Below are 121,896 nucleotides of genomic sequence, written 5' to 3'. Positions count from 1 at the left end.
CTTGTTGTGTGAATCCAGGGCAGCAGAACGGTACTTGGCATTTCCTGATGGAGGGACTCACCCTCAACTAAACGGCACTTGCTAGGCTGGGGGGATATGAGTTCCAAAGGCCAGTGAGTTGAGAGAGGGTGGGGACAGGTACTTGTACCTGATGGTGTGAGCCTTGCCTAGGGGCCCCAGACACTATTTGACCCTTCCTCTCTCCACTGTGTAATAGCTGCAGAACTGAAATCACTGATGTCTAAGTATTAGACCTGCTTTGGGACAGTGTCTCTGATGCAAGAGACTTCCCAGTGTGTACCAGCCTGAGGCTCCCCCACCATCATCTAAAATCACTGAGAGCTGTGTTAAGTGGGGGGCCCTGAAGACATCTTGGTGCGGCCAGCAGGGCGGCTGCGGAGAGGCGTGGCTGGCGGAGAGTGCCAGAGCAGAGCCCCGCAGAAAGGGGTGGCGAGTGAGTGCATGAGCAGCAAAGCGAGTATGGTGCCTCCTTACCCGGCCCTCCATCCATGGTGGAAGGTGAACTCTGCAGATGCACCTCTGAACTCTGGGTCTGCACTGTCCAAGGACAGCAACTGTGAGTGTGGGTGCAGAGAAGGGACGGGCACATTAAAGGGACTTTTGGGTTGCTGGACTTGAGAACCTGAGGGGAAAAGGACACTGCCCAACTGACTTGGTGGTGGGTCTTTCGCTCATGGTTTATGTTTATAAACCCTGTTTGCGGTGTTTTCCCAAATTAATGCTGAGTTACTTCCAGGGGCGGCTCTATGTTTTTTGCCACCCCAAGCACAACAGTCAAGGCGGCCTTCGGCCGGTCCCGCGCCTTCGGTGTACCCGCCGCCGAATTGCTGCCGAAGCCGCGGGACCGGCGGACCTCCTGCAGGCATGCCGCCGAAGGCGGTCTGACTGCCGCCCTCACGGCGACCGGCACACTGCCCCCCGCGGTTTGCTGCCCCAGGCACGCACTTGCTGCGCTGGTGCCTGGAGCCGCCCCTGGTTACTTCCCTCCTTTTATTAAAAGTCTTTTGCTACACTCAGACTCTGTGCTTGCGAGAGGGGAAGTATTGCCTCTTAGAGGTGCCCAAGGGGTGGTGTGTAATTGTCCCAGGTCACTGGGTGGGGGCTCAAGCTGGTTTTGTGTTGTGTTGTTGAAAAGGAACCCCTAGATACTGAACCCGTTGTTGCTGCCAACTCTGCCTGGCAGAAGGGTTACACTAATACAAATACACAACAGCAGCAGCAGCAGCTTCTCATCATTCAGTGGTGACATAAGAAAAGCTTTTGGATTATCACTGGAAAATGATGAAACTTCTTCCCATTGACAAATAGACTGAGCATAGTAGGGGGGGGGAAGCACCAAGACAGTTATATCAACAGATGTGAACTCTGACCCATCTCCTATTGCCAGAGCCAACACTAGGCATAAGCAGACTAAGCAATTGCTAAGGGCCCTGAGCAGCTCAAGGGGGCTCCCTATTCGCTTTTTATTATTTATTTGTCATGTAGGGTGGGGAGGCCACAAATATTCCTGCTTACGGACCCCAATGGGCTAGCACCGCCTCTGCCCATTGCTGTGCCAGAACCCTAAGAAACCATCTTCCCAACTTCTCTGACTGAAGCGGAGGTACAGCGTTCTCCAGATCCTCTGAGTCAATACATATTACTCAGTGAGACAAAGCTCAAAGGAACCCACCCTGTCAAGCCTTTTTGTTTTAAATCAAAGTTAGAGCTGAAAAAGATCTACATTTCCACTCATTTTTTCCCCACTCCTTGCCAGGGCAGGCGTATTCTCTGCACTCATTTCTAGTTTGAAGGGTTTCAAGGAATTTTTAAACAGAATGACATTATAGCAAAAGTGCACACAGAAAACAAAAATTATGAAACTCACTGCAACCATAAGCACTTAAATATGTGTAAAAGCACAAAATAAACAACGAGGCATCCCAAAGAATTCAACCTGCATCTCCTGATCAGTTGACACTCTTTAATCCACACATATCAAAATCACGTCATTACATGAGCAGGGCCGCCCGGAGGATTCAGGGGGCCTGAAAAACTCTCGTGGGGGCCCCTGCGGGGCCCGGGGCAAATTGCCCCACTTCCCCCCCCCCTTGCCCCCCCCCTCTGGGCGGCCCTGTACATGAGAATCTCAGCTTTCATTTTAAAAAAGAAAGCCCTCACGATTGCAGAGAAAAGCTTGAAATCATGACCTAAATGTACCGTAAAGGATCTAAAGCAGAAGACAAACAAAAATAATCCAACACTTAAAAAAAATTAAGGCCATCTGATTTATTTTTGATGCCTGACTCAATTTTTGAACACTTAGGGTTGGCTGTACTGCTAAACTATCTTCTCTGTGGGACTCAATAGGCACTCATTTACTATTGTGATGAGTGCCAGAGAAATGGCTCTCAATAATTCTCCCAATGTCAGTGGATTATCCTCAACACCTAGCAGTTTAGGTAAGAGTTTCCCCAAAGACTCCTCAAGCACCTTCAGGTTCTTGGTCTTCATGTATGTTCTCCCCCATCTCTAGTTTTCTTACATGTGAACCTGAGCCAAAGCCCAATGAAATCAAAAGAAAGCCTCCCATTAGCTTCAGTGAGCTTTGGATCAGGCCCTAAGGTACGACTATTACCCAGGTTTATACAAACAGAGAAATTTACCAATCTAATTTGTCTGCCATCGCTTATGCTGGTGGTTTACTGCTTTCATTTCAGAAAACAGGGACAGTGAGGCTAGAGTGGTCAGTTTCACTTTAATTTCCAGTTCTGTTCCATTTAGGTTCTCACGCTGTACCCATTCTCTGCATGCCTCTCGCTTTCATGTTCCCATGCATTCGCTCACTTTTCTCATGTCTGTGTTAGCAACATTTAAATTGTGTCCCCTGTCATTTTCCATTAGATTAAAATAAAATTATATTCATGTTATGTTTTGAAAGACTTCCCCACTCCCAAATTTTAGGTCTAAATGATGTGCCCCTTTAAATATTGGTTGCATCTGTGAAGCAAGGTTATCTATATACTCCCTCATTCTTATTGTTATTGTAAATTAAGGACACTCCCTATTCTGAGTGACAGATCAGATCTAAGGGTGTGTAATGTGCTCAGAAATTACAATAGGAACTTCAGAACTGAGCCATTATTTTCACAACAGACAGTGAAGGTCTGGGACCTTGACCTTGGCTGACTGCGTGACAGTGCCGAATTGCCAGCAAGGGGGGTGGACCTAGAAGACAGATGGCGTAATTCATCATACACCAGAAATAAAAAAAGCTGTTCCCAGCATTACAGACGCAGTGATGATTGTAAATTCCACAAATGTGGAGACCTGCCAAACAATTACACACACACACACACGAGTTACTGCAGTTACTGTGCAGTGCTCAAGCAAGGTGAAACCTGGAAAGACTAGGAATTGTGAAGAGTCTAACAAATACAGATTACTGGAACCTACTCCATAAACTCACTGCCCACTCCCTGGCTGACACTGATGGGGTATTAATGTCAATTGGTAGGAGCTATTCGCTCCTAAATACCGCAGTGCAAGAGGATGTTAATTACTGCTAAGTTACCAAGGGATATAGCTTTAGATATTATGCAACGTAACCAGCTCCTCTTAACAATTATTTTTATTTCTTAGTACTCACAATGCTAGTGAAAGCTGCTGAGTTGTGTGTCCTGGAGAATGAAGTTTTCTATCCACAGGCCAGGGGCGTCAGAGTGGGGCAGGAGAAGCCTCCTCACACTGTCTCCACAATAAGCCTCAACCCTTCCCTAGAGGGACAGGAACTCAGGGTGGGAAGGGAGTTTCATGTGCCATGGCCCAGCCGATCCTTGGCTTCTCTGCAGAGACAGAGTAAGGGCGCTAATTTTTATCAACTTTTTTGCGGGGGAGGAGTGATGTGGATCCTGTCCACCTGGAACCTGACTGAACAACTAAACTGACAAAAACCAAAACAATAATACAGTAATACTGGTATTTATAGCACCTTCCACTACCTGAGGATTTCGAAGTATTTCACAGATGTTAATGAATTAAGCTTCAGCACCCTTACAGATGCAGAAAACTGAGGCCACAGAGATGATGTGACTTGGCCAAGATCACCCGGCAAGTCTGTGGCAAAGTTAGAACACAGCCCATGCTCCTAATCTGTAGCCCTCCTTTTGTAAATCAATATCCAGGCATCAGACTCTAAGGCCTGGTCTACACTACGTGAATAATGTAGCTGAAGTCGACATACTTAGACCTACTCACTGCGGTGAATCAACTGCTGCCGCTCCCCCGTCGACTCTGCCTGCGCCTCTCGCAGCAGTGGAGTACAGGAGTCGACGGGAGAGCGCTCGGGGGTCAATTTATCGCATCTAGACTAGATGCGATAAATCGACCCCCGCTGGATCGATCACTGCCTGCCGATCTGGCGGGTAGTATAGACATACCCTAAGCGGCTAGTAAGGTATCTCTGTGCAATCGGTCAGTGTATAAACCATACACTTGCATTCTGGGGCTTCATTCTGAGATTACGTAGGGCCCCATTACATAGAAAACGCAGTGTGAACCCCTCATGTGATTCAGCTGAAATTGTAAATCACTGGCAGGCCCTACTCGTTGTGCAACCATTCACTTTGCTGCCAGTTTGCAGGGTGAGGAGGTGTGTCTGGGATCGCTTCTGAGCCAATAAATGTATTTTAAAGCAAACATATTTGAGAATCCGTTTCTTTTTCTTTGCCTGCCAAGTCCCTGGTTCAGGATTCTCTGTCCTTCTGCTGCAGCTGATGATATTTCAGACACGTAAAACAGCACTTCCTAAGGGTATCTCCAACACCATCACCAACCCCTGTGCAAGCCATTCCTCTCAGTCTGGTTCTTTTTATAAACTCTATCTAAACACAATGCACTGGAAAGTCTGGATATCCTGGGAACTTTCTCTCCAGTTTTATCATGCCAGCTGGAACCAGCTACGCTTCCCCCTCATCTCCATGCACATTCCAGAGTCACTTAACACAGCAGCTCAAAAAAAAAAAAAAAGGAAGGAAGGAAAGTAGACAACAAAGAGCAGGGATGTACTGTACCAAATACCCCATTCAGATTCCCATCCAAACAAGGAACACTTCAACTACTTGACAAACAGCATAGAGGATTAGACACAAAGGCAAGTCTGCCCTGAGAGAACATCAATTCACTTCTGATGGGCCCAAGAAGTGTATGGATCAGGTTCTGAATTTACCCAAAGTCCAGGTGTGCTTGGGCATGGTGTTTTGTTTCAACCCCCCTCTAGTGCTCTACAGTTGTTTATTTCTAGAAATCAACTGTGATTCAATAAATGCCAACATCTAAATACCTCACGGGCATTCCATTGCTTTTCCTTCCTTTGCTGGGCAACCAAGGTGCAGCTGTATCCTGATCCACACAAAATATCCAGTTCAGCAGCACCTAAAAAGATAAAACTGGGATTGAACTTGCCCTGCGGAAAGCGCTGTCCAAGGTGTGTGTCTCACTTCTCAATCTGACCCTTTACGCTTCCACTGTTATTCCAAGATCAGTGTCGGTATTGTTGTTAATTAAGAATTTTGACAAGAAATAATATTGGGGAAGCAGTCTGGGAGTCTGGAAAAAGTAACTAATTCTAATGCAAGTGAAACATAACATGAAACAGCTGTTGCAGCCTTCCAGTCAGACTGAAAACTGACGCTAGCCCAGCGTGCTTATAAACGGGCACACTAAAAGCATGCAGTTTATTTCACTTGAAGCGAGCAGTTAACACTTAGCTCAAACTTCAGCAATAGAGGAATCTGAAGGCGATCGCACTTTGATCTTACCAAGTGTTACTGTACTAATAAAAATCGGCTGGGAGAAAGAACAGCAGGGGGGGGAAATGCGCTGAGGCCAAGGCAGAAGGAGAGAATACAACACGGTGTGTTGGGTTCTCCTCCTTGTGATTACTACTGTGCAGCAGGTGCAGGTCAGCTATAGCAGCAGGATTACAGTGCAGGAGATGGCAAGCCAGAATGAGTGAAAATCCAAGGATATCAGCCAAATTAGTCTTTCTGTGTATATGAGCCTACTGCTATGGGGAGGAGAGAGACTTCAGGCCAATAACATGGTGTCCATATTTTAAGAAGAAGCTCCCATGAAAATGTATCCATGTGTGATGAGATCCATATCCCACAGGTACTTCTACTCACAGAAAGGCAGGTTAGGAGTTGGTGAGTCTATTTCATTTAATTCCCTATTTAAACAAAAATGCTTTCTTATACACCTAACCAAGGAATGAGGCAGCATTCTAAGCAAACAAACTTATGCTAGAAGCACTTGTGGAACGGTTTAGATTTTGTTTCTAGAAAGACAATCCTGAGTATTATAGTAATAGCAAAGCATGGAGTTCATTGTGTCTAATATGGGATGGAGGCAGAGGCTAGAAATGAAGAACTTGTACAGCATCTGAGGTTTTCCTTCCCTAGAAGAATATTTTGAAAACAAATTGGAGGCCACATCCTCAGCTTCTGTAAATTGTCATAGCTCCATTAAAGTCGGTGGAGCTCTGACCATTTATTCCAAGTGAGGATCTGATATTTAGTACAACCTAGAGAATTTCAAAAGCAAAACAGTTGCTCTTAAGAGAGAGAGAGAGAGAGAGAGAGAGTGTGTGTGTGTGCGTGCGCGCTCTCACAGGATAATAATCTGCCTTGAAGACAGTAGAGCAATATCCAGGAGAGTTAGAGAAGTCCTACCAATCCTCTCACCCAGTTTGCTGGCAAAATTACAATAAAAAGTGCCCTCTTCCTGCACATCCCTGCCCTAGAGTGGAATAGGTAAGTGACAGTGATAGGTAAATTCTCTCTCTCTCACACACAATCGAGAAGCTCACCTGAAAAATAAGTCGTCATTCATCTCATTTAAAGCACTGATTTTTATTCTACACTGTTCCTGATATTCTCCGTAGTCTCTTGCGTGCTTTCTTTAGCTGTACTGCTGCATTTTGCTTTTGCAGCTTTTGGGTGAGAGGTTCCTTTTAAATAGAGTGGTCCTACCCCTCAAGAATGCAGAGAGATTTAGCCAGGTGGCCAAATCTTGGAATTTTGTAGGGGATGTAATTTTTAATCAGGGCAGTGATCTGTTCCCAGATATTTTACTCCCCACTGGTCAATATAACAACTACTATTTCTTATTTGTATTATTCTACCTACTAAGGGCCCCCAATCAGCACCAAGCCACATTGGCACTAGCACACTTTGTAGGAAGAAACCTCTGCTTTTCCCCATACCCGCAATGACGGTTTAACTCGTCGGTTTACTCCAGTTCATCTCCATCTGCTGGTCAAAGCCACAAACTACATTTTGAAACATTCATTAAAATACGGGTTTAAAAGTCCTAGATGCAAATTTAACAATGTCCTGAACCTTAACCCAAGTATCAGAAGATTTAAATCTTTTTAGAAATATAAAAACTCCTTACCAAAGGGATCAGCATCCTATGATGGAATTCCACCTTTAGATTTGGGTAGCTTTGAGAATGAAGGTGAATAACTCCAGTAAACCTTTCTAACAGTTGTGTTCAGATAAACAGGTTGATGGGAGAGGCACAATCCCCGATTCACATACTCCTGTAAATCACAGTATGTGTTTACATATTAATTAAAAGTGCAGAAAAGTGATAAAAATGGCACCTCCAAACTCTATGTGTCTGTGTACTATGTGCCTGTCCACTGACTTAACAAAAACCAAACTTTTGCTCCTGTTAGCACTGCAGAGCTAAAAGGCCTTTAAGAGTGAATTGGATTATATTCCACTTTACACATAACCAGCAATTTTGTCTGCTAAATTCAGGTGATAAAATCTTTATTCCTGATGATGGTGTAAGAGGCAGAATGACCAGAGCTTGATTTTTCATATCCCAGAGTGAATTTTTAGCACTGGCAGACAGAAAAATCATCTTTTGACTTGAAAACTGAGTAAATCTGATATGGAAGTCACAAAAGTAATACAGTAAATATATAAATTTTAGGAACTTTTCTCTTTAACTACTACACTTTACAATAAACATTTATTGCTATTGAGAGTCCGGTGGCACCTTAAAGACTAACAGATTTATTTGGTCATAAGCTTTCGTGGGTAAAAAACCCACTTCTTCCGACCTCGTGGTTTTTGTGGCTACAGACTAACACGGCTACCACTCTGGTATTCATTGCTATTGTTATTGCTTTCATATATTACTAAGGAAATCTTCAGGGGGGAAAAAATCTTTTGTTGTGTCTTTACAGTATATTGCTCTCACTGCTTCTTCCCTTTCCTTGAAGTAATAATTCGGAGACATCGCAATTCTAGTTATGGAAAATATAACACATGGAAGAAGATTATGACTTCATGGGAAACAAGTACCAACATAAAAATTGTACAAAATTGGCAGAATATTTATCTCCTTAGAAATAAAAAAAAAGATTTGTGGAATATATACAGAAGAAAAAATTCTTCCTAAAAAGCATTTTAAATATCACCACCTTAAATGCTAGCATGTAGGAGAAACTGAATGGGATTATTCTTGCCAGAGATAGAAAGAAAATAACCTCAATTATTAATATGGCCCTTCCAAATTCACAGTACGTTTTGGTCAATTTCACGGTCATAGGATTTTAGAAATCATAACTTTCATGATTTCAGCTATTTAAATCTGAAATTTCATGGTATTGTAATTATGCTGACCCATAAAGGAGTTGTGGGGGGGCCCGCAAGATTATTGTGTGTGGTGGTGGGGGGGGGGGATGTTTTGCTGTACTTCTGCGCTGCCTTCAGAGCTGGGCTGTTGGAGAGCAGCGGCTGCTGGCCAGGATCCCAGCTCTGAAGGCAGAGCCGCCGCCAGCAGCAGCGCAGAAGTAAGGATGGCCTGGTCTGCCATTGCTACCGTTACTTCTGCGCTGCTGCCTGCAGAGCTGGGCCCTCAGTCAGCAGCCGCCATTCTCTGGTCGCTCAGCTCTGAAGGCAGCGCAGAAGTAAGGGTAGCAATACTGCGATTGCCCCCTAAAATAAACTTTTGGGTCAGGACCCCCAATTTGAGAAATGCTGGTCTCCCGCATGAAATCTGTAGAATATAGGGTAAAAGCACACAAAAGACCAGATTTCACGGTCTGGGACGCGTTATTCAGGACTGTGAATTTGGTAGGGCCCTAATTATTAATTTTTTGTAGTACCATAGCACCTAGAAGCCCCAGTCATGGACCATTATGCTAGGTGCTGTACAAACAGAACAAAAATATGATGGTTACTGTCTCAAGGAGCTTACAATCTAAGAATAAGACAAGAGACAAGAGATGGATACAGACAGATGGGGGAATACAAGGAAACAATGAGACAGTATTGGTCAGTATGATAGGGAGAGGTATCTGTACACCAACCATCTAACAGTTGTCCAATTTGTTGTCAGTATGTCACGGTAGATAATGACGTGGCTTTGCAGATGTTTATGGGGAGTGCCTCCCAAGCGTGACAGGCAGCATGTGGAGAAAGCAGGAAGGTGCTTGTTTGAAAATTTAACAAAGTGGGTGATGGAAGCTGGTATCATGGGCTGATCAAAGGTTGTCAGTAGAGGTGTTTGAGACCCCTGGCCTACATTCTAATGTGCCTTCCTAAAGAATGTCACTAGCGCTGAGAGACAATTTGGGGAATCTATGTACGGCTTATGAATTTCAATTTGATTTTATAAGCTTTTGTATCCTCATTTTATGACTCTACTGTGCAGTGCCTTGTGCACCTTGTGCTAAGACATGTTGGCACCACTCCTCCCTATCTGTGAACAGGCTAATTGTTAAGGACTATCAAACACCTGCATAGATATTACCTGGGGAGAACAAGAGTAATTGTATCCTAGGGAAAAAACAGTTTTTCCCCGGCAACTTCTCTGCAAGGGTCTGGGCTTGGAGAATGTGTAACATCCCCAGAAGCAGAACAAAAGGAACCAGGTGTTGGTAGTGGGACTTACAAATTCAAAGAACTCACAAAGCAAGGAACAGGAAGCCCTGGGCAGGAGACGGGATCAGAGGATTATGCTTTTGTAGGAGAGGGGTCCTGTTTAACTGTAGTATCAGCCAAAGTCAAAGGAAGCTAGACAGAGCAGAGAGAGAAATTGAGCTATGATTCAGAGAAGCTATGAGCTGCAGGAAGATCCAGGACATCCAAGAGGGCTCTGAGTGTCCTTCCTGAGCAAGCTGTACCCTTCTATACCAATATTGCAGTCATATGCATCAACCCACCAGGTCTCTGTGATGCCAACTATGTCATAGTTGTTTTTATTTACTAGCATTTCAAGTTCTTCCTGCTTATTCCCCATACGTCTCGCATTAGTATAGACATCTAAGATACAGATTTGATTCTCACCCCCACCCCCCAGTTCTGTCTTGTCTCTCCCTTATCCCTGCTAAAACAGCCCATGCCTCTACCCCCTCACCCCCAAATTCCAACCCTTCTCCCAGGTCTCCACGTTTTTGACTTACCTGTAGGATTTTATTTATTTTGACTTACCATATTTTGACTTATTATTTTTGCCTTTTTATGAAGTAATGGTGTTTAGAATCCTCTTCAAAGATCAGCTCTGTGTCTGTGTGTTTCACCTATCACATGCCCCTGAAAAGGTGAACTGTGAACCCAAAGTGCTCACATGGTGGAACTTCGGGGAGTGGGTGTACTTAAACTACAGGAGAGACTGGGCAGGGTATGTGAGAGAAAGCACAGGTCCAGAGACCTAAGGCAACTGAGCCACATGGTCCCATTTCTATGAAGGGATAACTGACAGAGACCAAGCAAGGCCAAAAGCCAAGGAAAGAGACAGTGCGTAAGTCTACTGAGACACAGGGAAACTCAAGAGCACACGGGTATATAGTGTAATGGACTCGACCACAGCAGCCATGTGAGTGTCCAGCAACCTTTCTCAGAGCTATGCGAGAAAAGCTAATACTCACTTTTCTAGGGAGGTTGGCTGTAGAACTCCAGTAATCCATCCCAGAGAAACTAATAGAACATAGCTGAGATCACCAGAACATTGTGGTTATTATTTATTTATATTATGCTGCCATCTAAAGGCCAGGCTCCCACTGTGCAAGCACTATTCAAATAAAGTGCAAGTCCCTGCCCCAGAGAGCTTTCTGTTTCCACTCACATCAGAAATATAATTTGACCAGATCAATGAATGAAATGTCCTGGTTGAGGTCTGTCTGGGTACCAAAAAGTATTAGTGAAATTAATGTAGAAACTAGACTGATCTACACTTCTGAGACCCAGACTGTTGTCCAGTTCCAGAGGCAAAAGTCCCTGCTTCAAGAGGTCTGATGTTTTCTGCAATTGCAGGGGAGGTTCCTTGGCTGTCTATCAAGTCTGAAGTGCCTTCTGGGCCAGCAGCTGACGAGGTGGAGGACTTCAGCTCTCCTATTTCCTCTTTTTCTGCATCCTTTATGTGAACTGTCTTGGGGAAAAAAATCATTTTAATTGCCAGAGAAGCTCTGGCCTCTGGTTACTCCCTGATTTTGGAAGGGATATAAAGAAACATTCATGCTTCAATCATAAGCAAATCTCTACTGGGAAGTGGTTCCATGTCCCCAGAAGGAATTTCTGGAGGCACATTTTGAGAAATACCATTCAGGGGTTAACCAGACAGATGGTGCCAGCAACCGCAGCCACTGGAGATAACTTGCTACAGATGACCACTACCAGGAAATGGCTCAGGCAGTGAAGATTTTGTTCTTTGCTAAAATCTTTTAACAAGGCTTGTAAAATTGTGGTGAGAGCCAGGCCTGCTTTGAGCACTGAACAGGTAATGCTCCTACATTGGGTTCAAAAGTTGTAGAGTAGCCTGGTTGGACACCTGTGGGTGAAGACATCTATGCTCAGGAAAAGATTATCCATTTTCCTTGGATAATCGGCAAATTTGTCAACTTCTCGGTGACTTGTATCTCTCTGATTAAATACTTCTTTAGTTAGGGAATAGTTCTGAATAGTCAATAAAGTGCCTGATCAGGCAGTCTGCTTTCTGATTTAAGAAACCCCTTTGTGGAACTGGCTTCATGGGCAAGATAGGAGACTGCCCAATATACAGTGTATCCATTATTTCAGAGTGGAATTTTGAGCTTGTGGTCCCATCTCTCATGTTTTTCAGGCATCATACTAGCATTGTAGTAGATTGCAGAAGTCAACCCTGAAGTTGTTGCTTGAAGCTAACTGCCAGGTTCATTGCCCTTAGCAATAACATTTATTCTCCCCTTCCTCCACTTTTGAGAGTCTCAACCCGACCTGTAAGATGTTGCACCGTAAGCTCCTCATGCCAAGAGGCTTGCATCAGCTATCTGTACTCAAATTTCTTTTAGCGGGGTACCCTCTCCTTCCTGGATCACCATTCCAATTACAGGAACGTGTGTCAAAGAATGCAGACATGCCTCTGCATCATGTCTGGTGAGTCTTCCAGATTCTCAGTAGGTGCCTTTGGTTTCATGTGGAGCCTTATCTGTGGTACAATATCTATGTGAGACTAACAGTCCCAGAAGTTGAAGGCAGAGATGCATCACTGACTGTTGGCTTGCCAAGATCTTTACATTCAGGATCTGGAACTTCTTAAGAATCTTTTCTGTGATGGGATCTCTGTTCACTCACAGGTGGGAGAGTTTCTGAACTAGCTGGAGTGAGCACTCCATCAGATAAACTATGAATTTGTGTGCTTGGGAGGGGGGGGCAGAAACTGAATGGGAGGGTCTTATACTGCAAGTGAGTTTGTGTGGACAAATATTAGGCAGTGACATAGCCTTAGGGATATATAGAGGTTAGCATCCACTAGATTCACTTAAAGTCTTAAGAGATATCACATCCTGAATGTGACTTTCACCATCCATTTGTTCAGTCGCTGTAGGTCTGGTATTGTTGCTATTACTCCTCCTCCTATTTTCTGTAGAGTGAACAATATGGACTGAAGTCCTAAGGATTTTTCTATGAATGAAACAGGTTCTACTGCTCTTGTGTGCAATTTCCTTCTTGATAATTTGGTTTGTCTAGGTCCCTTGCTAAAAGATGAGGTTCTAGAAAAATAATCATAGAAAATTCTCCAGTACCCTCCCCATCTGAGGTCTAGTGGATCCAGGTATTTGTAAGTGAGAGACTTTGACCCCTAGATGGCTTTTTGGCTGCTGACACAACCTGCCCTACTTATGCAGAACTTTGGAGCTGAAAAGATGCAGTAGGGATTATTGTTATTTTGGCATGGGTGTTTCCAAGGTTCAAGGGCTGCTTACTGGGGTATGAGGCATCCTTTCTTCAATATCTCTAAATGTAGTAGGGTCAAAAGGAAAGTCTCTGTCTTGACAGATGATTTACAAATTTTTAGAGGCCTCTAATAAGGCTTGCCAGTATTTTCTCCTACTATGTCATCCAGTTTTTTGTTCAACATTTGACAGCCTGTGAAAACGGATGCACACAAATTTAGAGTGTTTTTCTGCTGAGTCATAGATGGCATCTGGATACAGAATTTGATACTTTTGTCTAAGTTGCAATTTGCATGGCATCCACTCATGCAAAGGAGAATAAATGGGAAGATAGATGTATACAGAAGAGAATGAGACACATTATTTTGCCTCTTATTTCCGACGCGTAGCCAGATCCTACATGTCCACAGTCTTTACCTGGACTGATGGAAAGGGAATCCCGTAAAGAGAAGACAACTCCAAACACCACATCTGAATTACAGCCATAAAACCAACTGTTTAATTGAAGCTATTTAAAAAAACATGTGAGGCAGTATAAATGATAAAATTATAATTAGGAAGGAATAGCTAGCACTTTTCAAAAAAGCTTTAAAACAGCAACAGGACACTTTACAAAAAGATTTGTAGGGATCAAGTTTTCAAACTACAGGTATTGTATAAAGGTAACACAGGTATCTTATAAAAGAATACAGCAACAGAGACAAAATGGGTACTCAAGCTCCTTGAAACTAATAATCTTCTTGATTAAAATGTATGTTCAAAAACTATTTTAACAATGACTAAATATTTCAGATTTTAATTTACAGCTCCCCGGTGTAGGCATCACACTATACACATCTTCCAAGCAAATTGGCAATACATTTCTATTTAACCATGAGTGGTGTCATCTTCCACAAAGTCTTTGGCCATCTCTGCTGTGATCACATCAATATGACTAACCTAATGGGAGAAAAAATAGATATATATTAAAAGTAATGTCTCCTAGATAGTGAAGGCCTCACTTTGAGCAAGTGCCAAATGAGACCCAGTGATTGGACTATAATAGTGTCAATTGAGATGAATGGCTCTAGAACACTGGAAGATTGGGATTATGTGAACTGCAGGTTTTACCACCTTTTCAAAAGAGAGACTGATGACAATGGTCAGAACCGGTACTCTTCAAGCCCAGACACCGACAGCTCAAATGCATCTCTGTTGTGAATATATTACAGACATGCGACAAATGAATCCTTGCTATTTTAATCATGATTCTGTCATGAGGGAAGTGGAGACTTCCAACCATGCTGCACAGGCAAATCAAGCAGCGGCTATGTGATGTGGACACAGATCCCCTTGACACTTAGTCATCTAAGGTCACTGTCTATCACTTGTGACTCTAAACAAAACTGAAAATTTAATTTTCCAGCCCACTGAGCTAGCTTAGTCTCACCAAATGTTCAATACCAGCAACATAATTTATTTATAGCCATATTAAAAAAAATATTTACCTTGTTTCTGAATTTTACACCATAGAACTTATCAGCCGACTCAAGCAGTTCAGGCCTAAAAGTTGTTGTAATAAACTGGGCATGTTCAGCTAGTTCCATAATCATATCTGAAAAATAAGGATATCCTTAAGCCAGCTCTTTTTTCAATAAACAGGCCACAATTCTTACTAAGAGGCAAACAACAACAGTTGCTCTTTTCTTGGTGAACAAAAAACAAAAGTGCCCAATTTTTATTAGATTTTACATGTAGTAACATCAATTATGTGTTATAAGAAATACCACCATTTGGTGTACCAATGAATTGACCCTTTATGATGAGTCACAGAAGTTTGATTTAGTAAGCATTCATCTCATTTCAGTCATAAGATATGCATGCTGCAAAAAGTTGGATTCAGAAAAATCTGTTTTCTACAAGTAATTTGCCTATTTCAGAGCCAGAGTAAAACTTTTCCCCAATTGTAATCTTTTAAGCAGATCTTTTAGAAATTGTATGCTATACGTAGACATTTCTTAAAATTAATTTTGCAATGACTTTTTGAAAGATACAAAGGTAACATAGCCAAAGTAATACAATTTTCTGTATTCACTGCATCCTGTCATGCATGTAGAAACAGTAACATATGTCCCTTTACCATGAAAAAAATATTTTATTTGAATAAACAAACATTATTTTTAGCCAGATTATTCTTTATTGAGGAAGAAACAAACAAAACCTTTACCTGAAACCGCCTTTCTGTGCTGAGCATCCAGAGCTTGGTCAATTTCATCAAACAGGTAAAAAGGAGCTGGATCACATTTCTGGATAGCAAAAATCAGAGCTAGGGCCACCAAGGACTTCTGTCCACCTGAAAGTTGCTGCATTTCTCTCATTTCACCCTGTTTTCCTGTAAATGACACCTAAGAACATGCCATAACAGGAGTTAACTCTACTGTATTGGGACATCAAATATTGCTGTACGGTGTTTGAATTTAATTATTCATTATAACTTCACTTTCTAGAGCTCATTTTTAGAAACATAATTACTGGTCTACTAAAAGAGTACTACAAATATTGAAATGCAAAGATTTTCTTTACCCTAATCCCAACTCCTGTGAACTGGTCTACAGATGGCACACTGCTCTGAGATCCAGATCCCCTCTCGCTCTCAGCACTGCCTTCACCCTCATCCTGGGATTGACTGCCCTCCACATCTCCTTTCTTCATCACTAGCGTGGCTTTGCCACCAGGTACTAACTTCTGGAACACCTCACTGAAGTTTTTTGACACCTTGGAAAACAAAAAGTCAATGTCAATTCAGGTTCATCTATATGCAAATAGACACAGTCTAATCTGAAAAGCAGATTACAACAGCTATCTTTACATGATATTATACTAATAGATTATCCTTAAAGAACAGAGATATGCTTGCATACTATAATTCACAGCATTTACTGTAGAAATCCAGTAAACAAGAAAAATTGGCTTTTAAAAATTTTTCATCCTTTTTGTAAGGTCTATGGAAAGGGACAAGACTCATACTATTATAAGATAGTAAACACCACAGGATAAACTTGCTGCTTCCCCAGGGCATGATCCCAAAGCCCAGTGAAGCCAATGGAAACTCATGGACTTCAATGGGCTTTAGAATAGGCCCAAATTAAACAGGATATGGGAGTGCTGTAGAGAGAGTTCACCTTGCATTGTATGCAAAATGTGGCCTCACACCCTTGACCTATATTAGGAGCAGCTTTGATGAGTTCCAAAAAGAATCTTACCCAGTTCCAAGGTGAATTCTGAAGGTAGAGGATTTAAACTAGGGGGTTCCTCTATAGATGGCTCTTATACGTAGTACATAATGAGTACGAGCCAAAAGAAAAAGGTGTTTTAAAGTGCTCTGAGAATCTTACTGGCTCTTAACACAACTCAAGCATTGATCTGTTCCATCCTACAAAGTTACAGCACAGAAAAACTAAATTTTCTTCTGACTTCATAGTCTTATCTAATGGCTTCCAGTATTACCTGTTTGAAAGTAAGTTGGATAGCTTCATATTTTCTGAGTTCAAGGACATTCATCAGCTCCATAATAGATTTGTAGCCCCTATCCAGCTCCTCCTGTCGTTTTATCAGCTTCTCCTTCTGCTCTGAGAAGTTAACAAACTGGTCTAAAGCTTTTTTATTGACATGGCTGTATTTTTTCAGCTCTGTGTTACACTGCTCCAGCTTACGGAATAACTGAGGAAAAATAACACAAAAAGATGACTTTGGGTTCTATTCCAGTTTGACATTCAAGAGGTGTGGCGCTACACCCCCAGGCAAGATCATGTTATGGTTTTGCGATAAAACCAAGCACACTTGTTACCTGTTTTAAACTCAATGTCTGATATTTTTCAAAGGCCTCCTGTGGAAGTGAGCCCAATTCTCTGATTTTCTTCATGCATTCCTCCTTCTTCTTGAGAAGCATGCCTTGCCGATTTGTCATCTTTTCAAGTTCTTTTGTGTCATGGTTAATTGCATCCATGTGTTCCTTCTCCATGTTCTTCCAGCGTTCCATACTTTTTTGGAGGTCTTTAATCCCTGCTTCTGTTTTGTCAATTGAGTTATCCAGATCTGAGATGTGAAAAAGCAAAGTGGGATATGCCTGTGTAAAATTAGCAGTTATCCAGCCACTGACCTATTAAAAAAAATAATCAGAAAGCCCACAGAGTAAAGATGTTTAAAAAAAAAAAAAAAAAAAGCAAGTTACCCATGAGGTTAAAAAGCTGAAAAAAAGTTTCATGGGTATCTTATATAATTAAAAATCTCATTGAAGAAAGTATATAGAATTCTGAGTCAAAACGAACACACTTTGGGACTATTTCTTACATTAAAGAAACTCTAGTATAAGGCTGTGCTAAACTTGGCTATTTGGCATGAAAACCACTGAAATCTGTGACTGTCACATGACTTCATGCAAAACCCTAAGACTGACCAGGTTTGCCTGAAACTGAGGTCATGATCATAAACCTTAAAGAGGCACATAGTGTAAGTCAGGACCCAGGTTAGACCCGTGAATCATTTAAGTGCAGTATCCTGTCTAACACTGGCTAATATTATATAGTTTAGGAGAACGTGTCAAGACTCCATAAACAATTATGCAAGAATGTGCCCATAAGGAAGGTTTCTTTCTAACTCCCAGGAGTTAGTGGTTGACTTGTCTTTAAGCCTGAGGGCTGATATCTCCTTCACAATTACTTACTAGGATTAAAATATCATACACATTTTTATCCTTTATGGATTACTACAAAATTATTTGCTTCAGTAATATTTTGTTAAATGAGTTCCCCAGATTAATTATATATTGTGTAAAAACGTTCTTTTATCAGTTTGAAATTTATTTCAATGTTATTAGTTGCCTCTTGATCTCATGTTATGCTCAATTCATTTACCAAAATGAATACCATTGGCACATTACACCCCATATTCTTCAGAGAAATGTAAGTAAAAATCAAGCTACAGAAGGAAGTTACAAGACTGCACAGTGCATTGCAAAAAACAGAAAGCCATTTACAGATGAGGAATATATATAAAAACTTTTTCTCAGCAGTTCAGAGGTTTTGTTCAATGATTTGCCAAATAAAGATACGATCATATCTAGAATAAAAGAACTGCCTGTCTCTGCCAGAACAGTTTAGAGATGCATAAGCAAAATGGCAGAAAACATTAATGAAAAGCAGACGACTGCATTAAAAGACACAGCCATGTTTAGCATTGCAGTTGATGAGAGCATGAATATAAACGACGTTCCATGTTTGGCAGTTGTTGCAAGATATTGTGCTTCTGATGAAATCCAAGAGGAACTTTGCTGCCTAAAACCCCTGCATGGCACAACAAAGGGGGAAGATATAGTGGAAAGTTTTGTAAACCATTTTGAAGAACGAGGAGTTGACATCAGAAAAATATTTTGTGTGACAACAGATGGCGCTCCTGCCATGGTCAGAAAACAGAAGGGATTTGTAAAGTTACTTGAAGATCAAATTGGCCGCCCTAAAGTCAAATTTCGCTATATCATCCATCAAGAAAACCCGTGTGCTAAAATTTCTAATTCAGAACTTAATAATGTGATGAATATAGTGGTGCGAATTGTGAATTTCCTTGTTGCTCGATCTGCTTTGACTCACAGACAGTTTCAAGCACTGCTAGAAGAGATGGACAGTGCTTATAACGAAATTCCACTTCACAGCAATATTTGGTGGATAAGTCATGGCAAGGTTTTGGTGCATTTTGTAAACTGTTTTGATGCAATCAAGGCCTTTTTGTCAGAAAAAGCACTAAAATACCCCGAACTGGATGATGACAAATGGCTGTGTAAGCTCATGTTTCTAACTGACATCACCGCTCACCTAAACGAACTCAACCTCTGTCTCCAAGGTGCAGGGCAAATGGTTCTGAATCTTTATGAAGCCTGGAAGGCATTTGTTGTAAAACTAGCAGTTTTTTCTCGGGATATTTGAACTTCGACTTTCCGCTACTTCCAACACATAAAAGAGCTATCGACACATTGCACTGTCAGTGTCGATGAGATTGGAATGTACATGCAAGAACTGGAATCAGAATTTTCTGACAGATTTCAAGATTTTCAGTGAGTTGGCCCAATGCTTTCTTTCCTAATTAAACCTGAAAAGTTCAACGAAAGATACTTGGATTTGTCTGTATTTCAATGGATGGGTGTTGAAGATTTCGAAATGCAGCTCATTCAGTTAAAAAGCTCAGAATTGTGGGCATCAAAGTTTAGAGATCTGCTGAGTGCACTTGAAGCTACCAAGAGAGATCATGGGGCCTCTATTCTGACCTACTGGACATCCCTGCCAGTGAAATTTAACTGTTTGAAGAAAATTGCGTTTGCAATGCTTTCAGCATTTGGATCCACATACTTGTGTGAACAGGTATTTTCACACATGAAATCTGAGCCGGTTAACAACTGATCACTCAGAAGCCTGTGTGCAGCTTAAAGTATCCAAATACGTGCCAGACATTGGAAAACTCAGCAAGGAAAAGCAAGGGCAAGGATCACACTAAACTGATAAGATCTGCATTTTAATTTAATTTTAAATGAAGCTTCTTAAAGATTTTAAAAACCTTATTTACTTTACATACAACAATAGTTTAGTTATATATTATAGACTTACAGAGAGAGACCTTCTAAAAACATTAAAATGTATGACTGGCATGCGAAACCTTAAACTACAGTGAATAAATGAAGACTTGGCACACCACTTCTGAAAGGTTGCCGACCCCTGCACTACAAGGTCAGGTGATAATGTCACCTCATGAAAAATACCCCCACTGCTGGTACTTTTCCACTATAGGGGGATGGAGATCAAACAAAGGATTCCCCCCTTATGTAAATCTTTTTTAAGGGCTGGGGAGGGGGTTGATCTGGACTCTCCTCCACTGCCTACCCAAGAAGACAGACTGCTGAAAGTACTTGAGGGGAAAGACAGGGGTGAGTCCAGACTGACACAGGGTCCAGTCTGTAAGAAAAGATAACTGGAAATCTAAGCTACAGAAACTCTGCATCCTGCCTAATTCAACATTTAGGGTGAGAAATTGCATTTTGTAACCTGTTTCTTTAGTGAATCAAGCTTAGTTCGCATATTTTGTTTTATTTGCTTAGTAATCTGCTTTGTTATGTTTGCTATCCCTTATATTCACTTAAAATCTGCCTTTTATAGTTAATAAATTTGTTTTATTATTAAACCATTTGTGCGATTTCTATCGGGGGAGAGGGGCCAAGAAGCTGTGCATATCTCTCTTCACATTGAGGGAGAGGGCAAATTTTGATGAGCTTGCGCTGTGCAGATTTTTCTATACAGTGCAAGGCAATATTATTTTGGGTTTATTCTTCAAAAGGGATGTGAACCTGAGTGCTGGGTGAATCCTTTCACACAGAACTGACTTCAGTCTGTGTCTGCAGCTGAGTGTCGCCCTACCTGTGTGTGTGCACTGCAAGAGGCCAGAGAGAGGGAATCCAGGCTAGTGGAGCAGAATGGGCATCTCAAAATGGGGGTCCAACCCGTCACAACCACATTTATGAGTATTGTAAAGTGTAGAGTATCTTCATTCCAAGAATCAGTATTACCAACCATCTGATCGTGCCAAGGTATCCTTCACTCGTTTGTTGATGGCCTCGAGTTCTGATGTTGTGGCAGTAAGAACAGTGCCGCCTTCTGTCTCTCGTAGCTCATTCAATTCCTGTGGGACAAAAAATAAACAGTAAGAATAGCCATAGCAGGGAATCAAAGTATAAACCCACACTGCAGATGAAATGAGTTATTTTCTACTACCCTGGTCCTATGTCTGACTATAGCCATTAAAATTCTTTTCACAGAGGAATGGATTTTGTTTTAAATTAAATCTAAACCTCAAAAAAATCCACAGCCACTGCTGTACAGTTCTGTTATAATGTGAACTTGTGTTTAATTATATACACTGTACTTCTGCAAGCTTGGATACACTGTCAGTCACACCTCAAATACATTCTTAAATAATTCTGCTTCAATCCTAAAAAAAAACCATAGCTCAGTTTGCATTTTGGATAAACAGAAGTAGAAAAGCTATATATAAATTATCAGTAGTATATCCGGTGCATATTTAAGAGAAGAAGAATAGTTTGTCAAATCTTTGAAGGTGCAAGGCAAGAATATTTTGCTAAGTGGATCTAAGAAAATCAATAATCTTACTTGTTCCACTTGGTCTAAGCGTTTTCTGAGATTCTCATTGAGGTATGTCTCTACTCTTGTGATGATGCCTTCCAGTTTAATCCTCTCATTCAAAAGCTGTCTGTTTTCCTGTAAGGAAGTAGGAGAGAATATTAATTGCATCAAACAAAGGCTCCCAGTAAAGGTTCTTACTCTTTGAGGAAAGAAAAGTTTGTAGAATCCAATAAAATGAAAATATTACACAATTCCTTATATGCGTGGAGTTATTTTAATATGAATGTGAGGACATTTTTAATATTTAATATTTGTACAGCTGTCTAGAATCAAAACAGAGCAAACACAACCCAACTTTTGCACTATTCAACATGGAAGACTATTTGAAACTTTAGCCTTGTCTAACTCTTTACCAAGACCAAAACAGCTCCAAAATTTTATGTCCTTAAATTGTAATGTTCCCCCAACTGACCCAGATGAAACAAAAACAGAGTTGGTTTGTTTATTTCATATCACAGATCTGTCTCCCCACACCCTACAGGGTTTACTGAAGGAGATGCTGCCTGTTGCAAAACCAAAGCATGGGAACAAGTCAATTTTAACATGACTACTGCATAATAAAGGTCTTATTTAAAAGCAAAATACACCTAAGTTAAAGAAAAAGTCTAGACAGTATCTGAAAAAAGCAAAATATATAGCACGGACAGCAATTAAACAAAACACAAAACATCTCCCTTATACTGCGCAAAGATCACAGAACTACATAGCTGTGGATTATCAATGACATCTCACTTTTCCTACGTAAGAAGAAAATATTTAAATTAACAGAATGTCTTCTCAATAAGAAATTCTCCACGATTAGTGTCATGACATCTTTTCTCTTAGTTCTCCTTACTTGTTGCAGTTGTCGAATCTCATCATTAAGTGCATCCACTCGTTTCTGATCATCTAGGCTGAGCTGAGACAGCAAGTCTGTTCCCAATTCTGCTTTTAACGATTCTCGAGTTGATTCCATGGCATGTAAGCTTGCCTCCAAGCTTTGCAAGCTGCGTTGCTACAGAACAGATTATTGTATTAAATTGGATCATCATTCAAATGAAACTGCAGGCTTCTCTAAACTTGTCTTTTTCGACTTGTATTAAGTAAATCCAGTGTGGTAGTTTTATAGACAACATGAACAGTCCAGGAAGACCAGTCCAACTTGTAACCTGTCAGAAATGCCAGACTACCAACTCTTTTTCTAGGACATTTCTGTCAGCATGCATGCTATAGTCTCCAATGGGAAACAATTTTGATTTTGTAAAAGACAGCTTATAGAAAGGAGAAAACTTCATTTTTAGTTGAAAATCAGCCCCTTTGATTGCCACTCCTGAGCCCTGCATGATACTTTCCAACATATGGTCAGCTAGTGCATCGTATGCGCCAATTTTTTATTTGTCTACTCAGACTATAAATTCTTTGGGACAGGAAGTATGTCTGCTCAAACAATAATACGATAACAATTAACTAAGAAGTCACTAACAAATTCTTACATATGCTATATACCTTTGGCATAAAGGTTTTTTCAGACTGCTGTCTCTTCTCTTTCAGCATTTTCATCTCTGACAAGATGCTGTCTCGGGAAGCTTTGAATTTTCTCTGTTGGGTCTCAATCTGCTGCATTTGATTCATCAGTTGGTCAATTTCATTATTAATCCATACAGTGGGCTAAGGAAAATTCCAAGTTTTAAATAGAAGAGGTACTTTAAACCCACACTGTTACTGCAGTTTCTCATTTTTGCTCACTCCCCATCATATCACAGCTTTCATAGATATAGAACCAGTCACATTCAGCTGCTCTCGGAGGTCAACACAAAGCCTTCAATTGACCAGAAGAGATTAAATAGGTCAGTTGAGACTCTTGTGGTGCTTTATCCCATTTCCTCTCAGATGTCAAATATGTTGCCTCAACAGCACCCCCAAGACAGACATATCAGTAACAGTTTTATAGCACTGTAATCAATAGGCTCTAGAAACAAATGCAAAGAAAAATTAGTGTGCCTGATCTATTAAGTGCTATTAGGATTAGGACAAAACATTGATGGGGGACAGATTATCCAACATCTGCCTGTTGTGAGGGTTTCTTGCAACTTCCTCTGAAGCATCTGGTGCTTGCCACTGGTCACAGACTGGACTATATGGACCACAGGCTGATCCAGTAAAGCAATTCCTATCTTCCGCTGCCTTAGATCACAAGGATGAAAGCTTGACCATACTGAAGTCAATGGGAGCTTTACCAGTTTTAATGGGACCAAGATTTCACCGATGTGTCCACATTACAAATGCTACCATTTGTCAGTCAAAGAGAGAGAGGCAGGCCCCCAAAACAAAAAGACCTTGGAAATATACTAGACTTTTTGCTCCCAGAAGGGGTCCAACACTCTGGTCAGAAATTAGGAAGACAGTAGAGAATTTTAGCGCTCTTGAACAGGCCAGTATTAATTCCACTCTTAAAAATACATATATATATATTTTCTATACACTATAGCGTGCTAGTCTGGAATCTGATGCTGAAGGCAGGTGTGGGCAGACTGGGAGTCTGCACATAATTAGAACTGGGAAACACTGAGCATTAGAAGGTTAATCTTGCTAAAGATTTTAATTCTACTCCAAATCTTTATTTATGGCTTTTTCCATGTTACTAAAAGTTTTTAAAAACGTCTTCAGTGTTACTAGAGGTGTTACTGATATACAAATGTTATTTACACATGAAAAAATTAAGTCACAATTATTCACTCTGGCCTTAAAAGTCTCACTAATTCCTTCTGAAATCCTCCTTCAATAGCTACAATAGCATCCACGTTGTTAGTCATGTAATCTGCATCACAGTTTGACATATATTGAGACAGCTCAATCAACACTCTATTCTACATATCAGTCAACAATTTGAGAAAGCTATAATTTACATGCTTATAAAGAAATAGCTGTTCTGTCATGACTAAAGAGGTTTACAAAAAGCTAGTGAAATACAGAGATTTAGAAAACTTCCTTCAACTTGTCCCCTTTTCCATATCATATTCTTCTGTATTTTAAAACCTTACTGATATCCACCTACATATTAGTTTCCTTTCTATTATTTTAGACATGTACTACACATACCATGTTAACAACTAACCTAATTCTATATTTACCTCATGGGTGAATAGAATATATATCTTGGCTAAATAATTACTAAAATCAGAAAAGACAGCTATCTCAAGAGTTTCCAGAGGTTATTTAGAAGAATACAATAGACACTGAAGGAGAGAAATAATTAAGGGTAGCACAACCGGGTAGAAACAGAAGAAATTGGATGAGATTAAGAGAAGACAAATTCAGGTTAACTGTCACAAAAAGCTTCCAGACCATGACGTCTAGCAGACAATAAAACAGTGGGATGCGGTAGAATCCCTGTTACTTAGGACATTTAGAATTAGACTACACAAACACTAAAAATAACACAGTATGGAACAACCTTGTAGTGACTCTGGGATACATCACAATAGTTAACAGGCCTTTTCCACCTCTAATATCTATGAGCCCATTTTATTTATATACATATAAATACATTTCAACATAGGACTGCTTTTACTTTACAGTGCTTTGCTATAGCAATATCCTTTACAATGTTATAATGTTGCTATAAGAAGCAGAGGTATGAAAACTACACTCCAAGCACTGTAAATAAGGAGGATTCTCAAAACTAGACTAAAATATTTTATTAGCACTACAATATTATGCACACAGCTTATGGTTTTCAAGATGTTTTCTGAACATCTCTACTAGATTATAACAATTTTTAAAAAATCAATTTTACTTATTTTTCCCACTTTTAAATCGCAGGATGATAGAGCCATAGTAATATTTTCTGAAAGGAGATCACGCAGCTGACTTTAGGATCAAGTCGCTAGCACCTATTAAGTAAACCTTGGTGAAATTTTTTATTGTATAAAATCATGTTTTAAGACCTAGAGATATTGGTCTCTTTATATTAAGAGTACAGGTATAAGTTTATAGAAAGTTAAAATTGATAATAGAGGACAAAAGCATGTCACAGACATGAGCAGTATGTGTTAAAGGGGGTTATAACTATATTAGTAAAGGTGTTATAAGTAACCTATTGACCTGCTGGCGTCTATATCACTTAATCATTTATGAAAACATCTCCTGATCACTGACTAATGTCAAACACTATTTACACATGTACAATTAATCAAGTGTAATTGAGAGACATGTGTTACATTAGAAATTAAATTCTCCAACAATATAAATCTGGCATAAAATGTATTAACAGATTCGTTTATGTGGGCTCTGTTGCATTTTTAATATAGTAATTTTCCTGTTGTTTTTTTTTAAATGTTGACTCTATCTCATTAGAACCTCTATAGCAGTATATAGAAGAAAGCCTGCATAGGCAGCAATTACAACTAATACCATAGAAAATAGCCAATATGTAAAAATAAAGTCTTAAGACAATTGTTCATTTTGTAATGAAGGTGGGAGAAAAGAACAAGCTCACTAGGCCTTATTACCATGCAACTTTTCCCACACAACATGCACAAATACATCAAAAAGGATATTTTCAATGTTTCTGCGCAAGTTTTCATTGAGTTTTGCTTCAAGTTCACCAAGTTCTTCTTCTGCCTTTCTAACATCTTTTTGCAGTTCAAGCCGAGACTTTCTTGTGTCATAATAACCTCCAGTCAGAGCACCACGATGGCTGACTTGATCACCTATGAACAGAAGAGAATTAAAATGGTACTTTTGTACTGCACACCATTAGGACATGTTGTTCCAAGCAGTTCCTAGAAGCTAATGATTATTCTGCTAATATGTACTTTAAGTACTGTCAATTTCCTAGAGAGATTCCATATAATTCTGAGGAATCATGCATGCATGTAATGTTTGCAATTAATTTACAAAATGTCACTTTCAAATGTTAACAAGGCGAAAAAAAATCACATATTTTTGTAAAGCTTTTAAAAAGTGTATTTAATGCCTCAAGACCAGCAGGTTCCTAGCACGAGGAACTGCCTTCTCTCAGCATCAAGCAGTTCAATTTCTTTTATTAACTTCTGAAAGCATGTAATCCACATTAAAGTCAATTTATATGAACAATGGGGACATTCAAACACCATATCACTACCAGTTTTTCAAAATGCAGCATGTTAGAGCAGTTTCCTCAATAGTGGCCAAAATGGACAGACATAATCAAGGCAAACGGGGCTAACCTTAAACAACTGGTGTGCGCTCTATTAAAACACTCCACCCAAAAAGGAGCAAGATCCAACCTTCTTTTAACATTTGCTGTTACACTGCATCCCTTTTACCAAATCTTCTGCTGTACCTCCATCTGTAATTGCTATCCCGATTGATCAAAGCCTTAGTCTCGTTTAGGCCTGACAAAGCTTATGGTTAACTGTTTTGCCCAAGAAACGTTACTTGTCATTAACTGGGGTTCTTAAAGAACTGCCTCTGCAGATGCACACGGGATGAATACACCAACAATGCTGTTGAACCCAGAATCTTCTATAATGCAATGACTGTTTGAGTCGTGCAAGTAACATGTGTGGATCCTAACATTCGGACTCAAGGATATAAAATGGACTGTGGCCTCAACTGCCCTTACACATTGAAAGATTCATTAAAGCACTCTGGAAAAATATAGGAAAGTGGCACAGTGGATCTACAGAAAACAACACTACAAGAACCAGTTATTGTAAATAATAATTTTCTCTCAGAGTGGGGATCTGAGGAACTTCTCAAAGGAGAGAGAAACTAGCAGCGTAGCCCATGGGGAGCCACTAAACAGAAGATTCCTCTCCAAAAAACAGGGAGATATCAAGTCAAGACAAACATGTCACTAGTATACCAAAGTAGCAAACCTGCACTTCTTAGTAATTAAGCGGTACATAAGCATGCCATGGAAATTGTTTTAAACCTAGTAGAATAAGCTTCTCAATTCCTCAGGGACATCAATACCTGATAAAATCGGGTACAAGTCTAATCCATTTTGTAAATCTCTGGGATGATTCCTACTGATTTGTCGCTCAAGTCACCAAAAAACCTAGAGGACTTAAAAAACATTTTGGAGTATGACAACAGCGATATTAACATTTAGTTTGTTTCATCTAGCTTACCCAGGTAAATTACCATAGTATCAGGTTTTGCAAAGAACACTAGGAAAGTAATAGACTAGTTTCAATGAACCTCGGTCCACCGAAGACCCTGTTTTTCCATTAAATTAATAATATAATTGTGATACATACCTTCCAAAGTAATACAATCCATAGTGAAAGCTCTGGCCAACTGGGTAGATACCTCCATGCTACGACAAATAAGAGTCTTTCCAAAAACATGTTTGAAGGCTTTGTCAAATCTGGGATTGTATCTCAGTTTACTGATCATAGGAATAGCGTCCTAAAAATGTAGCATTCACATCAATAAAGCAGTACATACCAACAATAAGAACAATAAGTTGCACGAATATGTCACACATTGCCTGAAGCATCCACTGGGTGCACTGTGCAATTGCCAGTGAAAAATAATTTAAAGAGAACCCTTGGCAACCCAACAAAAAGAACAAAATAAAATAAACCCTCACATTTACAATAAGAACTTCTGTAATCTTGAATTAAAAAAATAAAACATTAGGAATAGGTCATTCCAATGTACTGAAAATTAATGAAGCAAGTCCGTTTAGAACTGTGCATGCCATCATAATTTACAGAAATGCCTGTGATTGTGAACACAAATTACTGTCTCTGTGTATGACCATCTGTTCCTTAAACTGCTGCACAATCAATTAGGGCGTAGGCTTATTACAATTTCCCAGACACACCAAAAATATTGCACATGCAAGTTAGGCATAAATAATTATGAAAATCTGAATGGACCAATTTAAGGTTTGATCTTACTCTCACTGGAGCAATGACAGGTCTGCCAGTAATTTCAACAGGAACAGGATCAAATGCTAAGTAGCAACTGAGTGAGTTTAAATGATTTTTGTTACTGTATCTGTCAATTAACTTCTTCTGTATAAGGAATAAGATATTGTGGGTGCCACCAGAAACATACATACATAATGTATTTCCAAAGTGAATGTGTGTGAAGAATCAGGTTGTTCCTATCAGTATCATTTATGTTTCATTGTTTATGCAAAATTAAATAGAATGTGTAAAAAGTCTAGCTGACCTACCTTACCGTAGGAAATAAATAATTTTTTTAAACTAGCCTACAATTTCGAATTCAAATAGATATTTACTGTAAGTATATTATATATTTACTAGTGAAAATATAATGGTATTAACAAAATTTTCATAGAGGCAACGGAGCACAACTTGCTTCAAATAATAAATTTGGCTGTCTTGTACTATGTCATATTATCCGCTTGTCCAGGTCTTGTAAAAAGGCTGCCTTCCAACTTGAGGAAAGTACATTTGACAGCTCTTATAACAATTACCATTTCTATTCAGATAACAATGAAATTCTTCCTTTCGTTCTCACCTCTGTATCTTTTTAAACGCATGAAGTTTAACATTACTTTTTTGAATCTACCAGGTGTTAGAGATTCTTGAAGGAGTGCAATACTGAAAAAAAATATTTAGTTGGACATGGCCAGCCTCAAGAAAATAGCATTATAAAGTAGCAGCAGCAAGAGTACATAACATCTATGTGACAAACGTGTGACTTATAAGTAATCTACTGAAAGAAAAAACAGAAGTCCGTATCAACACAGTGACTCACATTGGTTTCAGGGTAAGCAGTATCTCTAACATCCAGCTTGTTGAGAGGCAGAAAAGTTACTTCTCCAGGAAGGTTCATTTTATTAAACTCCATTAAGATCTTTGTACTGACCTCATCGGAATCCACAATATGATAAAATAACCTAAATTAACAGACCAAAGAAAAACCACCAAGATTTTATTATGCCAAAATAATTGATATTTTCTAGCCCAAACTCAAATTTTCAGGAACCACTAAACAAAACAAAACCACATTTTATTCTCTCTACAGTTTTTGGCATTACCACACCTTAGAAAATACAAGTGGAAAAAATAATGGTCACAGAAATTTTTAGAATAGGAAGATAATTTACACCGTACTAAAATCTGCCAAAACACCATTTAAGTAGTTGGGACAGGGGCTTTTTGTGTGTTTGTTTTTTTAATAATTAGTTGTCTTATTCAGTTTCATCCGGATGAGGCCACCCAAGAATTTACTAGCATTGGTCACAGAGAAAGCCCAATTAACATTTGACCTCAGGTCTTTTCCTCAACAGCTGTGCACACCTGTCACATACCCCTTCAATAGCAAGCCTATTTAGTCTACCTTTCTTCCCTGTAAGTGTTTACACAGAAACACCTTGTCTAAGGACAGGATCATGGGTGGGCGAAATTAAAATGCTCTGTTCCACGCAATCAACTTTCAGCCTGGTGCTGAAAGGGTGATAAAAAGAATTTTCCAGGTGGCAGTGGGTGCTATCATCATTAATCAAAGGGAGTCAAAAAGAGTAATTTTAACTGCTTCTGAGACTAACTCTCTTCCTTTGTTTAGTACATCGAACACAGCATCCCACTACGCTTTAAAAGGAAAAGAAAAATGACAAAACACCAGTACCAATAATTTTTATTAAAAGGTGTGTGTTTGGACGTAAAGAAAATAATCAGGAAGTTTACAAGAATAAATACTAGAACAAATTGTGTATGGCTAAAAGATTGTTAGCCTTCTTAGGCAATGTGGACTTCACCACCAATACTCATGCCTTTGCTACCTCCAGACTGGATCATTGTGACATACTCTACTTGAGGCTATTAACCACTTGGAAATTTCAGCGGGTACACAGACTGCAGTTAAATGCTTACTTAGTGTGCTTTCTGGGAGCATCTCTCAAACTCCTATTCTAGAGACTACACCAGCTTCCAATTAATTTCCAAGTACCATTCAAATGATAGCCCGATGGTTTGGAGCCTATGTATCCTACAGACTGCCATTTTTGTAGTACCCTGACATATACCAGGTTATTTGGGCAAATACTCTAGTTACATAATGGACCATGGAAAGGACTCAGTGAAGAGCTCTTGAGTCTGGAATTTGCTCTCCTCCCCACAGTTTTGCTCAGTACAGCCCAAGCCTACTGATCTTTTGGACACACAGCAAGGATTTTCCTAAGGGTACAGGTTGAGAGAAGGAAGGGTGTAATTTGCATAGTGCGTTTTAGTCAGGTAAGGAGCTCTTTTCAGTATCTTTTTGATACAGTGTGGATTTGATTATTGTACATACATGCAACTAAAGCTGAAAACAGGCCCAATGTATACATCAAAAGAATAAACCCTCCTATGGCAAGCTTGTGCCAGCAACTGGCTTTCAACATGCATGAAGTCAAACATCCCCCTCTTACCCTTTCAAACTCAAGAAGAATTCAATACAGTATAATTTACCTGTTCCCTGCAGTAACTTCAACACAAGTGTAGAAAGCAGGCTCACACTCAAAATTATTCATCACAATTCCATGGTAACCATTTAGAACATGTTGGTTTATGCCTTTCCGGCGAAAGTGCTCCAAGACTTTGTTTATGCTGTCTATACCATTTAGAATGGCCTGTCACAAAAAAATATAATGAATAACTTATATTACTAGACTTCAAGGATCACGTGACCTAAAAATAATGCTAATCTAGAGTTTTTAGTCCTTTGTCTTGCCAGTTTAAAATATAAACTGACAAAATGTTTATAAGCTTATTGCTTGGATTTCAAATTTGTTAGTGATTTCTAATTGAGATCATGGGTCATTCACCATCTGCCTCTCAGCTCCTCAGCGTCAGCCACTGGGCCTTATGAAGGCCACAGTCACTGATCAATTCTTGTTAGGACTGCAGACAACACATGGCTACCCATGTGGCTGGTGCACGTGAGCTGTCACTGACTACTCTAAGGCTCCACAAGTTCCCTCCCAGCCACTGACAGCAAGTTCCTGCTTTGGATACAGGAACCAACAGGCATGGTAATTTGAGAGCCTGAGAGCCACCAGTTTTCAATGCTTTGATAAACTCAAACTGAATTTCAGCAAAAAAATTTCTCACTCCAAAAACTGGCTTTAGGCTGAGAATAAATAGCCCAAAAGAATTCTTTTTCAGAGAGCTGTAAGTATTTGAAAAATAAGGCTTATGAAAAAGTTCTGATATTATGATCTGCAGCTGTAGACTGTTTTTTCCCCTTAAAGACGTGGCAATTATCTTTAAAAGATATGAAACCTTTCCTCAGGTCAGATAATCAATTAGTAACTGTAACAAATGCACAGTATCTCACCTTTCCTGTTGCTGCTCTAAGAAGTTGCTGTTTCTTCTCCAAATCCTCTCGTTTTGCAGCAAGAGCTTGTTGTTCAGCATTCTCCTCTCTCCACAGATAACTACAAAATGAGACAAAAGCCAGGTTAACATTATTAAGCACTTTGATTATCAGAAAATTCTTAGCAAGTAAAACTGGGTTAACTTCCTTCTAGAGTAGTAATTTGTTAAAAATTGAAATGTAGAGGTTTAAACCTCCAAACCCATGACCGTATTTAAAAATACTTAAGCAGTTATGCCAACCTAACGACTACACAGCTGGCATCCTTTACATTTTACACATAATAATTAAAACAAATTTTAAATAAATTTACTAACTTTCTTTCACTCTGTAGTTCATCTTTTTTGTTTTTCACCTCATAATACTTTCTGTCCAATTCTTCGACACGAGCTTTAACCTCATTAAGATCTTGGTCCAATTTCTAAGGCACATAAAAAAAAGAAATCTTTCAATGGTAAGACTCTAGCTTTAAATCCATCTGTTATCCAATTCTAGCTTTAAATCCTTATATTACAATTCAGAATTAATTCCTGTAAATTTTTCCATGATTTGCACTAAAATTGCTAAAGTGGTAAGAAAAAACAGATCTTCAGAGGTCAGCAGCAGCAGCACGGAGACTATGAAGTGACTGGGTGCTAATAGCCAGGCAAGAATGACAAAGAAGAAAAGATTTATTTTGTTGATTCTGATGTTCCAGCCACCTTCGGAACTAAAAGGATTAGAGAATTAGCAGAAATACTCAAAGTCATTGTAAATTACACTATAAAGTGGAATCAAAGAGACACATTACTGCAATCTGCTTGGAAGTTTGTTCCTTTACAACACAAAAATAATAAGCCTTTGAGGCTAAATAGCATTTAGATTGCTGTACAAGAATATATTGCATGTTAGCCTTCCATGCCACTCTTACTATAATGAAGGTTCTAGCGTGTTCTCCAATAAAGTCAAGTACTGGTACCACTTAGCTGCAGGTACTCTGCTAGTGCAGCATATTTGGAGAACTTGCTAGTGGATGTTCCTCTATCCCCATTGTCTGGAATCAAGAGCTTTCATTTCTTTCAGCAGCTCAATGGCTAGGAATTTACTGGTAATAACTTTATGATTCTTAATGTTAGTACTACTATTTTCTGCAGTCTTAAAATCTTTTATTTTTATTGTTCATTTTTCCTGTCTTCAGACCAATTTCTCCGAAACACCTCCATGTTACAAAAAAGCCAGGCAATTATTTCAGCTTGGTTAGAAGCATTTGTGTATATATCATTTTGTGCGCGCACACACGTTTCAGCACTGACAAGTTCCTTTTCACTTCCAGAAGAAACAGAGGCTTGAGAGTTGTTCATTGCAGGAACTCTGCCAGTAAAAACAGCCAGAGTGGTATGCCATTTCCCTCACTCAACCAACTACAGAGAATTGCTTGAGTAGCAGAGCTCTCTTCCAAAATATGGTTTACACCCTGGCAGAACACTTTCTTCCTCAGTGTGACTTTGTTCATAAATTTGATCAGGTTTCACATTTATCACCAAGTTCAGTAGATTTATTATGCAATAGAGATTGTAAGAGCTGCATCTGTAAGCACATCAAGCATAATGGCATTAGCAGTGGGCATACTCCCTGCACGGCCATGTAATTGGTTAGAACTGATTCTTCATTTGTATGGCTTCTCCTGACATACTAGGACTGTTAAACAGTCTGGAAAAATCAACACCATTAGAACAGGCTACCGTTCAACCTTGATTAAAGTCTCCAACAAAACAGCCAGCATAGTGCTATCAAAGCTGCTGTCAATTCTCCCATCCATAATCAGGAACATTCCTTATCCCTTCATTACTACTTTGCAGTCTGGCTGAACCTTTGGAAAATATGCATGATATCTCAATTGGACAGCAGCACAGAGCAGACCAATATTCTGCTCAACATATGTTCTGCTGTGGCTTTTAGCTACAGCACTCATAGGCCGGGGGTAAAGATGAAATATTTGATCTTTGATCATAAGGTAAGACAAAATATAGTGTCACTATATAAATGCATGGTACCCAATATAAATGCCCAAACCTTGAATACTGGATGCAGTTCTGGCCACCCTATCTCAAAAAGATATATTAGATCTGGAAAAAGTACAAAGAAGGGCAACAAAAAAAGATTAGAGGAATGGAACTACCACCATCTGAGAAGAGATTCAAAAGACTGGTACTGTTCGATTTAGGAGAGAGATAACGGGGGGGACATGATAGAGATCTATAAAATCACAAATGGTATAGAGGAAAAAGTATTATTTACTTCATCACATAACAAGAACCAGGGGTCACACAATGAAATTAATAGACAACAGGTTTAAAAACAAAACATAAGGAAGTACTTCGTGCAATTCATAGTCAACCTGTGGAACTCATTGCTAGGGATGTTGTGAAGGCCAAAAGTATAACTAGGTTCAAAAAATAATTAGATAAGCACATGGAGGATAGGTCCATCAATGGCTATTAGCCAAGGTGCTCAGGGATGCAACCCCACACTCTCAGTGTCCTTAAACCTCTGACTGCCAGAAGCTGGCACTGGACGACAGTGAATGGATCACTTGATGACGACCCCGTTCTGTACATTCCTTCCAAAGCATCTGGCACCGGCCACTGTCAGAAGACAGGATATTGGGCTACATGGACTATTGGTCTGACCCAGTCTGGCCATTCTTATATTCTGATGCAGTGCCCCAAGCGGAGCATTTAGAAGGCATTGCTCCCAATGCCTTCTGGAGCTCTCATTTACAAAAGGGGAAACACCCATAGTTAGACCCCACAAAAAGGTGCAGAGTATACTCTGCTGTATGGCTGGCCAGAGCTCCTGTGGTTGGTGCAGAGGAAGGCAAAGTAATGATTCCTCTGGACACCCTTCTAGAAAGGCTAAAACCCCATGGAACACTAACACAGTGAATAAGGAATATGACCATATTTTGCTCCTATGCCAGGTATTTAAAAGATGTGGGGGAAGCAAAAAATCACCTAATTTTTGAGCCTGTGTTTCAAATGACTTGTAAAGTTTTCTAGGAAAATTATACCTTAACCTACCACATGTGAAACTTCAGGCAGATTGATTTAGTACTGAACAAAAACGTTAGGTGTATGTGTAAAAAGTCAAGTCTAAAAAGAAATCCTTGTTTTGAAGTAGGTAGAAACTAGTTTCCCTCTGCATGTTAGAGTAAAGGTAATTTATAAGTGGTTCATATTAAATAGGCACACCCTTACAAGGCTGTAGGGCTTAAATCTGTGCAAGACCAATTACAATTCAAGAGAGACATATAAAAATAAAAATCTAACAAAGCACACAAGGTTGCAGAGTGACAACTGATATTTAGCTTTAAACTGGAAACAGTAAAGCATGCAGTACTAAAGGCCATAGGAAAGGAGGAACAAAGCAAAGAAACAGGCCTCAAAGACTAAAGTTACACCAGACAATAAACAAAAATATTAACAGAAGCTTTAAAGTCCCAATGTGAAAGATAAGAATTTATTTTCATAAATAATATCCACAAAGTTGATAATGTATGCAGAGTGTCGTTGGCAACATCATAGAGAAAAGGTTTTCCTCATGATTGCAAGCGCTTTGGAGGATAGGATTAAAATTCAAAATGATCTGGAGAAACAGGAGAAATGATCTGAAGTAAACAGGATGAAATTCAATAAAGACAAATGCAAAGTACTCCACTTAGGAAGGAACAATCAGTTACACACAAAATAGGAAATAATTGCCTAGGAAGAAGTACTGTGGAAAGGGACGTAGGGGCACAGTGGATCACAAGCTAAATATGAGTCAACAGTGTAACATTGTTGCAAAAAAAGCAAACATCATTTTGGGATGTATTAGCAGAAGTGTTGTAAGCAAGACAGGAGAAGTAGTTGTTCCACTCTACTCCACGCTGATTAGGCGTCAGCTGTAGTATTGTGTCCAGTTCTGGGCACCACATTTCAGGAAAGATGTGGACAAATTGGAGAAAGTCCAGAGAAGAGCAACAAAAATTATTCAAGGTCTAAAAACATGACCTATGAGGGAAGATTGAAAAAATTGGGTTTGGAGTCTGGAGAAGAGAAGACTGAAGGGGAACATGATAACAGTTTTCAAGTGCATAAAAGGTTATTACAAGGAGGAGGGTGAAAAATTGTTCTCCTTAACCTCTGAGAATAGACAAGAAGCAATGGGCTTAAATTGCAGCAAGGGCAGTTTAGGTTGGACATTAGGAAAAACTTCCTGTCAGGATGGTTAAGCACTGTAATAAATTGCTCAGGGAGGTTACGGAATCTCCATCATTGGAGAGTTAAGAGAAGATTAGACGAACACCTGTCAGGGATGGTCTAGGCAATATTTAGTCCTGCCACGAGTGCAGGGGACTGGACTGGATTAGATGACTTCTCGAGGTCCCTTCCAGTCCTATGATTCTATGAAAATGTATCCACTGCATAAATACCCCACACTTTATTTAAGTTTGATCCTCCTCCACATGTCTTACACCAGAGTTTTAGTGAAGTGAATGATCAGACTCCATAATGGTGATAATTTCTTCATTTTTTCTAAAGAACTTTTCCTTTAATACTACAGCAGCACAGAGTACCTGACAGAATTTAAGGAAACTTCTTCTGCACCAATAGTTCTCTTAGGCATTAGGATTCAGTGTTCTCCAAATTCTTACCCTTCCCTAAAGCATACAGCATCACACAGAAGATTTTGAAAGCAGATGTTTTGAGTAACAAAGAGCACATTCATTAAAACACAAGAGTCCCTCTTCTCTTGTGTGCAGATGGAAACAGATTCCTATTGCATGCAAAGTGCTTAGCCTATATTAAGACTTGTACAATTATCTACCAGGGTCCAAAGGAACACTCTCTCAAGCCAGATGCAAAATCAAATGCATCTTGCATGGAAGAAATAGTGTTTTTGTTTTAAATAAAAAATTTACAGAAATATTTCTAAGACTTAAGAAAAATTTTGGATCAAATTACCCATGAGTGTTGTTAACTGGCAGAAACAATAAATAGGCATGCTGTCTTAGAGGATGTTGCTGAATGCTGTCTAGCTAATTTCTGTCTCCCTCCAAAATCAGGAAAAAAGAAATATATGGTGCTGAAGAAAAATATTTGAGAACAGGACTCTAAAATTAGTGTTAGCATGCAAACATTTATAATAGTGCAGGACACAACAAGACCCTCTCTTGTCCTCTAGATTTTAAATAAAAATAAAACTCATTCATTGAAACAAATCCAATTATGGACATAGAGTTTAGCCCAGTGGTGGGCAACCTGCGGCCATCAGGGTAATCTGATTGCAGGCCGCGAGACATTTTGCTGACATTGACCGTCCACAGGCACCGCCCCCCTCAGCTCTCAGTGGCCGCGGTTCTCTGTTCCCGGCCAATGGGAGCTGTGGGAAGTGGCGCCTGCAGGCGAAGGGGCTGCAGGGACGTACTGGCCGCCACAGCTCCCATTGGCCGGGAACAGAGAACCGTGGCCACTGGGAGCTGCAGGGGGTGATGCCTGTGGACAGTCAATGTCAGCAAAATGTCTCACGGCCTGCAATCAGATTACCCTGGTGGGCCGCATGCGGCCCGTGGGCTGCAGGTTGCCCACCACTGGTTTAGCCTTTTCTCTCAAAATATCTCTGCAGTAATAACTCAGAACTCCTTACACTGTACTGCTCCAGATTCTTCTCTTTATTAGCCTCTGTATCTTCTAAATCTTTGTGTATTGCTGCAATCTGTCGTTTTTTGTCATTGATTGCCTGATCTAGAGACTTGAGTTCCTTTTTAATCCACTTATCCCTTTCTTCTTTGGAAGTAAACTGGCTTCCTCGGCCTTGTTTTGCATAAAGATCTGTTCTTTCCTGGGTAGCTTGTGCTAGTCTAGATAAGAGAGAAAAAAATAAGTTTCTTTATAACGTGTCAAACATATTTCATTTTAAGATTTTATTCAGAAGATCTTCAAGAACAAAGTGCTATCAACTTAATTTTAAACCGTTAACAGTGGTCAAACGACAATTTGAATTTTTTTTTTGCAAGCTATACAACCATCTCAGAGAACACTTTAAAATGAGCAAAGCAATTAAGAGGCACCAATTTACTTTTGTTTTGAATTTTCATTTACTCTCCATGGGTTGCTTTTTTAAAGCTTGAAAACAAGTTCCTTCTCACTTATCAAGTTTGCCTTTTTCTAATAAGCAAAAGATCCTCACTTCCTTTGCCTCCTTGTTCACTAGGAAACACTGATTCTTTCAACAAAGCTTTTTTAATAAGGTTCTTGAGAAACAACAATTATCTTCAAACTCAGTGCCTCTGCAAGCAACGAGCAAATATAACGCAGGGCCACATAAGCAGCGAATGTGTGCGCTTTTTATATTTTATTTTATTTTTTTAATTTGTTGGTGAAAGGGGCATTTCTTTGTAAATAAAAAACCATTTAGACTCAAATGCATTCTCTCACTCTATAACAGCTGTAATGTATGTACAATTTTCATTATATACTGCTTTAATCACATTACTCCTTGCTCCTTCTAAAATGGTTTAATTTCTTGTATGGTGAGCCACAGACCTAGCAATTCCTCGCTCTTCTTTTTCTTTTACACTGTTGAATTTGGGTTCCGTTTCTGCTAGCTCTTTCTGCTTCTCCTCAATTTTCTCAAGAAGCTTCTGTCTCTCCTTTAACAGTCTTTTCTAAAAATAAACAAAGTAATATTTAATACCAATAACTTAGTAGATCAACTTTGTATAATCATTAAATTTGTGAACATAGTAGGGCATTTCTGGAGCATATTTTAATATTTGTAAAAATGCTAAATGGACTCCACTGCTTGTCTGACACTACACTGCTTTGACACATGACTGAGGTAGGTTCAGGAGCAACCTTGAATCAGTAAGGTTTGAGAAGGTGCAGCTACACTAGGAGGGTAACAAAGATCAATACAGGCCAAACAGTTGTACTCAGTGCTGCTACACTGAATAATCTTCTTTCAGATGATTCACAACATCCTCCCTTTAGTATTTACCATATGATTGAAAAGGATGAGGACTACAGCTAGTTGATTTTACAATATGGGGGTAGAAAGAAATAATTGATCTATTATTATGTTTTACAGCACTCAGAAGTGTGCTACACACTTCAGGGCACAGAACTCTTGTATTGTTGTGAAGTTCTTCCAGTGTAATTAAATCTTACATCTATTAGTAGGTGTCATAATACCTTAGTACTGATAATACACGCATAAATTATAGCCAAAAATGTGATCCATACAAAAGAGTGAATTTGTACATTTTATTCTTGCAGCTGCTTCTTACCCTTTGTTCACTGTTGCCAGCTAGTTCGTCTTGCAAGTCCTTAGCTTTAAGTTCTAATTTGGTTCTCTGCTTAATCTGCTCCTGTCTCTCAGCACTGAGTTGTTCCTTCTCCTCTTTCATCGCTGAAATCTTTGTTTTTAGTTCTCGAACTTGTCGTTCAATATCCTACACAAACGGATGTAATATATATTATTAAACATACACAAACCTTCTATCACAGCTTGATCTAATCCATATTTCAGTACCCATTAAGGGAATTAGCACAAGACAGCTTCATTATTTAACCATTAAGATTAAAGAGAATGTGAGAAGAAAAGAAAAATAGTCACCACAATATGAAGTCCAAAAATCTTTAAAATTAACCTTAAAAATAAGTTGTTTAATTTGCTTTAAAATTTAGGAACACCCATAGGGTAACTCAGAATCCTAGGCCAGAGGAGTCCGTTGTGATCATCTAGTCTGACCTCCTGTAAAATATAAGCCATAGAGCTCCCTAAATTAATTCCTTTTGAATTAGAGTACATCTTTTTAACTATCCAGCCTTGATTTATAAATGGTCAGTGATGGGGAATCCACTATGACCCTTGGTAAACTGTTCCAATGGCTAATGAGACTCTGTTAAAAATGTACACCTTATTTCCAGTCTGAATTTGTATAGCTTCAACTTCCATCCATTACATTGGGTGATACCTTTCTCTCCTAGGCTGAAGAGACCATTATTAAATATTTGTTCCCCATGTAGATACCTGTAAGATTGAACAAGTCACCCCTTAACCGTCTCTATGTTAAGCTTAGTAGACTGAATTCTTTGAGTCTATCACTATAAGGCATGTTTTCTAATCCTTTAATCATTCTCGTGGCTCTTCTCTGAACCCGCTCCAATTTATCACTATCCTTCTTGAATTGTGGACACCAGAACTGGACAGAATATTCCAGCAGCAGTCGCAACAGCGCCAAATACAGACTTAAAATAACCTTTCAACTCAACTCGAGATTCCCCTGTTCATGCATGCAAAGATCACATTAGCTCTTTTGACTACAGCGTTGCACTGGGTGCTCACGTTCAGCTGATAAAGCACCACGAACTGCAAACCTTTTCCAGGGTCCTGATTCCCAAGATAGAGTCCCTCATCCTGTAAGTATGGCCTACATTCTTTGCTCCTAGATGTATATATTTGCATTTAAGCATATTATTTGTCTGGGTCCAGCTTACCAAGCAATGCAGATCAGTCTGTATCACTGACCTGTCCTTCGTTATTTACCACTCCTCAATCTTTGTGTTGTCTGTAAATGTTATAAGTTATGATTTTATGTTTTCTTCCAGGTCATTAATAAAAATGTTAAATAACAGAAGGCCAAAAACCGATCTCTGAGGGTCCCCACTAGAAACACACTCGCTCAATGATGATCCCGCATTTACCACTACATTTTGAGACCTATCAGTTAGCCAGTTTTCAATCCATTTACTGTGTGCCATGTTAATTTTCTGTTGTTCTAATGCCTCACAGAAATCTAAAAATATTAGATCAACACTACTACCTTTATAAATCAAACCTGTGATCGCATTAAAATAAATAATATATATATTATTATATATATATATATATAAAAAATTGGTTTGACAGGATCCATTTTCCATTGATTGGCATTAAATAATCAAATAACTCCAAAGTCTGTGTTTAAATTCACTCAGATTTGAGACATCAGACTGAAATGTTCACACACACAAAAAGTGACCTGAAAGACTTTTCAAGGCAAGTAGACTACATATAGTCAATGCAAAAACCTTGAGTTGCTCATGTCAGTACACTGCTTCTAGATTTTACCTCCATTTTATCTCTAGCATCTTGTTGTGCATCTCTCAACTGCCTTGATTTCTCTCCACTTGTCTCTCGTTTGGCAGAAAGCTGTACAGAAATAATATTGCTTAATTAACAAGTTCCTTTTTTTTAATCACTCATCGATTCAGAAAGAAAATGTTAATTTGGTACATTAATGAGCCTAAAAATGTCACAATTTAACTACTCTATTTAGGTTAAGCAAATGTCCATACAAAACTATGTACGTTTAAATATTAAGTGTCTGTAACAAAGGAAATATGCAATGAAGGGTAATAAGATGCTTTACCTCATCAAGTTTAGCACGTGTTTCATTGAGTTCCTGGTTATAAATGGTGTATTCTAATGCTCTCCTCATTTTATCCCACTTCTGATACTGAGCTAGCTCTTCTTTCTCCTCTTCCAGGGTATGCAATCGCTCTTCAATGTACTTCAACAACTCATTGATTTTCTCTCGTTTACCCTCTTTAGAATATGAGAAGCAAGAAAAAGATGGCAACTAAATTATTATTATATTCAGAATATTTGTTTTCTTTTTAGATCATTCTCTTATCTTTGACTCGTAAGTAAAGCTTTTGATTTGAAAAAACGGATTGACTGAAATGAAGATCTAGGTCTGGAATTAACTTTCAGACACATCCTCTTTCCAAAAATTCCCATCTTCCAAGGCTCATGCTATTCCAACTCTACTTCTGTTTCTCAGATAGTTAATGGGCAACTGTTCTGAGCATACATGTAACAGAATGAAGCCATCGCTGGGACTTTACATTTAGTCAACATGAAGATCATGAAAGACAAAGACCAGACAATTTGGAGATAGAGCTGTTAGTCCATTGAGTATTCCTGGATTGTTGGCATTTTTGTTTGTTTTGGATGTACATGTTGAACCTCTCTAGTCCGGCACCCTCGGGACCTGACCGGCACCGAACCAGAGAATTTGCCGAACCACAGGCAGTTAATGTAGAGTGCCAGCAGGTCTCCATAGGCGTGGAAAGTAGAGGTGTGTGGGGTGCTAAAGCACCCCCAGGCTTTAAGCCTGGGGTCCCGGCTGCTGGCCCCCTGCCCGGGGGCTCCGATGCCAGCCCCAGGTCCTCCCCTTCCCTCCCAGAGCTTGAACCCCGTGAATCAGCTGTTTGCGGCACTCCAGAAGCGCTGGGAGGGAGGAGGAGGAGTTGGTAAGCATGGGAGAAGGGGGGAGCTTGGCCGCGGTGGATGCTCCGCACCCACTAATTTTTCCCCGTGGGTGCTCCAGCCTCGGAGCACCCACAGAGTCGGTGCCTATGTCGGACCACAGATGAGGGCAGGGGACTGGACTCGATGACCTCTCGAGGTCCCTTCCAGTCCTAGAGTCTATTAATCTATGAATCTATGTTGCTGGACCAGGGAGTGCCAGATTAGAGAGGTTCAACCTGTATAAGAAAATGGGCAAGGTAGGGAAATGAGAGGGAGAATGAGAGAAAGGCATCAGAACATGAATTGAAAGTGTAACTGTTGCCTTAAAACCAGGGGCCATGTACTCCCCAGAATAATGAGACCAAATTCCATGACAACCACAGCTAAATCCAGCTGCAACACTGTTCTATTCTCTTGCCACTCCCCAGCACAAATGCAAACAACTATGGCTCATAGCTGAAGTCATCCATTGCTGTAAAAGCAACCAATCATTTCAGAGGTTTTTGGGTTTTTTTTTGGCATAATGCTCATCAGGCAACCTAGCTCCAGTTCCCAGGCCTTGAATACTCTGATATGGTCCAGGCAGCCAAAAACTCAGAACCCCTCCCCATGTATACCAGAGAAGGAGTCAGCTAGGAGTCATTTTCATAGATTTGGCTCCTGGACCTCAGCTGTTCTGCATTTCAGGCAGTTCAGCATGCCAGCCTGCACTTCTAGCTCCCCCACTCCTTAAGTAAAAATTAGGCTCTAATTCTGGCTCCATGGAACAGTGCAGGGAGAACACATAGTAAACCAATCAACTCCCACTCATGGGGAAAGCTAGAGAACAAGAGTCAGCTGCAGCCAGGACCAGAAGATAAAACCAAACACTGGAAGTCTGTTTATAGCAAGAGTGAATTCCATTGTAAAAAAAAATTTGATTTCTGGGGCATCTTGGAAAAAAGTGTCAAATTCTGCATTTGTGGAGTCCACGGGTCCCCGACTGAAATGAACGGGGAAGTTCACAAAAGTTAGAGCTATTATTTCAGGATTCCTGCAGACTCAGGAAGACATCAATGCCAGTTTGAATGTTCAAGTTATGTCCACAAACAAGGGCTAGAAATATAACTTTTAAAAAGTAAAAATTGACTCTGGAGCACAACCCGGTAGCAAATTTCATGGCTGAAGAATATATGATACTCTGGCCCTAATTTTGAATTTTCTGGCTTTTTTAAGTTTGTAAGCATCATAACCCAAGTGTTTTTTTAATGTTATTTATTTTGGCAGTGCCAATGGATAAAAATTCCCCCTTCCACCACTTTGGTGCAGCATGCTGTGTACTGGTTAACTGCTACCTGCAACCTAGCAGTAGGTTACATGTGTAGATGTTCTATAGAGTTTGTGAAGCCCTTTGGGAATCTTTGGAGTGAAAGAAAAAATGTAAAATAATTTAAATTATTAAATGTATTAAACATTTATCAAAGAATTAATTTTAACAAGCAAGTTATAAACCCTTGAAATTAGTGCAACTACTATGGCACGAACCAGGACATTCCTTATATAAAAGAAACACAGGTGATAAAGATAATTATTTTTTACCGGTTTCTTTCATTAAGGAAATACTTTCTTCTTTGCGCTCATCATATACTCTAGTACCAGCTACTTCTCTTAACAACTTCAATCTCTGAGAGTCAGGAGCTGTTGCCATCTGGTTGATCTAAGAATTCAAGAAAACAAAGTTACAAGATTACATTTTGAACATCATGTTCCTTATATAGTAATAATGATCAACATCACATAAGAGATCTAGTACAGGGCATGTCTCTTATAACTGTTTAATTACAGCAGAACTTCATTAATTCTCACTTTGTTTACCAACAGACCTGATAACTCTTTCCAGTCAGGTATCATATGCTTAAAAATCAAGCTAGTATGAAACATTCAGCTGAAAACCCACACTGCCAATTTCTGATATATACTTGCTTAAGGATACAATTCTTCAGGACTGGGTTTTTTCAGGAAGATTAGAAATTCTAATTTACCCTATTTTCCTCCTTTTGAGACATCAATTTCTTTTTAAAAGACAGGAAATTGTATACTTTTATGATTCTGCTTGTAATTCATTTTTATTAATTTTCAAATACTAGCAGACTTTACTGAAACCTAGTATAAAAGTTAGTATTTCTTGGACTTCAAAGGGAGATAATATATCAGCTTAACAGATTTTCAAAGAGACTCAACTATGAGCATTAATATTCTGCTGCAGCAAAACCACCTCTTACTTTCCCTATCTCCAGAAGAACATGTACTTCAATGTAGGGTTACCATATTTTGAGTGTCCAAAAAGAGGACACTCCACGGGGCCCCGCCCCTGCCCCCAGCCCCGCCCCAACTCCACCCCTTCCCCAAAGTCCCCACCCCAACTCCGCCCCCTCCCCTGCTTCCCGCGAACATTTGATTCGCGGGAAGCCTGAAGCAGGCAGCAGGTAAGCTGGGGGGGTTGGAGGGAGGAGGCGCGGCCCAGTCTGGCCCCCCCAACCGAGCGGCTTCCTCCGGCGGCCGGCCCCGGCCCCGCACCCCCGGGCCCGCCCCCGGCCCAGCACCCCCGGCCCCCAGCCCAGCACCCAGCGACGCCGGCCCCTCCCTATTTTCCCGGACATGTTCGGCTTTTTGGGATTTCCCCCCGGACGGGGATTTGAGGCCCAAAAAGCCGGACATGTCCGGGAAAATCCGGACGTATGGTAACCCTACTTCAATGTATTATGTCAAAAAAAAAAAAAAAAAACAAAAAAAAAACCCTCAGCTCACACTGCAGTCGTGCTTCACACCACCAGCACCTGGCGCTCTAACATTACTGAAACGGTGTATGGGCTTTTAGTAATTAATACTGTGTCAGGTTCACTATTCTTCACTAGAACTATCACCATTCTTCATAAGAATTTTAGTTGCTGCATCTTTATGGTATTCTTGTAGATAATGTTTTCAATTTATACAGAGCATGAAGACTAGTAAATCTACTTTGACTTTTAACCTGCGATAGGATCCATGTGGGCTGACTCCTGCACTAGCACAGAGTTACTTTCTAACTCAAGTTTTTTATTTGTTCCTCAATTTGGCAAATTCAATTGTATAGCAAAAACATATCCTGTGTTGCTAAATGGGAATTATCCATATTGCTCTAATTTTTTCAGTTTTTCTTGTCAGTCAAGTACTTGCAGATAAAATGAGTTTTTCAGTAACTGGTCAAGAGAACTATTTTTAGGATTATGAAGTCAAAATCATGAATATAGACAATTGGCAGATTCAGCCCTTAAACATGTCTTGCCCCACAATGAAAGTCAAACAGTTTCAATACTGACAATTCTGTAAAACAAGTTTCCAAAACTTTCTGAACTGGAAAATATAACGTATAGAAATACAAACAAAAAATGGTATTAATTATTTTCAGGGCTCTTCTTGGAAATCAAGGATTTCAAAAGCTACATTGATGCACATGTTATGATTGAATTTTCTCTGTACTTAAATAAAGCTGGTCGATTCAGCAACATTATATGCAGGAACACTTATAAAATAGATGCTTCTAATCAGAATGATGGAGGAATACAGAATTACTTTTCTTTCTAATTACAACTACTTTATTTCTATATAAAGGAGCCGTACCCCGAGGAATCATTTGCAAAATAAGAGTGCACAGGAAGAACTAGTCATTTCTATATTGGTTAAAAGTAAAAAGAAAGCCTGATTATTCATTTGCAATAATTAAGTTAAACTGTAGTCCTCCAAAAAGTCTGAACTTTCTTTATAAACGAGTGATTTAATTCTGCTTTTTGATAAGCAATCTTACCTTTCCTTGTTTGACAATATAGTAGGGATTACTGCGAGAAAACCCAGCACTTTCAAGAAGGTTCATCACATCGTTTTTCCTGTAATAACATTTCTCAAATAGTAAGTATACTTTTAAATAACTACGTATGACAAACATGACTCCTCAACAAATTCAGCAAAACAGTACTAAACCTACACATATGAATACTGCTTGTGGTGCATGCTCTCCAATAGGGTATCTCTTCAAAGAAGTTTCTGTACATGATAATATCTAATCATGTACTAAAACCTAAACTGATAAACAATAAATGAGAAAATAAAAACAGAAAGAAACTAAGCAAGATATATGGGGCTGGGAAGAGATTACGACTAAGAAAGGCACTCCACACCAACAGCAGCTAGTACAGGTAACAGAAAAACTGATGCCACAAAGAATTATTTGGAATTTAGCATAAGATTTTGCTTCTTTTCTTCTCATTTTCAGTTATTAAAAGCAAGTTGCTGAGGATTATATAATTAATGCAACAGCATTAACACTATCCAATAATTAGTTAGGTCAGCTGATGACTACTAAAACACTGAGAGGAAGCGATATAGAAGTATGACCATTTGGAAGAGCGGAGACATCACCATGTGTTAGCCATACTGAGAAGAGCTGAGTTGTCAGAAAAATTGTAAAGCCATAGGTTAGTTTAACATAGGCATTTTAAAACAAAGTGTCATATGCCAATATAGCTCATAATATTAGAATTTTACACTTAGTTTCTTCCAATTTTGGTAAGAGTTTTACCAGTTTTACCAGGCAATTTAAACATGAAGCGGTACTAAGAATAAAAATATACCTAGTTCTGGCTTTGTTGGGCAACTTTGTCTTCATACCTAAACAATAAAACTTAAACAAGAGAAACAAGATACTACATTTTCTTTTCTGTAAGCCAAGTTTAAAAAAGGATTTGTTATTGCTAATGCATTACTGTAGTTTAACTCGCTAATCTTTCAACTCTGGAGATTAAGATTCAAATTTTGGTAGTCATAGGTGAAAGTAGTCTTTTCTAGACCCTATTTATTCACATAATCCCTTGTCCCATTAATGCGGCAAGATTCCAAGGGCTGGTCTACACTAACCCCCCCACTTCGGACTAAGGTACGCAAATTCAGCTACGTTAATAACGTAGCTGAATTCGAAGTACCTTAGTCCGAAGTTACCGCGGTCCAGACGCGGCAGGAAGGCTCCCCCGTCGATGCTGCGTACTCCGCTCGCCGAGCTGGAGTACCAGCGTCGAAGGCGAGCACTTCCGGGATCGATCCGGGGCACTTCCGGGATCGATCCGGGATCGATTTATCGCGTCTTAACCAGACGCGATAAATCGAACTCAGAAAACCGATTGCTTACATCCGGACCCGGATGTAAGTGAAGACGTACCCCAAGTGTCCAGGCAAGAGAAAGAGATGCCTGGAATAGCTGGTGAGAACTGAGGACTACTTGCAAAACAAGTTTAGAAAGAATACACAGCGCCCCTGCTATGACTGCCTCAGGTTAGTAATATCAATCCTCACTTTCATGAGCACTCAAATTTATCTCTAAGTGTAAAAAAAGTTTTAGAGAAACTTTTAAAGTTTACAAGTGATAAGAATGGCCCTTAAATATGATTGGTCTTACAGGGTTTGAAGACTAAGGGGGGAAGCTGAATTCAGATAAAGGAAAAAACTCAAGTGATTTATCATCTAACCTTCCATGAGTAAATAAAGTTCCATGAAAAAAAATGTGCGTATACACACATGCACTCCCATAAAATCTCTCTACTGGATTCAATAGGAGGAAGGGCGTGGGGGGGAAGGAGTATTGCTGTTTGTATGCAAGTTGGAGTCTGTTTTGAAATACTCTTATCACTGTATAAAGGTTTGTTTTTCAATAACTATTTTCTTCATATACAGGAGTTTGAGAGCACAATCTGAAACCCCAGACAAGGTGCTCCACATCGCCACCAATCATACCAAATACGCCTCTCTCTATTGGCAGCCGTACATTCCTGGTGACAAAGGAGGATAGGAGAAGGCTTTAAGTGCATAAGTGGTTGGGATCAGAGGACTGGGAACGAAATTCTGTGCTATTTACAACCTGTACAATTCCACTAACTTCACAAGATAGTTGTGTGGAACAGAAGTCAGTGCAGTTTGGTGCTAAAGTAGAGAACCTTGCCTTTGAGGGGCTGGAAGGGGAAAGAAGACAGAACTATTTTGTGGAAGTTTGAGGTATGTTAGTTATATGTAGTTTAAAACTACTGAAAGCCATGTGCCTAGGAAGAAAAAAAAATAGTTAAAGAAAAAAACAAATTGGCATATAAAAAAAGTTATTTCAAAACAGATTCCAATTTAAAAATAGAAAAGTATTGTTCCTTCCATTGAATCTAATGGAGTTATTCCCTTCCTGTCCTTCGGCCTCAACATACAAGCACTAGCAGGAATAGTGAACTTCCTACTAGGCCTAATCCCATTGAACAGGCCTACTGGTAAGAATTATTCTTGAAGTATTTGTAGAATGAGACCCCTAACTTGTCATGCAGAAAATGGCTTCTTCACGTTCAAACTGTACAAATGGTAAATATTTAAATTTCAAAATAAATGTCAATTTAGTTTTTGAAAAAAGAATGGTGACTTTTGGAAATACACAGAAGTTTTCTTTTATGAAATTAAATGGATATCAAATTCAACCCACTCGCAGTTCAGATATTATATAAGGACTAAAAATAAAGATTTATTAGCAGACTCTATTGGTATTAAATATTGCTGGCAAAGGAACTCATATGTTATAAATTAATTCAATCTAAAGGTATAAACAAATACACATTTTGAATGATTCCACCACACTTTACAATATTGTGTATTCAGTTCATTTTGGGGGAAGAAAAGAAGTACCTACGTCACCATTTTCTTGTCTAAGAAATATTGGTCCTTTTTGGCTCCAATAACTCTGCGAAGCGAAACTTCCTCTTTATCAATCTTAAGAAAACAAAAAAGGACAAATTTAACTGCCTGTGACAGTCATTTATGATTAACTCACAGTATTTACAGTATTTTCCACTAAGACTGAACCAAAAGAGAATTACTTTAATGAAGATTCAAATAACTAAGAAGGTAGTCTAATGAGAAGATGTGTTTTCTAGAAATGTTTTTAAAACTTACTGGTAACCTGTTGTCTGAGTTGTCAAAAATAATTTCCACAAATGCTGAAATAACACGAGGACCTGTGCCTTCCTAAAGAAAAAAAGATATTTATTTTGGTTAGATTACTCCCTCTTTAAACTGGTTTTTAAAATGTATATTTTTCTTGATTTCTCAAAGACTCCAAAGTATTTATATACACATTACTTATTTGACAATTTTCAAACTTACATTTCTGAAAATAAACTTGAGAAGTATACAGCTCAAAAGGTCGTATGTACATTGTGTCCTCTGTCTACAGTGCAGGAATTATATAAGATGTATAATTGTGTGCCAAAAGAGTATCATATCCAGTTTTCTGCTGCACTGTTGTAGACATTTAATGGAGGTTGAAGATATGGAACTCCAAATATTTAAAAAAAAAAAACAAATACTGATAAAATTGGTAATTTGTAGTACTGCAACTTTCTTGATTGACTGTATTAGGGAACAGTTAGGTCTATAAGCTGAAAAGAACATTCCCTATTAAACACTGAAATGCATATAAGAATTTTGTACTACTTATTTAGGAAATTAGTGGTTCCCTTGCCATGTTACAAAAAGGCAAATTATGTTAATATAAAGCAAAATAACTTTTGCCAGGAGGCAGAGAGGAAAAGTTGCTATGCACACTTTCAACAAGAGCTGTTTTTAAGTATTTGCATTTCAGTGAGTTGCCTACTTTACAACAACAATATATTTGAACACATATTACATCATTTTGTTTTGTTTTAAAGTATCTTCACTTACATGCAACAAAGCCAGTCTCTGCTCTGGGCGAAGATGACTAAACTCATCACTGAGGACAAACTGAATTGCTGTAATAAAAAGAAAAAGAAAAAAAAAGTAGTAGTACAAAAGGTCTGTTCTTTCTTTTAAGAGCAGTACTCAGTATGTTTCTTTATAACCAAATTGTATCCTTCTTTAGTTCATATATTAAGAGTAATATGTAAGCATTAAATCACAGTGTCTCATTTTTTAAAATAAACTGTTCTTGGGTCCTGGTCATTTGGCCTTGTCTATTTGGCCTTGCTCTGAAAAATGTTCCATTGCTAACCCCAGAGCAATGAACTGCTGAAATAATAGTAATGTAAACAAGTATCTGAGAGCCACCAGGATTTCTACCATGTCATGTAGACCTGCTCAGAGCAGGTTTAGAATACACAGTGCTTAAAAATCCAAGAGGCACTTGGAGCTTTGTATATACTACCATCACAGCTGCTATCGGTCGAGCAACACTGGTGTTAGAAAAGGTGATAAATATTTCCAAAAAAGCCAGGTGTAGATGTAGCCTCGGGACAGCATAAGTGATAGTAAGCAATCTACACTATATTGCTAGTCCCACAAGTTACAGTCAAAAATGATAAAGCACAATGGGGAAGCGTCACATCTGCCAAAGACTCTCAGAAGAGATACATGATCTCACCTAAAATACTCTGGTGTTTGTGTTTATATGACACAGACAACTTAGAATTTACTCAGTTAAAAGTGTTAAAGAAAGTCGCTGGTACTACACTTGCCTGATTTTCCCTGTCTTCCTATTTTTAAAGACTTCCCCACCCCTGCCCCCCTTTTGCAATGTAAAAGACATACACAGAGGAAACTGAATATTAAATAAGTGCATAATGTAAAACTGACAAAAAAGAGTTTATGGTTTTTCAGTCACAGTCATTTAGTTGTTACATGTAGCAACAGTAATACCTACCATAGAAAAAGTTACTTTTCCCAGATCCATTTCTTCCCACTAAATATGAAAGGTAACAAAGTTATAAATTCAGAAGTTTTCAGGAATTTAAATAAATTAAGTAAGTGGTATGGCAATACATGAAACTTCGGCAATGAATTTAAGAATTCAACTTTAGTAGATCTAGACAAAATATAACCTTCTAGGAATCAAACCACCTTTTAGCAGGATGGATCAGGGAGTCATTACCTGAACAAGATAGAATGGCGCCTAGCCCCAGTTCCCTCCCGCCCCACAACAGAGACATTACTGTGATCTACAAAACCTATGAAAGAGCATTTTATACCCAAAACAGTTATGATATTAAATCAATCCAGATTATCATCATCATTCTCCGTATTTTTACTACTAACTTTTGGCCAGGTTACATCAGTTTTTAACCCTGGATCCATTTCTTAAATCCCTCAATTTAAATCCCGCACATTTTACAAGAGTAGATTTATGTCTATATGCTGAGACTGATCCCACACATAGATATTTGTTGTAAGTCCTCAACTTGTCAGTTGCAAAGAAACGAATACATCAGCAAGAAGAGGACGGCTTTAATTATATTTCAACAGTATCAAAACTATTGGTATAAGCCAACAGGTTTACACCAATACACATACAATAGTTTCAAATAATCAAATGAACACCTGTGAATATTCCTATCACATTGATAGGACATTTTAAGAGAGAAATAATGGTAAGACTACATTTTTCTTTTAAAAACAAACATTGTCTGGATGATTTTTTTTTTAACTCTCATTGAAGTGAGACTCAAGATGCATGTGACATGAGCAGGCACAGTGACATTTGACACGCAACTATGCCAATACACTTCCATTCTCACCCACAGTTACAGTTTGGTTACAGAGCCTCTCTTGACCACACTTAAATTAATGTGGTAGTTTTATTACGGGGCTGAAAATTCACTGACCACTAAAGAAAAAAAACTCAGTACTTTAAGAAAATAAATTCTTAGAGTCATTTTCCATTCAACAACTAGAATCACTGAATAATTAAATAAGATGGGTTAGTGAGGGCTAGAGCAGTCTGATGGGGAAAACTACACACAACTCTGAAAGGACTAAATATTCCTTTTTAAAACAGCAACAAAGGAAAATGAAAACCAACTCATATTTACAACTCAACACAAAGGGACAAATGCGCTTTGGAAGTTTTACTTTGAAATAACTGAGGAGTTAAACTAACGTACAGTACATGATCAATCATCCAGTAGAAGTGATTGGTTATATAGTAAAATTACTACTAAAACATTAAGAATTATATGATTTTAAAACATACAGTATTCCAATTGTATGAAATTATTTTCTCAGAGTAAAGCAAGAGAAAACCATTGCTAACTGCCCTGTACTGCCCTAAAGGAAACCAATGTGTTTACCAATCAACAAAAACAACTACATTTGAAAATTACACTTGACTATCAGGTGACAATTTATATAGCTAAATTTAAACAATTAACACTTAAGAATGCAGTTTGATTGGGAATTTTTTTAAGCCAGCTTTGTTCTATGCCCTTTTGCAAATAACTATATTTTAGTTACACGTTAGGACGATAATGGGGAAAATAAATAAATAAAAACAATTTATTCCAATTTGAGGACAGGTGGTATCCTTAAATGTTTTCTATGAACAAATGGTGTAAATAATGATCCCTCTTTTATAATTAGTCACAGTATATGCAGGTCTTAAAGATAATTTGTATTTTTTAAATGTGCATGTATGAATTCACTCAGCCCTTTAAATATACAATTAAATTACCAACAGCTCATTTCTGCTAGATTTTGCACTTTGGTATATATTAACACTTGAAGCATTAAACATTATTTGACCACAATATTACTACTCATTTTTTGACATTTTTCTTTCAAGTCTGTCAGTTTTAAGTGGCAGAATACGTAACACCCCTCAAAGTATTTTAATCAGGCTGAACCTTAGGAGGTATCACCTGACATCCAGAAGATAATTCATGAGACACAGTATACTTCAAGTATTCTGCCACCCTAATCCTACAACAAGCTCCATGCAGGTGAACCCTGGGTCTGTGTGGAGCCTCACTGACTACAGATGGAGGGGTCCACCCCTATACTGAATCTTATTGCAAGATTAGAGCCAATGAACAGTCATTATGGCAAAATTAAAATTAAATTATCTGCAAATCATAATAATTCTATTTGTTGCAAGTAGAAAGGGTCCTGTAATACTGGAGAGAACAGTTTCAAATTTAGTCAATATGTACACAACTGCTTCGGAAATCTGAAGGGCTATCAAAAATCATAAAGACCACTGACTTGACCCTTGATCAAAAATAATGAGGTAATGCTAGTTCACACTGTAGTATGTTTATAAGAACAACTTACCAATGACATTGTGTTTTGAACTGAAAGGATCTACAATAGTTTGATCTCTGTAGCTTCGAAATCCCTGAATGATCACCTGATGGATAAACAAGTTAAATAATCTTAAAAATCAAGGAAACTGCCATATATACTCGTTCATAAGCCGAATTTTTTTAGTAAAAAAGGGAAGCACCAAAGACGGGGGTAGTTAGTGTTGTTGTTTTTTAAAGAGGTACACGATTTTAAATTTGTAACTCAAATAAATAGGTTTCTATTTTTTTTTAAGCACAATACATATAGTCATTTTTCATTCCAGTCTTGCAGTTCAGATCCAAGTACATTTTAAGAAATTAAGGGTGAGGTTAAAAAAAAAAAAAAAAATTCTCACCCCAATATTAGTTTATGAGTAGCTTTTTTTCTATCACAGAAGGTACACTTGTACACATCTAGGTCAAAGAATAATAAATAAGGAAATATTCAAATAAACTCAATCTTGCTGTCACAGCATAAAACAACATGAAAGGATGTACATACAATGACAGATTAGAGTAAAAAAAGTCAAGGGCTCAGTTCTAGCAGGACAGGAATTTTTTTTTAAGTTAATTTCATACCCCAATTAGCATATTTAGCATAAGAGTGCAACTTGCAAGCTCTAAGTAGAGCAGTGGCTGCATGTAAAAATTATAGATAACAGACCTATTTCTATGTAGGAAGTAGACAAACATGCTCAGTAAGCTTTTTTGGTGTGTAGTGCTAAAACTAGTGAGCAAGATCAAAACCTCTCAACGTTAAGAAGTCTGCCAGTTTCAAATGGAATAAAATCAGTCTTCCTTTTCTACCATTTATGTTAACCTTTTTGTGAAAATGTACAAACTATTGCTCATTATTTACTTGGTGCTAGTAGTCCAAGTATTTTCCAGGCAGGAAGAAAATTTGGCCAAATGAGCTCACCTAATACATATGCACAAAAACTACAGGAAAGGGATTAACTGAAGGTAAGAGACAAATCAGTAAGTTCAAAAATATCTCTCAGATATATTAGAGAGACAAGGTGGGAGCAGTAATATCTTTTATTGGACCAACTCCTGCTGGTGAAGAGACAAGCTTTCGCTGCACAGAACGGTTCTCCAGGTCTGGGAAAAGTACGCAGATTGTTAAGCATAAGTACTTAACATATACTCTAAAGGAGCATTCGAGGTTAAGTGTCCTGTTAACAGCCTGGCAGTCATAGGACAAAAAAGGGAGTTAATAGTTTACAGATTATTGTAATAAACCATAAATCCAGTGTCTTTATTAACCCCATGATTTTTAGTATCTACCAGAGAGTTATGAATTTAAGTTCCCAGGCTCATCTTTTGAAGATGTTGTGCAGGTTTTCTTTGAGGATGAGAACTGAGATGTCAGATACAGAGTGATCATTTTGTGAAAAGTGTTTGCCCACAGGTGACATGGTGCTTTTGTCTTATATTTCTGTGTGAGTTCATTAAAGTGCATACTGATTGTCTAGTTTCACCCACATATTTGTTATTGGAACATTTAGTGCAAATGTTATGATAGGCATGTATAGGACCCATGGATCTTGAAAGGTGTATTATGGGATTAGGGGGTAGTGATCATTATAGCAATGTAGATATGTCTGCAAGTTTTACATCTGTTGTTCTGGCAGGGGTCTGGTGCTGCTCTGAGTTGATGGGTCCTAGTTTGTGGGGAGCTTGTTTCTGATGATGAGCTGGGCAAGGTTGGGGTTTCTCTGAAGGCCAAAAGAGGAGGTTTAGGAAAGATTACTTTCAGGATGCAGTCCTCATCAAGTATGGATTGTAAATGTTTAATGATAACCTGTATGGATTCAAGCATGGGGTGATAGGTGACAACTAAGAGTATGCGGACAGAGGATTTTTTTCCTCCTGTATTCAAGCAGGTTCTCTTGGGGTATTTGGATGGCCCATTCCATGATGCGATATACTTTTCTGGTGGAATGTCCTTGTTTGGTGAAAGTATTTTAAGTGTGTTACGGTGTGTATCGCAGACTTTCTCCTTGGAGCTTATTCTGTGGTATCTCAGGGCCAGGCTGTAGATGGCAGATTTTCATCATGAATGGTCCCTTAGAAGGTGTGTTAACTACTTATGATAAGCAATCTGTTCCATCTTCTATTTAGTTGTGACACTCTGGGCTTGTCTACACTGGCCCGCTAAAATGAGCGTGGCTGCGATCGATGCAGCGGTATCCATTTAGTGGGTCTGGTGAAGACACGGTAAGTCAATGGGAAAGCATTCTCCCGTCAACTTCAGTACTCCGCCTTCCCGAAAGGCGGAAGCTAAGTCGGCAGGAGAGCATCTCCCGCCAACATAACGTGCTGTAGACATGCATTCGGTCAATGTAAGCTACGTCGCTCGGGGTGTGTGTGATTTTTTTCACGCCCCTGAGCGACGCAACTTACATCAACTTAAGCCGCAATGTAGACCAGCCCTCTGAATACCTTTCCTAAACCTGAAGAAAAGCTCTGTGTAGCTAAAAAGCTTACCTTTTTTGGACCAATTTCTACAGGTGAAGGACATTACTTCACCCACCTTGTCTCTCTAATATCCTGGAACCAACACAGCTAAAACAACACAACAAACCCCAGATACACTGTCAGTTCCACATTTTTTTCCCTTGGGTGTAGTAGAGATTTCAGTCTGGTAAGCTAAAGTAAAATGTAGTGCATAGGGTATTTGTATCTTAAAACTGGCTCTGCATACCAGAAAAACTCAGCCAGCTTTTGTAGTATGTGTCTATCTCAAGCAAACCCCTCCAATTACAAAAGAACATAAGAACGGCAATACTGGGTCAGACCAATGCCAGGCGCTTCAGAGGGAATTAACAGAACAGGTAATCACCAAGTAATCCATCCCCTGTCACCCATTCCCAGCTTCTGGCAAACAGAGGCTAGGGACACCAGCAGGAGATTCCTTCAAGTCTCCCCAGTAAAGAGGACATTTCTGCCTAATACAAGACTGAGGTGAAGTGAGACACAAAAAGGAGGACATGAGGGAAAACTATAGAATCCACTTTAAAAAAAAAAAAAAAAATTCTCCAGCCTAGTTTTTAGTGAGAATATTTGTAGAAGAAACAGCGCTGGTATTGTCTTCATCTTCCTCCCTCTAGCTTACTTCCCCAATTGAAGCCATGTTATTGTGAAAATTGTAATTGTCTCTCAAATAGGTAATTATAACTATGTGTAGGAGCTAGGGTGGCCAGATGTCCAGTTTTCGACCGGAAAGTCCAGTCAAAAAGGGAACCTGATAGTGTCCGGTCAGCACGGTAACCAGCTTCTGCTGCCAGAGAGCGGGAAGAGCAGCAGCTGTTGCTGGAGCCTGGAGGAGCACACAGGAATGGCTCCAGAGGAGAGGGATACTGGAAGCTCCTACGTCCTGCCCCCACCCTGCTGCAGTTACCCCTCCACCCCTGTAGCATGGCTTTCCCTCCACCGCCCTGTCCCAGTCACCCCACCCCCAGAGCCCTGTTCAGCTGGCAAAGGGAGGGAGGTAGAGAGAGGCAGCAAGTGAAGGTGGGAAAGAGAAGTAGGGGGCAGGGCAGGTTCCAGTGCTCAATGTCCGATTTTCACAAATTAGAAAGTTGGTCACCCTAGTAGGAACAGATGAGCTATTAAACACCAATATTGTTTTCCTACTAATATTCTCACTGCTGAAGTAAGGAAGAAATAGATTATATAAGCAAAACTGCTTCTAAGCAGAATAGTTTTGTTGGCATCTTCCTTTCCAGTATTCTGACCCCAGCATTCCTGTGTATTTATTCAAAATTGATAAAAAGCACCTATTCTGAGATTTAGGCACCATACAGACAATCATCAAAAACACACACAAACTCATGATATTAAAAAGACTAGAAAAATCCTCTCGACCCGCCAAAACAACCTTTCCCTCTACTACAAAACCCCCATTCAAATTCTGCCCCTGAAAAATCCTGATAAAATACAATAAATGCTGCAAAGCTCATGTATTCCAGTAGCACCTAAAGGCCCCATTGTGCTATGAACTGTACAAACTGTACATATAATAAACACTCTCCTACTCCAAAAAGCTTATAGTCTTAATAGACAAGACAAAGAATTGGGAAGATGGGGGAGGGAAGAGAATGGCCTAATTCATTCTTTAATTTTATGTATTTATTTTTAAGGCTCTGTCAAACAGCAGGGGTAAGTCTGAGATCATGAATCAAGGACCCTTCATGGAAAACAACTCTGGTTTAAACTCGTGTGCTGTAACCTTGGATACGTCAGATGATTACAACTCCACTGATAGCACACAAAGTGAAGCAATCTCTAAGGCAGACAGGACCCAACACATATAGGGGCTTAGAGGTTAAAACCAAAACTTCACAAGAAATCAGATAGTTGGCCCTCTCACACAGTCAAATTTATTCTTCATCTGCAGAACACAAACACCACACATCACTACTGGCAACTATAGCTAGTTATCTGGATATCCAGAAAAATTGGTGATAGCAGACCACTAAGTTGCAAACCTGAGAAACAGCATATACCCTTCATTCAGGAAAAATGATACAATCTTGACATTCCTCTGGTTCCATCTCCCAGTGTATAAAGTCTTCTAGGGGTTAATACACAGAGACATTCAGGCTTCAATCGCTATTAGGCACTGAGTAAGTCACTTTCTCATCTGACCCAGTCAATGAAGTTTAAATATCAAGCTAATATTCTCCCACATACTAAGACACCATAGCCAATACCTCCTTATTAACAGCCCCATACAAAATGGGAAGGGGGGAGGTAACAAAATGGAACCCTCGCACAACAGATCCCTCAGGGAAGATGGGAAATAGCTCAGTACTAACTACTCTTTTGCCCATCTCAAAAAGAAAGAAATGTAGCCACTAAACATCACATGTCCCTGTGCTAGGGTAACAAGTAAAACACCACCACCTCATGGTCAACAGTTGCAAACGTAACTGATAGATCTGAAATATTTTTTTACGAGGTTCCTGGCCAAGGGGATAGGGGATAGATTTCAGTCAGGCTTTTTGACACAGCCCCACGTGACATTCTCGTAAGCAAGCTAGGGAAATGTGGTCTAGATGAAATTACTATAAGGGGGGTGATTTTAGTAAAGCTTCTGATACTGTCCCACATGACCTTCTCATAAACAAACTAGGGAAATGCAACCTAGATGGAGCTACTATAAGGTGGGTGGAAAACTGGTTGGAAAATCCTTCCCAGAGAGTAGTTATCACTGGTTCACAGTCATGCTGGAAGGGCATAATGAGTGGGATCCTGCAGGGATCAGTTCTGGGTCCAGTTCTGTTCAAGATCTTCATCAATGATTTAGATAATGGCATACAGAGTACACTTATAAACTTTGTGGATGATAGCAAGCTGGGAGGGGTTGCAAGTGCTTTGGAGGATAGGATTAAAATTCAAAATGATCTGGACAAACTGGAGAAATGGTCTGAAGTGAATAGGATGAAATTCAATAAGGACAAATGCAAAGTACTCCACTTAGGAAGGAACAATCAGTTGCACACATACAAAATGGGAAATGACTGTGTAGGAAGGAGTACTGTGGAAAGGGATCTGGGGGTCCTAGTGGACCACAAGCTAAATATGAGTCAACAGTGTAACGCTGTTGCAAAAAAAAGTGAACATCATTCTGGGATGTATTAGCAGGAGTGTTGTAAGCAAGACACGAGAAGTAATTTGTCCGCTCTGATTAGGCCTCAACTGGAGTATTGTGTCCAGTTCTGGGCGCCACATTTCAGGAAGGATGTGGACAAACTGGAGAGAGTCCAGAGAAGAGCAACAAAAATGATTAAAGGTCTAGAAAACATGACCTATGAGGGAAGATTGAAGAAACTGGGTTTGTTTAGTCTGGAAAAGAGAAGACTGAGAGGGGACATGATAACAGTTTTCAAGTACATAAAAGGTTGTTACAAGGAGGAGGAATAAAAATTGTTTTGGATAGCACAAGAAGCAATGGGCTTAAATTACAGCAAGGCGGTTTAGGCTGGACATTAGGAAAAACTTCCTAACTGTCAGGGTGGTTAAGCACTGGAATAAATTGCCTAGGGAGGTTGTGGAATCTCCATCATTGGATATTTTTAAAAGCAGGTTAGACAAACACCAGTCAGGAATGGTCTCAATAATTAGTCCTGCCATGAGTGCAGGGGACTGGACTAGATGACCTCTCGAGGTCCCTTCTAGTTCTATGATTGAAAGATCATACTCAAAGAGTAGTTACCAATGGTTTGCTGTCAAACTGGCAGTGTATCTAGTAGGGTCCCAAAGTGGTCAGTCCTGCATTCAGTAGTAGTCAATATTTTTATTAATGACTTGAATAATGGATTGGAGAGTATGCTTATAAAATTTGCAGATGACACCTAGCTGGGAGGGATTGCTAGCAAGCACTTTGCAAGACAGGATTGGAATTCAAAACAACCTCAACAAATTAGAGAACTGGTCTGAAATCAACAAGATGAAATTCAGTAAAGTGCAAAGAATTACATTTGTGCATCTGATTTTTCCTTAATTACAAAATGGGGAGTAACGGGCTAGGTGGCAGTACTGCGGTAAAGGATCTGGGGATTCCAGGGGATCACAAATTGAACATGAATCAATGTGATGCAGTTGCAAAAAAGGCTATCATTCTGGAGCATATTAACGGAAGAGTTGTATGTAAGACCCGCTCTATCGGCACTGGTGAGGCCTCAGCTGTAGTACTGTGTCCAGTTCTGGGTACCACACTTTAGGAAAGATGCAGATAAATTGAAGAGAGAGTCCAGAGGGGAGCAACCAAAATGATAAAAGGTTTAGAAAACCAGACCTACAAGGAACTGTTTAAAAAACTGGGCATGTTTACTCTTGAATTTTATTAACCCAGTTAGAGCTAAGGACTCCAGGTTTTGCTGGATTTGCCTAGTAAACAATCCGCCCCTCACCCCTCCAAAAAAGATTTGAGACAGGGCAATAACTGAAGAATTTCTCAGTCTGAACAGATGGTTTTAATGAGAAAAGGCCTCTAAATAGTTTTTTCTGAAAGAAGTGGGTTTATCTTGCACTCCTGAATGGAGAGTTTGACAAACATTAGCAATGATTCCAGCACCTCTTAATGTCCTTCAGACAGGAGAAGTCTTGGCCCACAAATCTCTGAACCAGCACCAGATCCTCAGTGAGTGACACTTGCGGACACTCAAATACATAACACATTGTCTGTTACCTCCAAACAATACTTTGTTCCCAATGAGGGTATGCCTAGAACATTTTTTTTTTTAAGACGGTTAAAATCATTAGCTAGTATATTTTGTAAAAATCCACCTTTTATCTTAGTCTAGCATATTTTGGACGAATAACTCCAATCTAGACATCCAGCTACTTTATCTGTAAAGTAATCTGAAAACTCTACAATATTGAGAAACACTCACTGTCATCAAACTGACTAATCAAGTTATTTGCCATCTGGAATAATTCCCTGATCAAGACTCCATGGACACTATGTGGGGAGGGCCACAAATATTCTTTAGCTCTTGCACAGTCGCATAAGATTTCAATCACTGTCATACTCAGAATAGAACTTGTCACCAGTACACCTCACACTGAGGCTTCACACACCTCTATTTTCAAGGGCCTGAATTATTTTGCTCCCACTAACATCTGATGTTCTTTCCTCAATGTCTGCCTCCTCTTCACCCTTAGCTTTGTACCCTTCTTATAAACTACCCTGACCTGAAGAAGAGCTCTGTGTAAGCTCGAAAGCTTGTCTCTCTTACCCACAAAAGCAGATCCAATAAATCAGCAGTTCTCAATCAGAGGTCCGGGGCCACGAGCAGGATTTGAGGGGGGCCTCTAAGCAAGGCTGGCAATAGACTCACTGGGGTCCAGGGCAGAAAGCCAAAGCCCCACTGTGCAGGGCTGAAGCTCAGGGCCCCGAGCCCCGCCACCTGGGGCTGAAACCAAAGCCTGAGCAACTTAACTTAGTGGGGCCCCCCATGGCAGGGGGCCCCAGGCAACTGCCCTGCTTGCTACCCCCTAACACCAGCCCTGGCTTTTATAGGCACAGGTGAGCCATGGAGTTTTTAATAACATTTTGGGTGGGCCTCAGAAAAAGGTTGAGAACCCCTGCAATAAATGACATTACCCCACCCACCTGGTCTACCCACCACACCTGGCACAGTCGGCCATATCTGGGCCACCTAGCATCCTCCTTATCCCTTCAAAGGCACATCTTGTGGGGTCCCCCCCTCCCATTGCTCTTTATTTACACAGACGTTACGGAGTTTTTTGGAGAGGGGACGGGCTGAGCTCTGGGCCCAGATACAATCTCTCCCCCCCCCCCCCTTCTTCCCGCCAGCCCTGCCCGCAGGGTGCTGGGCGGGGGGGCTGCCGAGCAGGTGTGCCGCAGGCTCTGACTGGACCCAAGCGGGCTTTGGCACCCGGCGGGCCCCCGCCGGCAGAACACACGGGGCGGGGGGCTCCTCCCCGAGGGCAGGGCCTGGAGGCGCTCTCCCCTGCCAACAGCCTCCTCGGCCCCCACCACAGGGCCCGGCATTCACCCCAGACCCGCTCCCCCCAGACACGGCCTGGGCCCCGGCTCCCCAGGCCAGACCCTCTCCCCGGCAGGGGGCGGCGCGGAGCCCGCCGCCTTACCTGCTTGATGTACATGTCTCCGGAGGATGGGGGCGGCTGCTGCCCCCCGCCGCGCTCGGCCTCCTTCGCCTCACGGCGCCCGCGCCCGGCTCGCTCCCCGCCTCCTCGCGGCGCGGCAGCCGGAGCCCGCTCGGCAGCCCCCACACAAACAAAATGGCGGCGGAGCCGCCTCCCCTCGGGGCGGACCACTCGGGATGTGGAGCAGGGGGGGCAGGGCCGGGGGGAGCACCGCAGCGAAGGGGGGGGGGGGTGCCGCTCACTCACGCCCAAGGGCTGCGCTCCCGTCCGAGCCCAGCGCTGGGAAGCGAGCGAGTGGACACTCCAGGTCCGCTCCTCACACCCCCCCCACCCCCACGGCTGCGACAGGTGGTGCCGCCCGCTAGGGGGAGGGTTGGGCGCCAAAGGCAAGTGCGGGCGGAGCGGGGGAAGCAGCGGGGGGGTCCCGAGAGAAGCGGGACATAGATAGGGGTTGGGTGGGGAGGTGGCAGGAGATGGCTGTAGGGGAGGGTTCCCCCATGGGGTGCTAGGGGCTGGGAGTGACAGGGGGTGGCTCCTTAGTAGCATCCCCTATGGAAACCCTATGGGGTGGCAGGTGAATGGCTGTATAGGAGGTTTCCTATGTGGGGGCAAAATGGATGGGGGCTTGGCAGGGGAATGGCTGTATGGAAGGGTTCCCATAGGGGGTGCTGTGGGGTGGGGGAGTGGCAGGGGAATGGCTGTATGGGAGGGTTCCCATAGGGGGTGCTGTGGGGTGGGGGAGTGGCAGGGGAATGGCTGTATGGAAGGGTTCCCATAGGGGACACTATGGGGTGGGGGAGTGGCAGGGGAATGGCTGTATGGAAGGGTTCCCATAGGGGGTGCTGTGGGGTGGGGGAGTGGCAGGGGAATGGCTGTATGGGAGGGTTCCCATAGGGGGTGCTGTGGGGTGGGGGAGTGGCAGGGGAATGGCTGTATGGAAGGGTTCCCATAGGGGACACTATGGGGTGGGGGAGTGGCAGGGGAATGGCTGTATGGAAGGGTTCCCATTGGGGGTGCTGTGGGGTGGGGGAGTGGCAGGAGAATGGCTGTATGGGAGGGTTCCCACAGGGGGCGCTATGGGGTGATGGAGTGGCAGGGGAATGGCTGTATGGAAGGGTTCCCATAGGGGACACTATGGGGTGGGGGAGTGGCAGGGGAATGGCTGTATGGGAGGGTTCCCATAGGGGACACTATGGGGTGGGGGTGGCAATAATAAGCAGGCAGTAGCACTTCTGGGTATTCTAGCCTGTTAGAAGTAAACTGAATGTTTGACAAAAATGGGGCACATTAAAGGCACTTGACTGCCTCAGTTACTACCAAAACCCAGCAGTGAACTGAAGAATGTGACTAGAGTGTTAAGATTGGTTCCTGGGAGCAAATGATATGGGTTGGTAACAGCTTGTCATGTCTATGAAGCTTCAATGAAGTTTCACTGAATGGAAAAAACAAACAAAAAATGAGTTTCAGCATAAATGTTATCTAAGGATTGCATACTGCTGCCCAGGTCTCTGGTATCTGAGCACCATCCATGTAAATTCTACTCTGCTCTGGTTAGGCCTCAGCTGGAGTATTGTGTCCAGTTCTGGGCACCGCATTTCAAGAAAGATGTGGAGAAATTGGAAAGGGTCCAGAGAAGAGCAACAAGAATGATTAAAGGTCTTGAGAACATGACCTATGAAGGAAGGCTGAAAGAATTGGGTTTGTTTAGTTTGGAAAAGAGAAGACTGAGGGGACATGATAGCTGTTTTCAGGTATCTAAAAGGGTGTCATAAGGAGGAGGGAGAAAACTTGTTCACCTTAGCCTCTAAGGATAGAACAAGAAGCAATGGGCTTAAACTGCAGCAAGGGAGGTCTAGGTTGGACATTAGGAAAAAGTTCCTAACTGTCAGGGTGGTTAAACACTGGAATAAATTGCCTAGGGAGGTTGTGGAATCTCCATCTCTGGAGATATTTAAGAGTAGGTTAGATAAATGTCTATCAGGGATGGTCTAAACAGTATTTGGTCCTGCCATGCGGGCAGGGGACTGGACTCAATGACCTCTCGAGGTCCCTTCCAGTCCTAGAATCTATGAATCTATGAATAGCAATAGCCAAGTCCATAGCGAACATCAGGGAGTCTCTGCCACTTCTCCTTGGCTATGAAAGCTTTGCACGCAGCTGCAGTAAAATGTATTAAAAAAATTGAGTACCCACTGTTGAAAACTACGCTTGTTTCATTACAGTGGGTACAAAATGAGCCCAAGTGGCACGTGTGGCTGTAGAAGGACAGAGGCAACTCACATTTGATACAGTGGAAGAGTAAGTACTAGGTGTGCTTGGATTGAACAGAAGTCTGCAAATACACATCGTAAAGTGTCTATAACTTGTCTAGGGAACAGGATGCAAGATAGCTCAAAGAATGTTTCTAAGGTGTTCAGTGGAATATTTACAAGCCACTGTACCTCCACCAGGTTCATAGGAACCTTCCAGTCAGTGGTGGCAGGTTTGTGTAATTTTTGGTGGTGCCCAGAACGGGTCCAAGTCCCATGCCCCCACCCCCCACCTTGTAAGCGGATATATTTTTTAAAATAATGTAAAAAATGGACTGGAAACAGTAAGTATTTAACAGTTTCCCTATATTGCACAATATCACTATTGTAAGAAAAATTTATTTAACTAAGAATATCAACTTTATTAATACTCTTTTGACTATGGAAACAACCAAGCACTCTTGGATCAATAACCCTCAAAAGCAAAAAGCTCTGATTAATTCTCTATTGTACTCTAACCACGTAAATTGTAATAGCCAAGACTGATGAAAACTCCTTTTCTTATCGTTTAGATTTGCCGCATCTTTCTTTTGTATAGTTTCAGGTTGCAAGCTGGGTGTCGAACTCAGGCTGTCACCTAATGAATTATGCTTTTGTTCTTTTTCTCTGGGTAACTTTATTAAGAATTTATCCATTGTTGATTTTTATTACATAAAATTAATGGGGTGGGGCTGAGGGGTTTGGAATGTGGGAGGAGGCTCAGGGTAGGGCAGAGGGTTGGGGTGTGGGGGTGAGGGCTGCAGGGTGGGGCCAGGGATGAGGGATTCACGGTGCAGGAGGGGGCTCAGGACTGGGACAGAGGGTTGGGGTGCAGAGGGGTGAGAGCTCTGGCTGGGGGTGTGGGCGGGGATGAGGGGTAAGACATTTCTTTCCTCTCCCAGGCTGGAGAGCAGGCAGAACTGGATTATTGACATGGCTGTGCAGAGCATTACTACTGGGGATGTACACTGTTATTGTTTTAACTATTATACAAATATTTCAGCCTAGTAACCAAGATGAAAGGAATCTAACAGGGTAAATCTTCATTAATGTGCACAGAGAGGTAAATGCGAAACTCTATTATTGGGGACATGGCCAGCCTGAAAGCCATATATTGTAAACAAGTATTTCTGTACCTATTTATGACTCTCTCACAGACTGTGCATCTTTTATCTTGGACAATGAAAATCAGTTAAGGTGCTTCCAAGTTCTCAGTGCTGTAACGTTTGGGTTGCGAATACTTGATGGAAATTTGTCCTTGTGGTAAAACCAGTGTTTTCAATGGAATTTAAAAGAATAACGGGGAGGGACACATTTTTCTGTGGGTCTTAAGGGTTTTTTTACATAACTAATTTTTTAGATAAAGTGGAGTTGTCACCTTACTAAGGGCTTGTCCACAGTGGGGTTTCACACTGAGAAACTGTGCCAGCACAAGTCATGGTTAACTGGGCATGGATTGTCTACACTAGGGGCTTGCACAAATGCAGCTAAGTTGGTGTAAAATAACACAGTGCAGACAAGGCCTACAAGTCAGACAGTCTAGCACCAACAGCAATGCACCCCTCAGAACCACTTATAAAGAACAAAGGAAAGAAATGCCAACTCCTAAGCAAAGAATGGGGCAGAGGATGAGGGGTTCACTGTGCGGGAGGGGGCTCAGGGCTGGGGTGAGGGCTTTGGGGTGGGGCTGGGGGATGAAGGGTTCATGGTGCAGGAAGGGGGCTCAGGGCTGGGGCAGAAGGTTGCGGTGAGGGCTCTGGCTGGGGGTGCAGGCTTTGGGGTGGGGCTGGGCCAGGGATGAGGAGTTCAAACTTTGGGGTGCAGCAGGCAGGCTGCCCCGGGGCTGGGGCCAGAGAGGAGGACTCCCCCCAGCCCTCTCCCTGCTGGCAGCAGCGAGCTCCAGGGGAGAGACCCCCCCCCTCTCCCTCCCCCAGGCATGACACTCACCCAAGCCCCAGGCTGCTGCTCAGGAGGTCCAGACAAGATAAGCCCCCTTGGAGTTGCCTGCCACGCCACTGTGCCTCCTCCCTCCACAGGCGCAGCAGTCAGCCTGCCACCGGCACCACTCCCTTAGCTGGCAGCAGCCAGCGAGTACAGCACACAGCTGCAGGGGGCAGCCGCCCACGGCACAGGTGAGGCAGGGATGCTGGGGGAGGCACGTGGGGGCAGCAGGCGAGAGCAGGGGACGCTCCCGGGGAGGCGTGCGGGGGCAGCAGGCGGAAGACCCGGCCCCGAACATTGGTGGAGTTGGAGCCCTGAATTTGCTGGAGCATGGGCATCATGGGCCCATACAACTCGCCACCTCAGCTTCCAGTCCTTTATAACATTCAGTTTCTGGGGTTAAGGCTCCAACCTATCCTGTCTGATTTAATGTCTCTGGAAAGTGATGCAACACCTCACAAACTGACATTTGTTTCCTGCAAGTTTAAACACTTTAAAAGGCTTTAGAATCCTTTCCACGCTTACTAGATGTTCCTCCTGTGTTTTATGGAAATAAATGAAGCCATCTAAGTTCATGAGGATGTCTTCATTTCTCTGAACTTGTGCTAGACCATTTACTACCCTCTGAAACATCCCTGGTGCAGTCATGCGTCTGAAAAGCTCAGTACTGTGTTGTCTTCTCCTCCGTCCTCTCATTCACAGAGACCAATAGCTCAAAGTCTGTCAAGTACTAGAGATTCCAGTCTCATCTGTAGGACCAGTAAATATCTTCTTAGGCAAAAGTGCTTTTGCCTTGAAGATGTTGCCACCCATTGTAATACTTACAGAAATCAAAACATTTATTGGGACACTGTAAGTAAGAATGCCAGCAGATGCAGGCACGACTGAACTTCCTCCTAGCCCCCCTGAAGCAAGACATCATCAATGTCACAGTTTAATAGGCATTGTTATTAGGCAGCAGGTTTAAAACAAACTTAAGGAAGTACTTCACACAACACATTGTCAACCTGTAGAACTCATTGCCATGGGATGTTGAAGGCCAAAAGTATAGCTGGGTTCAAAAAAGAATTAGATAAGTTCATGGGTGCTAGGTCCTTCAATGGCTATTAGCCAAGATAGTCAGGGACACAACTCCATGCTCTGTGTGTCCCTAAGCCTCCGATTTCAGAAGCTGGGACTGGATGACAGGTGATGGATCACTTGATAATCGCCCTGTTCTTGTTCATTCCATCTGACACCAACCACTATTGGAAGACAAGATATTGGACTAGATGGATTATTGGTCTGACCCAGTATGGCCATCCTTACGTTTATGGCAACTGCACCTGTATTCCTCCTCCTTGCTCCACCAGGGAACTCACTTAAAGGTTGACGGCTCCCAGCCATCACCTCTCTTCAGCAGAGACTCCCTCCCAACCATTGGTTTTTCCAGGCTGCATAGTTCCCTGCCTACACTGTGATATTCCCAGCAAGCCTGACTGCCTAAACAAGCCAGCATCTGCACTTTGCTTTCTCTCCAAAGGCGATGCACCATAACTATCCCCAATTACAAGTTACACACAGCTCTTCCTAAGCAAGCACATAGATTCTTAAGATGAAAGTGTGACGGGTTAGATCACAGAAACCCCCTTGCGAGCTGCCACCCAATGTGCAAAGACTACCCCTGCTTCTGTTTTCCCTGCCAGCTCAGGATTCCAGCACCCTGTCTTGCTGAGCCAGCCACTCCTGTCCGGCTCCAACACAGGCCCAGGGTCTGAATCACTTGTCCCAAAGCTGCAAGTTTACCTGAAACCAGCTTACAGGAGTGTGCTTGTCTTTAGCACTCAGATGCCCAACTCCCAATGGGGTCTAAACCCAGATAAATCCGTTTTACCCTGCATAAAGCTTATGCAGGGCAAACTTATAAATTGTTTGCCCTCTATAACACTGATAGAGAGATATGCACAGTTGTTTGCTCCCTCAGGTATTAATACACACACTGAGTAAATTACTAAATAAAAAGTGATTTTATTAAATACAGACAGTAGGATTTAAGTGGTTCCAAGTAGTAACAGACAGAACAAAGTAAGTCACCAAGCAAAATAAAATAAAATGCGCAAATCTATGTCTAATCAAACTAAATACAGATAATCTCACCCTCAGAGATGCTTCAGTAAGTTTTTCTCAGACTGGACACCTTCCAGGCCTGGGCACAATTTTTTCCCCTGGTACAGCTCTTGTTCCAGCTTAGGTGTTAGCTAGGGGATTCTCCATGATGGCTCCTCTCCCTCTCTCTTCTGTTCCACCCCTTTATATATCTTTTGCATAAGGCGGGAACCCTTTGTCCCTCTGGGTTTCCACCCCCCCGCCCCCCCGCCCACTGGAAAAGCACCAGGTTAAAGATGGATTCCAGTTCAGGTGACATGATCACATGTCACTGCAAGACTTCATTACTCACTTGCCAGCACACACATATACAGGGAGACTCACAGGTAAACAGCCATCTGCAGACAATGGGAGTCATCAAGATTCCAAACCATCCTTAATGGCCCACACTTTACATAATTACAATAGGCCCTCAGAGTTACATTTTATAGTTCTAGTTTTAGATACAAGAGTGGTACATTTATACATATCAGATGATCATACTCAGTAGATTATAAGCTTTGTAATGATACCTTACAAGAGACCTTTTGCATGAAGCATATCCCAGTTACGTTACATTCACTTATTACCGTATTTTCTCTAAAACTATCCCAGTTACATTATATTGACTTATTATCAAGTTTTTATAAAACCATATAGACTGCACAACGTCACAGAAAGCATTACAGGGAAAACATTAAAAGAATCTCCATGCATGCTACAACGCTTACCAGGGGTTACCCCAGTTTCAGCCTTGGGCTCTGGTAGGTGTCCTTCAAAACCCACAGCTGAGTTTTCCCTGTGGTTCCAAGTTCATTACTAGCTCAGATTCAGAACCAGAACAAGCAGCTGGGCAGTTCATCCATTTCTGTATACAACTCAAGCCTTTGATCTCCAGTCTCTAGGAACAAGTACTCCCCAGGAAATCCATTTACCATGTATTATTCCAGAAGTCTATTATTGACGGTCACATTTTCAATATTTTAACCATGTTTTCAGACCCGAAGGAGAGCTGTGTGGCTCAAAAGCAGCTCGCTCTCTCTCACTGCAGAAGTTGGTCCAATAAAAGATTCACCCACCTTGTCGCACATTTTCAATATAGACCTTTGAACTTCCAGGCCTTCCTTGAACTTCCTGGCCCACAATAATACATAAACTTTGCCTTTAATACAATGTACCCCCAAAGATATTTAAACTTGATTCAATAAGGTTTTTCAAGGATATTGCAGGGAATTGCCATCTGGGTCACAATCATGATATCTAAACACTAAGAGAAAGTTACAGCACCACCTACTGGTGGAGCTGCTATCTGCACGGATCATTACAATAATATATCACATTGACAGAGCTGTCATTGTTCCACCGAAGTTGTATGCCTCCAAGACCCAAGCCTAATCTTGCATACTTTATTTGTGCACCCAGATAACTCTGAACTGAATGGAAATTTTGAGATCCTGATAGAAATTTTTACCTTTACTCTGTCATTATTGGCTTACGTGCTACTAAACACAAAATATTTGGTACCAGTATAACGGTGCTGGTGAGAAGCACGTTTTTTATCAAAATAATTATATGGTTAAAACCCTTCGTGTGTATAGATGCCTTATAGCAGTATAGCATATTGCCACACAGAAATAAGCTGCTCTAGCATAACTGAATCCACACTAAGGCAGCTGTACCACTTCAACCACTCAAGCAGCGTATAGTGTTTAGACAATACTTTAGTATCGTAGGAAGCTATGTAGCCTGTACAGTGTATTCACATTTATTTTATACAAGGTAAGAAGACGAGGAAAATATGACTGACTCCTTTTCCATCTCCTACAAAGGGTTCAAAATTATTTAGTGAAGAATTCTGAACACAGAAGAAAGTGGTAGATCTGTAAGTATCCTTCTTTGTTCCTATACGCTCTGTGCAGCTAGTTGGAAAATACTGTACAATTTTACACCAATAGCATAAAATACATTGAGTTTATATAGAAGCTTTCATCCAAGGATCTCAAAGCATTTATTAAACACACACACTCTCATTTACTCATCAGGCCTCTAACATCCCTGAAAGATAATTATCATCTCCATATTTCTATTGGAGAAACAGAGGCACAGGCGTTAAATGACTCACATTCATACAGTGTATCATTAACAGACTCAGGACTAGAACACAGGAGAACTGCATATATGTTGCTCTGACCATTAGTAACTACTGCTTATCTGAATTTCAGACCCTAATACAGTTGAAACTAGATATTACATTGAGAATTTCTAACAGCAGTACCTATAAAGAATGAGAAAAATCTATTAGAATTTTTTGAGTATCAACAAATGTGGACAGGAGTGATCCAATGGATATAGTATAGTTGTATTTTCAGAAAGCCTTTAACAAGATCCCTCACCAAAGGCTCTTTAGCAAAATAAGCACTCATGGGATAAGGGGGAAGGTCCTCTCATGGATTGGTAAATGGTTAAAAGGTCGGAAATAAAGGGTAGGAACAAATGGTCAGTTTTCACAGTGGAGACAGGTAAATGGTGGGGTCCCGCAAGGATCTGTACTGGGACAAAAACATATTCATAAATGACGTGGAAAAGGGGGTAACCAGTAAGATGGCAAGATTTGCAGATGATACAAAATTACTCAAAATAGTTAAGTCCAAAGCAGACTACGAAGAGTTACAAAGGGATCTTACAAAATGGGGTAACTGGGCAACAAAATGGCAGATGAAATTCAGTGTCGATAAGTGCAAAGTAATGCACCTTGGAAAATATAATGCCAACTATATATACAAAATGATGGGGTCTAAATGAGCTGTTACCACTCAAGAAAGAGAACTTGGCGTCATCGTGCTTAGTTCTCTGAAAACAGCCACTCAATGTGCATCAGCAATCAAAAAAAGCTAACAAATTGTTAGGAACCATTAGGAAAGGGTTAGATAATAAGAGAAAATATAACGCCACTTTATAAATCTATGATATGCCCACACCTGGACTACTGTGTGCAGTTCTGGGCACCCCATCTCAAAAAAAGATATATTAGAACTGGAAAAGGTTGAGACAAGTGCAACAAAACTGATTAGAGGTTTGGAGCAGCTTCCATGTATGGAGAGATTAAAAAGATTGGGACTGTTCATCTTGGAAGAGAGTTGACTGAAGGGGAATATGATAAAGATCCTTAATATAATGAAAAGGTATGGAGAAAATGACTAGGGAAGTGTTATTTACTTCTCGTAACACAAGAGCCAGGAGTCACTCAATGAAATTAAAAGCAGTTTAAAACAAACACAAGAAAGTATTTCTTCACACAACACACAGGCAACCTGTGGAACTCATTGCCAGGCGATGTTGTGAAGGCCAAAAGTATAACTGGGTTCAACAAAGAATTAGATAAATTCATGGAGGAAAGGTCCATCAATGGCTATTAGCCAAGATAGTCAGGGATGCACATGCCCAATGCTCTGAGTGCCCCTATACCTCTGACTGCTAGAAGCTGGGACTGGACAACACGGGATGGATCACCCGATAAATTGCCCTATTCTGTTCATTCCCTCTGAAGCATGTGGCAGCGGCCACCACCATAAGACAGGAGGATACTGGGCTAGATGGACCATTTGTCTGACCCAGTATGACCATTCTTAAGTTCTTAAATGCTTGTAGTTGTAAGCAGTTTCCCTTCTAAAATAGGAATACAGTAATCATACGTTTTCAGAGACTAGTGTGTTAAATTTAGAAGTTTTGCAACTTCTGATTTGAGAATACTAGCACTAACTCCAAGAAATCAGACAATCTGGGCTAATTTGATTTTTGTAACAGCATTAACTATTCTGGGATTGCATCTACTTACCCCAAGTCTTAAGTGCGGTACTCAAGTTGTTCCAATGCCATGGTGACAGAAGCAGGATAAGATCCTCTTTAAAACAGCCCTTTTGGCTTGTTTGGGTTCTTAAAACCAGAAGTCCCTTTTTAATGCAATAAGTTTAAAAATATTTACTACAGCAAGGCTAGGATCTGAATGGCTAAAGAGAAAGTTCAGAGGAGGCCCAGCATAAGCAGATCAGGTCTCTCCCAGAACTTTCTGATGTATTAGGATTCTTGTTAAACCAAATACAAAACAAAGTCTGACTATAACCATAGTCACTTCATGCATCTCAACAGGCTGTATATTCCCAACAAACAATATAAAACCAGACAACACATACCACCAGCTGTTAGCTCTCCACAGCTCCCTTTCCCTCCAGGCCAACAAAAACCCAATTTCCCCCATCAAAAACAATCCAGCTCCACCCTTACCTTCCACTGCCTTAAAAGGTTGAGTCCAAGTTGTCACAGCTGCACCTGATTGATTCAGCTCAAGAAAGTACTCCCAGACACTGAACAGCTCTTCCTGAATAACTCCATGTGTGGCCACTTTTATTCCAGAATAAGACTGTCCTGCTCCTGTTTTGCTCAATCTACATGTGTTAAATTGTAAATGTATGGAGATATCCTATCTCCTAGAGCTGGAAGGGACCTTGAAAGGTCATTGAGTCCAGCCCCCTGCCTTCACTAGCAGGACCAAGTACTGATTTTGCCCCAGATCCCTAAGTGGCCCGCTCAAGGATTGAGTTTACAACCCTGGGTTTAGCAGGCCAATGCTCAAACCACTGAGCTATTCCTCCCCCCCCCCCCCCTTTAAGTGAAACAGGAACAAGGCAATTTTATTCCAGAATAAGGGTGTCCACATGGAATTATTCAGGAAGAGCTGTTCCTGAACAGCTCCAAGTGTAGACAAGCCCTTAGCCCCCTGCTGTGATTTACCCTCCCACACTGCCCCCCAAAATTTAAACATGCTGCTGTCTGGATCAGTGAGATTTTCTGCTAGGAGCTCTACTGGTGTGGGGACGAACAGGACTGGAACCTCCTCCCCAGAGCACTAACAATCCATATACCCATAGTTACACAATGGCTGCAGCTATACTAGCAAGTTTCAGAACAGTCATACAACAGCAGGTGTGTATGTGTAAAGATATTGTAAAACTTACCTTTGCATTTCCTTGATCCTGGGCAGCTGCATGTTGGATCAGCTCCCTTGACATAAATTAGAATAGTATAATCTATGCACGCTGCTAACACAACCCTAGAGGAACCAATACAGCAGCTAAGCGCTGCTGGGGATAGGGAAGCCCTGGCCATGCCCCCTTTCCTTCAGCCACACACATTATAGTACTTAAGCATCCCAGAGAAAAGTTGGCTTAGGAGCTGCTGCACCATCTCTATCCACCAGAGGATCCCCTACACAGGAGTGATCATCCATTAGCCGGTTAGGCTAGCTCTACATTCGTGGTCCTCCAGTTGTGCACTGAGAAGCAATGGAGAATATGATCTGGTAACTCCTAGGTGTTTTGAAAGACAGTCCAAGTGCACATTCTTAGGAAAGGATTTTTAATGTGTTGGGGGTTAAGACACTCAGAGCTGGAAGCAGTGACCTTCAATAGTTTGGATAACCAGATTGGTTGACTGAAGCTGTTCAAGCATATTTGCTTTTGCTGGTGTTCTGAAATTGAAGCTCTACATGTGAATAGCACGCTTGGCTTTGCTGCAGCATTTGCTATTAATCCATCTTTGTTCAAGGCAATAACAGGAATGATGTGCATATTCTTGGGAAAAATAGACCAGACAAGACTAGCCTGAGTCTATATCCACTCATTTATCTCCCAAAGAGCAAATGATCCACTCAACAAAGTGTTGTCAAATGCACAAAGTAAACAAACCGAAGAAAGAGAAAAAATAATTTTCTTCTCCACTTTTTCTATTACAGTAATTTTAGACGTTATTTATAACAATAGTGGGGGGGGGGGGGATTTTCAGAAGGAAATGTCATTTTCAACTTGACAGTGCCCCTTCAAAACTTATAACTGTTATCAAAATTAAAGTATAGCAGAATCCCTATTGCTATCCTCTTTCTCATTAATAAACATTTGTTCAAAACATAATTGGCTGGTTCCTGCCTCTCCTAGAATAATAGTCTGGTAAAAATAACAGGAGTACTTGTGGCACCTTAGAGACTAACAAATTTATTAGAGCATAAGCTTTCGTGGGCTACAACCCACGAAGAAGTGGGTTGTAGCCCACGAAAGCTTATGCTCTAATAAATTTGTTAGTCTCTAAGGTGCCACAAGTACTCCTGTTATTTTTGCGGATACAGACTAACACGGCTGCTACTCTGAAGTCTGGTAAATTACTTCCTCTGATCAATGCCAACATCCCCAGTGCACCTAGCCATTTTAACTTCCCCTTAATAAAGTGTTTGTTAATGAGTAACCATCAGAAGTACATTTTACCTATTCCTTTAAAAGAAATGGTCTATTGCAGTTTCTGCAGAAAATAGAACCCATTGCACAATAAACAAAGAACGAACAATTACAGAAAGAGCTGCTAGAAAACGACATACTCAGCACCTCTGCACTGCATGCTGCTAACCCACTCAGATTACTACTAAAATCAATGACACTAAGAAGCAAAAATTAACTTTGCACAAGTTGCACTTGCGGGAGCACCTTTCATTTTAGGATTTCAAAGGGCTTTATGTACATTATTGAATTCAAATAGTCTCACAGCACCTCTCTGAGGTATGTGCTACAATAGTTTTTAATCCTCATTTTACAGAAGTGTGAACTGAACTACAGAGAGGTTAAGGGATTTTGCCTGAGGTCAGTGCCAGAGTCTTGGATCCCCCCCCCCCCCCCCCCCCGATCAACCCAATAGATCATACACAGAGCTGGTTGGGAGGTGACAAAGGTTGCAGACAATACAAAATTACTCAAGATAGTTAAGTCCAAAGCAGACTAGTGAAGAGTTACAACGGGATCTTACAAAACTGGGTGATGGCAGATGGCAGAAAACAAAATGGCAGATGAATTCAATGTTGATAAGTGCAAAGTAATGCACATTAGAAAACATAATCCCAACTATACATATAAAATGATGGGGTCTAAATTAGCTGTTACCACTCAAGAAAGAGAACTTGGAGTCATGGTGAATAGTTCTCTGAAAACATCTGCTCAGTGTGGATCAGCAATCTAAAAAACTAACTGTTAGGAAGCATTAGGAATGGGGTAGCTAATAAGACAGAAAATATCATAGTGCTGTTATATAAATCCATGGTATGCCCACACTTCTGGTCACCCCATCTCAAAAAAAGATATATTAGAACTGGAAAAAGTAGAGAGAAGGGCAGCAAAACTGATTAGAGGCATGGAGCAGCTTCCATATGTGGAGAGATTAAAAAAAACTGGGACTGTTCATGTTGGAAAAGAGAAGACTGAGGGGGAATATGAGAGGTCCTTAAAATCATGAACGACATGGAGAAAGTGAATAGGGGAGTGTTATTTACCCCTTTACATAACACAAGAACCAGTGGGTCACCCGATGAAATTAATAGGCAGTGGATTTAAAACAACCATAAGGAAATACTTTGTCACACAATGTACTGTCAACCTGTGGAATTTATTGCCAGGGGCTGTTGTGAAGGCCAAAAACTGGGTTAAAAAAAAAGAATTCAATAAGTTCATGGAGGATAGGTCCATGAATGGCTATTAGCCAAGATGGTCAAAGACAAAATCCCATGCTATAAAATTACCCTATTTGTAAAAGAGCGTGATGAGTGATAACTGGAATAAGGGAGTGGTGAGTGTTTCAAACACCTGGGGAATATAATTTTTCTGCTCAGTGCATGGAGCTTTAGCTACACACCTCCCATTAAGATGAACTGGAGGTTTGTGACTACATTTTGTTTACAGAGCATGCTGGAAATATCCCCCCTCCCCATTGAAGTGTGATGTGTCACTTCTTTATTCTGTCGTGCCGCTGTTGCTGTAGGAGTACAGCAAAATGGCAGCTCATAGTACACCACACTTTAATAAGTACCTGCAAACATATAATCAGTGCTTACTACATGTGGAGTTCACATCAATGCAGCTCTTTCAATATGTGCTGCAGTGCATACATCTTTTTTCATAACCCTATTTTCTAAGTGGCGGTTTTCTATAAATATACTAGAACTAACCATTAGCATTAGAAAGGGGACAAGAAGTAGGCATGGTGATTTAATTCATTCAGATTCCACAAGTGAAAAACATACACTAGTTAGCCCTTTGACCAATCAAGTTCAGTGCAAAGGAATATAATAGGATTTCTCTTTTCCTGTGTTTATTCTCTTCCCAGTTCTGGTTTTTATTGTCAAATTTTTGAGACACAGTAAATATCTTATAAAAACAGTGGATTTTGTGTGTGTGCGTATATAGATAAAAAGCCATCAAAATTTATTATTCATACATTTTAAACTACCTAAGATATTAAACTGTTATTTTAAAACATTGATTTTAAAAGTCAGAACTTAATAGTGTCACTGAACAATATAAAGGGTTAAGGCTACATTATTCAACTTTGTTAAAGCCAATCATATTTTTAAGGGATTCTTTAGTCAATCTTGCTTTCTCTTTCTTCGTTAACAACAGATTAGTTTTAGAAATTCATCACCCCATGTAGGTACTTGATACAGAAAGAGTTAAGATTCTCAGTGCGCAATCCACCAACTCTGGCCAGCAAAGATCTGCAGTTCAACACTATTCAGAGAAAACTTAGCAAAATACATGCAAAATTTTAAGAGCACAATATTAGTCTCATTAAAATGATCAAATAGAAATATTCAATTTCCATAATTATAGAAAAGTCTCCCTTTTGAAGAGTGTTAACTATCTGAATGCATTATCACAGTGAAGCTTGATTGACAGCACTGTTATGGGGCATCATTGCTGACCATTTATCATGCACGACGGGAAAAAAAGGTCAAAAAGTTTCCTCCAGGAGCTGCTGCTTCTAAAATGGCAAGCAGACCACTGAAGCACATTTTGCTGAAGCATACTTACAAAAATTGCCCTTAAGGTTGCTCTTAAACAATAGTCTGGTATTCTCCGCAACCATGTTAAAAACCTGGTATACAAAGGTGTCTTCTCATTCTAACTGCTTCTTAATATCCGTAGTGGGAATCATACTTTCTGTTAATTTTTCATAGAATATAGTATCAGAGGGATAGCCGTGTTAGTCTGAATCTGTAAAAAGCAACAGAGGGTCCAGTGGCACCTTTAAGACTAACAGAAGTATTGGGAGCATAAGCTTTTGTGGGTAAGAACCTCACTTCTTCAGATGCAAGAATATAGTATACCATTATCATATCATAGAATATAGTATACCATTATTCCTTTTTGTCCAGAGCATTTTGCCAAAATTTGGGGTGCTGGGGGTTGTTTTGGTTTGGAGGAGAAATTGATGATGGAGACAGATACCTTTGATGCACTCCTGTTTATTTACAATAAAAATGTTCATAGTCTTGTTTCCCTTAAGCCAGGAGGAATCAAACAAGAGACAGTTTCTTTGTTCACAGTTCCAAGCCTCTTTTAGCCAGAACTTAGCCCAAAAAGTTCTCTCTCCGCTTTTCTCAGGGCCATGCTCCCACGGCTTGTTCAGGTTGTGTCTTTGGCTTTCTATTCCTTCTTTATCTCTGTCTCTATGGTGTTTCTCAGGGTTTCTCTCTCTCATACACACCTCTATTAACACTACCCAGTAAAACCCCCTCCGCCCAGGTGTGTGCCTTGACTGTATCTTTGTTTTGGGTAGAGGCTCCTATTTGTTTCAGCTATCTGGTTCCATAAAGGAGCTTAACCGTTTCTTACATTGATCCTACATGAAAGGTGGTTGTTGCACACCCCCCCCCCCCCCCAGTTTCAATGAGGTTTAGCCCAACCCATCACAGCATTTTTCTTCATCTGACTGTTTAATGGCAGGGTAAGGCTTCACATTTCTTTCCTGTGGCAGCCTCCCTTAGTAAAAAACTCAGAAAATGGTCTCACACAGCAATTTGTTTAGTGCTTTCCAGCACAGAAGCTCGTGTGCCTATGAAAACTAGTGATAACGCTACTATTTTGCTCTCTTCCCTGCTGGGTGCATACGTATGAGCTCATGTGTGTAGTTAAGTTAGTGCCCTAGACATCAGGAAGTCAAGTATATTTTGAAAAAAATGGAGATTATTGCGATGCAGACTTAAAACCACCATCCAGAAGTGGCCATAGGTCACACAACAGACAGGGTTGGTACTAATTTGAACATCCTCATGTGGTTGGCTGAGTTGCGAGCAATGCCTTCCCAGTTATTCCCCCTGGTTCGGGATTACCTGGGTAACGGTTCCAATTCTGCTTACACCAGTATTTACTTCTAATGCTTTTTAAACAACATTTGTAATAGCATTTAGTAAACTTTGGGAGGGGGCTGAAATAATAATAATTAATTACATATTAGGGAAATAGTTACTTTAAAAAATGATACATTGTATTGTCAATGTCCAAATGTTTTGAATGTTTATTATGGGGAAAGCAATTTTTCTGCTCATTGCTTTTCAACACAACCTCTTTATAAATAAAATATGGCTTGTGGCTGAATTAAAGGATTCCATGTGTCCCTAATTTTATGAGGCAAACCGTACACCAATAAGAAATTAAATACAGAGCTCAGAGATAATTCTGAACACATGTAATGGATGTCTACCAGCAGGTGGCGCAGGTGAGCTCTCACAGCATATTTCCCACACAACGTTGATGTTTAAATGACATTAGAAGGCCTGATGTTAGCTGGCAAAAACCAGAGGGGTTTCTGTAATTTTTCTAGACTTGTAAATTAAACACGGACAAAATGTTTGCAACTTTTGTGAAGGAGAAGCTATTGCTCCAAGTTTTGACCCAGAGAAATGTTTTTCCATGTAGAACTCTATAAAACAAACAAACAAAAGTGAAGGGCCTGATCCTGCTATGTTCTGACTAACCTCCCCTCCCTGCTTTCCCCCCCCCCCCCCACTTTCCCCGACATAAGAGTTAGGGTGACCAGATGTCCCGATTTTATAGGGACAGTCCTGATTTTTGGGTCTTTTTCTTATATAGGCTCCTATTACCCTCCGCCCCCGTGCCGATTTTTCACATTTGCTGTCTGGTCACCCTAATAAGAGTGCATTGAGTATACACAAGATCCTCAGCACCTCACTGGATCGGATCCAAATAGTATTAGCCCCTACACAGTGGTTCTCAACCTTTTCGGTCATCTCTAGCAGATGATCGGACTGAAGATTTATCTTCACTGCAAAGATAACTTGCGTTATAACTGAGAGGCTGCCCCTAACTTGAGGCCCACCCACACCTAAAACCTCTTAGCTCAAGTGCGATGGTGCTTTTTACTCAAGTTGCCTGGCCCAAGAAGGTTACAGGCTAAAACCTGAGTGGGCACCACTCATCAGCATCTGGCACAACCATTCAGTATAGATACGCTACTCTAATACCTTACCACAATTCCTCCTGTGTGCTAGACCAGAGAGACAAGCTCTCTCACAGTTGCCTGGGAAAGAATTCATAAAACGGCTCAGCTTAGTGCAGAGCTAAGAGCCATGGGTTGTGCCCATGTGTTTTAGTGTCACAGTCAGTGTGGACCCAGCAGCTCTAGTGTTATTTCACAGCATGGCCAAGTGAACGCTGCTGTGGAGACATGCCCTCGGGCTGCATCGGCACTAGCTATTTCCTTCCTTCCTCCCATTCATTGTGTCTCCCGACGACAGAGCCTGGGCTGCGCCAACCCCCTCTTCTGCCATTTGCGAGACTTATGGCTCATGGGAGAGGCAGTGCGGTCCAGTGGCTAGGGAACAGGACCGGCACTCGGAAGACCTGGGTTGTATTCTCAGCTTGGCTGTGAGACCTGGGGCACGTCACCTCACCGATCTGTGCCTCTGCTACTGATGGGTAACTGATGGGAGGCATGCAGCAGTGCATTGAGCTCTGCCCGGGGGCCTATTATTAAGCCAGACAGGAGGAGCCTAGAGCAACATGCACAAAAGACTGATGTATCTATGCATTCACCAGTGAGCGGGAACCACTGCTGTAGCTAGCTTTCCTACACAGGCACCCCTGCCCCTGGCTGCTCCATGGAACGTTCTGGGTATCCCAATCATTGAGGCACATTGTGATCATGGAGTCTACAAGAAAAAAAAGTCCCTCGGGTGCATACACTTTGGTGATTGCTGAGGGCAATGCAAGGCATTCCATGCTACTCCCATTTCCAGGGTGAAGTGCATCCTGGGACCTAGTTTAAGGGCCTGTCTATATTGGGGATATTTGTACTAGGGTAGCTACATCAGTGCAAACCCCCATGCGGATGTGGTGTAAAATTGGGCTAGCAAGGGCAGGGGCTAATCCTGGTTTCAAACCAGAGTGTGCGACAGTGGTATAAGCACTTTGTTGCACTGGTGCAGAGCCTCTGCCTGGGAGGGGGTTGTGCTTGTTTAACAGGAGTGTACCTGCATCAAGGCAAATATCTGCATTACTGACAGGTCCTAAATTTCTGGAGATTGGAGCTGTACATCTGCCATTAACTTGAGTGTACTCAGGGAGTGCCCCGGGAGTGGGAATGGGGATGAGCTGTTTCTTGTCAGAATAATAATAATGATACCAGGAGCCTTATTTACTTATAGAGAATTTCCCCACACCAAGATGCTCAGCAAGCTGAACAAGCAATTACAAGTCTTCCTGATATAAAGGAGAGAACTAGTGAACATGAATGAAAACTTTACAGCTGCGTGATCACCGCTTGCACTGAAACCGTGTCTGGGAAAAGACTCGTTTTCAGACACTGTGGAATGGTGGGTGAAGGCCTGTGGGAAATCCAGTAACTATTTGAGGGAAGGACAGGCACATTTCCAGGTACTGTAGGTGTCTCCTCTGGGCTGATGTCAGCTGCAAATCCACCAGCCAGTGGGCTGCTTAACCGAAGAGATATTTTGAAACCCCTATCCCCCGTTCCTGGCTGCGCAGGGATATGCTCTAACAATGGGCTGTGGTGACACCTCAGCCTGTAAGGAAACCAGCATGCTGCCACAGAGAAGTGTCCGAAAATCCCTAGGAGAGTCATGTGTGTTAAGCTGAGCTGTGGGATGAGGAGGAGGAGGAAAGTTTTTGTGAATGAGCTCAACCAGTGCCATATAATTAAAGGGCAGAGTTTCGATTGTTTGTTTGTCTTCAGATGCCAGCTCATTTCTTACTGATTCAGCTAACAGGGCATTTGACTTCCACAGGAAGCTAAGAAACACAGAAAAGTCCCTCTTCCCATCCCAGTGCCCACTCATTGGCCCCTTGAAAGGAAGACTTTTGTATTAAGGTTAAATCTGAGGTCCCTCACCAGAAGCTCTTAAGCAAATAGCACTCAGGGATAAGAGGGAAGGTCCTCTCATGGATCAGTAACTGGTTAAAAGATAGGAAACCAAGGGTAGGAATAACTGGTCAGTTTTCACAGTGGAGAGAGGAAAATAGTGGGGTTCACCAAGGATCTGCACTGGGTGGGACCACATATTCATAAATGATCTGGAAAAAGGGATAAACAGTGAGATTGCAAAATTTGCAGACGATACAAAATTATTCAAGCTAGTTAAGTCCAAAGCAGATTGCGAAGAGTTACAAAGGGAACTCACAAAATAGGGTAACTGGGCAAAGTGATGCAGATTGGAAAACATAATCCCAACTATACATATAAACCGATGGGGTCTAAATGAGCTGTTACCACTCAAGAAACAAATCCTGGAGTCATCATGGATAGTCCTCTGAAAACATCTGCTCAATGTGCAGCAGTGCCAAAAAAGTTAGCAGAAAGAGGCCAAGATGGGGAAAATATCTGAAGTGGAAGACTTGGCACCTTTCTACTAATGTCTGTAGACATCTCTCACTTGTCCTGGTGACCCTTCCCCACACACCAGCAAGTCAGACATTCAGGCAATGCAATGCAAGGTTACTCAAAAGCATTCAATTTCTCTCTTCCTTGCAGGTTTCCTGACACCTCCTCCTCCCCCCCCCTGCCCCACACGCACACTTTCTCTCTCACACGCATTTTTTTGAAACACATCCTCACCAGCCGTCATGCTAAACGCCAGAAAAGCAAGTACTCTTCACAGCTGGGTTTAGTCATCAGAACCATGAGAAGCCACTTCAAGCTCAACAGCACGCAGACTAATACGCTCTCCCATTTTAATTCCCCCCTACAAGTGGCCCCCTGATCAATGCGCCGAAGCATATCCGCCTGCGTATGTCATGCTGGCAGCCAGAAAACCAGCTGCTGTTCACAGCTGGATTTAGGAAGCTGAACCATGTCCAGGCATTAGCACTCTGTAGCCCACAGACTTTTTACCACCCACCCAGGGCTTTGCATTGTCGACTTACTGGTAGAGTGGCTGGCATGCCCTGTAGTTTAGTAAACTATTTTATAAAGTGCTGCCTGATGGTTTTGATTGGAAGTAAAACATATACTGGATACAAAATCAGTTGAACATTAACAATCTTATCTCTTATTGAACATATGGGTTCAGGGAGGACAGAACTTAATAAATAATAGCACTTTACACTTCTATAGAACCTTCTGTCTCAAAGTGCTTCACAAACATTGATGTTTTTCTAAAAGATAGGCTCTTGTTCAAACAAGAATTAATTCAGGGAAGTCCTGTGGCCTGTGCTAGACAGAAGGTCAGACTAGATTATCACAGTGTTTCCTTCTGGCTTTATAATCTATGAATAAAGCTTCAAAGCTCTGCTCCGAAATAGGTGAGTATCACTATTATGAGATGAGACACAGAGTCTGAATGAGATCCCCAAGCTTGCCCAGGGAATCAGTGGCAGAACCCGGAACTGCTCCCAGCTCACCTGACTCCTAGCCCTGTACGTTAACCATAGAAACATCCTCCCTCTTCGTCAGTTGTTTGAGGGCACTGTGAACATTGCACAAGAGACCACAAGTCTTAGGATTCAACGCGTCCCTAAAAGTAACAAGCACAAATTTACTCCATCTTCGTTAGAAATCTACCACGCTTAAGCAACCATTTTTTAATTAAATCACTTCTTCGAGTAGTCACCTCCAGACTTGCCTAGGCTACAGCTTTGGGTTATATTTTAAATCCAATGAATTGATTTCCAATTAGCTTGACTTAACTAACATGATTGCAAGTGCTAATGTAGACACTCAAAAAACATTGGGTCTTGGGTGTGGCTCTCTCTAGTCAGAGTTCTATAAAAATAAATAAATAGAAATACAGCACAACTCGGAATTCCAGTTACAGTCACCCACTTTTAAAGTAAAGCTATTCGGGGGATGGGGTGAGATTCTTTCGCCATATGCCTTACCCAGAGCCCAGTTAAATCAATGGAAAGACTCCCACTGCCCACAATGGGTTTTGGGTTAGGCCCTATCAGTGGAATCCAGTGTAGTACAGTTTAAGGATTATTGCTGACTCATTATCCAATCCCGTCAGCCTTGCACAGAAAGCTCAGAAACTGAGTGTCACTTGATGACAGACATAAACCACAAGTCATTCGTTTAACAAAAAGAATAGGGTACACGGGAAAAAACTACAATCCAGCTTTGCTTTGGGGACACGGAGCCCAGATCTGTAAACATCCACCCACGTGAGTAGCTTTTCTAATACGAGTAGCCCAGGGACCTCAAGGTTGGGAACGATGACCACGTAACGTACTTTGCTGAAAAGTTAATTGAGGCAAATGGAAAGAGAAGTATATTTTAAGGGTGGGATTTTCACCTGCTCAGCATTGGCCTAACTCTTCTCCCACTGAAGCCACTGGAAGAACTAATGATGTTCTGTCCAACTGGTATACTGAGACCACTGCCTATCATGCAATATTGTCTCATTGTTTCCATGTGCTCCTTCCTTTGCTGGTCTGTATCCACCTACTGTTTCTTGTCTTATACTTAGATTGAAAGCTCTTTGGGGCAGGGACCGTCTTTTTGTTCTGTGTATGCAGAACTTAGCATAATGGGATCCTGGTCCATGATTAGAGCTCTTAATACAAATAATTAATAATAAAAAAAAACCTCCCACTGATTTCATTATGAGCTGTTAGGCCACTCCTGAGCGCTTCTGAAAACCCCACCTTAAAGAGATATTTTACTGACACAAACCCTCATGAGAACAAAGTTGAAACAACAGCTGAACATTTAGGACATGAGCATAGAGGCTGTTTTGTTCTGTAGCCTTTATATTCATTGCATGTACCTGTACACTTCGTACATTACGTATGCAGCCAGGGCAGAGAAATGCATCATAACTGGTAATGGAAAACTGAATTTATCTCATAATCCTTAATGCCTCATGAATGGCTGAGTACTTACACTTTTTAAGTTGAGATGGAATCGGAGTGAAATGGCCCCATCATTTATAATATGAATATGAAATAAAGTGGGACTTTACAACTGAAACTCAAGTACCAGCACTTCATTTGATTTACTTCGATGACTCAACCTATCTCATGAGCTATTTTTCATATTCCTTATTTAGAGGACTTACTCATGTCTCAGAGAAAGCCTGCAATGTGATAAAGCAAATGTCAGGGAAGTGTAATGTGTGGTGGTGGTGGTAACACCTCCCCTGCCAAAAATCTTACTTCCACATTTATGAGGCTCTATAAATTCATTCTTACTTTTCCCCCCAAAAGAATGAAAAGACTTTGTCTTTCTCTTCTAATTAGCACAGCCCCATGAAAAGGGGGTCAGACTCCTCCTGGGTGGCACTCCATTGCCTTTCACTGAGTTATGTCTAGCGTGAATTTGGTCCTTTGAATTTTTGGTGCCCTCAGTGTTATTTTTAACACACAAATTACAATATTGGCAGAGAACCATGTTCATTCAGTTTTTGTCGCCTGAAAATTGTCTCCAAGGGAAAGCAAGGAATTAAAAAATAAACAACTAAAGTAGGTCACTCTCAGGCTACAGCTTCACTGCAAAAAGAGTGGAATTATAGTTAATTTGATGTAAAATTCCAGTGGAAACCAAGGGCAGGTCATTTTTAACCTTGATGTAGCTAGTCCAGTTTAACTCTAGACCCCTAACCTGGGGTTTACCTCAATGTAGCTAGTCAAGGTAAAAACTACATTGCCCTATCTCCACTAGATAACTAACTCACTGTAAAAATACACCTGTTTTTTCAGTGAAAACAGCCTCAATGGAGTAGCTTCTGCAATGAGAAGGCCCGTAATCATATAAAGGGGGGGGGGGAAATCTATTGCCACCATCACCACAGAACAATATAGACCTTCCTTAAAACCAGTTAATGAACATCAATGCGAGAGGTGCATGAACTTTCACCAACCTCTCTCCATAGTCAGACTTCTAACCCTTTTAAAAGGCCAGGGAGCTGCTAGAGTGTGACTTGTGATAGGGGGGGGGGGGGGGGGAAACTTATTGGCAAGTCAAACAACAGTTCTCAAATGCTTTTCAACACAGCTCGCAAGGTTCAAAGACCAAACTCAATGGGGGTGGGGGTAAGCATAGTGTTGCACTTGCTTACGCCAGGACTTGATTTGACTCACTGTTAACAGGGGCTAAATCCGGGCTTCTCAGAGGGATTAACACGTATACCTCCTGAGCTGCGACTGTTGGTTACTGGTACCACGTCACACTGGAAGTGAGGATTAATGGCTCTAGAAGATAACAGCTTATGTTTATAAAGGATCCTTCTCCCACCAGGCCACAAAATGCCTCACACAACCCCTTCTGTGCCAAAGAGGAAAAGGAAGTCTGATAGTGCCATTTGGAGAGAGGCTGTGACTCAGAAGGGGGTGAAAAGCTCCAGACAGATGGGACAGCATCAGTGAAATAGTGTAGTAGCTTTTGGCTGTGGAGAGTCAAGAGGATCAGCCTAGGCCTGAGGTTGCTGAATGTGGGTGAACGGGGTGTGAATAGGATTTGGAGATGGATAGGAAGCCGGTGAAAGTGTTGGAGGGTGGGATAGAGGCAGGGAGTGAGACAGTTGTCTGGGACCTCTGGGGGTTAGAAAGCTGTGTCTACAGCAGTGCAGAAGAGTCAACCAGGGAATAGTATGGAAACCAACCGATTGATTATGGGGAGGGAGAGGAGTGGCAAACAGAGGAAGACAACAGCTGTGCTGTAGTTCTTGCGTCTGCTGTAGAACAATACCGGACAGAACAATTTCTTGGCTTAGATTTTTTCTGACAGCTTGTAGATGCATTTGCCATTAGTAGCTCGGATTGGACATCACGCTTTCACTGGGGGACATAAAATCATCTTTATGTGAGTCAGTGGGGAGGGGGAAATGGGGGAGGGGAAAGTGGCCTTTAGCAAAGTGCCTAATGCACAAAGAATACGTACTAGAGCCATACGTTGTTTTGACATAGGAGAAATACAAATGATGGATAATACTGCAGAGCTTGCGAGGGAGGCAGCCTGGCATATGGGAACCATGGGAATGGGAGGCGGGAGGCAAGGGCTCTATTCCCAGCTTTGTCACGGACGCACACAGTGACCTCCAACCAATTTAACACTCTGGGCCTCAGTTTCCTCAGCTCAAGGGAACAGTTCTGGCCCCTCTCTTGTAAAGCATTCGGACTGCCTCTGATGAAAGCTACCATAAAGCTTATGCTCAAATAAATTTGTTGGTCTCTAAGGTGCCACAAGTACTCCTGTTCTTTTTATAAAGGCAAAGAGTTATTACTAGTACTTACATTAAGGCCAGAGTCAGAGACACCAGCCAGTCAGGACAAAAGCAGCCAAAGGAGGGGCGTGTGGGTATAAAGGGCCCCAACTGGGGTCACCCCTTTCTCCAGCACCCCACTGGACCCTGAGACCTCCCCCACTCTCAGACCACTAGGACCCAGGTGGTGGCTCCCCACTGCCCCCTGGAGCCAGCCAGAGACTCCAGCTAGAAGGAGCAGAAAAAGCCAATGCAGGGATCTCTGGACATTCAGAGCTTTGACTTGACTTTTTCTGCCCTGAGCTGATTGTCTGTTTGTTCCAACCCTTCCCATCTCTTCACCTTAGCTTCACGCCACACCCGCCTCGCCTACCCTCTTCTTCCCCTGCCCTGTCCCTCACCCCCTTTCCCTTTAGTTTAGCCTCTCCTACAGATGGATGAGCCATCACACAGCGTTTGGAGGTTCTGTAAAGGAGCCACAACGTTTCATTCAGATAACTTGGAGAGAACAGGGCGTAGTGCTGAGCCAGGAACATCACAAGGGCAGCTTCATGGCAACTGCCACTTGCAGCTGGTTCCTGGACAAGAAATGGCTCAGACACTCTGACATGTCACATGAATTTCCGGGTTCCAAACATCACCCTCCCCCCCAGTTTGCTGTGTATTACATGTCCCTTCCCCCACCCCTTTGTGCTCCATTCACAGAACTCTTACAGCTCCCAGGTAGAGGACCTAAGTCATTCAGTTCAAGATGTAAAAGGCTCATGGTTTTACTTTGGGAATCCCCAGGTCAGTCCCTGCTCACAAACAAAATGGCAGCTGTCACACAGGAGCATTCCCACAAACCACCTGGAAATAAGCCACCGGGTTTCCTGTGGTTCAGTCTTCTTAAAATAAATCAATCCTTTTGGAGCCTTCTGCAGGTAGCCCAGTTGCTTTTACTCTCTCCTCTTTCAATATACCTGCCTTGGACTGCTTTCACTTCTCTCCATGGCACAAGCTTTTCATGAGCCTAATGGACTTGTTGCAAACAAAGCAAGCAGAATTTTTCAACAGTTTTTCTTTTATTTTACACTCCATGAAAACATTTCAGTTTTTCTTTCACATTCACAAGATCTTCAGGGAATTATTGCTATTTCCCATATATAAAAAAAAAAAATAATTAAAAAAAAAATGTCAACGGACAAAGCAGCAGCACATACCGAACTCCCTGCAGACACAGAAACTCAACACAAAAGACAGTCAGTCCCCTCGTGAGAGACTATTTTACCAGAAGAAACATTAGGTGGGAGTGACCATACATATGACAGCAAGCCATGTAACACTGAACAAGACCACTTTTCTCCACATAGTACGAACCAGTAACACTTTGAAGGGGTCAGAGGATGGGGCTGAGACTTTTAGTCTAAATGCCACCAATTACAGTTTCAATGGATGGAAGAGTAACTTTGAGGAGGGTTAGATAGATGTTCAAGTATTACAGGGCAGTTCTTAAATAACAGATGAGATATAGTAGCTCAGCAGGATAGCCTGATCACTTCATTTAAAGTCCCTGGTTCTCTGCGTTAGGTAAAAGCACATACAGTACAAAGGCAAATGCAGAAACACAGGAAATGCCACACCTAAATAGATCAATGGTCCATGTAATCAAATATCTTGTCACAAAGAGTGGCCAATGCCTGATGTTTCTGAGAAAGGTGAAAACCCCCTCTAATGCCCCTGATTCTACAATAATAAAACCACAAAGGGAAGTTTCTTCCTAACCCCAGCTTCAGATCAGCTTAATCCCTGACGCATGAAACAAACAGCAAGGAAACAGGCAAAACGAATATTGGAGTGCTTGCCCTCCCTGTCATTTCAAGGATTGTGCTTTTCATTTGACTTGCTCTTTCCTGATACAGTTGTTTATTGCTTACACTTTAAACAAGGCTGTTCCTATCTCTTTGAAAAATTGTAACCGAGAGACAGTTGTATGGGTCTGACCCTTTTACGTGGAAGGGGTTCCATTGTTCCATAGGGATCTGGAAGTACAGTAGTGGTTGCACTGATTAAAAACTTAGAAAAGCAGTGTTGTTTTGTTTGTTTTTAAAGAGGACATTAAATCTCTAGAAAGCCAGCCCTGCGTACATCACATTTGTTTGTAGTCAGTGTCCATATACACAAGTTATCACCAACTATGACTATTCCGTTTTGGGATAAATCAGTGAGGCCTTCTGTATTGCACGTTCATGAAATGTTCTTATTGGAATCACAGTTGGTATCAAAGGAACATATTATTTCTCATTTCCAATAGGGTTTAGCATGATGAAGATGCAGTAATAGGACTAAGTTTTAGCTGATGGACAGGAGAACGAATGGGTACAGAACTCAAGACTGAGGTAGGAAATGTGTAACATGAGCCTTCAAAGTTTTTGCTTAAAGTCAGTTCTTCTGCAAAAAAAGACACAGCTTCCCTTTTGCATGAGGCAACAGGGGGGCTAAGAGTGGAAGACAGGATCTCTGACTCATACTGTAGTAATTGGCCCATGAAACCAAAATTTGGTGAGATCAGACTCCTACGTTGTTTGATGTAATCAAATGCCTCCTCCAGGCGGAACTTTTTTGTTTTCATGAGATAAGCCATGCAGATGGTGGGGGAGCGTGAAATTCCGGCTTCACAGTGCACCAGGATTTTGCCTCCAGCTCGCCTCACGCAGTCTGGAAAGAAATAATTCATCACAGACATTAGTTCTCATTACGGACAGGAAGCAGGCTGCAGTAACCATTTCAAGTGACACTGAAAACAAAATGCATCATCTAGAAGAAGCCACATGTCCAGTCATCCAGGAGGAGGGCGAGTCCCCCTCTTCTTTGATACACAAACAATTCATAATCAAGCAGAGATGGGTCTGAGTCAAAATACAGATTGGGGTCTGCTTAAGAGTTGTCCCTTTGGTGCCAACTCTAATTTTAAGAAGTCTTTTTCTCTTCTCTTCTGCAAAAAAATTAAACAAATTCTCTTTTCCTACAAAGAAAAGGTGGGAAGTATTAGCAATTCCACAGTAAGCAGAATGTTGTATTTGCTCAGCTTTGTGGGACAGAGTTTGGTCCCCAACAGGCATTTGTATGATGCTGCCCTTCCAGCTAGCGTAACATTTTCTTTGTTAGTGCTCAAAGTCATCAATGCATGGGCCCAGTTCTGCTGTCCTAACCCGGACAAAGCTGCCATCATACTCAGTAGGAGTTTCACTTGGGACAGGACTGCAGAATTGAGTTTGATTGGGTAAGGTCACTTGGGCAACTAGTGTTTTTGGAAATGATGAACCTGAACCTCACTTTGGTTTTGAGAGACAACATTACATCTATCTGCCCTCATTTGACAGTTGTGTTGCAGAAATACCCCCAAAACACCAACCTACAAACCCTCTTAAATGGTCCCAAACTGGAAGATAGACAGTTATTGGGTTTTTCACTGGGCAAGTATCTCAACCCATCTTTGAAAGTCTCCCAGTGAGCTGTCGAGCGCAGTGGGTGAAGATACATAATTGAGGGTTCATCTACATAGCAAAAATGACCGTTATAACACAAAACTAGAGGAGAAATACAGCACCGTAACAGAGCATGCACCTGTTTGCTGGCAGGGCAGAACTGCTGTAGAACATGGCTGGGTCACTGCTATGTAATAGCAAGGTCTCTCACCACTGCTAAGATAGGCTCTTAGCCAGTGTGAAATACCATCTCTGTGCCCTGCCCTGGATCTTTCTAGTACGCACCCCTGCCTCCCCACACACACTTACAGTTGTGTGGGGATGCCAAGCTTGATTCCTGTGGCTTCCACCACAACATGCACAATAAATAGTATAAAGTCTCTAATTATAGCCCAGTTAAAGGATACTTGGACTTAAGTCAGGATATAAATGGCTTGTGCAAACTACCATTTTCCACATCAGGAGGCACTGAGGTTACTCACACAACACAATTATTGTTGTTAGATTAAAGAAAAATATGTAAAATAAGCTCCTTCCATAAAAATCGAGTTTGAAAATAGAAATTCTCTGGTCAGGCTGGCTTGAGAAATATGTTCCCGAGTTTACTGAGGAATGGAACATGAGTGTGTGCTCTATACGTGGCCCTGAAACAACATAGAAACCTGAACACGTTATCGTTTTCCTTTCCCCTTTTGTTGTCTGGCAAAGGACCAAATCCACAGCAGTTGGTTAAATTTAGTTGTTGTACAAAATAATCTATGTGCTTGAAGTGCCACAGGAACCTACAGTGCCCACCATGTTCGAAAGAAAAGGGAAAACCAAAAGTTAAACCATCCTCAAAGTGTTTGCAGAGTTCTAAGTGACTCAACTTCTACCAGAAAGGGGGGGGGGGGGGAAATAATTAAAAACTCCCTACTGATTGTGGTGCACTGGAGTTTCCCCTTAAAACATGTAAAAAGCCCCATAAGTCATCAGAACCAGAAAGCAATTAGAGGCTAGAAATGTATTTTACAACCTGCAATCTACCCCTGGCTTTCTAAGAGTCAACTGAATCTGAATGACCGAACTAAACTACCAGCAACAGAGAGGCAGAAAGAAGAGCCTTCATAATTAATGTTGTGATTCCTCTCGGTTTTCCTTTCAAATGTTATTGATAGCCACCCTTTTATGATGATCAATAGCTCAAGTCTCCACCCAGGGTTACACCCATCTACTCTGTGTTTTACATTGTGCCTTCCTTTTGTAGTGCTCCACAGTTAATTGCCGTGCCGTTAACCCTCAAATTCTGCTCTCTACACAAATCTAGAAAAGAGACCCGGGAAGAAACTATGCTCCCAGTCCACATTTTCCTTATTTGCCTGCTTTAAATTCCTCTGATGGTGAGAAAAAAAAAAATATCCGTCTAATTTTACACATGATTACAGTAAGCTTGGGCATTTGCAATGACATCTGGGAATGTGTGAAAATAATTTGTGCTTTCCCTTTTCTGGGAATGTGTGCAAATTAGTTGCCACATTTAGCTAGAAGAGATCTTTTTTAAATGAATCTCATTTATAAGAAAAAATGGTTAAATGCAGTTTTCCCTTTCAAAAGTTAATTTGTATGCCAATTCCATAAGGATTTTGCACATAGATCTAGATTTAGTATTTAAACAGCGATTTTCATATTCAGACAGATGTAGATCTAGTTTTTAGGTCTGTTGTCTAGTGGTTAGGACAAGAGAAGGTGATCAGATTGCTGGGTTTTATTCCTAACTTTACCACTGACTTATCAGGAAACCTTAAACAAAATCCATAACTGCTCCATATGTCAATTTGCCCTTATGTGAAATCAGTAGAACACTTGACCGCATCATGGGCCTCTCATGATTTGAAAAGCGCTTTGAGTTCCTTGGCTGAAAGATGCTATAGAAGTACAGAGTATTCCAGATTTTTTAAAATTCAGTGACTCTTTTAAATATTTTTTAAAAGGTACAGTAGAATAGCTATACCTACCAATGAAATCGATGGCTTCCTGGAAGTGAGAGCTGATGTCTGCCATGTGACTGTCCTCCACTGGGATCCATTTATAACAATACTGCTCTTTAGAGGACTCTGAACCTTTCCTGGAGACATTGAGCAAGGCTGTGATGTGCAGGTTGGCTAGGAACTCACACTTGGAAGCATGGTAGGCACTGCCAAGGTAAAGGAAAGGCAGGATTTCAACTGGACCACCCTGGAAGTTAAAGATAAAAATAAATGTTATTTTGATTTTTCCCCCCGCCCTCAAAGTGAGCTTTGTCTTAAGTGATGGCAGAATCATTGAACAGAGAAATTCAGCAGAGCCTGTCTGGTGGTTTTAGATCCTGGCCAGTGAATCATTGTTAACGGCAGAGCCCACACAGAAAAAGGCTTTCATTTTCTTGTCCCTCCACATCTGTAAGGTCCGAAACCAGTTCCAGCCCACTCGCGCTCATAATGTTTCCCTGCTCTCTTTAAAGTGCTTCCCCTTAGAACCCACCCAAAGTGCTTTCACATGTGAAGCTAATTTCCCTGGAGATTTTGCGGAGACAAAAAGGTGCCATTTCAAAGCAGTGCACAAAAGGTGTGCCCAGAAAGCCAGTTAGTGCTTTGAATGCAGGGCTTGGAACCCACGCACACAAAGTAAGTTAACAAGAAACCTCACGGTACCTAATTTGTAACCAAGAAAAACAAACAAACAAAAACCAAACAAATCCCCCCCACGCAGACTTCCGAATGCTTAGATATGTGTGTGTGTTGATTGTATGGCTGCTTTGAAAGCAAACCTGAAAACATAAATGGATTGAAGAGTAAAGCACCTTTTTCACCCACACCTAAGGAAGACTTGCACAGTGGCAGCTGGTGTCTGTTTGCAGAGCCTCCTCCGACCTTGGTGACAAAGCTTAACTTGGCTGCCTCCATTTCCTGCCCGCCTAACAGCAGTAACATGGAGGCACAGAACTCTGCCACGTCATATGCACCAAACACTCACTCCTGCTGCTCTGGGCCACCCACAGCTCTCTGCCACCAGAGATGTAATCTCTGTTCCTTCTTCCATGAAAGGAAGTAAAGACTAGATGCGGGGGGAGGAGGGGGAGAAGGGGAACAAAACCCAAAACACAGCCTAACAGAGAAGCATTTCAAAGGGACTGAATTCGGCAGGTAACTTTCCCATGGTGCGCTCACTGCACAGCAACCAGGCTGAACGGCACAGCCTTCATTTGCACTATGCTGAATACCTGCCTTAGTCTGGCTACTAACGCGGTTTCGCGGTTATTCAGCACATGCTGGGAAAGCGGCTGGAATCCGAGTGCTTTCCCCTTTACAAGTCACCTAGAGACCCCCTCCAAAAGAGTAAATGTTTTGTTCAGCAGGAAAAAGGAATGAACATTCTCAGCCAGCTCAGGACAAAACCGGCCTCCAGGTTCAAGAAACAGAACCCTACTGAACGAAATCATCTTGACCCCAGACTGAGAGCTGTAAACAGGAGTGTTCCCCTGAGTGCGTTTGTGGTTATGAGGATTTCCCCAGTGGAAATCCCACAAAGAGGAAGTACCTACCCTGCGTGTCCTCATCATGGAGAAATTGATCTTCTAAACAATATACTATTCACAGAACCTAGTCCTCCCACTCTCACTCATAAGAACATAAGAACGGCCATACTGGGTCAGACCAAATGTCCATCTAGCCCAGTATCCTGTCTTCTGACAGTGGCCAATGCCAGGTGCCCCAGAGAGAATGAACAGAACAGGTAATCATCAAGTGATCCATCCCCTGTCGCCCATTCCCAGCTTCTAGCACAGGGGTAAGCAACCTATGGCACGCATGCCAAAGGCAGCATGCGAGCTGATTTTCAGTGGCACTCACACTGCCCGGGTCCTGGCTAGCGGTCCGGGGGGCAGGGGGGCTCTGCATTTTAATTATAGACTTGTAGAGAGACACCTTCTAAAAATGTATGACTGGCACATGAAACCTTAAATTAGAGTGAATAATGAAGACTCGGCACACCACTTCTGAAAGGTTGCCGACCCCTGTTCTAGCATATGAATAGCCCCAGTAATTTCAACTGGGCTACTCGGGGGCCCGATCCAACAAGATGCACGGCACCCACAGGACTCTTTGGTGGCTTGTTCCTGTTAAAATGAATATGCATCTGTTGTAGATTGCAGGAGTGGTTCCTTGCATGTCATACAGGGCAGTAGCTCTCAACCTTTCCAGGCTACTGTACCCCTTTCAGGAGTCGGATTTGTCTTGCATACCCCCAAATTTCACCTCACTTTAAAACTACTTGCTTACAAAATCAGACATAAAAAATACAAAAGTGTCACAGTGCACTATTACTGAAACATTGCTTACTTTCCCGTTTTTACCATAGAATTACAAAATAAATCAACTGGAACATAAATATTGTACTTACATTTCAGTGTATAGTATATAGGTCATAAACAAGTCATTGTCTGTATGAAATTTTAGTTTGTACTGACTTCACTAGTGCTTTATGTAGCCTGTTGTAAAACTAGGCAAATATCTAGATGAATTGAGGTACCCCCTGAAAGCCCTCTGTGTACCCGCAGGGGTACATGTACCCCTGGTTGAGAACCACTGATACAGGGGAGTGAAAGGTGTTGGAGATCAAAGGTAGATAGATGCACAAGTCCTTAATGGCTGATAATACATGTGGCAGTTCTTTTCCTGCCCCTGCTTTAAGATTTAAGTCCCCTAGAGTGACATTTGCTGCTTAAGGATTTTGAAAAGGAAAGTCTCCTTTTGCTGACTGTGATGTACCTGCCAGTGTAATGAGAAAGTCAACAAAATAGAATATTTGTGCTAGTTATGTTGGTTTGTGGTTTTCCTGGTTTTGAAAACACTAGTAGAAGGTACTACTGAGCAGTATTTGGAAGGGCTCTTTATTTGACATGTGGATTGCGATTCACACTTGACCAGAGCTCAAAGAGCCAATGGCTTTTTTACTAGTACCCAGGTCTGTTTGCATAGTAGTGGTATGCAGATAAGTCAGATCATAGCAGATGCAGCTATCATTTGTGATCTACTTAGGGGCTTTAATTCAAGAGGCATCATGATTTCTTTGGCAGGCAGTACCTCCAGAAGAGTGGCCGCAGTTTCTCAGATCAAGATTTGGTTATTTCTCAATCGGAGAGGGGGGTGGGGGGCGGAAATCAGATTCGTACAAATATTATTGTCCCAAGATACCACAAAGACTATCTTCTACATCTGTAATTATGGATTTTTTAAAAATAAGACAGATGGTATTTTGATTTTTTTCCCTATTGCTTGGGATAAGTGAACGCTCTTTCTGTGGGCTCAGTCCTGTACCATGGAAGTTAATGGGAGCAGAAGCTGGCTGCTGTGAAAATATTATGTAACACGCACTTTATATATATATATTTTATATCATAAGTAGTTAGATTCTAAGGTAACTAGATTGTAAATTTGTTTGGACTTTTTTGCATGAGATGGAGGCAACACGTTGCAAAGAGGACAGAGGATTCCCCTAGTGCCTTTCCCTTTAAGCCCCTAAGAAATAACCTACAACTAATCTGAACCTCAGAAGTGCAGCAAATGCTATGTTCTCCTTACCCCCCAGTTTCCCTTCCCCTACAGCATTTGTCAGATCATTTTGAATGTGTTTGCTCTGTTAAGTGGTATTTGTTGGCTCCAATCCTAGTCTCAAGTCTTCAGCACTTAAGACCCCAGGAAAACAGGAAAAACCACAGACCCATTCTTTGACAGCTTAATTGAAGCACCAGATGAAAATAACAGAGTGAATTGTCAATTATAACAGGAAGCCCTGGAAAATGTCTATGTGGGGGAGGGGACAGGGAGAATTATTCACAACTTCCCCTAAACACACCTGATCATAAGCCGGTTTGTGGTTGGTGCTCTGCTTCTCACAGTGGCCGTTAAGGTTTCTCTCCGTTTCATTTCTCTCTGGGGAAATGGGTTTTACATCGACACAGCACTCAGGATATTGAGTGTAAAAGGTTTCATATCCCCCTAGGAAAAAACAGAGAGAGAAATATGAATTTTCAAGTTTCTGAAAATTTAGTTAATTAAGCTGGCTCAGAAGTTAAGCTTCCAATAAATCAGAATACTGCGTAATAAATGACCAGTCCCATGCGGTGTTCAGTAACAAAGAAAGTTCCATTCAGTCAAAGTGTTTGTTTAAAAAGGCTTTGTGCTCTCAAAGAAAAACTGCGCTATAGCTAACAATTATTAACTTGCTAATAAGCTGATGGATGCAGATTAAAACCATTTGTGAATGTAAATCTGTTGGATCTGGCAAATATTAACTTCATGAGGACTAAACATTTAATGTGTTTTATAAATGATCAGAATTTCTAGCACTTGAGACAGAAAAGGAGATTGCTATATACAGTTTTCATCCTCTTTATGTCAATTATTACTCTATGCATTGTAACAACATAAATAAATAACAAATGAATTCCATATATTTGCATTTTTATACGAGTATAAGCATATAGGAGGTATTTGCACTGTGATGATTCATTACACAATCACCAGGGATTGCAACTTAATGAAGATGTTTTGAATGAAATCGATCCATTAAATAACAGCCATAAAACTTAATGAAATCCTGTGATAGCCTTTGACAACTGGATAGCCCCACATGAGCTTTTCTGCACCATTTAGGTACAGTGTTATAGTCACTGCATTGCTAATGAAAAGGAATTAATCCTATTATTACATTGTAACTCAAAGTTTGTCATTAGCTAAACTGACATCTATTTCACCACCATGAATATTCTGTACATCACTTTCAAGCGTGAATGTGAATAACAGTTGGAACAGAAACCATTTAAAAGCCATTTTTGTACTTTATTAATTGCACCTTTTAGTGAGTTTCCAGTAAAGGAAAAAAGGAAGAATAAGTCTTAACAGTAAATTTAATAATCCTTAGGAGTGTGGCCCTTGAGTAAATAAGGCCCCTTAGACCAAATACACCGTTACCCCAATATTACCGCTGTCGCGATGCTACCCCGGGTCGCGTTATATCGGGGTAGAGGTGTAAATGCAAGATATGCTTAGCTGAGTTGTAACTGTTTAATACTACTATACTATGTCAGTGCAGGGTACCATATTAATGGAATTCCTCAAGAACAACAGAAGTGCTAAAGTTTTGAATGACTGCATAAGAAAGCTGGATGTATTCACTACCCAAATAAAGATTTTAACCTGTGTCTCAGATGTCTAATAAACGTATGCAGTGTTTGAGAGGACATACGCCGAAATTCATGCTGCTCTTAATAACACGGGTGCTGGAGTTGCAATATTTTTTCTATTTTCTTCAATGGGCTTTAGCTCAGGCCCTAGAAGTATAGTAATTCCATCCATTCATAATTCAGAAGTATACCTTTCCACCTACTGCAAGACAGTGCAGCCCTTTGCCAGTGAGTATGCAGTGAAAGTCACTAGGTCAGGAGGCAAATAAATAAATAAAATACAGGGCTTTCAAGGGACTAATAAAACAATATCCAGGGCAAATAGTGTTGGCTCTTTAGGTAAGTATTAAAAGCCCTCAAACTCACCCACAACCATGCTTTGAAATTGCCTCTCAAACCCCCTGCCTCTCAAAAACACCCCAAACTGTCAAGGTTTTGATCAGTCTTCCTTGTCTTCCTGCTGGCCTTGCATAGGAAGAATCTATGTTATTTATATAGTTTAACCATTATATCTATTTATGACCCATATTGTTGTTTTCACTCTTGAATAAGCATAGAAATCCACCCAAGAGAAATCTAGATCTATTTTCAACAGAGACACAGATTTCTCTTGGGCAGACTGTGTGCAGCAGGCAAATGGTTAATTGCAAGCCTTGGGGATCAAGATATTTGCAGACCATTCTTAAAATGAGTCATCTTCTCATCTGGTCCTCCAGCTCTATCTCTCTCTCCCCCCTCTCCCTTCCCCTTCCCCTCCCCACCCAACCTAACTTCCTTGAGGTCATTTCTGCAAATACTAGATTGCTCATCACATTGAAGCACAGTACAGATCTCTATTTTCATCAATAATTAGCGTAATTCTTGTTATATGAAGCTAGTACCACTACCCAGCAGTAAGTGGCTTATTGAAAGCTTGAGTCCATCACACAGGAACGTAAAACGTTGTACCCTTCAATGACCCCTACACACACACAGAAACTGCACCTCCACACATGGAAGATCTGACACATTGAACTCCTAGAGCTAACAAGTTAAGGGAAGCTTACCAAAAAGCAAACAAACAAAAACCACCCAAACAGGCATGATGTACACTCAGCACTAAAAGCAATTCTTTATAGAATTGTACAGGGCACTGTGATTCGCTGACAAGAGTTCTGATTCATCCCTCTATCTCAACATAACTCCCTGGGTCAGGGCCCAATTAGCCACACTTTCCCCCTATAGCCAGTGCCCCCTCTCTTCACACCACCCCCTTGAATGGTAAACAAGGATGACAGGGAGAAACGGTCTCTCTTATTGCTCTTTGTGTTTGTCCTCACTCTACAGTCAGATGATTTTTAACACAATTCGACCAAAGCCAGCAACAGCTTCCAGGAAAAAAAACCCTTCAACAAACAACAGGATGATCCATTTCACGTACCTGGGATTAGGCAGCAACATTAATGTTACAGAAAACAAAATTAAACTGTTTTCTGATGAATGATCTGAGAGTTTCAAAAGTGATTCTTATTTCCCTCTGGCATTTCAGAAGAGGGCATCTCCTGGAACCACAGTGACTTCTAGGGGTCTGTCTCCTTACTGAGTCAGCCTAGCTGCCCACTGAGTCAGCCTGGCTTCTTTCAAACCACACCATTTCCTAAATGCTGCTACGCGTTTTACATTCCTGTGTGGTGGACTCAAGCTTTCAGTGTGTTTACTGTAAATGAAACGGGGTTGGGGGGGAAAGGGAAGAGAGTCTGTAGTTTTACTAATTAAGGGAAAAGTACTTCTACACCGAGTGGATATAAAACATTTTGCAGTAAAACCCCTGCATTTCACTCTTCCTCAGATATATTACATATCTCACAAACAACTTCAAAGTGAGGGGCAGTGCATTACAAGGGAAAAGATGGTCTCGTGGTTAAAACACAGGACTGAGAATCAGCAGATCTTGCTCTTTTCCCAGCTTTTCCTGAGTGACCTTGGACAAGTCACTTAACACCCCTGTGAGGTAGAGGTTGAAAAGCTTAACTCGGCATTTGGAAAATGCTTTGAGCTCATCCAAAGGAAAAGGATATAATATTGCTACATAATCCCATCTCGGGTGATGGGGGCCTTCCTTCAGCCTTGTACCATGGAATATATGCCTACATCTCATGCAACTACACTCCTCTCTGTTGTGTTGTTCCTTATATGACGCACAAATTGCAATGAGACGATGTGAACAGAAGAACTGATCAAATTACCCTGTGGTCACTAAAAGATTACGCTTCATGCTTAACAATGGACATATTCTCAAGTTTGTAATTCACACAAATCACCTTTGATTTACAACTTCTCCTCTCCTCACTTACAAATGCCCTAGTTTCCCAGCATTGCTGCAATCATTTATTTATTTGTTTATTGGGAAGGATGGAAGCCTTTTTCTTTGTTTTAAATTTCCACTTTACATTTTAAAATCCTTTCAGGAATAAAACCTTCTGTTGTTATTTTCTGGAATAGAAAACTGCAGTTTAAGAGCTGCAAGACCACACGATGAAGTGTTACTGAAAAAGTATGGGACAGGGCTTCTGTTTCTTTACATGGATTTCCCTCCTCCATACTCCCCTTTACTAACAGCAATTGAGAAGAGCACAGGCAGACAGGATTTTAAAAAAGGGAATGAAAAAGCAAGGCTAGAAGGACAAAAGAGTTACAAGGAGAAATGAAGGAGAAGGGCGAGCAGGGCGGACAGAAGAAAGGGCTGATTGCTCATTTTTATTGTTTTATGACCCATGCATTACACAAAAGAAAAAGAAAAACCAGCAATGAAAATGCTATAAATAGTCATTGGGAGTACTGTATTGGTGACATCGGCCATTGGATTCTCACGCTGGTGAATTACTGTGGCCCCAGAGAACCCAGAAATGTCTTTATAGCACTGTTCTTCACAGATTACTTAGGTGTTCTCTGCTCCGCTGAACACGGGAACAGATTACTTGGATTTTCAATTATACGCAGGAGTTATGACATGTCTGATTGAGATAATTTCCACCATTTTAGAGGATTTCAGACACTCAGCAACACTGCCAAGCGAAATAATCCATTATTCCCTTATGGGTAGAAAGGGGAATTCATAATTTAAATAGTGCACACACTGCCCAGGTAACAGCAATGTTCAGGTTAGCAAGAGCCCAGCATACTTTTACCTGTGTGACTCATTAACCCTGCAGATGGCTCTAATTCATATCCATGTTGAAGCCACCTGGTTCCATGGTAATGAACCCCCCCACACACACACTTTAGCTCTCATTCCTTAAAGGTGGGTTCAGCCACCCTAACATCAGCCCCTTAACGCACGTCTAGTGGCCAAGGGACAGACAGGGTCGGGTCTACCAGGGGGTGATTTGCAGGGTGGGGAAAACAAATGAAATGAAACTTTGGCGTGTGTAAAATATGGCTTATGTCCCCAGCCCAGGGGTGGATGCTGCTCTTTCCGTCCGCCTATGTTGCTCTGCGGGGATCGCCGCCGTTACTTGGCTCCACTGGCTGGAGGCTTTTATCTGATTTTGTCGATAGAGAAATAACTGAGCTGGGCTCCCGGCCCACTGCGCTCTCCTCTCTCCCCTCCACTCCCTTGTTTTCTATTCTACCCACCTCTCACTACCTTTCTAAGCCCCGATTTCTGCCCCCCCCGCCCCCGGCAAGTTTCCCGGCGTCCCTTCCCATCGCCCCCCTGACCTTTCAGGAAGCAGACCCTGGCTCCGGTCTCGGGCAGGCTGGACAGCAGCGCGTTGAGGACGATCTGCGCCGTGCTCTCCTTCTTCAGCTTCTGCCAGTGCCCGGTGCCTTGATCCAGGACGATCACCGCCGCCAGGCGCGCCGCGGCCGCCCCTTCCCCCGGCAGCAGCAGCCGGGTCCGGGCCGCCTCGTCCGGCACCACGAAGTTGAGGGGCACGGGGCCGCCGCGGGCCCGGCGCATCACGACCGAATTGAGGTTGACATTGAGCGCTCCCCGGAGGCGGGAGGCCGAGTAGGACAGGTAGGGTCTGCAGTCCAGCACCAGGCTGCGGGAAGGCTCCTTCCGCAGGAGCTTCCGGAGCTGGCGGCAGTCGAGGGCCGTCACCTTCTTCATCGCAGTCTCCGGCCGCAGCCCCTCTCCTCGAGCGTCGCCAACGGCGGATCAGGCTGCACTGAACAGGGGTCTCGCTTTTGCGTGGCTTAAATTGAGGAGGGGAAGGGAGCGGGGGGTCCCCTCTGCTGTAGGGGCCGGGGGCTTAAACGGGCGGGCTTGAGCGGTTACAGCTGGTCCCCTAATCCCCCCGCCTGCCGCTGCGGCGCGCCCCGCTCCGCCGTTGCATTTCCACCGAAGCAGCAGGGGATTCCGTTCGCCGGCGAGGAAATTTATCTGAATGGAACGCCGGCTCCTGACGGCACTGCCCATATAAGGAGAGTGACGTCACCAACGTTCTAAATATGGGCAACCCCCGCCCCCTCCGCGCTGGGGCCGCGGCCACTAAGGTAAGGTGGGGTGGGGGAGGGAAGCGAGCCCCTCCCCCCCGCGTGAGCAGCGCCCTGGGGGAGGAAGAGGGGAAGGCAGAGGCGCTGCTTGGTAAAGAGTTAGTCAGACCTGAGCAGAGGAAGTTGAAGAACGCCTCAAAAATTCTCCAGTCATCAGCCTTCTTCAGCTCACTCACTCATCACCGCGGGCCCCGTCGCCTTAGTAATGAAAGCAAGGAAGCGTGATGGGGGAGGAGGAAGAGGAAGGGCAGAGGTTGCTCACCTTTCTTAGAATCTGGCCCACAGGGAAGGCGGAGGCTTCAAAGGGCTGCAGATACCTCCTGGGGTTGGTTTTTAAAACCTTAGCTAGTCTTCTGATTCAAGATGCAAACAGGGATGTCAATCGACAGGAAACACAGGCAAGGCCATGTCCACAGTGGGGCCGGGCCCTGGTTACAGCCATGAGTGCAGAGCCCTAAAGCAGAGGCAAAACTTGCACTTTACCCCAAGTTCTAGGAGGAGTACATTACCCCAGTGAGAAGAGCAGATTTGTCTGCCTGCCTTGCTTTTAGCCAGATCCCCAGTGTAGACAAGGCCTAAAATACAGCACAGTCTGGCAAACCACAGGGTAACATTCAAGGAGAATTAGGATAGGTTTGCAATGGTAATAGGTTTTAAAGTGGGAGGAGATGGTGTGGGGGTGGGTACAACATGTGGGAATATGTCCTGAAATACATTAACCTCACCCCTCTTTTGCTTATGACTCTTACTTATATCACGTCTAAATTCTAGATTATAAACTCTTCAAGGCAGGGGACCTATTTTACACTCTGCAAATTACTTAGTACACTTGTGGACGCTATAAGAATCATTATGTACTTAGATCATACCCTCTGAGAGAGTATGGGTGTGGAGAGTATCTAACACGGTGGTTCTCAACCTATTTAGGCCCACAATGTGTTATGTGGGCCGCATCCAATACTACTTGTACGGCCCCGAGGATTCATAGATTCATATATTCTAGGACTGGAAGGGACCTCGAGAGGTCATCGAGTCCAGTCCCCTGCCCGTATGGCAGGACCAAATACTGTCTAGACCATCCCTGATAGACACTTATCTAACCTACTCTTAAATATCTCCAGAGATGGAGATTCCACAATGTCACATGGCCGCAGCTGTGTGCTGATTGGGCCGCAGGTTGAGAACCACTGACTAGCACCTAATTGGGACCTCTAGACACTACCCCAATACAAATAATAAATACCACTTAGGGCATCTGGTGTGACATTTTATTTCATTGTACATATGTTTTGTAAGATGACCAAATGGACACTGGCAATACCTGAAAGGTAGGCACAACCGATACACGAAAACATCAGCTCAGAGCCAAACTACAGCAGCCACTAAAGATCATACTGACACTAATTCAAAACATTATGTATATATGTCATTATTTAGCTGATGCCTCAAAAGTGTTCCAGGCAGCTCACAGAACATACTGAACATGCTATCCCTAACCCAAATTGCTTACAATTTAAATAGATAATAAATGATAATCTACCTTAATTTTTTCAAATACTACAAATATACCAAAGTACACGATTCATCCTAACACACAAAATAAGTAAAGAGGATTATGATAAAGGGACAGGAGGGGAAGCGATATATCTATCTCCAGGGGGTCTGCATTAGTCATATACCTCTGAAAAGTCAGCCCAAATTGATTTGAATTTTTCAGGCATCCCCCTTCTGCGGAATGCCAGTTGTTTGTTAGCTGTGAGGTCAGCCACATCACCAAGCCGCATATCAATCGTTGGTGGGGATCAACTTTTCCATTGTGTAGGATTAATTTTTTAGCGACAAAAGCTGCACATTGAAACAACACTGTCTTGTTACCAGGTAGCCTCCAGGTATCAGGAATATATTCAGAATGAACCTTAAGGGGGAAGGCTCCAATAGAGCCTCCAATATCAAATTGGTCCTTTGACCTACCTCATACCAGAAGTTCTTGATATGTAGAGAAGATAGATTTTACGAAGTAGACAGACAACGTGCAAAGAAAATGTTTGAGGTGGCGTTAGGTACATGCTATTATTATTTTTTATAGTACCCCTTTCCCCTGCCTCTTGTAATCTCTCTACATGCCCCAGATTGCTCCATCCACCCCGACATCCCCCCAAACAGCCAGTCTCATAATGAGACAAAAACAGCCAATCAGATGGTACCAATGATGATGAAAGTGTCTGGTGGGTGGGTAGAGCCTATATGCCCCTGCTACCTCTAGCAGCTTGAATGTAGGCATGCTTTGTATTCCCATAGCACCTTCTACCCTGCAGTCTCAAAGAACAGCCTCACCCCCACCCCCAACCCTGAGGGGTAGGTAACTATTATCACCATTTTGCAGGTGGGGAATCTAACAGAGAGGTGAAGTCTCAGGCACAGGAAGTCTAAGGCTCAGCGTGATCAGAACCCACATTTCCTGCCTCCCAGGCCTGGGCTTTAGCCATGGACCACTCTTCCTCCCCCTCAGGGAATCTCAGCTGTAGAGAGTGGACCTTGGAAAGACTTCCCCTTTAACATTTACTCCCCCTGATTGAACCAGTCAGTGGGTGTGAAGCTGGGAAATTCGGAGACCAGGCAAGAGAACTCACCCTCTCCAACTAATCCTTCCTTATTCACGTCCACAGAACACAATGGAAGAGGAAGAGAAGGACTTCCCCTGCCCAAGAAGGGGGGAAACCAGTCACAGGACTGTCTTCTTTTACTTTCAGGATGGAAGCACAAGAGAAAAGTGAGGGGGACAGGAGGGAGCCTGACTGCCCCATTCCCAAGCCCACCCCAGCCCAGCCGTCTGACAAAGCCCATGGTTACAGTGTTAAATGACTGGGACTCTTTCCTATAACACCCCTCTCACATTTAGGAATATGTCAGCAATACAGGACCTGATCCTGTAACTTATTGCGTGCATGGGGTTAGTCACGTAAGGGCTGCAGGACTGGACCCAGGCTGTTTTCAGTTTGGTTTGAGGCATTGGTGTGGTTCCTTTATTTTGCGATTAGCAGGTGCTCAAAGTGAGAAGAGAGAAGCGGGTTGTATTCTTATAAAGGGAAGTGGTTGAGCAAGCCAAAAACCACCCTGGTTTAGGTAGGAAACTCCCCTCCCCCATTCTGCCTCCCTCTTGTACCTTCCATCATTACCTCCTGCTGCTGTGTTGTCTCTCCCCTCCTCCCCCTTGTTAATCTCTCTGGCTATTTCTTCCATTGTTCTGGGCTTTTTTATCAGCCCTCTCAGAGCAACTGGTCTCTTTCCTTTTATTTTGGACTATTTCCTTTAAATTATTTTATTCTTTCCCCCACAATCCAAGACTCTTTGTTTCTCCTTGTTCTTGGGAAACAATGAGAAACTTTTCCTTTGTATGTCAGACGCGCTGGCACTTGGCTCCTGCTAGAGAAAAGGGTCAGAACAAAGCTTAACTGTAAATACAGGTAAAAGCTCCCACATGTGCAGTATCCAGGGTACACTATTCAAGAATAAAATGCTGCCTCTTAAAAGACCCAGCGTGCCTTTATTAAGAATATAATTAAAAAACAGCTTTAAAAAGGCTTAGTCAAATAAATAAACATTGCTCCTTTGAGCGCTACCTATTTTAAAGGGAAGAGATACATGATCAGCCAGCTTTCCATGACCACCTGTTGTGTTTATTAGTATAATCATAGCGCATAAAGGCCCTATTGTGTTAGGTGCTGTACGTGCCCCTTGTAAGAGAATCTTTGCCTCAAAGAGCTTACAGTCTACATAGATGATACTGACAAAGGATGAGAGAAAGGAAGTGCTGTTAGCTGCATTTGAGAGATGGGGAACTGAAGCACAGAGAGTTTAAGTGACTTGTCTGTGGTTACACATGGAAATCTATGAGAGCTGGGAGCTGGACCAGTGCATTAACTGCAAAATCATCCTTCCCAAAGCAAAGTCCTTAAGCTGGCCCCAATTCGTGAAGCTAAATTTCAAATGTGAGAGAGACTCAAAATGAGGGACAAAACCACCGAGCAGACAGCTTGACATTTCTTTAAAGGCATATGAAGTTTTCCATAATCTTCCTTTCTAAATTCAAAATTGCTGATGTCAAACACAGAGCAGCAAGCAGTGAGATAGCAGGTTTGTGTCCGTGATGCTGGTAAACTGAGGTCTAGAAATGAAGGTAAATACATACCTGGGATTGAGGGATGGTTGGAAGACAACAAAAACAAGATTGGAGAGTTAAGGACCCAGAGATTTGACAACTCTAATTCTCAGTGTTCATAATCCTAATAAAACAGCAAATAATGAATTAATAATCCCTGCATTATAATCTATCTCAGTCTGAATATAGTAACATTGTCAAGATCTGATTTTTTTTTATTGCTATATGCAATCAAAGATATATGCTCTGCATTCCATTACAATCTCTCACCTTGCTTAATGGCACCGCCAGCGTGATTCATTGTTGAATCTGACCCTCTTTTCAGAAAGGTGTTGCTAATTTGAAGACTAGTAATTGCAAATGCATTTGTGATAAACTGAGTTAGTTGATCTTTGAGTGCCACAGATGTAGATTCCAGCAAATCTGCCATCGTAAAAGGAATTATGCAAAACTGGATCCCACAAATTGTAAAATTAGGCCCAACTAGCTGATGGAATTGGGGTGTTATTGTAGAATGAGTGTACCAGACTAACACGGCTGCTACTCTGAAACCTGTACCAGACTTGGAATCTATTCCCAGCTCTGCCATTGACTTGCTTGTTGACCTTGAGCAAGTCATAACCATTCTGTGCCTCAGTTTCCCCACCCATTAATGGAGATAACACTCACTTTTCACAGTGCTTTGAGATCTGAGGATTGAAAATGTTTCGGATAACACAGATAGGGCTTGATTTTCAGAGGTGGTGAGCACCTGCAGCTTCCACTGAGTCTAGTTTGATGAGCCAGTGGTTTTATGCACCATAGGCCTGATTGTCATCTTGCTTATACTCACATAACTCCATTGATAGCTGTGGAGTAACTCCTGATTTACAGCCGTAGGAATGGAGAATCAGGCCACCTGTCTTAAATTTAGAAGCTGCTCTTCTCTCTATTACACCTGCTGGTAATTACTTCCACCTTTAAAGTGGCTTTAAATTGAGAACAAATTTTATAATCAATCATTCCAAATATATTTAACAGTCAGACTAACTCCTGGGCCAGGGGCTCTCATACTTCACAGAGCATGAACCCTCATCATTCGTGTTAATGGAGTATCTTCTGAACATCTCTCCTGCCAATCATGAGTGCATATCTCACCTGTCTTCCTATTTCTGATCCCATAACATCCCTGGTGCAACTACAGCAATTGCGTAGGTGGAGAAGTATTTGTATATTTTAGCTGTCTTCAATGTGGTATAAAGCCCTTTTGTTTTTTTCATTGACTCTTCAAATCCTATCTATTCTTTTCCTCTCTCTGCCCCTACTCCACAGCACATGTTTCTCTGCCACTTGTTCCCAATCTCTTCCCTTTCTCCTGGATGTATTTCCCAGTAGCTTAGTCCTCCTCTCCCCCAGCACATGCTCCCCGTCTCCCTTACTCACCTGCCTGGTCTGCTTTATTCATACTTCCCTGGACATACAGCCTGGCCATCTCTTTCTAGTCTTCCCTGAACATTTGTCCACAGTCCCTGTGAGTAGTCTTTGCTTCCTCTCTATAGTATAGTATAGGGAGTCGGCAGATGACATTATTATAGTTTTACATGTTCTGTTTGACTGACTGCATAGGCAATTAGATCTTGGAGAAATTATAGTATGGTGCAAGTTAGTGGGGGGATTGGGTTTTTTTTGTTGTGCTTTCTTTTAAGCAGAAATTAAGCAGACACTAAAGCTGCTTCTCTGTGCCTTGGTCTTTCTGACTCAATTGCTTCATCAGTGCCAAGCTGTTGCCTACAGAATATAATCATGCAAGTGTAAAAGCATTTAGTTCCAAACAATCTCAAACACACATTTCTCATGAAGGGAAAGAAACTTATAACAGAGTAGAAAATAATTTATATTCCTTAGCTTTCCTCATTTCTCCAAGGCTCCCACCTACTTAACCCCAGGTAAACTTTGTATCCGCTTATGACATCCGGTGAAAGTACACTACAGCTTATTAAAATTTAAAGCCATTGCTCCAAGGGAAAACACTGAAAGCTATTTTATGGATTAGCCAGTGGGCAGGATGAGGCTTGTACTTTGTATCTTTTTGATAATATAGCCTGTTAGAACATCTTTATAAAATAAAAGTCATCCCCCCTGTGCAGTTTCAGCTAGTTATATTTTTGCACTTTGTGCTCTAACTGCTGTGTGGTGCTAAGAAGTTTTGCATTCCACTCCAGAAGTGGCTACATTTCATTGATGGGTGAGGCAATCAGAGTTTATGTAAACCACTTAGAGATCCTTTAGACGAATGTGAATGTGCAAAGATAATAAAAGACACTTACAATTTAAAACAGGATGAAGGGTAATTTAAAATTTGAAGGGTAACTTCTTAGGCATGTGTTTAGTTCACATATGTACTGTGGGAATAGAGGCCACGACTAAGGGCTATACAGAAATGTTTGACCACTTATACTGGTGTAGTTAAATCAATATAGTTATACTAGAATAACTCCCCATGTGAACACTCTGACTCCAGCATAAAACTAACTTTTTTCAGTTTAGGTTACACACCTTTCCCAAGCAACATAAGTGAATTAAAAAAAAAAAATAAATAGGCACTCCTGTACCAGAATAAGGGTACGTCTACACTTACCGGAGGGTCCGGCGGCAGGCAATCGATGTTCTGGGATCGATCCCGGAAGTGCTCGCCGTCGACGCCGGTACTCCAGCTCGGCGAGAGGAGTACGCGGCATCGACGGGGGAGCCTGCCTGCCGCGTCTGGTCCCGCGGTAAGTTCGGACTAAGGTACTTCGAATTCAGCTACGTTATTAACGTAGCTGAATTTGCGTACCTTAGTCCGAAGTGGGGGCTTAGTGGGGACCAGGCCTAAGAGCCTCCATGAGGGGAGTTATACTGGTATAACTATACTGGTTTAAGTTCACACTATCTGCAGTATGTATTGGTATAACTCTTCTCCGGTAGACAAGCCCTTAAAAACCCACTTCTCTATTTCCCTAACTTCAAGTACGTCGTATGCAACTTCTCTGCCTATAATTGAGGGTTTGGGAGGGGAAGGGAAATAAGGTGTCCCAAACTTAACAGGGATTTCCAGATTTATTAAGAAATTTGCAGTCATAAAAAAAACCCGCTTGAGTTTCTCAAATTCCATCTGGGAAATACCCCAGAGTATGTAACAATGCTGCAGCGCTACCACAAGTTCTACAGAAAAGGAATAGTGTGTAGCCCTGGGCAAATATTCATAATGAACAATTAATTTAGCTTTTGCTTTCTGGTTCCACGTTATCTGCAAACACATGAAATTTCTATAAATCTGGCATCTTATAGAGCAGCAGTGTCTAGAGAAGGCAGCTAGACTTGCTCCTCCTTCTCATTCTAAACTGCTTTCATCACAGGCCTTGAGGTCCTGTAGAACCAGAAACATATTTTACACAAATATTTCAGCCTAGGGATTGTTCGCAAATTATGGGCATCTACTGTCACTATTAGTCATAGTTTGTGAGCGGGGAGGGAAATCACATGGTATCGTTTCTGCTCCCCGATTGGATGTCTGAAGGTTTATAAGCGTGTCTGGGGAGGAAAGCTTCTGGCACAAATAGCAAGTGCTGGTGTCAATGCACCAGTCCTGTCAGTGGCCTGAGAATATGGGCACTAGGCTGTTGGGATACTAAGACCACTGCCTGTCATGCTGACAAGTATTGTCTCATTGTTTCCTTTGCGCGTACACACACACACACACACACACACCCCTCTCTCTCTCGCGGGTCTGTCCATCTCCATCTGCTGTCTCTTGTTTTATACTTTGATCATAATCTCTTTGGGGCAGGGACTATCTTTTTGTTCCGTGTTTGTACAGCATCTAGCACAATGGGATCCTGGCACAGGACTGGGACTTCTAAATGCTACGCTAATACCAATAATATTCATGCAATGAATGGCCATTCTCCCAACATTTGTATGAACAAAAATCTATTCACAAGGAAAAGGGAACCAAAAAGGCAGTGGGAACACAGCTTAACCAGGAAGCGATTCAGCATTTGCCAAAATGTTTATTAAAGATTTCCCCCATTAGTCCCTCTTCTCTAACACTGCCTCACTTGAATATATCATCCTCCAAGCACAGCAAGTTGGTATTGTAGCTAACATGCTACATAGCTTGTAAATCACAGCTGATTTCAGATGTTCAGTTTGCACTTCACACAAGGGCATTTGTATGCTCTTTGCACCACAGGCATTTCCAAATGATATGCTCTATCTGACCCTACCTTAGAGCCGGATGCAGGGTGGGTGCTAGAAACACAGTCTGGGATGTGGGGGTGAAGAGATACTCTGTAGTCCACCATTCCCAAGGCTCTACTCACTCAGAAGTGTGTGTCACAAATCTGCCTATTTCCTTTCCTGCAGCCCACGGGATTCTCACAGAAGCCACCATAAGAACCACAGCCCTAACAGAGACCAGTACCAGGAATATTTTAAAGGAGCAGCAACCTTGATAGGCTCAACCTAACAGCCTCCTTTCAGAACAGCCTTACCTTCTTTTGAAGAAGATCACACAAAGTCTGCCCCTCCCCCACCACTTCTTCACCACTTGGGTCTTCAGCAATGCTGCGTGTGGATTACTAAACAACCAACTGATGTTCCCCCCCCCACACACACACACACTGAAGTTTCTGAAATCCTTACAGTACATCCACTGGCAAGAAAAAAAAAATGTCCTTTTGAACTGATCTGGACACGCCAACTGGAACCTCAGAAACTGTAGATGTCAAAAAGTGGCTTTGGCTTTTGAAAACATCAGCTGAGGAAGGTCTATGCGCGAGAACTTTGGCATTGCACAACCCCACGCAGCTTGTGTCCACAAATCACAGTTGTGAGCTGATTTTCACATTTATTTTATTTATTAACAAAATCAAACTGGCTACCTACACACTGCACAAAGCCTGCCTATCAAAAATATACCTGTAATACTGTTCTAGCCCATTCTCCCTTCCCCTTGCTGTGTTTAGTATTGCACTTAGCTTGTAAATGTTTGGACAAGGGATTGTCTCCTCTATATGTTTACAATACCTACACAATATTGCTCTCACCTGTCTGGGGCTTCTAGATGCTATCGTAACACAAATACATAATTATAGCTGCTAGAGTGGTGCACTGGTAGCCACCGAGCATTACCAGTAGATCACAGATTTCTCACCATGAAACAACTTTACTTAGCGTAACTCATCTGAAAACAAGTTTCCTTTGAAGGCAGTGAGTAGTGTACAGCAAATGGAGTTTTCTGTCATTTCCCTCTTTCCATTTCCTTCTTTTAGTGGACAAAGGGGATGAAAAGATCCAATGCAAAAACACACTGACAACGGATAGTGACCCATAGAATTATGGCTGGACATGCAGAATAATCATAAATGTTACATGATTTATTGACCACTCCTCCTTGTCATAAGCTAGGCACAAAGCTTTTGTATTTGCATTTCCCCCCCGCATTTCCTGATTCTATATATGAAGAGGAGAGAAAAACACACATCTTGCAGGAATACTGCATAGGAAATACCTGTATATTTTAGGATCTAAAGAAACTGACATTGTCCCAGAGCAGTTCCCAAATTTGGGTTCAGTATTTGCTTCAATCCTTACTGACTGGCAAACTGTATTGAGGCAGAGTAAATCTGAAGTGGTTAAAAACAGGTCTGGTAAACGTGGTTCTGTAGTCACCCACAGCTGGAGACAGGTGAGCTAAATCTTCCCCCATAACCAGGGCTTGAATTCACCCAGAGCTTTCCAGCACGGAGACCTGGCATGCCCGGTGGGGCTGAAACCCTGAGCCCTGAATGGGGGTGGGGGGATAAATGGGGGACTCCAGGAAATACTGTGAGAATTAAAGCCTTGGCCATAACAGATTATACACCAGGTTTTGCTCAGGGCATAGCGACAATATCTTTGGGATAGGTAAGAAACTCCAGTCCAAGATTTCACTCTGATTGACATTAGGTTATCCTAATGGATTATGCAAAGGGAAGAGACTGAGGAAGTGCTACATCTGTCTGATGATAAAGCAGACTCACTTAGCTTACATCCTACCTAGACAAATCAGCATACTATTATCCCCCAGGGCAAATGCTTCTTTAAGCAAACAGTTGGGGTTCCCAAGCAAGAGCTAGTTAATGAGTTCTGCAGACACTTGGTGCTTAAAGTGGTCTCGGCAGCCTGCAGCCCATCTGCACTCGCTTTCTCAACATTGCTAACACCTAGGGCTTGTCTAATCGAGGACAATAGGTGCATTTAAAAGTGCAGAGAGAGCAAGATGTATTTTAACATGTTAGTTGGTTATATGGTAGCCTAAGCTCCCCACTAGGGTTCACCTTGACCAGTTCACGTGTTAAAATGCAATTTACTCTGTCTACACTGAAGTGTTAAACCATGGTAGTTAAAACATATTAGCTGCTGTGTTTTAAGAATACACTTTTTACCCTAATCTAGACAGTGCCCGAGCTCTGATACTATGAGAGTGCTCAGCATGCACCTGGCAGGATTGGTTCTTAACAATACAGCATGGTACTTCCCAACAGAAAGCCCAGTCACATGATGCAGGGTCAGACAAAGAAACCAACTTTACCCTCTGAAAAGGGTAGGAAAATCAAGAAGAGGCCTGAGGCAAGTAGACCCTCCTCCCGCATGCTGGTGCCCTGTGGAGTTCAGTGCAATCAGGCTGTTTTAAAGGAGTATATTAGCTGCAAATGTGTCTTTCTGGCTCCATCAGGATGGAAGTGCATTGGGACAGAGTGAAATGGGAGGTCTATCGACCTCTGCTCTGGCCCTCTTGGTTCCCTTTAATCAGCACTATCACAACTCTGGCCATGCCAAACAAACGAAGTGAGCTAGAGAGAGACATTTTATATTAATTTGACATTTAAATGAAAACCATCATGCTTTTCAAATGGACCCCATACTAAACAACAGTGAAGGTGAAGTCAGACATCTTTAAAAGCTATCTGTGGCTTCCCGCTTTTGAAACTGGAAATCTACTATATCTGCTCTCAAGCCTTTTCTCAAGAAATCTCCAGGCCCATCAGACTTCATAAACTAACACCTGGTATCCAGCCTCCCAATTCCTGAGCAAGGTAATGAAGAAAGTGGCCAAACACCTATGCAAAGAAGTGCCCTATAGAGGCAGAGAAGGATGCCCATAACTGTACACATGGACCTGTCTGCAGCATTCAATAGTACTGATCAGAGCATGGTGCTATCCTCTCTCAGACGTGTTACTGGATCAATGAAAAGCACTGAACTGGTGCCAGTGGATGGATGGATGGCCCTAGAGAGTGCTGATGGGCAATTTGTTCTTCCACCTCCAGACATCAGCACCTGGCTGGAGCTAAACCAGAGCAAAAGCAGAGGTGAGTGGGAAGCGGGAAAAAGGTTAGCTACTACCATCATCTCTTCCATTAAAGATTGTGAGGTGCTAAGATATTACTGTGATGGAGACGATGTAAGTATCTTAGATAGAGTCTCAAAATAGCTACAGCTGTGAAAAATACCTTCCTCCAACTATGACTGGCTAGAAAACTGCCTCATCCTATCAGGCTGATCCATGCATTAGCAACCATACTACAATGCACTATATCAAGGCATGAGCACAAAGACCTCCAGAACAGCTTAAATTAGACCGGAATGCATCAGTCATAATTTTTCCACAACAGGCAACTTTATCCATTTATTCAGCTTCCGTTCTTTGCCTGAGTCTTGGGCTAGAAATTCACTGCCTGAATAGAAGACAGTTATCCAGTCCAGTGACTATCGATAGCATGTTTAGAATGCTTATTGCCTTGTACTTTAGCTGTCAGTATATATCAAATCAGTTTGGACACACTATGAGAAGCTGTGCTACAGTACACTGAGCCCTGTCACGCTGAATGCCATGTGGAGACCTATCAAGGGAGGCAGGATGCAGTCTGACATGCAGAGCCCAACGCAGAAAGAAGTGGATGCACATCCAGAAATAAATCCTTATTCTAGTGGACACTAGTTTACTAAAGGCAAGTAGCTTACTGCAAATAATTCATTCACTCACTCACTGATGGATGGGCAGCGTGTGCATCCATTCAGCATTTATTTGGGCACGATGAAAGTGGTTATCATGAGATTTGAATCAGACACATGGGATTATGAGATGCATTTTATTGCAGTGGCACATAATTCTATCCTGTTAATTCTTTACCTGAGCACAGTTCAATGGGAAACAAAGCCCATTAGCAAACAGAGATTGTGTGTTGATATTTGCTTGCTGTTCAATGGAATGGCTCCAGCAGCATGCAAAGTAGCAGCCACAGCGACATCTGCATATGGGCAGTCTCCTGTTTCTCAGGTTAGGCATCACCATAGCTACAGTGCTTAGGGTGTGAAAAATTCACACCCCTGAGTGCCAGAGTGAAACCAACCTAACTCCTGCTGTAGATGCATCTCGGTTGACAAAAGAATTCTTCCTTCGACCTAGCTTCCACCGCTTCGGGAGGTGGGTTACCTACCGGGATGGAAAAGCCCCTTCCTTCGTTGTAGGAAGTGTCTACATTACGCTATGACAACGACACAGCTGTAGTGCGGTCGCTGTGCTACAGCAGCGCCCATAGTGTAGACATGCCCTCAGCCTTGGTTCTTCTCTTCCACGCAGGGTATAGCAGAGTTCAAGTAAAGGAGAAGGATGCTGGTTTTGTTTCCAGTTACAGTAATCTTCTAACTCCGTGATGATGAATTGCAAAACTGTTTTACCGGAACCCATACATAACAAGGCACCTGTACAAGGTATTGGGCTTAATACAGAAATAAGAGGACAAAATTATATCCTAGGTGTCTATTAACATGATTTTAAAACATTGATGCAACATGGCTTGGTCATATCCACATAGGTCCGCCAAGCCATGCTGTAAACTAGCTCTGTTTGAATTGGGAATAAACGGTGTTTAAAACACTAACAAATGGTCTTTTGACCATTGTGAACCAGACAAGAACAAGACAGGGCTTGTCCTCACCAGAGCAATGTACATTCTAGTGTGCACAGGCGTGTTGCATATGAACTGGCCCATATGGACACTGCTGAGTGCACTAAAAGTTCCCTAGTGTGAGTTAATATAGTACTGTTTGAAATGGGACTACATTAGTATGCACTAGGGAACTTTTAGTGCATGCCAATAAGGTCCATGTGCACTACTTGTATAACGTGCTAGTGCACACTGGAATTTCACACTTCTAATGTTCACTAACACACTGTGCAGACAAGCCCTAAGCAGCATATCCTTGGACCTGCGAGCTGAGGTGTTCTCAGGGGGAAGTCGTTCTTTTTAACAGCTCTAGCTGTATAACAGTGGACAAGGGCTATTGCCACCCCAGAGTTCCAATCACAAGCGAATGCTGTATTTTTAAGACAAAAATCACACCATTCAAATAACTGAGCATGTGATAGACGTGAAATAAAGAGTGTTGCAGTAACTGGCTTTTACATTGCAGCCATAGATCTCAAAGTTCTTTACAAAGAAAGGCTGGGACCATATGTCCCCATTTTTCAGATGGGGAAACTGAGCCCCAGAAAATGGAAGTGCCTTGCCCAAGGTTACCCAGCATGTCCAGTGGCTGAGCTGGGATCCCCCCCCCCCCCCGACTCCCAGGCCACTGCCCTAATCTAAACCTAACCCTGTGCAGCTGTTTAACGTACTCGCTTTTTTCTGTCAGACAGCTGGGCTTTCTTGTCTTTATATCAAAATTGACATGTGTTATCAGCAGAGCAAGTAGGGTGGTCCAGGCCGGTATGCCGTACCAGCAAGATATTTATAGCTGGTACAGTGTACCGGAAAGACACAGGACAGGAGAAGCAGAATGTAGGGCTGCTGGGCGGCCCCACGCTGGCAGCTCCTCTGGCGCAGCTGTACCGCCCCCAATCCCGCCCCACAGCCCTGTCCTCCAGCGGGGCTGCTGCTGTACAGAGGGAAGACACCCTACGTGAAAGGGCTGAGGGCAGACCCACGACTTACCTGTGCCAGGCGGTAACTGTGTTCCCTTCATTCTGTTGTATCTGTACATACACAGGCCCTTAGAATCTCAGCACTAGACCACCAGTCACGGGCAGGAGGACCCAGGCTCAGTAGAAAGCTGTGTGGGGAAGCATACAAGGCACTTACTTATGTCATGCCTAGCTGTAGTCATTTAACAGCTCGCTAGTCTTAAAAACAACACCTAGAAGTACAGTTTAACACCTGTGGTTCCAAGAGACTCTAGGATGCTGAAAGCGTCCCCATTCTTCTGGCTTTCAGACTGCCTTGACCGTGCAATTTCTTAAACCTCGCCTTATCTTCCTTGAATCTGATGTAAAGGCTTTGTAGAGAGTGAGCCACAAGAAGTCACTTTCTGTCTAACGGCAGAGATAAAATCTGGGCCAAGGAGGAAGTTTGCTGTTTTGTTCTGTAGAGATACTCAGGGATTCTTCAAATAGGGGGAGGGATAGCTCAGTGGTTTGAGCATTGGCCTGCTAAACCCAGGGTTGTGAGTTCAAGTAAAAATCTGTCTGGGGATTAGTCCTGCCTTGAGCAGCGGGTTGGACTAGATGACCTCCTGAGGTCCCTTCCAACCCTGATATTCTATGAATTAAACTGTTTTTCATCAAAAAACGTCAATCCGTTGAAACCAAAACTTTTCACAGGAACGCATCAGGGGAAGGTTTCTCATGTCCAGGGGTGGAATTTTGGGTCAAAGAGTGTGCACACCCCAGAACAGTTATATGGTTCAGGCCCTCCCTATGATGTGGGAGAGCCAGGCTCAAGTCCAGAGGCAGGCAGACAGAACAGGGATTTGAGAGCCCGGGTTATTCAGGGTGTCTTGTTCTCTCTCTTGTTTTCCACAAAAGGTTTCTAGTTCATCTGATGAAGAACGGGAGAATTTTTGAAATGGTTGGAAGTTTTCATGGGATGGGAAAACTGTTTCACACCTGGCTCTATTGTAAATGTTTTAGAGGATCTAGTTCTTGTGAAAGGCCCTGGAGTGAAATCCTCTCTACATGGAACACGTACAGCACAAGCAGCAATAGCTCACAGTTTCCAGTCTAAACAAGAGAGAACACTGCTAGGAAGTTAGTCCCGTCTTCAGGTTTATTCTGCCCTTTGCCTCTCTGTTGAGACTGCCAATAAGGTTGTTCATTATAGTAACATTTTTTGTAACATGAAGATCGGCCCATTGGGACCTGGACTAAGACCCACCAAACTCATTTCACATGGGCCACCAAGAAGCCACCAGGCAGTGATTTTCAATCACTATCAACCTGAGCTGGATCCAGCTTCCATTTCCAGTCCAGCTCCCTTTGCTAGTTTATATTGGTGTCCGTGTCAGGGTCTGAGTTAAAATTATTCAGCAATCCTTTCCTTACTGGTGAGAAACCCTTAGACCATTCTTATATCAAAAGCAAAACCAATCACTGTGTGAAGCCAATCATATATGGGGGAAAGAATTTTATGCTTACATTTCAGATGGATACTTTCCACCTTTAAATGACTGCATTTCAGTGGTCAGGCATACACTGACATACTGGACTAATTTGCCTTGATTAACACCCTCTGCAAAAGACTCAAAGTTACTAGGGCTAAATTAAGGCAGACTTCAGCACACTATGTGGGTAAATCACAGAGATCTTTTGGGATGAAAAAAAGATTGCTCCTGTTTATAGACTTTAAAATCTGGTGAAGAGCTTGGCTGGGTTATATTGCAAGTCACCTTGCGATCTAGATTGATGGGAAAAGCACTACACACATTGAACTGGTCATCAACGAAAGTACACAACACCAGCACAACGCCCATTGCACTATGTGCAGAGCGTACAAACACAGCAACTAATTGGCTTCTCCAATCAGGAGCCAACCTTTGACTTCTCCCAGCCATGCGCCAATGTGAGGGAAACTCAGTTCTGAGACACAACAATGTGTGGTCTCCCCATGCCAGGGGCTTTGATCAGATTTCCTTATTTAGCAAAACTACGACTGATGCTTTGAATTCACATAGGCAAATACAAGAAGAATTTGAACGATGGGATTACAGCCATAGTGGCCAGCCACATCTTAATACCGAGCATGTCTCATGAACGACCCCCGCTCCCATTCCCATTTGCACAGACCTGCTCCCCCACCGTTTGCAATCACATCACATCCCTGTAACAGCTACAGCAACTGCTTAGAATGTAAAAATTATTAGGAAAGTACTCCATGTATTTTAGCACCTTTTACTGCAGTTTAACTGCTGGAAACAAGGGAGAGTCATCCCCATGAGCCCAGTCAACTTCCCATGGATCCCACCACGCACAAGGTGGGGTCCATGCACCATGCTTTGAGAACCACAGAACCAGAATATTTCAAATGGCAAGAGAGTAATGCCCCAACAAAATAAGAAAAATGTAGCACGATCATGAACCTGATCGTCCATTCCTTGCCCACTAAAAATTCCCATTGCCTTCCGTGGAAGGTTTGGGCAGGCAAGATCAGGCCCACAGCAGGCAATGGTATCCATTTTTTATGGCCATGGGCTTGGGAAGAGGTGCATAATTGAGGCAGAGTGTCGTCCCTCCCCCCCAACTGTATTCCGTACCACCACATAGTGCCACAAGGCCTCCTCGTTCTTTTTGCTGATACAGACTAACACGGCTACCACTCTGAAAATAGTCTAGATGGTTACCGTTTGCTATTAGTCCCAAGTAGGGCTGAAATCCTGCCAGCAAATTCTTGGTGAAGGGTCCCTGGCTTTGGATTTCCTTTTGCCATCCTGCAGGAACCATGTTTTGTGACTTTCAAACCAAGCTGCAAGGCTCATCTATACTACGTTCCCATTATTTGGGCAGTAAGCTGGGGGTGTGGGAAAGGGAAATTAGTCAGCACGTAGGATTAATCGGGCTCGGTGCCAGCCACCAGCAGCACTTTTGTCATTTTTAATTGCGTGATGCACCCACATGTCAAACTGATGGTGCAGTGATTTCATTATATACACATACGCGCGTATACCACATAGATATCTTGGCCCTGATTTGCAGAGGTGCTGAGTGCCTGCAGCAGAGCTGACTTCAGCTGGAACTGAAAGTGATCAGCACCTTAAACTATACCTGTTCTTATCATACAGATCTATACGTTGGCAGCGCTACAGTCATTAGGTCACTTTCTTACCCCAAGATTCTATTTTTGTTATAAATAGATCCTTTAGATTAAGTGGTTAATGACAGTGGTGTTTTATATACACAAATACACTGATAGAAGACACACAGGGACACAGCAAGAAACAAATCCTGCTCCCTTAATCACATTTGTAGTCACACTGAAATCAGTGGGACTGTTTAGACAAACAGTATTTGGCTCTGTGTCTGTGTATATTTATAATGCCCACATTCCTACACACACAGTAATATGCCATACATCATTAGTTTAGTTTTCAGTGAGTAGGCCTTTAACCCCCTTCATCTTCATTCTTCAACAGGAATTGCGGGACTGCTTTCACAGCCTGGATTTTGCTCCTGTTTCCAGCAATGAACGCTATGGTAACAAAGTCAGTGCTGAGCTAGACAAGACATTCTCGGGTGACCAGTCTAATCCATGTGACATCATGAAGGTGTAGTAGGAGGAAGCTCTGCATATTGTTTACCTACTTGGTTCTCAGTCATACTGCAAACTGCTCTAGAGCAAACAAGTGTTTTAAACATTTGCTTCTCAACATCAAAGACATGAAGGAAGAAAATAACTTGATTGGATTTCCCTACAGTCAACAGGAACCCTTACCTCTCAGCTGCCTCCCTTTATATGTTAATCCAGCCCTCATTTTCTATCCCAGTCACCCTGCAGCCTCCTGGATCAGATAAAAGCCACACCATTTGCTGCAGTAGTTAATTATCCATAGCCCCAAGAAACTAAAAATACAAAGGAGCCCCATTTTCTTTTTCAGCCATCATTTCTGCATGGAGAGTCAAGTCCAGGATAATCTTTCACTTTGGTCTTTCTCCCATATCTGTGTTTCCATTAATGTCAATTCCCCCCCACACACACTTATCTTTGATAAATTTAGATAGACAATTATAAGTGACAGATTGCTTTTAAGGCTGGTTATGTGGAACACCTTTGCAGTCCCATCATGGACTTTCTAAACTCTGCAATCTGAGGAGGTCCTTTATTGGGGTGGGGTGGGGAGACCCCATAGTCTAGCATTCTATGGCAGGTGCAGAGAACCCTCCAATGAGGGGCTGAGTCAGACTGGCTCCCCAGGCAGATTATCAGATGGCATTTGGGTTCAAAGGAATGACTTTGGGGCAATGCAGTAGTGAGGTGGGGCTGGCGCTTCCCCTTAGCTGACCAGCAGTCTATCAGCCAGGTAATTTAAAGCAACACTCTGGCTCCAGTGTAGTATTTTTGCTGGAGGGGGACAGGCTCCAAGCTATGTCTTAAGGCCGTAGAGCAGTAGGAACGCCCAGAGACAGTACTGGTCCATCAGGGATGGAACAAGGTGGAAATGGCATGGATCAGAAGGGAGTTGTAGAGCATAGCAGATGTTGCTCTCCTCCCCACAGTTACATACAGAGCTGGGGGGGGGGGGGGGGTTGGCCCCATCTCAGCTAGGTGAAATTTCTCAAGAGCAGGTCTGTCTGCCATCTACAGAACCAGCTACCTCCTGCTGGACTGGGTCCCTCTGTGTATGTGTTTTAAAGCTACCCACCCTAACACAGAACAAAGAACAAGTATTCAGTTCATTAGGAGGTGTGAATAAGGTCTGACCCAGCACCTTACCGATAGAGCAGAATGCAGAGGAACCAAGTCCAGGTCGTGATCTTGAGCCCTCATTCCCAGGCAAAAGAGGGGTGGGAGGGAGAGATCTCAGGCGCTTGCATTGCTCTCTGCAATATTTGGTTTGGCAGAGCAAGAGGCATTCTTGACTGCCCCCTCCAGAATCTATGTCCTTGGCCTGAAGGACAGTTGGCCAGATATGGGGTTAGGAGCAATGGAAAAACAAATCCTTGGAACTTGAGGAACTCGGTATGTAAACAAAAGTTTGGAATAAGAGTGAAACTACTGGCTGCCTTTCAAACTCTGCATCTAAAGTGAATAACAAAACAAGCCAACAAGCTACTGAGCTGCTGTGAATACTTGGTTTCTAGGCAGTTGTGTGTACAAACTAATAGAGTATTGAGAGCCACTCCAGGAGAGATTGATGCTAATTTAGGTCAGGGCTGTGGAAACTCCGCAGGGTTCAGTTAATGAAAGGCTTTGTGGTTTGAACCCTACAGTTCCCTTTGCAGCAAGTGGAAGTGAATTAACACTTGCTGATTTCAGTTTGACAAATGAGAACCTCCCAGGGGACACCCCACACGGAGTACCCTTCCTCAGTAAGGGATGTGTCTATATAGGTATGGCCTCCTTCCTCCCAACAGACCCTGTTCCAAAGAAATCTAGGCTAAGAAGGTGTGTCCCCGAGGCCCGATGAGTGAAGGTTCACCAACAAACTTTGCCCATGTTCACATGGGCTGAGATTGACAAACGCCTCACCATGTGAACCTGAAAGGCGAAGTCTGGGAGAGCCAGTGATTCAATGGGACACTGGGAGGGCCTGAGGTTCTATGTGATACTGTATTTTATAAGGCTCTGATTTGGGTTCCCATAGCTATTCCATTCTTATCGCTCAGGAGATGCTCTGCTTGCCACGGGATTCCTGCCAAGCTCCCCAGCCTTCCCTGCTCCACAGGTGCAGGCAGAAAATACATTTACTATTTCCAGCTTATGACGTGCAGGCATCGGTGCCGGAATGGGGGTGCCTGGGGGCCATGGCCCTCCCACTTTTTGCCGTGGTCCCTCCTATCTCTGCCCCCGCCCCTCCAGC

At 41.9% G+C, this 121,896-nt stretch overlaps 2 protein-coding genes across 2 annotated transcripts; both read right to left on the bottom strand.

Annotated features, from left to right (window-relative positions):
- Window positions 1-13,710: 13,710 nt before the first annotated feature.
- SMC3 (structural maintenance of chromosomes 3) lies at window positions 13,711-61,872 on the bottom strand. The gene is made up of 29 exons (XM_065407191.1): window positions 61,824-61,872; window positions 53,188-53,263; window positions 50,786-50,824; window positions 49,831-49,898; window positions 49,063-49,134; window positions 48,800-48,879; window positions 45,899-45,977; window positions 43,654-43,771; window positions 41,192-41,367; window positions 40,891-40,971; window positions 39,065-39,229; window positions 38,322-38,443; window positions 37,423-37,636; window positions 32,073-32,176; window positions 31,717-31,816; window positions 30,849-31,009; window positions 29,155-29,296; window positions 27,678-27,828; window positions 25,989-26,141; window positions 22,936-23,087; window positions 22,286-22,444; window positions 21,418-21,525; window positions 20,821-20,929; window positions 17,058-17,305; window positions 16,718-16,930; window positions 15,794-15,985; window positions 15,438-15,615; window positions 14,719-14,825; window positions 13,711-14,170 (listed from the first exon to the last, which is right to left on the bottom strand). Exons 1-29 carry the CDS (start codon window positions 61,836-61,838, stop codon window positions 14,099-14,101), a joined length of 3,654 nt encoding a protein of 1,217 aa, XP_065263263.1. The 5' UTR covers window positions 61,839-61,872; the 3' UTR covers window positions 13,711-14,098.
- Window positions 61,873-87,810: 25,938 nt separating this feature from the next.
- Window positions 87,811-101,496, bottom strand: DUSP5 (dual specificity phosphatase 5). Its single transcript, XM_065407254.1, has 4 exons — window positions 101,103-101,496; window positions 96,074-96,216; window positions 92,197-92,416; window positions 87,811-89,432 (listed from the first exon to the last, which is right to left on the bottom strand). Exons 1-4 carry the CDS (start codon window positions 101,494-101,496, stop codon window positions 89,032-89,034), a joined length of 1,158 nt encoding a protein of 385 aa, XP_065263326.1. The 3' UTR covers window positions 87,811-89,031.
- Between the last annotated feature and the right edge of the window lie 20,400 nt (window positions 101,497-121,896).

This window comes from Emys orbicularis, chromosome 7 (assembly GCF_028017835.1).
Source record: "Emys orbicularis isolate rEmyOrb1 chromosome 7, rEmyOrb1.hap1, whole genome shotgun sequence".
Taxonomy (NCBI): domain Eukaryota; kingdom Metazoa; phylum Chordata; order Testudines; family Emydidae; genus Emys; species Emys orbicularis.
This window is presented reverse-complemented; position numbering and strand designations above follow the sequence as displayed.

Bases quoted from the DNA above. Each gene is read 5' to 3' on its own strand.
- SMC3 (XM_065407191.1), bottom strand. The intron at 38,444-39,064 runs GTAAGAAGCAGC...GTTTATTTTTAG, and splicing joins CTGGCAACAGTGAACAAAGG to AAAAGACTGTTAAAGGAGAG. The intron at 22,445-22,935 runs GTATATAGCATA...TCTGTTCTGTAG, and splicing joins AAAAAACCTTTATGCCAAAG to CAACGCAGCTTGCAAAGCTT.
- DUSP5 (XM_065407254.1), bottom strand. From the start codon at position 101,496: ATGAAGAAGGTGACGGCCCTCGACTGCCGCCAGCTCCGGAAGCTCCTG. The intron at 96,217-101,102 runs GTCAGGGGGGCG...GTTTTTTCCTAG, and splicing joins CAGGGTCTGCTTCCTGAAAG to GGGGATATGAAACCTTTTAC. The intron at 92,417-96,073 runs GTGTGTTTAGGG...TTTAACTTCCAG, and splicing joins ACAAACCGGCTTATGATCAG to GGTGGTCCAGTTGAAATCCT.